Here is a 129,478-nt window from a genome sequence, read left to right as displayed (position 1 = left end):
GTGATCATAGCTCACTGCAGCCTCAAATTCCTGGGCTCAAGCAATCTTCTTCCCGCATCCTCCCAAAGCACTGGAATTACAAGTGTGAGCCACGGCACCTGGCCTGAATATTTTTATGCACAGCTCTTTGTCTTTATTTTAGATGGTTTCCTTATAGTAATTTCAGAAGTGGCATTCCCAAATGGGAAGATTTTGTAAGGCTTTTAGGATACGTATTGCTGGACTTTTTTTTAGAAGGATGAAACATGAAGGTATTCAGATCCCCTGGACCTACATGATGGGACATACCCTAATTTGTGTGTGGGGTGGTGTTGTCACTAGAAAGAGCTCAGACTCTGCTACATTGGGCAAGTTACCCAACTTCACCAACTCCTGTTGGTGCAGGTCTGAGTAGTCACTTCCCAGAAATCCAAGAGTGACTGTTCTTCACAGCTAGGCTCATGAGTGCTCATATTTTAGCTTTAAAAGTACAGATGTGGGCTGGGCATGGTGGCTCATGACTGTAATCCCTGCACTTCGGGAGGCCGAGGTGGGTGGATCACTTGAGGTAAGGAGTTCAAGACCAGCCTGGCCAACATGATAAAAACCCATCTCTACTAAGAAAACATAAAAGTTAACTGGGCATGGTGATGCGTGCTTGCAGTCTCAGCTACTTGGGAGGCTGAATCAGGAGAATCTCTTGAACCCGGGAGGCAGTGCTTTCAGTGAGCTGAGATCGTGCCACTGCACTCCAGCCTGGGCGACAGAGCGAGGCTCCAAAGTACAGATGTCATTAACTTCAGTTTGTGTTATTTCCCTTTCATGAGAAGGGCTCAACAAAAATATTTGGGAAAACTACTGTCTCAACAGCCTAAAATGCTTTTTTTGTAGCAGAAGCAGGAAAGGTTTGACCAAACATACCTGACATCAGGAAGAAATGCAACAGGGGCTCACGCTTCCTGGTGTCCACGATGCATGTGCCAGGAGCCAAGCAGAGGGCCTGGTGTTGAGCATTTCTAATCTTCCCAAGCAGCTTTCCCCACCATGGATTACACAAAACGTTGGTTCTGCAGGATGCTAACAGGTATTCCTTGCAAAAAGGAATTTTGTTGTTTAGAAAAACTGAGTTAATGAAAGTGGAACCCATTCTTTTGTTATTTGAGAATTCCCAAGATGAGGATATGATATTGAGCATTTGCCAAACTCACTTGATAATAAAAACCTTTTCTATCTCATAGGATTGATGTTCCAAAGACCAAACTTTGAGAATCACTGCTGACAACAAGCTTACAATATAATATTTCTCTTTGTATCTCACAAATAGGAAAGCTGAGGTCAGGTAAATTGACCAAGATAGCAAAACCTAGTGATTCAAGGACTCAGGGTCAGAACCCAGAGCCACCTGACCTCAAACCCATGTTCTGTTCCACTCTCTCCCCGAAAGGGGCTCAGACTGTAGGGTGCCCCTGACCCAAGTGAGTGCCTGAAGCCAGAGGGCGAATATGAAATCAATATCAGAGCTTGAATAGAGAATCCCAAACTGACTGTGTTGATCCTGGAGACTGGGCCACACTAGAAACTGATGCAGGGTGAATAAGCCAAGGAAATGAGCAGCCTGGAAGCTGAGCATGAGGAAGGCAGTTGGGATAAATTTTGGGGACTGCATGGACTGCTGTGTCATGGAATCAGCTGGCTTATGGGGGAACAGGATTCATCTCTTGTACCTGGGGTAAGGTGGAGAGAGGAGGAGGAATAATATTCTATTTGAGGGCTGCCCAAGAGTCTCCTCTTATTGCCTTGCAGCTCTTGACTACGTTAATTCTCCATGCCTCCCACTATGAAATCATCAAGTATTCTTCTGTCTCCTGTTGTCCCCAAAGTCTCAGCCTGGGCTGTTTTCTTCTAGGGCTCTGCTTTTCCACAGCTTTAAAACCTCTCCACGTGCATTATTCTGGCTTCAGAGGTGTGGAAGAAATGGATTCTGATAACGCAATAGCATAATATCTAAAGCACTGCTGGTCCATGCACTCGACAAAGATTCATGTCCCAGGCGCTGGTCTGCGCACCACAGATACATTAGTGAGCCATCCGGACACAAATTCCCAGCCTCATGGCATAGCCCTTCGCTGAGGGAGAGACGATAAGCCAGATAAAGAAGTCAAATGTTAGACAGTGATCCGCAATAAAGAGAAAAGGGGGAGGGGCCTGACATTTCAGATTGGGTGTCCAGAGGGCCTTACTGAGAAGGGGCTTTTGAATTTCCATCACAGCCTTTTGAGCAGAGAAGGGATTTAACATTTGCTGCACTTCTGGCAGCTGACAGGCATTGCACACTTATATATCCCATATTTTCTTTTCCTCTGTAACTTAACAGATGAAGACAGTGAGGCTCCAAGAAGGCAAGTCATTTTTCCTCATTAGAAACTTGTTCTGACACCAGAAAGCCCACGCTCTCTCTGCAATCTCACACTCTCTTCTTGAAATAACCATGTCAGCCACTATGTTACCCCATTTTATAGGAAAGGAAACAGAGGCCAGAGAGCCTCGGGGGCCTGCAGAGCTGGGACTGGAGTTCATGTCACCTAATGCCCAGTCCAGTTTTCTTTCTGCTTTAGTAGACTGGGAGCAATGAGTATAGGATTGGTTTTTTGTTTTTTGGTTTTTTTTGGTTTTGGTTGTCTTTTGTTGTTGTTGTTGTTGAGATGGAGTCTCGCTCTGTCACCTAGACTGGAGTGCAGTGGCACGATCTCGGCTCACTGCACCTCCACCTCCTGGGTTCAAGCGATTCTCCCACCTCAGTCTCCCGAGTAGCTGGGACTACAGGAGCGTCCAGCTAATTTTTTGTCTTTTTAGTAGAGACGGGGTTTCACTGTGTTAGCCAGGATGGTCTCGATCTCCTGACCTCGTGGTCTGCCTGCCTCAGCCTCCCAAAGTGCTGGGATTACAGGCATGAGCCACCGTGCCTGGCTTGTTCTTTCTTTTTTACTGGCGTACAGAAAGAAACAAAAGACTCAAGGGCTTGTCAAAACTTCTATGCATGTGAAATGATAGAAGTTGACTTAACAAGAAGCAGCAGTGACCAAATGACTCAGCACCCGATTGCACCGCACTGGTCTCTTGAACAGCTGCGAGGAGACTAAAGCCTTCTAAACACTTCTGGTGGAAGGATGGGCCACAGGCCAGCAACATGGGCAGGACCTGGGAGCGTGTTAGATGTGCAGAATCTCAGGCCTCATCCCAGACCTACTGGATCAGAATCCACATGCTAACCAGGTGATCGTATGCATGTTAAAGTGTAAGAAGCCCTGCTCTGACTGCCCCATCCTGTGGTGCAATGAGGCTGGGTGTCCCCACAGAGCAGTCAGGAAGCCTAGGTATAGTTATAGGAAGACTCATGCCAGGTAGGACTGCAGAGCTGGGGTGACATGGGCAGAGGCCTCTGCAGAAGCTTAGCTCTAGTTCCCCCAGCAGCGGCAGCTCATTTTGGAGGGACTGAAGGGGAGGGTATGGGATGGTGGTGTTTCTGTTTCATTTACTGTCCCATTGAGACTAGGACTGGTGGAAGAGATGTTCTCTATGACCTGCTGAAACCTGAGAAGGAATCTGCAGGAATAAACAAAGCCTTTAGAGCTTACTAATTCTGATATTTGGAGGGCTTTGCAAGGTTTAATTCAATTTATTATTTACTGATGACCTACCGTGTACCAGACATTGCACTAGGTACTGGGAATACAAAGGGAATCAAATGTCCTAGTGTTGTATTGGGAAGGGAGGGTCACATTCTTGCATGTGTCTGTGTTTGGGGATGACATGAGTGAGGGGCAGGCCTGCAGGGATAGAGCAATTGCATACTCGGTGTCACCTGGGTCCCGAGGGGCAGGACGAAGGACAGATTAAGGAAGGCTTCCTGGAGGAGGTGGCTCCTAAGCTGTCAAGTAGGCTAAGAAATGCTCTATGCATGGGCTACCCACTTCCATACACTCGCCACACACACTCACTCAGATGCACTCACACACAAACTCCCACCCACACTCACATCCGCATCCACACACACACTCACAGCATGTATACCTATTCCATCCACACACACACTCACATGCATCCACACACAATCTCCCACCCACACTCACACATCCGCATCCACACACACATTCACAGGCATGTATACCTACTCTATCCACACACACACTCACATGCACTCACGATCTCCCACCCACACTCACAATGCACATCCACACACACACTCACAGCATGTATACCTACTCCATCCACACACACACTCACATGCACTCACCATCTCCCACCCACACTCACAATGCACATCCACACACACACTCACAGCACGTATACCTACTCCATCCACACACACATATAGGCAAATTCACACACACCCACACATGTGCACAGGCACCTACACACACACACACCACATATTGTAGTATTTTTCTGGGGAAACAGAGAAACAGTCACTCTTTTGAAGAACCTCAGAAACTGCACAAGAAGAGCTCTTCATTTATCATCAAAATTCAGATAAAGTTGAAGGTCTAACTTCCAAGAAGATCTAGACTGTTTTCCAGATTGTTATAAATGCATCTTCGGACATGAAGGAGCACCTCACGGTTGCATTCAGATACCTCCTGGGATGTGATTTAGTCTTGATGATTATCATTACATGTCAGTGAATATAGTTTGATGGAAACTTTTAGGGAAACAAAAATTTTCAGAAACTGTGTCCAGATTTACTGTAGTAGTAGTCAACTCTGAGGATACATTTTTTGACCAGGCAACTATTGTTGGGGGCCCCATACCTGACTTGGAGAGGTGTGTTTGTGCCTTTTAGGTAAGATGAGGAATAGAGGGCCCTCAGACTTAAGAGCTACATGTGATATTTGAGATAAATTGATCCTTAACATTTTTCCCAAGTCAGAGTTCTCATTACTTGTCTCCTTGATGCCAATAGAGTAAAATGCAAAATGGCTCACCACAAATGCAAAATGGCTCAAAGCCCCTCCCTTTCAACTGGCCACATCCTGGCTTTCCTGGGCTCTTTCTACTGAACCAAGCTCTGTGTTCCAAGAAATCATCCTGTTCTCAAATCTCTGTACCTCGTTCTCTGCCGAAGCCATGCCCAAGCAGTTCCCTTTGCCTGGTATGTTTCCCTCTCCCATTTTCCTGCAACACTGCCCCTCAACGTCTTCAATGCGAAGTTCCAGCCCCTCCTTCTAGAAGCTTCCAGAAGCCAGTATTGGGCTTTGGCATTAAACAGCCTGTGTTCAAACTCCACCTCTGTCATTGACGGTGACTCTGAGTATGTGGGTCCTTTTGAGCCTCTGTTTTCTAATCTTTAAAAAAAAGGGAGGGGAAGATATTTACTTCACACTTTTATTTAGTTTGTCAAAGATTAAATGAGACAATGTGAGTGAAACTGACCAGCATACAGGAGATAGTCAAGAAATATTTCAGTGGATAATGGCATTTCTCTCCTGATGAAGTTGGATTAACCCTCTCTTCTACAGTCCGGAACGATCTGTACCTTATACAGCTGCCTTGGATCTGAGGTTTCTGGGTTTGTGAGGTGGGCTCATCTTGGTCTCTTGCCTGGTGACTTTAGCATAATCCTTGCTCAAAAAATTAAATTAAATGAAATAGACTCTTTGGGTATCGCTTTCTTTTTTTCTGCCACATTCCTTCTAATAGCCACCGAGCCTGAAGACAGCAAAGCTGCCCAGACTTTTCTCCTGGGCTTCAGCCCCTCCTGTCTGACTGCTCAAAAGAATCTCAGCAAGCAGGTCTCACAGGCACCTCAAATCCAGCCTGTGTAAACCTGAGCTGCCTGTGTCCACACTCCTATATCCTAGAACCATGGTTCTCAAATGTGGGTGTTTTTGCCCCCCAGGTTACATTTGGCAGGGTCTGGGGATGTTTTTCTTTGTCACGACTCAGACAGAGGGTCCTTCCTGGCGTCTTGTAGGCAGAGGTCATGGGTGCTGCTGAACAACCCACACTGCATAGGACAGTCTCCATAACAAGGAACGATCCTGCCCCAAGTGTCACTAGTGCCGGGTTGAGAAATCCTGATCGAGAGGGAGCCTTTACCTGGTAGGTCAGGCCATTGCACCGCTCTGCTCACAATCCCCCAGGACTGGTGTTGTGGAAGACAATTTTCCACGGACTGGGGGGATGGGGGGAATGGTTTCAGGATAAAACTGTTCCACCTCATATCATCAGGCATTAAGATTCTCATAAGGAGGGCACAACCTAGATTGCTAGCATGCGCAGTTCGCAATAGGGTTTGTTCTCCTGCGAGAATGGCATGCCGCTGCTGATCTAACAGGAGGCAGAGCTCAGGCGGTAATGGGAACAAGGGGGAGCGGCTATAAATACAGCTCGCCACTCACCTCCTGCTGTGCAGCCTGGTTCCTAACAGGCCATGGACGGTACTGGTCTGTAGCCCAGGAGTTGGGGAATCCTGCTCTACAGAGTTTCCAACCTCAGAGATGAAGCATCCCCTCTGTAAGTCAGAAAGAAATTATTCAAGTAGGAGAATTAAAACAGGATCACAGAGAGGGAGGCTGAAGAATTTGACTTTCTGTGTTTACTTGTATGAGGAAAAACAGTAAATAGAGGCATCCACAGTATTTAATTTGTTTGGATAATAGTTACAGATAAATAGGTACACCCCATATACAATTACCAATACTTTTTATACAGTTCATATTTCAGTACATCAACACTATTTTATTTACACTCTATTTATGCACATTAACATCTTTCTAAAGTCAGTGCATTGTCAACAAGTTTTATACAGTCATTTACAAGGTGAATGTGGTTAATAGTTAATTTAATAAATTTTCCACTAGTTCATGAATTAAAAAAATTAATTACAACCAGTATAACAAACACAGATCAAAGAACATTAGTAGATTGTGCTACCTGCTTAAATAAAACATCTGTAAAGAAATTATTTAAAATCTTCCACTTTTTAATGGGACATGTCCAGGTAGGAAAGGACAGATTTTATATACTGAAAATCTTGAAACTATAAAGTATGCATTTTGTCTGACTTTATTACATTAGATAATTTAGGCCACTCCTACTTATTTGCAATTATATTTTTTCTGAAAAGGATTTCAATTTAGGTAGCCATTTAAGATAACCTTTCCAAATGCTCTGAGAACTAGATATTAATAGCTACTGGCCTCAGATATCAGAACACAAATGCTTAGTTACACTGGTAATTACTACCTATGAGGAAGAAAGTGTAGTGGAATCTGACAATTAATGAGAATCAACTTGCAGGGCCTAAATGAATAAACAAAGACCAAAAATAAGGTGAAACATTTCCTTCAAGTATATATTAAAAAACTACACCAAAAAAATTCTACCTGAACTAAATAATATTTATACTTTTGTCCCAGTCTTGAATAATTAGAGGAAAAAATGAAGTAAACAAAGAAACATAACTTTCAATGAGTACTGTAAAAATTTTTTAAAAAGACTAATATCAAAATAAAAAAATTAGTGGACATGCAAACAAAGCAAAACTAAAGTTGACTTCCTAAAACCACCAATTTCATTAAATATACTTATGAACTCCTAATGTCTGGGATGTGTTTTGTTTGTAATTTATAGCCCTTGGAGCCATCAAATACACACAAGCAAGTTCATTTGCATGTGTTCTCTCTTTTTTAAAGTGCAAAACAAACATGGAAAAGAACAACCACTAATTGTGAAACGTGATCTAGCTCCGATGCCGCTTACCTTCCCAGAAGCTCTTGTTGCAACATGTGCATGTGAAGATGGTGCAAATATTGGCAACTGCTCCCCTTCCCTCAGCATGGGCGGGGCCGGGGGTGCAGAATACATTTCTGAGGATACCTGAAGTATCCTAAATGTAAGATGCCTCCACTGGGAGGGCCATGGTAGCTGGATTTCCCAGGATGTTTTTCTTTCTACTGGGTCTCCCTCTGGGTGGAAGGCACATAGCTCTTAAGAGAGCCTCCCTTTCAGACTGACCACTCTATGCCCCTGCCACCAATGACTGGTTGTGTCTCAAACATAAACACAACAGCAAAAACAAAAAGCAAGAAAGACAAAGAAAGGGTATGGAAACTTTAAAAAATAAATGGAAAAATCCTCGCCCATGCCGTAAGAATCATTTGCACACCTTCATGATCTTGCTTTCTCCATCTTGTCAACAGAATGGAATAAAACTTAAGGAAAAAGGAGGTAGCATATCATATCATCCCTAGACAACATTACAATTTTTTGTTTTTTACTTTGACTCCAAGGAAATCTTTAATATTTGTTATGATTATTGATAAACTCTATACTCACTACATATTTGTTCATATCTGGACAAGCACAATTGAGTTCTTATTTGGTCCCAGGTGGCTGGTGCCAAACCTTTTGTTTACAGGCTAATGGTGGGATCTGCCTGAAAGTTCTCTATCGGACAACTTGCATGAGACTTGAAAATAAAATTACTACTACTCTTAAAGTTAACTATTTTAATTAGAATTTGTATTCTAACAGGATAAAATAACTACATTTAGCTTGCCTCTCAGTGACACTTTTGCCAAGTATCAGCTACAAGGAGTCATCTCCCTCCCCACCAAGCTGTCTAGCAGCCAGAGTGGTAGCTTTGCTGTAACACACAGTACTTTTTGTAATCACACTCAAAGTCTTCATCCATACTGCTTGTGTCTGCCATCTTTTTGCCATCAATCTTTGGCAGAAATTGTGCATAGTCTATCCTCTGCTGCTCATAGAAAAGAATGTAGGCAGAGTCGGTGTCAATTTCATCAGGGTGACGTTCCTGAAAGGGCAAGAAAAACCTTTAACAAAAAGCCATCACTATTATGGCTCTAAATCCTTGCCAGGAAAGGGAAGACCAACCCTCTGTAATTACTAAACCTGATTGCTTCCAATAAGCTCACTAGTTTGGCTGTCTCACACCTGCCCCTTTAAAATGAGCCCCACTATTTCCAATGTTTGCTTTGGAGAAAATATTTTGACCATAGACAAGTCAAAACAAAATGACCTAAAACCCCATCAAATTCTATTTATTTATTTTGTATTTATTTATTTTTTTGAGACGGAGTCTTGCTCTGTCACCAGGCTGGTGTGCACTGGCACGATCTCAGCTCACTGCAACCTCTGCCTCCTGGGTTCAAGTGATTCTCCTGCCTCAGCCTCCTGAGTAGCTGGGACTACAGGCATGTGCCACCATGCCTGGCTAATTTTTTGTATTTTTAGTAGAGACGGGCTTTCACCATATTAGCCAGGATGGTCTCGATCTCCTGACTTCATCATCTGCCCACCTTGGCCTCCCAAAGTGCTGGGATTACAGGCGTGAGCCACTGCACTTGGCCCAACCCCATCAAATTCTAACAGTCTAGAAGATAGGAGCTTTTTGCATTAACTAACTCCTTTTTTTTGAGACAGAGTCTTGCTCTGTTGCCCAGGCTGGAGTGCAGCGGTGCAGTCTTGGCTCACTGCAACCTCCACCTCCCAGGTTCAAGCCATTCTCCTGCCTCAGCCTCCTGAGTAGCTGGGATTACAGGCATGTGCTAACATGCCCAACTAATTTTTGTATTTTTAGCAGAGATGGGGTTTCACCATGTTGGCCAGTCTGGTCTTGAACTCCTGACATCAAGTGATCCACCTCCTAAGCCTGCCTCAGCCTCCCAAAGTGCTGGGATTACAGGCATGAGCCACTGCGCCCGGTCAACTAACTCTTTATTTTTCCTCACTACTCATGTTTTCATTCCCTACTCTGCATATCACTTTTGTTTCTTTAATACTGACAGCATCTATATATTGATTCTAACAGAAATATCTATTTCCTATTCAAGAGATAGTCCATTATTTCAACAAATGTTCCCCAGTTCTGTTGATATTCTGTTTCTAACTTTCATTCAAAGATTGAGAATGTTTACCTCACAGATGCTGCCATTGTAGCAGTACCACTTGCAGTTTGGGTTTTTGGCATAAGTGACGTAATGGCCCCCACTCAGAATTCCTGAATGGCACTGTAAGAGATAAGAGAGTGGATGTATGTTAGTAGTTAACTGTACTATGGCCAGGGTATAGCACTAGGATCTGAGCAGGAGAACAGTGATCATGTAAATGATCAGTAGGTGAGAAAATATTTTAGAACACTCTAACTTTCTCTAAAACCAAAATAAGCAAAAAGCAAAATACAAAAGTCATAAGCTCCAAGTCTTGTGTGGATAAACAATCATTTTATAATGTAATTACTATTATTATTATTATTTTGAGACAGGGGCTTGCTCTATCACCCAGGCTGGGGTGCAGTCGAGTGATCACAACTCTCTAAAGACTTGGCCTCCTGGGCTCAGGTGATCCTTCTGCCTCAGCCTTCCAAGTAGCTGGGACCACAGGCAATGCCACCATACCTCGCTCCATTTTAAAATTATTTGTAGAGATGGGGCCCAGGCTGGTCTCAAACTCCTGGGCTCAAGCGATCCTTCTGCCTCAGCCTTCTAAAGTGCTGGGATTACAGGTGTGAGCCACCACACCTGGGCAGGCCCAGATTTCTATGTTAACTTTCTCTATCACTAAGCTCAATGCTAGGAAATAAGCAGGACCTGAAAAATACTTGCTGATGAATACATGAAGACAAGTGAACAAAACAGACCACTCTCCGAAAACCATACAATAAACCACTTACTGAAATTGCATATAGATTATAAATAGGCTTAATATGAGTGTCTTCTCTTTGGTCATCAGTGCTGTCTTCTTCACTGTGGTTTCCAAGCTGACCATTGCTGTAGCCATTGCCATATGCTTCATGCTCATAAAGGAATCCATTGGCCAAAGCTACCTCGTGGTCCTGAGGAGTGACCAGCTCTGGTTGGCTGCCCCGCCCCCCGCATATGCCCTCGGCTCAAGGCGTCAGCCAGCTCACAGATCTGCCCAGCCCCATTCTCTTTGCTGGCATCCAAGTTCTTCTTACTACTTAACAGTTTATTTTTGCTGCCAATCTGGGGCAGCCGGAGCCTCCCTTTGCTCCTCCCCAAAGTCCGTGGGCTGCTATTAGGGCTGCTGTTTTTGCTGGAGGGACAGCTGGTTCCACTTTTTCTTGATGAAGAAGGAGAACCTGTGAACAGGACAGAAGAAAAGATTCACAAATCCAAATGCCACAAAGTAAGCCAGCCCCAAATGCTAACTCTGAGGCTAGCTTCACAAATGTACACACAAAGGTAAAGACAGGGGAGTCGTGACTGGCTACCCTTTAGTTCCTATTATGTAGCCAGTAAGTTACATTTTTGTCTTCTTCAATGCCGAGTCCCTATAAGCAACAATGTCCTGAAAATGTAAAGTAGGTTATAGGGACTCAGAAAATAGCGGAAAGATGATTTATGTCAGATTCAGTTGAAAAAAATCTAATTATTAAGAGTAAGGAGTTTTCCAAATACATATTCCTCTCCTTTGTAAAATTAGACAAAAAATGCGACCACCATTTACTGAGTACTTCCTATTGTTAGGCATGGTACTGGGAATTTCTTGCTGTCCATTGTTACCTCTATGTCTCACAAAAATCCTGTAAGGCTTTAAACTTTTTGGTTATAGCCTCTTACCCCTACCCCCTTTTATACCTTTAAAAATTATTGAGAACCTTTAGAACTTTTATGTGAATTTTATCTATCAATATTTCCTGTATTAGAAACTAAAACTGAGGCATGAAAAAGTACATTAGCACAGACTTCACTGTCAAAGTGACGATATTATTCCATGTCATGTTGTCTCTTACACCATTGTACATCTGTGAGAGAATAAAAGTGAAAAGGCACATATTGTCTTAGTATTTTTATGAAAATAGTTTTGGGCCAGGCACAGTGGCTCACACCTGTAATCCCAGCAGTTTAGGAGGCCGAAGCAGGAGGTTCACTTGGGTGCAGGAGTTCGAGCCCAGCCTGGGAAACATGGCGAAGCACCATCTCTACAAAAAATACAAAAATTAGCTAGGTGCAGTGGTGCGTGCCTGTAGTCCCAGCTACTCAGGAGGCTGAGGTGGGAGGATTGATTGACCCCAGGAGGTCGAGGCTGCAGTGAGCTGTGATCTGTGTTGCACCACTGCACTCCAGCCTGGGTGACAGAGTGAGAACCTGTCTCAAAAAAATAAAAAATAAAATAAATAAATAAATAAAGAGTTTTGATCCTCTAGACCCCCTGAAAGATGGGGAACCTCAGAACTTTCACTATAAGGGGACAAGACAGCAGCTACCATTCCTGTTTACCATACATCAGGTACTGTGTGAAGTGCTTTACTCTCCATGTGTCAAACTCTCAACTCTGTAAACCTGGCATTATCTCCATTTTACAGATGAGAAAATAGATTCAGGGAGGCTGAATCTCTTGCTAAAACTTACATAGCTCAAATACAGATAGGTCTGATTCCAGATAGGTTCCTTCCACCCAACCAACCTGATGTTCCAGATCAGAAGACAGAGAAACATATGTAGCCTACAGGAGTCCCAAGAAAGCAACTGCATAAGGCCCCCAGGCCTCACCTTTTGGGCTGCTGCTGATGTTAGCGCTGAGTGAGGATGGGCTTTTGCTCAGGAGCATGTCCTCTTCCCCAGCCAAACTCTGCACATCCACTTTCTTCACCTCTCTTGCCAGAATCCTGGGCCTGGAGAGCTCATCCCCCTGGGGTGTGAGTGGTTGATGCTGGCAGAGAGCCGGGTCTCGTGGTACCAAAAAAGCACTCGGATCAAAACTTTCCCGAGGAAATTTGACAATTTTCTGTGATTTTATCCACTGATCATTTACAAATTGAAATCGCTTAAGGTGAATAATCTGGAGAAGTAAAGGTAGAAAACATCGCATTAAAGCGTTCTGAAGATACAAAATTTACATGGAAAAAAAAGTCAAATACATGTGAATGTTTGGGAATATATAACAGAACATTTACTCTTCATTATTTTTTAAAGACTTCAAAAATATGGTTTCCTAAAGGCCTCTACACAGGCCCCAGTGCACTGGTGTGCTTGTGCACACACTCAACTCAGCAGCGTGGCACAGCCACCTGACTGCGCAGTGGGTATTGCCTCCAGGCTCAGTTGCTCTTCTAGAGTCCACAAAGGGCTAGCCTGAGCTTCCTCTCTCCACAGAGCCAGAAGTTCACCCTCTCCTGAAGTTCAAATTCACCACGTTGTACCCCTTGTGGCAGTTCTCACATCACACTGAATTGCAGTTACTGGTCTACATGATTGATCTCTTCTTCTAGGTTGTAAGCTCTTTAGGAAAAGGAACTACCAAATATTTGTAGAAAGATTCATCTCTGTATTCAACATAAAAACCTTGTACAGAAACACAGCTGCAGGAAAAGTCTTATTCTCAAAAATAACAAAACCTCCTGTTTGTTCATGTCTTCTTTCTTTTATGCTAGATTCCTGCTCTCTCAGAGGCAGGACTGTAACATACCAGGAAGGGTGGAAGCCTCCAGAGATCCAGCTTCTTTGTTGCTAAGCAGTGGGTCTTACACTTGGAACAGTAGTACATCTCATCTTCCCCTAGCTCTTCCTCACTGGGGAAAGCACGGAGACGGCTGTCCAGGATGATGGGCTCGACTTGCGCTCGCCGACTCTGCTCCACACTCTCATGCTCATCTACAACCTGTAGGTAGAGGGAACAGGAGGAAAGGGGTGTGTGGGAAGGCATTTAAACTGGTGATCTAGCTATGCATCAACCTCTCGGTCACTCACCCTTATTTTACTCTATATAAGGAAAAAGAAAATATAACTGGCTGGGTATGGTGGCTCAGGCCTGTAATCCCAGCACTTTAGGAGGCTGAGGTGGGGGGAATTGCTTGAGTCCAGGAGTTCGAAACCAGCCTGGCCAACAGAGTGAGACCCTGTCTATGTAAAAGAAAAACCTAAAAATTAGCTGGGCGTTGTGGCGCATGTCTCTAGTCCCAGCTACTCAGGAGGATTGCTTGAGCCTGGGAGTAGAGGTTGCAGTGAGCTGTGATTACGCCACTGCACTGCAGCCCAGATGACAGAGAGAGACCCTGTCTCAAAAAAAAAAAAGGGAAAAGAAAACACAACCCAAACTAGAGTCTGAGCAAATACAGCACCTACACATTTATTCACAAATGTTACACTGTAACATTCTGGATAAAATTTCTATTTATATGATCATAGCTTTTCTTGAAAAATTTTTGAATGCTTCAAAATGACAAAAAGAACTGCATTTATTTAACAACTTTGGAATCCTATAAGGGATTACATGTGAGCTGGCCCTCAAGCCAGGGGTGGTGATAGTAAGCCATTTATCTTTAATCAGAAAGCCAGAGCATTATCAGTATGCTGCAGAGTTTACAGAGGCTAGGAGAAATAACATGAAACACAGAAACCAGAGCTGGATGAAATAAGGGCACAGAAAAGCTCACCATGAGAAGACAACACAGCAGAGCACGAAACACCACAGGGTACAACTCATTTACATCTGATCCCATGTAACACAGAGTTATCAGAATACCAAGTCTATACTTATCTGTCTCCTCCCTCATGGGGCCTTTTTATCTGAGATGGCAACAAAAGGAAGAACAAGCTCAAGAGTGTGCTGCTTTTGTTGAGAAGGCCCCTAATACCCACCCAAACCTTTGGGGTCCTGTTAGTCAGCATGTTAGGCTGTGGAGCAAGAAGGAGTTAAGTGTAAGAAAGGAGAGAGAGCAAAGAATGGGCGGGGTGCAGGGATATGTGTTGGGGGTGGTGTAGAATGAAGAAGGAGGAGAGAAGGAAGGATCTAGAGTGCAGCAGAAAAGAAAGAATTTTTCCCTCTCCATGCCTGGCTGCTACCTGACAAACAATCAAGAACCATAGAGCTAGGATCCTTCTGTTTGTCCCTCTAATGTATGGGAAGGTGGGTGAAGCATCAGGGTTATGAATGCTACCATAAGACTTCACACAGTTTATATTTGTGTCCCAAAGCAGAGCCCGGACCACAAGGCCCATACTGACTGCCTCTCTGTGGCAAACGTCACATATGTCCATCACCCACCCTATTTATTGCTCCTCACCCTTCCAGAGGTGAACTTCCTCCATGAATTTCCCTTCCTGAAACTCACGATGGGAACCTTAGGCTGCCTGGAATACAAATTGGCACAGCTCAAGACATGCAGCTTAGCATGGGTTTTCAGGCGAGACTTTTTCCCTATGTGAGAGTCACGAGGCTGTCAAATGCTGTTATAAACAAGCAAGGTTGGGTTTGATCATGCAGTTAAGGTTCTAGCACTGCATAATTATCCAGGCTAAAGAGCTCATTTAAAAAGGGGAACTTAGAGGAAAATTCTTTTTTTAGAAAAGGAAATCTGGCTTGGACTTGGGTTATAGACTTCTTTTTTGAGTACAAATTCTGTAGTAACAAGATATTAACTGTCATCATCTTTTGAACTGGTCACTCAAGGAAAAAACTGACGTGCTTCAAAAGGAAACATGCTGTATCATAGTTGTTGGAATGAGTAGAAAAAGGGGTGTATCATATACGATAGTGTTTCCTTTCTCATAGCCAGTTAAATATTATCTCTATTATCTCTACCAGGAATACTTTATGGCCAACCACAAATTAGAGTAAGCTAGTAAAGAATGTTGAATTTTATTGACTATATTTTCTGAGGAACACAGGCTACAGTGCTAGATGAAGACAGGGAGGAAAGAAGGCTGATAAAAAACATATTTGTGGACTGTACTGACAATAATTTCTATTTATCAGGAAAATTTCCCAAAGTGATAAAGATTCCCTTTATCTCTTGGGATCTATGCTTAGATCCTCTACTATTGTTTAAACAGTCTATGAATTACTTATAGGCACCCTCTTCTTTTTCAGAGTTGCTTTAAAGCTCATCTTAACACAAAACACAGGAAATGAAGTAATAGTCTTCATATAAGACTATTAAAAAAAAAGAGAGAGGCCTAAGAATTTGTCTAGTTTAATTTTCTTTTTTTCTTTTCTTTTTCTTTTTCTTTTTTTTTTTTTTTTTTGAGACAGGGTCTTGCTTTGTTACCCAGGCTAGAGTGCAGTGGCGAGATCACAGCTCACTGCAGCCTTGATCTCTTGGGCTCAAGCAATCCTCCAACCTCAGCCTCCCAAGCAGCTGGGACTATAGGTGCACAACACCACACCTGGCTAATTTGTGCATTTTTTGTAAAGACAGGGTGACATCATATTGCCCAGGCTGGCATCTAGTTTAATTTTCTACTGAGGAATCTGAGGTCCAAACAGGAGAGAAATGTAAAGGATAAGAGTGCGTGTCCCTGTATTTTTTTCTGATTACTAGGTATAATATTCATGTGGAAATTTTGGAAAGCAGAGAAAAATGTAAAAAGGCAGGGAATCCTTTTATATTCTTAATACAAAGGCAACCACTGTCAAAATTTTGGCAGATTTTCTTCTGTCCTTTTTCCTAAATAGTATTTTTTTCAATATTGAAGGTATTCTTTCCAGTATATGCAACTTTATGTCTTGTTTTTAAAAAAATGTTCACATATCATAAGCATGTTCCCATAAATGTTAGCAAAAACTCCTGGTAATCATTTTCAACAACTGCATTATAGTTTATCCAATGAATACCCCATGCTTTATTTAACCATTCCTCTAATGTGAGACAAATATAAGTTGTTAATAACTTTTTACTCTCCTAAAAAATGCTATGATGATATTTGCCTGCAAATTATGGAGTAATTACAGAGTATTCTCCCCTCAGATAAATTCCTAAAAGGGAAATCACTGGAATAAAAAATATAAAGCATATGGACAATAATCCCAATTTAAAAAGATGTTAATGTATATAAATAGAGTGTAAATAAAATAGTGTTGATGTACTGAAATATGAACTGTATAAAAAGTATTGGTAATTGTATATGGGGTGTACCTGTTTATCTGTAACTGTTATCCAAACAAATTAAATACTGTGGATGCCTCTATGTGCTGTTTTTCCTCATACAAATAAACACAGAATGTCAAATTCTTCAGCCTCCCTCTCTGTGATCCTGTTTTAATTCTCCTACTTGAATAATTTCTTTCTGACTTACAGAGGGGATGCTTCATCTCTGAGGTTGGAAACTCTGTAGAGCAGGATTCCCCAACTCCTGGGCTACAGACCAGCACCGTCCATGGCCTGTTAGGAACCGGGCTGCACAGCAGCAGGTGAGCGGTGAGCTGTATTTATAGCCACTCCCCCTTGCTCCCATTACCGCCTGAGCTCTGCCTCCTGTTAGATCAGCAGCGGCATGCCATTCTCGCAGGAGAACGAACCCTATTGCGAACTGCGCATGCTAGCAATCTAGGTTGTGCCCTCCTTATGAGAATCTAATGCCTGATGATTTGAGGTGGAACAGTTTTATCCTGAAACCATTCCCCCCAGCCCCCCAGTCCGTGGAAAATTGTCTTCCACAACTCCAGTCCCTGGTGCCAAAAAGGTTGGCAACCACTGATGTAGAACAAGATTCCTACAGTGGGTACTACCCTACAGAGGTACTACTACAGAGGGTAGAACAAGATCCCTCCAGTGACCAGGTGACTTTAAACATGGCTCACATCCCTTTTAGAAAGTTATGGCAGGGAAGCAAGTAGAGAGCAGGTGGTAAACTGAGGATTGGTGCCTACATCGGTACCAACACTGGGTCCTACAGTCACTTTTGTGCAGATCAGGAGATGAGGTGAAGAGAAGGAAAGCTTCTCATTTGCATAATGCCTTGAAATGACCCGAGGTTTCTAAGGGGCACCGAGAAACCAGAGATGTCCCCTGTTGTCTGTCTGGGAGATCCAAGGGGACAGTTGGCAGTGTTGAGAAGAGATGAAGGTGACAGCTGTAGGTCCTTCACCCTCAGCTTCTATTTGTTCACCTATAAAATTAAAATACCGAACACTCAGGCTTGTAAGAATTAAATGAAGGACACAAATGCCTGGCACAGTTGCTTGGTAAGTGCTCAATCCAACGATACTCAATCCTATTTTACAAAAAGAGTTTTTTTTGTTTGTTTTGTTGTTTGTTTTTTTACCTCCTTGCTATACTGATGCTAAAAGAGTTTAATAGTCCTCTGGTCACATTTTCCAAAAGCAAGAATACACATTAAAAATGTATAAAATGGGCCAGGCCCAGTGGCTTACGCCTGTAATCCCAGCACTTTGGAAGGCCAAGGCAGGCAGATCACCTAAGGTTGAGAGTTCCAGACCAGCCTGACCAACATGGAGAAACCCCGTCTCTACTAAAAATACAAAATAGCTGGGTGTGGTGGTGCATGCCTGTAAACCCAGCTACTTGGGAGGCTGAGGCAGGAGAATTGCTTGAACCCGGGAGGCAGAGGTTGCAGCGAGCCGAGATCACGCCATTGCACTGCAGCCTGGGCAACAAGAGCGAAACTCTGTCTCAAAAAAAAAAAAAGTATAAAATGAAACATGTTGAATCAGCAGCAGTGGCAGCTTGTTTAAGGAAAGGAACAAACAAAATTAATACAGAAAGTCAAAAAATGAAGCACAACTCTTTTAAGTGCCAGTCTGCTTTTAGGTTTCTTTCTTTCTTTTTTTTCTTTAAATAGAGACAGGGTTCTCTGTTGCCCAGGCCGGAATGCAGTGAGGTAATCACAGCTCACTGCAGCCTCAACCTCCCAGGCTCAAGCAATCCTCCCACCTCAGCCTCCCCAGTAGCTGGGACCACAGATGTGCACCATCACACCCAGCTAATTTTTGTATTTTTTGTAGAGATGGGGTTTCACCATGTTGCCCAGGCTGGTCTTGAACTCCTCGGCTCAAGCTATCTGCCCACCTCAGCTTCCGCAAGTGCAGTGATTACAAGTGTGAGCTGCCATGGCTGGCCAAGGCTGTCTTTTAAAAAGCTAAAAATGTGTTGGTTCAAGACCAGTCTGAGCAATATGGCGAGACCTCATCTCTACTAAAAAGAAAAAAAAAATCAGCTGGGTGTGGTGGCCCATGCCTGTAGTCATCCCAGCTACTTGAAAGGCTGAAGTGGGAGGATCGCTTGAACCCAGAAGGTTGAGGTTGCAGTGAGCCTTGATTGTCCCACTGCACTCCGGCCTGGATGACAGTGAGACCTTGTCTCAAAAAACCTCGGAAGGAGTGGCCTAGGGAGATGAGCAAGCATTTTGTTTCTAGTTTCTGAATGGCCCTGTGCATTGAGAGAGGTCTTCGGCCTCCCAGCCTCTCTGGCTGAAGGTGGCGATTCTGCATGGAGTCTCTCCACCACTTGGTGGCACTGCTCACAGTGACTTCTTACTTCTAAACACCATTGAATTGGAGCAAGTAGATGATTTGCCACATTTTTCCCAGCTAGTTTGGAGGCTGAATATAGAATTTTACTGGGGCACACCAGAATGTGTACGTTGGGGAGCAGCGATCCCCGTTTTCCTTGATAATGTGCCGACAGCTTCCTTAGTATTGAAATCACAAAGTCAGAAATGCACACACCTCTATGATGAGAGATCCATACAGGAGAGAGCAACAAAAAGAGGCCTTTTAAGTTTGCCAGACTTCCTGACCAGTGGGAAGCAAGAGAGTAGATAAGTGTGCAACAGGCACAAACCCAGGCCTATAAGAACCTAGTTGGGAATAGAATGTAAGAGAATGGGGAGCGATGGGGACTCTAGTGTGTTCTGGGCACGTGCCCATCTAAAGTCTCCATGTGACTGTTGCCCTGCAGGAATGTGGGCCCCAGTGTTCACCAAACCTTTTTGTTTGTTTGTTTTTTTCCCATGAAGAGAAGCCAGAAACCCAGATATTGATACAAAGTATCCAGTTTAGAAGTGTTGGTAGTTTTTTTAATTTTGAACATTGTGCTGCCCAAAGAAGGTATCTGCAAGCCAGGTACAAACCAGCAGTTCATGCCCTCTGGTGAGCAGAAATGTCGGAGGTCGAATTCTAGTTCTGCTGTTGCAACAGCTGTAAACGAAAGTCTTCAGATTTCTAATGCCCAATGGAAATGCCACTTTATCTCCAAAGGTTATTAAAAGGAATAGTTCATGTATGTAAGTAGGCACAGAGCTTGCCACCTATTAGGTACTCAAAAGCATTCTTCCTTCACTTAAGGAAACAATACAGGCATAATACAACAATAATGTTACGATCAAGTTCATTATCAGGAGGCATACACCCAAACAATAGGGGAGTGAGCACCTACCACGTACAGAGCTCTCTGCTAGGTTCTCTGGGGGCAGCAGTTCCCAACCTGGCAATTCATCGGCATCATCGGAATCAGCCAGCAGCTTGTTGGATATGCTGAGTCCAGAGTCCCGCCCATATTACACCTAACGTTCTGTGCCTATTACACCCAGATTTATGAGATCCTCCTATCCCATGCAGTCAAAGAATCTCCATTCTAATAAGTTCCTCAGAGGAAGCTCTTTTGCAGCCAGTTTGCACTGGTCTGTGGGTTGGTCATTTATGGAAACCACTGCTCCAGGGAATGAATCATGATTTCCAGTCTCATTAGGGAAAGATGATATGCATATGTACACATGTAAAGAGGAGTGACAGTAATTAGCCAAAAGCTCTGTGGACATAATTGCCTCTGATGAAGTACTGTCTGATGACATCAGACAGTAGGCTATTGACAGTGTACCCCGGGGAAAGCTAAATGCAAAAGAGAAGCGAACTGCCTCATGAAGTGAGATCAGGATTACAGGGTCAGAAATGTGGAGAGGGTGATTCAGATGGACAAAGGAGCAGAGGTAGGATTCAAGTGATGTGTTTTGGAGGCAGTGCAGCCTGTTTGTGCTGACTGGAAGGTGCACGAGGAACATAGTAGACGGTAGCATGAAGGCAGGAGCTGTGAAGGCCTTTGAAGGTCAGGCCAGTTGTAATAAAACTATTTCACATTGTCAGGTATCTTCTGATGGTTGCCAAACATTTTTCTATGGTTTGCATAAATACGTATCTATTTTATTTATGTATTTATTTATTTTATGTATTTATTTTATTTATTTATTTATTTTTTGAGACAGAGGTTCGCTCTTGTTGCCCAGGCTGGAGTGCAATGGAGCAATCCCAGCTCACTACAACCTCCGCCTCTCAGGTTCAAGCAATTCTCCTGCCTCAGCCTCCTGAGTAGCTGGGATTACAGGCATGAGCCACCACGCCCAGCTAATTTTGTATTTTTATAGAGATGGGGTTTCTCCATGTTGGTCAGGCTGGTCTTGAACTCCCAGCCTCAGGTGATCCACCCATCTCGGCCTCCCAAAGTGCTGGGATTACAGGCGTGAGTCACTGCACCCAGCCTATTTTAGTTTTCTTTGAGACGGAGTTTCACTCTTGTCGCCCAGGCTGCAGTGAAGTGGCACTATCTCGGCTCACTGAAACCTCCACCTCCCGGATTCAAGTGATTCTCCTGCCTCAGCCTGCCAAGTAGTTGGGATTACAGGGTCCCTTGAAGCCCAGGCCAAATGGCCCTGCTGTGGCCTTGCCCCAACTCACCCCCCCACTTCCTCTGGGTCAGCCCCAACTCGTAGTCCAGTCCTCCCAGTTCCTCTGCTTCTCTGAGTATAACTTGAGCTGACGTGTGGTGCATTCCAGTTACCTGACTTACATCAAGCTGTCAATGGCAATCAAGCGTAATGAGAGCATGGCCAAAGGTCTGCAGAGGGCTCTGCTGCAGCAGCAGCCAGAGGATGACAGCAAGTGCTTCCCCCGGCCCCAGGACCTGATCTGGCTTTATGACATCATCTTACAGCTGACCCTTGAGGACCGGGAAGGCAAGGGCCTGTCGTTTTCCTTTGCCTGTGTCAGACACAAAATGACTTAACTTTGTATCATGGAAGGGCTGTGACAAGCAGGACCTGTTAGTAGCTGGGAAAAGACAAAGGTCTTACACCAGTTCCACAGTCTGTGAGCCCCTACCTCTCAGACATGCTGATCTGCAGAGAATAGTGACCCCCAGATCATCACTGAGCACTTCACCTGTGTAAGATGCTCCCAGGTGCCATAGAGCATCTGAGACCTGAATCCATGCCATCTCGGCCCCCAGGGAGTTTGTCAGTCAGTAGGACTGTGAGACACACACAGTCAAGGCATCTGAGTAGATGCTAAGCAAAATAAAAGCTCAGCGCTGGAACAGATCCCTTCCAGCTAAGATGGGCCAAGAAGTCTCTGAAGGCGGGTGAGCTATGAGTTGAGTTATAAAGGGCAAATCTGTTTCCAAGATGAGAGGGGAATGGAGGTGACAGCAGGTGTGGCTGCTGCCAGGTCACTTCACAGGCTTTTCCCCATTGTATTGACCTCGGGCTTTTTTTTTCTCACCATTGTCTGCTCTTACAAGGTCTTCTGTGAAAAATTCAACCTAAGATCTACTCTTCATGAATTTTCTTGTTGCATCTGTTGTACAGAATCTGGTGGAATTGCTCCAGCTTCCTGGTTTAGAGGAAGACAAAGCCTTTCAGAAAGAGGTAGGCCTCAAGATTCTGGTGTTCAAAGCTTACAGGTAACGTCCCATGGGATGGGCAGAGTTTTCCTCTGCCTCCCAGGTTCTGTAAGCATTGGGAGCATGAGCCAGCCCACAGCAGATGGGATCATTGGCCTTGAGTGTATGGTTACCTTGCCTGTGATCAGAGGAAGGTCAGCCCAGCACGTTCAAGGGGAGTTTCTAAAGGCTGTGGTCAGTAGTGGCCAGTGATGATGACTGCCCTTTGGCCAGGTTGGAGGAGTGGAGCACACACGTTAAACTTGGCTTCCTCGCTGGGTGTGGTAGCTCACGCTTGTAATCCCAGCACTTTGGGAGGCAAAGGCAGGATTAAAAACTTAAATCTAAAATGAAAACATATTAAAACCTTGGACGATAATCTAGGAAATACCATTGCGGACATAGGACCTGGAAATGATCTTCATGACAAAGATGCCAAAAGTAATTGCAAGAAAAACAAAAATTGGCAAATGGGACCTAATTAAACTAAAGAGCTTCTTTACGGCAAAAGAAACTATCAACAGAGTAAACAGCTCACAGAAAGGGAGAAAATATTTGCAACCTAGCCATCTGACAAAGGTCTAATATCCAGCATCTGGAAGGAACTTAAATTTACAAGAAAAAAAACAAACAACACCATCAAAAGTGGGCAAAGGACATGAACAGATACTTTTCAAAAGAAGACATAACATGTGGCCAACGAGGCTATGAAAAAAATGCTCAAACTCACTAATCATTAGAGAAATGCAAATCAAAACCACAGTGAGACACCATCTCACACCAGTCAGAATGACTATTATTAAAAGGTCAAAAACTAACAGAAGCTGGCAAGGTTGTGGAGAAAAGGGGACGTTTATGCACTTCTGGTGGGAATTTAAACTTGTTTAGTCATTGCGGAAAGCAGTTTGGCGATTTCTCAAAGAACTTAGAATTGCCATTTGACCCAGCAGTCCCATTGCTTTCCCCATTGCTTTTTTTAAGTGGAGTTGTTGAAGGTTGGATGGTTGTGGGTGTGCTGCATTATTTCTTAGCTCTCTATTCTGTTCCATTGGTATATGTGTCTGCTGTTGTAACAGTACCATGCTATTTCTGTTACTGCAGGTTTGCAGTATAGTTTGAAGTCAGCTACCAAACTACCAATGACATTCTTCACAGAATTAGGATAAACTATTTTAAAATTTATATCAAACCCCAAAACAGCTGGAATAGCTAAGGCAATTCTAGCTTACTTTTATAAGAATATAGTGTATAATACATAGAATATACAGCACATATATTAATCAACTTTGTTATGGGTAAGGTTTCTGGTCAACAGTAGTTAATCAGGTCAGTCAGCAGTTACATTACAGGGAAGTCAAAATTTAGGCAAATTTTCGGCTGTGTGGGGTTCAGCCCCTCTAACTTCCACATTGTTCAAAGGTCAAGAGTACTGAAAGGGAAAAAAAAAACTAAAATGAGCCATGTGTGATTCAACTGGAATTAGAATCACCAGGAAGAACTCATGGTTTTCAGTATATTCTAATATAGAAATATCGATGAATATAAGCATGTATGTTTGTATATTTATCCATCTAGCTGTATTTTTCTGCTCTGTTCACTGAGGAAGCCTATGAGCAATGACAACTACAACAGCCATACGTATCTACCACAATTACTGCCCAGATATTGGTTTCTAATTACTGTCCCCTAAAGAAAGTCAGGGCTTCTGGAAAAAAATGAAAATGGCTGATTCAAGGGCTGGGGCAGAGAAAATACAAAGTATGGTTGAAACAGCTTATGCCAGAAAGTAAGGAAGTATTCAAAGAACAATAAGGACAGTTCAAAAAGACATGAACTCAGCTTGAAATGGCTACCACTGGTCAAAGCGGAGGGAACCTGAACAGCAAAACAATAAATTTTCCCTTCTCCCCTATTTGTTGGTTGGTTTTGTTTTGTTTTACTTATCCACGTAGAAGGAATGAAAGATGAAGACAATCATGATTTGGCAACCACCATAATAATAATTGACCCAACAAAAATAATCAATGAAATGCTAAATCCAGTGGGTGAGATGTTTAGAGTAACCAGATATTTACAGAGCCTCAAACTATGTTCACATAAGACATTGGTGAAAAACAAATGGTAGATAGTCACTTTATCATGGACAGACCTGGTAGATTCTCAAACAAAGTCAACACTGGCCAGTAATGGAGCCAAGTAACAGCATATGCCTCCAGATATGCTGCATTGGGAAGAACTCAGCCTCACTTGTGTGACCTTCCTGCCTGAATGGTATAACCTGAACTGAATCATGAAGAAACATCCTATGAACCCAAACTGAGAGAAAATCCACAAAAAACTGGCCCATACTCTTCAAACACATAAATGCCATGAAAATCAAGGAAAGACTCAGGAATCATCCTGGACTAAAAGAGACTAAAAAGACAGAATAATTTGACACAGATCGACCGCCTCCAAAGGTCAGCAACCTCAAACATCAAAGGTAGATAGGCCCACAGAGATGAGAAAGAATCAACGTAAAAATGCTGAAACCTCTCAACATCATGGATTATGAAAGTCAACATCATGGATTGTAAAATCACCCATCTTAAATTATTTGGCTATAAAAAATATTATTGAGACAATTGAAAAAAGTAAAATAAGGTTTATGGATGAGATAGTAACAGTAAACCATTTTTAATTTCCTGATTTTGATAGTTATACTATAATTATGCAAGATAATGCCTTGTTTTTAGGAGACACACATAAAATTATTTAGAAATAAAGAGGCATCATACCTGCAACTTATAAACCATTCAGAAAAAGTCTATATTATGCACCTACATTTATATTTACCTAGAAAGAGAAGAGGAAAAGGGGGAGAAAGGATAAAGCAAATACAGTAAAATGTTCACATTTGGGGAATAGTATCCAAGAATGTTTTGTAGTTTTCTTACTATTTTTCTATAAGTCTAAAATTGTCAAAATAAAACATTTCTAAAAAGAAAAAAATTGTTAAAAAAATTGTCAAATTATAACCTATTAAATGAAATAAACCACAAGTAAATATCAAATCAAGTAAATGAATAAATTGAGTTTGATGAAGAACAGAGATATCTACATAGTCTCAAATTACCTCCCCACAAAATATTAATACTAATTAATTACAAGGTGAAAAAGTAACATTACAGAGGAGAAAGCTAGCAGACACCACTGTTTGTGATCAATGCCAACATCACCAGTAAAAGGGCAAATCAAAATTGTAGGTCACTCATGTTCTATGGGGCTAACAGAGCTCTAATTTCTTCCCGGGATGGAGTGCCTGAGGGGTGGGGCAGGCTGCCACCTAGGCCTTTCAAGCTTCTCAGCCAGTTCAGCCTGTGGGCCTTTGGACAGCCCAAACTGAATGGGAACTGAAGGGATCCCCAACACAGCACAGCTGGTCTACCAAAAAGTAGCCAGAATCATTCTTTAAGCAGGTCCCTTATCCCATTTCTCCTGACTGGAGGAGACCTCCCAACTGGGGTCTCCAGCCACCTCCTACAGGCACTTTCGAGCCAGCAATAGGTCAGTACCCTGCTGGGCTGGAGCTTCCAGAGGAAGTGGCAGGCAGCCATCTTTGCTGTTTCACAGACTTCACTGATGATACCTCCAGCTATGGGAAAAACTGAGGCAACTAGGGTATAGTGCGAACCCCCAGCAAACTGCAGCAGCCCTGCAGAAGAGTGGCCAGACTGTTAAAAGAAAAACAAGCAGGAAACAACAACAATAACAACTTAAAAAGCCACAAAAACCCCATCCTCAAGGTCAAAGTTTAAGGTAGACCCACAGAGATGAGAAATAACCCCAAAATCCTGAGGACTCAAAAAGCCAGAGTATCCCTTCAACACCTCTCCAGCAAGGGCTCAGAACTGGGTTGAGCCTGAGATGGCTGAAATGACAGAGTAGGCTTCAGAATGTGAATAACAGTGAACTTCAATGACCTAAAGGAGCATCTTGTAACCCAATGCAAAGAAACTAACGATGATGACAAAACAATACAGGAGCGGACAGCCAAAATAGCCGGTCTAGAGAAAAAAATAACTCACCTGTTAGAGCTGAAAAACACACTACAAGAACTTCACAATGAAATCACAATTATTAACAGCAGAATAGGCCAAGAAAAGAATCTCAGAGCTTGAAGACGATCTTTCTGAAATAAGACAGGCAGACAAGAATAGAGATAAAAGAATGAAAAGGAATGAACGATACCATCAAAAAATATGGGACTACATAAAGAGAACGAATCTATGATGGATTGGGGTACCTGAAAAAGACAAGGAGAATGGAACCAAGTTGGAAAACATACTTCAGCATAGGATTCAAGAGAACTAACTTCCCCAAGTTAGTTCTAGCAAGACAGGCCAACACTCAAATTCAAGAAATCCAGAGAACTCCAGTGAGATACTCCACGAGGAGATCATCCCCGAGACACATAGTCATCAGATTCTCCAAACTCTAAATGAAAGAAAAAATGTTAAGGGCAGTCAAACAGAAAGGCCAGGTCACCTACAAAGGGAACCCCATCAGATGAACAGCCGACCTCTCAGTGGAAACCCTACAAGTCAGAAGATACTGGGAACCAATATTCAACATTCTTAAAGAAAAGAATTTCCAACCCAGAATTTCACATCTGGCCAAACCAAGCTTCATAAGCAAAGGATAAATAAGATGCTTTTCAGACAAGCAAATGCTGAGGGAACTTGTTACTACCAGACCTGTCTTGCAAGAGCTCCTGAAGGAAGCAGTAAATATGAAAAGGAAAAACCATTACCAGGCACCAGAAAAACACACTAAAGTACAAAGAACAGTGACACTGTGAAGCAACCACATAAACAAGTTAGCAAAATAACCAGCTAGCATCATGATGATGAGATCAAATCCACATATAATACTACTAACCTTAAATCTCAATGTATTCTCCAATGAAAGACACAGAATGGCAAGCTAGATAAAGAACCAAGACCCATCAGTATGCTGTATTCAAGATACCCATCTCACACACAAAGAAACACATAGGCTAAAAATAAAGGCATGGAGGAAAATTTACCAAGCAAACAGAAAGCAGAAAAAAACAGAGCTTGCAATCCTAGTTTCTAACAAAACAGACTTTAAATTAACAAAGATCAAAAGAGACAAAGAAGAGCACTACCTGTTGGTAAAGGGTTCAGTTCAACCAGAAGAGTTAACTATCCTAAATATATATGCACCCTATACAAGAGCACCCAGGTTCATAAAGCAAGTTATTGGAGACCTTCAAAGAGACTTAGACTCCCACACAATAATAGTGGGAGACTTTAACACCACAATGACAATATTAGACACATCATGGAGACAGAAAATTAACAAAGATATTCAGGACCTGAACTCAGCTGTGGATCAAGTAGACATGATAGATATCTACAGAACTCTCCAACAAAAAACAAGCGAATATACATTCTTCTCATAGCCACATGACACTTACCCTAAAACTAATCATAAATTAGGAAGAAAAACACTCCTCAGCAAACGAAAAATAACTGAAATCATAACAAAGAGTCTCTCAGACCACAGCACAATCAAATTAGATCTCAAGATTAAGAAATTCACTTAAAACCACACAACTATATGGAAATTGAACAATCTGCTCCTGAATGACTTTGGGGTAAATAATAAAATTATGGCAGAGATCAAGAAGTGTTTTAAAACTAATTAGAACAAAGAGACCACATAACAGAATCTCCAGGACTCAGCTAAAGCAGTGTTAAGAGGAAAATTTATAGCACTAAATGCCCACATCAAAAAGAGAGACAGATCTCAAGTTAACAACCTAATATTACAACTAAAAGGACTAGAGAACCAAGAGGAAACAAACTCCCGAGCTAGCAGAAGACAAGAAATAACCAAGATCAGAGCTGAACTGAAATAGAGACACAAAAAAACCTTCAAAAAAATCAATGAATCCAGGAGGATTTTTTAAATTTACTTTTTATTTCAATAGGTTTTTAAGGAACAGGTGGTGTTTGGTTATATAAATAAGTTCTTTAGTGGTGATTTTTGAGATTTTGGTGCATCCCTCACCCGAGCAGTGTACACTGTACTCAGTGTGTAGTCTTTTATTTCTCACTCCCTTCCCACCATTTCCCCTGAGTCCCCAAAGTCCACTGTATCATTCTTATGCCTTTACATTCTCATAGCTTAGTTCCCACATATGAGAACATATGATGTTTGGTTTTCCATTCTTGAGCTACTTCACTTAGAAGAATGGTCTCCAATTCCATCCAGGTTGCTGCAATTAGAAGAATGGTCTCCAATTCCATCCAGTTTGCTCCTTTTTATGGCTGAGTAGTATTCCATGGGGTGTGTGTGTACATATCACATTTTCTTTATCCACTCATTGATTGATGGGCATTTGGGCTGGTTCCATATTTTCACAATTATGAATTTTGCTGCTATAAACGTGTGTACAAGTATCTTTTTTGTATAATGACTTCTTTCCCTCTGGGTAGATACTGAGGAATGGGGTTGTTGGATCAAATGGTAGATCTACTTTTAGTTCTTTAAGCAATCTCCACACCGTTTTCCATAGTGGTTGTACTAGTTTACATTAGCATCAACACTATAAAAGTGTTCCCTTTCCACCACATCCATGCCGACATCTATTATTTTTTAATTTTTTTAATATTGCCATTCTTACAGGAATGAGGTGATATCGCATTGTGGTTTTGATTTGCATTTCCCTGATCATTAGTGATGTTGAGCATTTTTCCATATGCTTGTTGGCCATTTGTATATTTTCTTTTGAGAACTGTCTATTTGTGTCCTTAGCCCACTTTTTTATGGGATTGGTTTCTTTCTTACTGATTTGAGTTCTTTGTAGATTCTGAATATTAGTCCTTTGTTGGATGTGTAGGTTGTGAAGATTTTCTCCCACTCTGTGTGTTGTCTGTTAACTCTGCTAATTATTTCTTTTGCTGCGCAAAAGCTTTTTAGTTTAGTTAAGTCCCATCTATTTATCTTTTGTTTTTGTTGCATTTGTTTTGAGCTTCTTGGTCATGAAGTCTTTGCCTAAGCCAATGTCTAGAAGGGTTTTTCCAATGTTATCTTCTAGAATTTTTAAGGCTTCAGGTCTTAAGTTCTTGATCCATCTTGAGTTGATTTTTGTATAAGGTGAGAGATAAGGATCCAGTTTCATTCTCCTAAATGTGGCTAGCCAATTATCCCAGCACTATTTGTTGAATAGGGTGTCCTTTCCTCACTTTGTGGAAGATCAGCTGGCTGTAAGTATTTGGCTTTAATTCTGGGTTCTCTATTCTGTTCCATTGGTCTATGTGCCTATTTTTATACCAGTATCATGCTGTTTTAGTGACTATGGTGTTACAGAATAGTTTGGAGTTAGGTAATGTGATGTCACCAGATTTATTCTTTTTGGTTAGTCTTCCTTTGGCTATGTAGGCTCTTTTTTGGTTCCATATGAATTTTGGGATTATTTTTCATCATTTTGTAAAGAATGATGGTGGTATTTTGATGGGAATTGGATTAAATTTGTAGATTGCTTTTGGCAGTATGGTCATTTTCACAATATTGATTCTACCCATCCATGAGCATGGGATGTGCTGCCATTTGTTTGTGTCATCTGTGATTTCTTTCAGTAGTGTTTTGTAGTTTTCCACACAGAGATCTTTCACCTCCTTGGTTAGGAACATTCCTAAGTATTTTATTATTATTGTTATTATTATTATTATTTGTAGCTATTGTAAAAAGGGTTGAGTTATTGATTTGATTCTTGGCTTGGTCGCTGAAGGTGTATAGCACAGCTACGGATTTGTGCACACTTGTGTGTAACTCTGTATCCTGAAACTTTGCTGAATGCATGTACCAGTTCTAGAAGCTTTTTGGATGAGTCTTTAGGGTTTTCTAGGTATACAATCATATCATTGGGAAACAGCAATAGGCAGACTTCTTCTTTACCACTTTGGATGCCCTTGATTTCTTTCTCTTGTCTGATTGCTCTGGCTAGAACTTCCAGTACCATGTTGAATAGAAGTGGAGAAAGTGGGCAATCTTGTCTTCTTCCAGTTTTCAGGAGGAATGCTTTCAACTTTTCCCTGTTCAGTATAATGCTGGCTGTGGGTTTGTCATAGATGGCTTTTATTACCTTAATGTATGTCCCTTCTATGCTGATTTTGCTGAGGGTCTTAATAAAATCAGGATGCTGGATTTTCTCAAGTGGTTTTTCTGCATCTATTGAGATGATCATGTGACTTTTGTTTTTTAATTCTGTTTATGTAGTGTATCGCATTTATTGACTTGTAGATGTTAAACCATCCCTGCATCCCTGGTATGAAACCCACTTGATCATGATGGATTATCTTTCTGATATGTTGTTAGATTCAGCTAGCTAGTATTTTTTTTGAGGATTACTGCATCAGGGATGCAGGTCTGTAGCTTTCTTTTCTCATTATGTCCTTCCTTGCTTTTGGTATTAGGGTGTCTATTAGTCTGTTTCAGTATTAGGGTGTGTATTAGTCCATTTTCACACTGCTGATAAAGACATACCTGAGACTGGGCAATTTACAAAAGAAAGAGGTTTATTTGACTTACAGTTCCACATATTTGGGGAGGCCTCAAAGTCATGGTGGAGTCAAGAAAGAGCAAGTCACATCCTACGTGGATGGCAGCAGGCAAAAAGAAAGAGCTTGTGTAGAGAAAGTCCTGTTTTTAAAACCATCAGATCTTGTGACACTCACTCACTGTCATGAGAACAGCATGGAAAAGACCCGCCCTCATGATTCAATCATCTCCTACTGGGTCCTTCTCACAACATGTGGGAATTATGGGAGCTAAAAGATGAGATTTGGGTGGGGACACAGAGCCAAACCATATCATGGTGATTTTGGTTTCATCAAATGATTTAGGGAAGATTTCTCTTTCTCTATCCTATGAAATAGTGTTAATAGGATGGGTACCAATTCTTTGAATGTCTGATAGAATTCAGGTGTGAATCCATCTGGTCCTGGACTTTTTTGTTGTTGGCAATTTTTAAATTACCATTTTCAATCTTGCTGCTTCTCATTGGTCTGTTCAGAGTCTCTATATCTTCCTAATTTAATCCAGGAGGGTTGTATATTTCCAGGAATTTATCGATCTCCTGTAGGTTTTCTAGTTTATGGATGTGAAGATGTTCATAGTAGTCTTGAGTAATCTTTTGTATTTCTGTGGTGGTATCAGTGGTAATATCTCCCATTTCATTTCTAATAGAGCTTATTTGGATCTTCTCTCTTCTTGATTAATCTTGCCAATGCTTATCAATTTTATTTATCTTTTCAAAGAACCAGCTTTTTGTTTCATTTATCTGTTGTATTTTTTGTTTCAATTTCATTTAGTTTTGTTCTGATTTTGTTATTTCTTTTCTTCTGCTGGGTTTGGATTTGGACTGTTCTAGTTTCTCCAATTCTGTGAGGTGTGACCTTAGATTGTTTATTTGTGCTCTTTCAGACTTTTTGATATAGGCATTTAATGCTATGAATTTTCTTCTTAGCTCCACTTTTGCTGTATCCCAGAGTTTTTGATAGGTTGTGTCACTATTATCGTTCAGTTCAAAGAATTTTTAAATTTCCCCCTTGATATCATTGTTGACCCAACAATCATTCAGGAGTAGGTTATTTAATTACCATGTATTTGCATGCTTTTGAGTGTTCCTTTTGGAATTAATTTCCAATATTATTCCACTGTGGTCTGAGAGAGTACTTGATATAATTCTGATTTTCTTAAATTTACTGAGACTTGTTTTGTGCCCTATCATATGGTCTATTTTGGAGAATGTCCCATGTTCTGATGTATACAGTGTATATTCTATGCTTGTTGGGTAGAATGTTCTGTAAGTATCTGTTAAGTCCATTTGTTCTAGGGTATAGTTTAAGTCCATTGTTTCTTTGTTGACTTTCTGTCTTGGTGATCTGCCTAGTGCTGCCAGCGGAGTATTAACATCCCCCACTATTATTGTGTTGCCAACTACCTCATTTCTTATGTCTAGTAGTAATTGTTTTATAAATTTGGGATCTCCAGTATTAGGTGCATATATATTTAGGACTGTGATATTTTCCTGTTGAACTAGTCCTTTTATCATTATATAATGTCCCTCTTTGTCTTTTTAAAACTGCTGTTGTCTTAAAGTCCGTTTTGTCTGATATAAGAACAGCTACTCCTGCTCGCTTTTGATGTGTCCATTTAGACGAAGTGTCTTTTTCCAACCCTTTGCCTTAAGTTTATGTGAGTCCGTATGTGTTAGGTGAGTCTCCTGAAGACAGCAGCAACTTGGTTGGTGAATTCTTACCCATTCTGCCATTCTATATCTTTTAAGTGGAGCATTTAGGCCATTTACGTTCAACATTAGCATTGAGATGTGAGGTACTATTCTATTCGTAACGCTATTTGTTGCCTGAGTACCTGAAAACCTGGAAGCGTTCCCTTGAAAACTGACACTAGACAAAGATGCCCTCTCTCACCACTCCTATTCAACACAGTATTAGAAATTCTCACCAAGGCAATCAGGCAAGAGAAAGAAAGAAAAGCTATTCAAATAGGAAGACAGGAAGTCAAACTATCTTTGTTTGCAGATGATATGATCCTATATCTAGAAAACTCCATCATCTCAGCTCAAAAACTTCTTAGCTGATAAGCAACTTCAACAAAGTCTCAGGATACAAAATCAATGTGCAAAAGTCACTAGCATTCCTATACACCAACAACAGGCAAGCTGAGAGAAAAATCATGAATTAACTCCCATTCACAATTGCCACAAGAAGAGTATAATACCTAGGAATACAGCTAACAAGAAAAGTGAAGGACCTTTTCAAGGATAGCTATAAACCATTATTCAAAGAAATCAGAGATGACACAAACAAATGGAAAAACATATGCTCACAGACAGGAAGGATCAATATCGTGAAAATGACCACACTGCCCAAAGCAATCTGTAAATTAAATGCTAGGCCCATTAAACTACTATTGACATTCTTTACAGACCTAGAAAAAGCTATTTTAAAATTCATATGGAACCAAAAAAGAGCCCAAATAGCCAAGACAATCCTAAGCAAGAAGAGCAAAGCTAGAGGCATCATGCTACCCAGCTTCAAAATATACTACAAGACTACAGTAACCAAAACAGCATGGTGCTAGTACAAGAACCGACACATAGACCAATGGAACAGAATAGAGAACCCAGAAATAAGACCACACACCTACAACCATGTGATCTTTGACAAACCTGACAAAAGGAAGCAATGGGGAAAAGATTCCCTATTTAATAAATGGTGCTGGGAGAACTGGCTAGCCATATGCAGCAAATTGAAACTGGACCCCCTCCTTAACCCATATACAAAAGTTAACTCAAGATGGATTAAATACTTAAATCTACAACCCAAAACTATAAAAATCCTGGAAGAAAACCTAGGCAATGCCATTCAGGACACAGGCAAGGGCAAAGATTTCATGACGAAGATGCCAAAAGCAATTGCAACAAAAGCCAAAATTGACAAATGGGATCTAATTAAACTAAAGAGCTTCTGCACAGCATTAAGAACCTATCAACAGAGTAAACCGACAACCTACAGAATGGGAGAAAATTTTTGCACTCTATCCATCTGACAAAGGTCTAATATCCAGCATCTACAAGGAACTTAAACAAATTTACAAGAAAAAAAACTCAACCCCATTAGAAAGTGGTCAAAGGACACAAACAGACACTTTTCAAAAGAAGGCATACATGCAGCCAACAAACAAAAAAACCTCAACATCACTGATCATCTGAGAAATGCAAATCAAAACCACAATGAGACACCATCTCACAACAGTCAGAATGGCTATAATTCAAAAAAATGAAAAGATGCTGGCAAGATTATGGAGAAACAGGAATGCTTTTACACTATTGATAGGAGTGTAAATTTGTTCAACCAGTGTGGAAGACAGTGTGGTGATTCCTCAAAGATCTAGAACCTGAAATACCATTTAACCCAGCAATCCCATTACTTGGTATATACCCAAAGGAATATAACTAATTCTAGTATAAAGATACACGCACACGTATGTTCATTGCAGCACTATTCACAATAGCAAAGACAAAGAATCAACCTAAAAGCCCATCAATGATAAACTGGATAAAGAAAATGTGGTACATATACACCATGGAATACTATGCAGCCATGAAAAGGAATGAGACATGTCCTTTGCAGGGACGTGGGTGGAGCTGCAGAACATTATCCTCAGCAAACCAACGCAGAAATAGAAAATGAAATACTGCATGCTCTCACTTACAAGTGGGAGCTGAATAGTGAGAACACATGGACACATGGCGGGGAACAACACACACAGGGGCATGTGGGATGGTGGCGGGTGAGAGAAGGGAGAGCATCGTGAAGAACAGCTAATGGATGCTGGGCTATTATTAATACCTAGGTGATGGGATGATCTGTGCAGCAAACCACCATGGCACATATTTACCTATGTAACAAACCTGGACATCCTGCACATCCTGCACATGTACCCCTGAACTTAAAAGATGAAAATAAAAAATAATAATAATTGCAGGTCACCTGATAGAATGCAGTGAGAAGATCATGGGATAACTTCTGTGATACTCTTGCCAAAAAAAAAATTATCATCTAAATCTTATCATAAAAAAAATTCAGAGAAATCCAATGGAGGGACATTCTGTATTACTGGACTTTACTCTTCAAAAGATTTAAGGTCATAAAGGTCAAAGAAAAACTGAGGAACTGTTCCAGACTGAAAGAGTCATGACAACTAAATGAAATTCATGGACCTGAATGGGATCCTTCTGCTACAAAGAACATTATAGACAATTAAGAAAACTTGAAAAGAAACTGAGAATGAAATGATCAAGTGTATTGATGTTAACTTTCTGATTATGAAGTAGTTATATAAAATGTCCTGACTTGTGGGAATACCCACATACCAGATGTGATGGCATAATGTCAGCAATTTACTCTCAAATGGCCCACAGGGGGAAAGTTGTTTTTCCTAAAATGTGGAAATTTTCTCCAATTTTAAGACTGTTTCCCAAAAGTTAATCTAATAAAGAAATGAAACAATAAATAAAAAAGCAAAAAGCCTTAGGCAAACCTTATTTTTCCACAAGGAAAGATCTAAATAAATCAGTGCTTAAAATTAAAATTATCTAAGTTTGATTGCACTATAACAATCGTAATACATCCAAACATTGACAATGACCACAGTACCAGTATACCAAAATGATGTCTATCTAAACTTAAATCTATCACTATGTATTAAGATAAAATTATAAAATACAAACAAGCCATCAATTGGCTCCACTAAATTATTAATGGCAACTTGATTATTTGGCTGTTTAAACAGCTAACATTTGGGCAGTTCGAGTATGTAAAACTCAGTAATACTGGTTTTCATTTGCAAAATCCACTTAAAAGTTAGCTGAAGAGGCCAAGAAACATTATTTAAAATACTATATAAATTTTCATCAGACATGTATAACATAGAATATTTCCCTTTAGTAAAAATGTTCACATCATATATTTAATGGGAAACAAAATATCATGTGAACAGCCCAAATAAAATTGCCTTATCTTTCAGAGTATGTATTTTCTTCTTAAAATCTGTGCATATTCTTTTGTTACTTCCAAAACTGGATCTTGATTCAGATTTTCCTTGCGTGTAAATCCTAGAGGAGAAGCTATATAGGATCCAGGTTCATATTTAGTAGCAGCTGAAAAAAAAAGCAAGAATTACATTATTATTATTATTATTATTATTGTTATTATTTTAAGATAGGGGCTCACTCTTTCACCTATGCTGGAGTGCCGTGGTGTGATCACAGGTCACTGCAGTCTCGTCCTCCCAGGCTTAAGCAATTCTCCTGCCTCAGCCCCAAGTATTTGGAACTGCAGGCATGAGCCACTGTGCCTGGCAAGCTTTTGTATTTTTTATAGGGGCAGGGTTTCGTCATGTTGGCACAGGCTGCTCTCAAACTCCTGGGCTCCAGTGATCTGCCTGCCTCAGGCTCCCAAAGTGCTGGGACTACAAACGTGAGCCAACATGCCTGGCAAAAGAATTATATTCTATATATTTCATAGTTAACTAAGTGCAAATCAGTAAAAAAGAGTTGAGAGTTTTTCAGTGTTAACAAGAATGAAAAGTATGTATGACTACAATGCTAACTTATTATTAGATAAGAATCTGCCCATAGTTGCACACTAAATTAATGATCATTGTGGTTGTGTATCACAGCTTCTGGTTTTCTCATTCTTCATTCATTTATTCAACAACCACATGCTAAGGTACTAGACTATGCCCTGGAGTTACAAGATGAAGATGATACAGTCCACCCCTCAGCAATCATATGCTATAACCTGAAAAAGCAGACAAATAGGCAATTTCCATACCAAGTCATAGATACCCTGACAGGTATAAAACAGGGCACTATTGGAATGCAAGAGGGACACCTATCCCAGTTTTGTCTCGATATTGTAGGCTTTTCAGTGGAGGCATGGTTAGTGGATACCTGAAGGATGAGAAAAAAAGGTTGGCAGATAGAGCAAAGAAGCAAGTGCAAAGAGCTGGAGGAGAAGGATGAGCACTGTGGAATTCTGTGCAGTCCAGTTTGGCTGGATCCTAGAGCAAAGGGGCAGAGTAAAGTAAGTGGTGAGAGATAAGCCTGAGTAACTTGACAAGAACCAAATGAATGTGGGTGTTTATATTACATGTTAAGGAATTTGGAACTTTTTCTGAGGGCAAAAGTAAACCAATGACACTGTAAATGACTGGAGATTTAAAGTGTTACCTCTCAAGCAACTGCTTATAAACTGTAACTGCTTGAATAGGTTACTAGATGAGACTGGGATGTTTTGGCCTTAAAAATCACTACCATAACCCTGAGAAGTTGATGATGCTTCTGTTTTCTGAGAACCGTTTCTGTGTGCTGGCTGACAATTCCATAGGGATGGCAGAAGTGAAGAGTAGAGCCAGACTTCTTGAGCTATTTTTTTCAAGCTATGGAACGTGATGAATTCATGAGGCATAAGTATGCTCTTCATTATACATGTTCAAGTTTTCACATCTTTCATTAGATGTATATGAAAGAATATTTGATGTAGTATCTACTAGCCCAAGAACGGAAAGGGATGTCGTTTGCAGTTTATTTCAGATATATATTACTTAATCTAAATTTAATTCATAAATTTTGGTAACATACCTGCTACTTCTGCAGTTAGATCATTTTGCAACTTCTGCTGCATCTGAAATAAGTCAAATATTATTTATAACGTTTAAGAAGAGACATTATCATGGTAAGGAGCATTAATTACAAAATGCGGCCTTTAAATAATACTTTTACAGACTAGACCTAACTTGAAGATTGCTTAAATTAAAAATATCATATAAATTCCTACCTATTTTAAGTTTAGATAATGGAGAACATATATGTGTTATGCTGTTTAGATTAATCTCACAAAAGTACAATTAATATTGGTCTGTTGGATCTATGTCATTTCAAAAGTGTGATGTTTTCCCTTATTAGTACAGAGGTTACACAATTCAAGTCATATTCTGCAATGAATGCATTACTTTCCCATTCTTATCAAAACTCTGCCCTTTATCAAGGTCTAACCAGTTTTTCACTTTAATGAATAGTTCCTTACGATGAACTCCCCATTCTCCACTTTTAGAAAATAATAATTTCAAAGTATGTTCTTTGCTATTAATTCAGCACAGAATCTTTAATACATACTTGAAGAAAGCAGTATTGTTGTGATGCCATGTGAAAGTTCCACTGGCAAAAGATTAAAAATATTATGCTATTATGATTAACATTTCTTCATTCATACGGACACAAAGATTTCAGAAAATTGACATAAAAACAAGGATAAATAGAGGTTAGAGCCAGTTTTCAATCTTAGTTTCTTTGATTCATGAGTGTCTAGAATTAAAAACTAGGAAAACAATTTAGAGTTATTTAACTGCAACTTTGATTTCTTTTCAGAAATTAGTACCCATTTTTTAAGCATCTGACAAGTTATAGTTATCTACTTAATTATGAAAGGTGTCGGAATATTTCAAACTTATTGCCAGTGTCCCTATCTAGAGTGCTCTTATTTAATTTTTTTTTAGAATAGGTATTCTCTCACTAAATGCCTAGAACGGGGTCTGAGATAGTTTGTGGTGATAAAGATAATGATATCTAATGCCTTTACAAATTTTAGGTGTCAAGTCAATTTTTTTTTTTAACTAACAGGTTTACCAATATTTTGAGACTCCTTTCCATAACATTTCTGTGACAAAAACATTATAGATAGGCTTTATAGAGTAGGTAACATGACAACAGCATTACCATCCAGGCCATATAAAAGTAATAATTCAAGAAATGATCCTTTTCAAGCTATGTCCCACAGAAATCTAAGGTTCCACAGAGGATGCTGAAGGATTAAGGGATAAGAAAGTCACAGCTTCAGAGCACTGATCCTTCCTTTAGTCAGGCAGCACTACTTCTGTTTTCTATAATGTGGTTTTATGCAATTTTAAAAAGTTCCATTCTTAAAGAAAAAAGAGATTTACTTAAACGTATGAATGTCACTGATTTAGTCAAAGTCCTTAATTTTACATAAGAAACAAAACAGGCTCAGAGAGACTGCAGCTTGCCTGAGGTCACAAAACCAATTAGTTACAAGGTAGGAGTGGGCTTCAGATCTTTCACTGAGCCTGGAGTTATTCTATGCCAGCACCTTCCTTCATATTCAGAAAAGAAATACAGATTTTTAAAAATAATTCAGGCTGGGCGCGGTGGCTCACACCTGTAATCCCAGCACTTTGGGAGGCCGAGGCGGGAGGGTCACAAGGTCAGAAGATCAAGACCATCCTGGCTAACACAATGAAACCCCGTCTCTACTAAAAATACACAAAATTAGCCGGGCATGGTGGTGGGCGCCTGTAGTCCCAGCTACTCAGGAGGCTGAGGCAGGAGAATGGCGTGAACCCAGGAGGCGGAGCTTGCAGTGAGCCGAGATCCTGCCACTGCACTCCAGCCTGGGTGACAGAGTCAGACTCCGCATCAAAAATAATAATACTAATAATAAAAATAAAAAAATAACTCAGACAGTGTGCGTGTGGTGGTTCACGCCCGTAATCTCAGCACTTTGAGAGGCCAAATTGGGTGGATCACAAGGTTAGGAGTTCAAGACCAGCCTGGACAATATGGTGAAACCCCGTATCTACTAAAAATATAAAAATTAGCCAGGTGTGGTGGTGTGCACCTGTAGTCCCAGCTACTCAGGAGGCTGAGGCAGGAGAATCGCTTGAACCCGGCAGGCAGAGGTTGCAGTGAGCAGAGATCACGCCACTGCACTCCAGCCTGGGAGACAGAGTGAGACTCTGTCTCAAAAACAACAACAACAAAAAAAAAGAGAAAATGCATCTATAAACTGTCATGATGCTCTATAATGTTTAAGCATGAGACAAAAAATAGCTCTCCAAATTGTAAGTTATGAATCAAATTTAAAGAACAATTAATATCATAACTTCTGGCTAGTACCAGTCAAGACACTCAATTTATAAAGAACCCATTTTTCAAACCGCAGAACAGAAAACTTGAAGGAGGAAATCTTTAGTTGAACCAAGCAAGCAGAAATTAAGAAAACTGTTCCTTAAAAGAACTATTCATTCTCCTCCAAATAAGACGTGGTTTAGGAAAATCAATCAAGTCAATTATCCATGTTGTGAGTTATTTATAGAAAAACTGAAAACACAAAACAGATTTCTCTTTACCATCTACCATACGTCTGTCCAACTTCTCATCATTAATTTGTACATACAAAGACATGGGATTAATTTCAATTATCACTTAAATCCAGCCATAAATGATAGAAGAACCTTCATTTTCCTGGCCTCAGGTTTCAAATGAGGACTTAGACTCTCTCTACCTATAGCTTCCTCTTGAGAGGATATCAGATCTACCTAATGGGTGAATTCGGGCAAAGCACACAGTGTGCTTGCTTGGCTCAGAGTCTCTTTCAAAAGATGTGTCTTCCCACAGTGACATGAGTTCAGGTCTGCTGTCATCTCTGCAGTAAGCAGCATGCACCTGCGATGGGTGTCAAGCATTTGTTTTCTCCACTTAAAACTCTGTGGGTTAGTGCCTAATCTGGCATAAAATACTGTGGCTGCACATCTGAGCCACATCCTCCCATTAGTTATCATGAGTCTGCAATAGAGCTAGTGTGTTGATGTCCATGTATCTGACTCCTGTGTTCTGAACTCAGAAGGGAAGGAGGAGCACCATTTGCTGCCTATCCACCACAGCCTGAACAAGAAAGATGACTGTATAACACTTACAGAAATAGTTTCTTCTTCCTTGACTTTTCTAATCTTACCATACATTCTTCACAACTACCTCCACTTTAAAGAGGGGAGGAGTTAGAAAAATTTTTTAAAGAAATATAGTGAAATCAGTACCAATGGCAAAGTCCAATAAATACAAAGTTCACTCTTCAGCAATAACTTATTGACAGGCTACTGCTAAATTATACTTGAGATTACAGGCTGGAAAATAAGGAGCCAATAAAACTACAAAAAGTACTTCTGATATATAGGACAAAGGATCCCAGGGTTAATCTAGAATGTGAAACCTGTAAGTAAAAATCAGTAAAACATAGGCATAGCAATCTATTATCACTACAATGGTGTTAAGTGGCAAGGCTATGTGGCAGGCCAGGTCTCACTAACGCAGGCCTCCATAACAACTGCTTTGGCACTGACTGAGTAGTTAAGTTAAACATTAAAAGCTGAAAGAGCCAGTGCCCTTATGCAGGCTGGAATGTAACAAAAGCCCACCAAGAATCTTGCCTAGGCCTTCCCTGGGCCTTAAAGTATGACAAAATAATGAAGGAATTCTCAATAGGACCTGTTTGGTATTAAACAAGTTTTATTGGGGATCTCAAGAAACTCCCCAGGCCTCCACAAATAAGTTTATTGGGGGTCTAATGGAACTCCCAAACCTCCATGATTTAGCAGGAGACAAGATAAGGGTAATCGCCCCAGCACCTGGACCCATTTAGATTAAATAAATTTACTGAAGCTCCAGAGGAAGGTCTGCAGGACTTAGATCTTAGTTATAGATTAAAAGAAGTTAATCACTTATGTCTATAGACGAATGCACACTTACATGTAGATATATAGCTTAGAAGGTATACAAGCTCTGGAAAACTTTGTAATTTTGAATTGGTGTGGTAATAATTTCCAGGCCTTCCTTGTAACCCTGTAACCGGTTGCAGAAAATAAAACCTCTCTTCCCAATTCATCTGCATCTCATTACTGGACCATGATAAATAGCAGCCCGACTCTCAGTTTGGTCTGGGAACAGTCAGACTCTAGACTTCATATAATGGGGTGAGAGATGCAATAAATGCTAACTGTCATGAATGTAGAGACAACTTGTTTCAACAACCAGTTATAATATATTATTTCTCTGGTGTGTGATTTCATACAAAATTATAACCATTTTTCTTGAGGTTAGAGAAAATGCTGAGTACGATAGCACTTCACAGTAGGAATAGTCCAAAGTGTTAAAATCTTGCAAATAAAGGAGATGTATAAACAGATCCAATATTAGTGCTATTTTTAACATTTTGCTTTTGAAAATTGTAGCTAAAAATTTCTAAATATCCCATTTTGTAATGCCCCACCCAGAAACCCACCCCACCCAGAAACCCGCCCCACCCAGAAACCCGCCCCACCCCCTACCTTTTTTTGTAAATCTCAGTTTAGATGGTATGTTACCTCCTCCTCCTTGTATTAGCTGATGTTTTCCTATAGGAAATACTGAAGTTCCTAGCAACTCTAGAAGGCACCTTCTTTCTGTAACTCTAAAAATTCTGTAGACAACAGCTGTATAAGAACTCTTCCAAGGTGTGATTATGGAGACATGCCTTTGTATCTTTTTTTTTTTTTTTTTTTTTTGAGATGGTGTCTTGCTCTGTCACCTGGGCTGCAGTGCAGTGGCACAATCTTGGCTCACTGCAACCTCTGCCTCCTGGGTTCAAGCGATTCTCCTGCCTCAGCCTCCCAAGTAGCTAGGATTATAGGTGCCCGCCACCACGCCAGGCTAATTTTTGTATTTTTAGCAGAGACAGGGTTTCACCATGTTGTCCAGGCTGGTCTCGAATTCCTGACCTCAAGTGACCCACTCGCCTCAGCCTCCCAAAGTGCTGGGATTACAGGTGTGAGCCTCCGTACCCAGCACTCATATCTTGATATAATCATGCTTTTAAATCTCTTTTAGTAAATCTAACATGATTGGGCAAAAAATGCCCCACAAGGAAACTAGGTATGCCTTGGAACTACTACATTAACATTAACTTTAAAACAAACAAATTTTCTACTTATCTAGAAATACTAAAAAATGAACACCCCCTTCCCCACAAAACAGAAATTTAAAAAAAAGTTCCTCAAAAATCTTCCCTTGCATCACATCTGCTTTTATTTATTTTATTTATTTTTTTCCCCCACCCATGGGATGGAGTCTTGCTCTGTCGCCCAGGTTGGAGTGCAGCAGCGCAATCTCAGCTCACTGCAACCTTTGCCTCCCAGGTTCAAGCAATTCTCCTGCCTCAGCCTCCCAAGTAACTGGGACTGCAGGCGCACACCACCATGCCCAGCTAATTTTTGTATTTTTATTAGGGACGGGGTTTCACCATGTTGGAGGTTGGTCTCGAACTCCTGACCTCAGGTGATCCACCCACCTTGGCCTCCCAAAGTGCTGGGATTATAGGTTTGAGCTACAGTGCCCGGCCTACATCTGCTTTTTATACTCTCTCAGCACCATCTTGTAAAATGATACATTACCTTGTTTTTCTGGTAAGTATTGTGAAAGGAAAATATCTTGGGCCTCCAAAATCACTAAGCTAAAAGGAGAATTCAGGCTGGAAACTGCTTAGGGCAAACCTGCCTCCCATTCTATTCAAAGTTACCTCTCTGCTCACTAAGATAAATGCAGATCTGACTGTCTCCTTTGGAAAGGCTAATCAGAAACTCAAAAGAGTGCAACTGTTTGTCTCTCACCTATCTGTGACCTGGAAGCCCTCTCCCTGCTACCAGTCTTCCTCCCTTTGCTTCAAATTGTCCCGCCTTTCCAGAGTGAACCAATGTACTTCTTAAATATATTGATTGATGTCTCATGTCTCCCTAAAATGTATAAAACCAAGCTGTGCCCCAAGCACCTTGGACACATGTCATCAGGACTTCCTGAGGCTGTGTCACGGATGTGTGTCCTCAATCTCAGCAAAATAAACTTTCTAAATTAATTGAGACTTGTCTCAAATTTTGGGGGTTCATAATACTAATGAGAACATTATATTTGCATCTTGCTTAACCATTTACAGACGTATTTAACATTCATTTCCCATTAGTACCCAGTGGTACAATTTCATGACTGAGGCATTTGGACACTGATCATCTCATTTTTTTCAGAAAAATAAAACCTAAGCGAACAATATGATTAAAAATATCAGCTAGCTGGGCTCTTGTAATCTATGTATTAAAACAATCATTTAATGCATTCCCTTTTAAGCTATTTGGCCACAATGCTATCTAAGAAACCTTAGATTTGCTCTTCTATGATTTGTTAGGACACGAAATAGCCAGGTAAACACAACAAGGTTGAGGTTCATTCCATGTGGGCCTGCGCTACTTTTCTGTGTGCTAAGGAGATCATAAAAACATCAAAACTATAAGCCAAAGTGCATCGATTGAAAATTTTAAAAACAACAATATACACAAAGAAAACTATTTATTGTTGTTCAAACAAATGTTTTATGGATTTTGTAATTTTTTTAAGAGACAGAATCTTGCTATGTTGCCCAGATTGGAATGCTGCAGTGCCGTAGCTACTCACAGGAATAATCGTTGCACACTGCAGATTTGAACTCCTGGGTTCAAGTGATCTTCCTACCTCAGCCTCAGGAGCAGCTGGGACTACAGGTGTGTGCCACTGTGCCCAGTTTTTGTAATTTTCCCTCAGTTGAAAAATGGACAAATGTTAGACAAATACCTTAATCTGGGTCAAGCATAGTTGAACTACGTTTTGTTTTTTTTTTCCTTACTAACTCTATAGTTGATACAGCTCGTCATTTTTGGATCCATTTTGAAATCCCCAGAAATAGACTCTTACTCTGAGTGAAACCACACAGTTGAACTAAAAGGTTCCTGTTACATGTCCAGGGGAGATGTCCATGTGCAGCTTTACATGGAATTTGGGGTATTAAGAATAGAACTGATTCTGTTTGGTCACATTTGCAATTGAAGGACTCTAGATACCATTGCCATCTTAGTCATCAATTACTAAAGTTACGGCCAGGTAGAGAGACAAAACTTATGTGAGCTTTACTTTAAAAATTCAAATATTTATTTGATTTAACTATTTCAAAACCACTGTGCTATTGCATAGCAATAGACACATTTTACTAAAATTGGGATTAAAACACTATTAAGGGCAATAGCAATTACAGATGTACTCATGTAAGAAAATCACAAAACTTTTAACTTAAAGAACAGATTAATCAAGTGTTGCAGCTTTATATAACATATAAAAGTATTCACCTTGGGTCCTTTTAAATAATAAACATCCATGGGTGGTTAGTGTTTGGACACCAATCATTCACATATGATGACGGGTAGAAAACCTGAGATGATGCAGAAAAACTTTAAAAGTGACCCCAGGCACACTAAACCCATTAAAAGTGAACCCCAGACAAACTAAAATCAATTAGTAAGACAAAGCACATCAAAGTAAACCTTTGGTTAAAATCTAACTTAAATGCAGTTTTTAAAAAATTTAAAATGTGTCAGTTTGGTTACATTTATTAAATAAAGTTAACAAAGGAGTAATCTCTTTAAAAGTGGAACAACGTAACTTAAAAGCAGTTCAAGAGTATGGTATAATTTCTAAATCACAATTTTTTTTTTTACTTTTTCTGTTAGTCTTGTTTTATGCCAACTGGCTTTAGTAATTAAATGATTCTCTAGTGAGAATTATTCTTATGGAAGATCAATTTAGTTATAAGAATGATGGAAACGAAAATATTTAAATGGAGAAACAAATACCACCTTCCTTCTAGAAGTCTACCAAACAAATTGCTGTAAGGAAAGTAGAGAAAACACGTACAATGTATATATCCAAAATAAAATTTGCAGCAAAATGAATGAAAGCACATTACAGATAAATAAACCAACCTGCAAGTGAGAATGACTTCGTTTAATTTTTCTTCTATCTCCTTCCTTGCTCTTTCTTCAATCAACAGTTTATGCCATTCAGCTTCACCACTTTCTAACATATTTCTTTCCATATAACTTTCAAGGTTTACTACTTCTTGTTTCAGCTGCTTCTTATTCTTCTGTAGTGTTTCACATTGCTTTTGTATTGCTTTCATAGAGAATAATGTCTGTTGAAGTTGAAGAACTTCATTCTCTGCATCCAGATGTAGACATCGTGAAGGAACAGTTTCCTGTGCTTCTGTAAGGTCAATCTGCATGAGTAAAACAATATAGTTTGGTAATGAAGAAGGTAGACTGAGAATGGTCTAACAAAAAACTAATAATTTTTTTTTTTTTTGAGATGGAGTCTCGCTCTGTCGCCCAGGCTGGAGTACAGTGACGGGATCTCGGCTCACTACAAGCTCTGCCTCCCGGGTTCAGGCCATTCTCCTGCATAGCTGGAGTAGCTGGGACTACAGGCGCCCACCACCACCCCTGGCTAAATTTTTTTAAATTTATTTTTTATTTTTAGTAGATGGGGTTTCACCGTGTTAGCCAGGATGGTCTCGATCTCCTGACTTCATGATCCACTCGCCTCGGCCTCCCAAAGTGCTGAGATTACAGACGTGAGCCACCGCGCCCAGCCAAAACTAATAATTTTTGAAATAAATTCAGTTGCAATAAAATGTTACCTATACTGTTGTAGATTCATAAAATACAGACCCTTGGATTACTCAGAAAATTAAAAACAAAGTTAAAACCACCAGAATTCACAAAAATACATCCTTTACTTTCATCATCTTTGCCACACAACATTTGGACTTGATCTTAGACTTCTGTTTTCCTATGACTGTTTCATGGCTTTCCTCCTTAAAATGGCTCTAAGTTACCCCTTTAGCACAAAGTCTCTTATTCCTTTAACCCACTATCATTCTCCATAATTTGCAGAGAAGTTTCAGGGGCATCATATTGAATTATTTGGGCCTGAGTCAATAAATGGCTCCCATAATAAGACTCTGAAAATAAGACTCTAATTAATACATTTTGAAAAAAAAAAAAAAGGATTCCAATACCATAAGCCTTTTGCTGAACTGCAAATGTCTTACGCTAATTTGAGTTACATTTCAAAGAGTAATGATACTTGGAGTTAAGAAGCAATCACATCTCCCAGTATAAAAGTTCAGTGGCATGATCCATACCATTTTTCTGAAGAAAAATGCCTTAATTCAGTAGCACAATCTTGTAATTCATTGTTACTTTACACAAAATAAGGGAGCACGTTAAAGAATGACAACAAAAAATTGCACTGAAATTTCAGTGGTGCTGAGTTGGAAATAACTGCTTTCCTTTAGAGGAAATAATTATGATTGTTTTTTATTTTATAAAGGTAAGTGAAGTGGTGGTTTTAAAACATCTACAAATTGCTTGCCACTTCTCCCATGACATTCCCTCTCCTGAATACAAGCTGGCATTGACAACCGGTTTCTCCGGAACACAATGTGGCAGAACTGCTATGTGACTTCTAAAGTTGGTTACAAAAAGTCACACAGCTTCTACCTGACTCTCTCTCTCTAGGGACGCTTGTCCTTAAAATGCAGCCAACATGCCATGAGAAAGCCCAAACCACACCGTGAATCCTCATGTAGGTAGGTGTTGGAGCTGACTTCCCTACCTAACGTCCCAGCCAAAAGCCAGCTTCGAATGCCACACAGGTAAATAAACAAGCCTTTAGATGATTCTAGTCCCCAGCTTTAAGTCACCTCAGCTGATGCCAAGTAAAGAAAAAGTGAGTTGGCCCCACTGAGCCTTGCCTAAAACTGCAGATTGTGAACAAAATAGATGTTGTTTTGAGACACTGCATTTTCTTATATACCAAGAAATAACTGATACAGATATTGACACTACATATAGATTGCACAACAACAACACAACAAAAACTACTAAAACATGTAGGATTACCATTGGACCAGGAGCTAATCAGAAGCTGAAAGGACCTACAGAAGAATAAGCACAAAAACAAGAAGAGTTTTAAAGAGACTGTTAGTGGAAGCCTGATGGTCCTCGAAGAAGCTGGTAGGAAGGGCTTCAAGGATAGTGAAGAAAACGATATGGGAACCGGAAGGAAAGGGCACTGTTACTACACAGCCGCTGAAAGTAAAACCAATGCAAGAGATAAGCTAAAGAAAGACTACTACATATAAAAGAACCAGGACTTTCTAGGTTCAGTATCCTTTTTATAGCCTCTCCACATGTCAGATTCCCAAATATAGACAGTCCTTGACTTAGCATGGTTCGACTCACCATTTTCTGACTTTTTATAATACTGTGAAAATGATATGTGTTGAGTAATGAAATGATATGTGTAAGCCTTTTGACTTACAGGGGTGGTTACATCAGGATAAAGTCACTGTAAATGGAAATTATCGTAAATGGAAAACCCACTCATAACTTCTGATATTTGCAATTTATGATGGCCTATAAATTACAAATATCAGACATAACAAATGCAAATGCCATCCAGACATAAACCCATCCTAATCTGTGGAGCATCTGTATTGCTGAGATAATGGCCTCTGAGATAAGATCAAATCCAGGGTGCTGCCAGGAGAAAGTCTGAAGGTGAAGCCAAGACTGTCAGTGTAAGGCTCTATTTTAAGACCTTAGAAAGATTTAAGGTGGTGCCTCAAATTCCCTTAAAGATCTTAAGGGTATACGCATCTTAAGGCACTGTCCTACTACACAGAACAGTGTGCTTCCTTCACAGGAAGCACAAGGTGAAGTGCTTATCTCAAAGAGATTGGGACAAGTGGTTTTTCCAATGACAAGAACTCAAGTAAAATTCACAAGAGACTCTAAGAGAATTATAGTAACAATAGCACTGCTTGCTAGCTTGGCTTAAAAGACAACAAGACAGTAAAAATGAAAAGAGGCCTTAGGACCTAAGAGCTTCTACAGGGAGGAAGCTGGCTGAAGAAACTACTTAGCTGAAAACACAGGTCATTGCTTATGAAAAGGATACAACAAAGAGCCAAGAAGGTACCACAAAAAGCCACAGAGGATGGTTCCCATGAAGTCCAAATCAAGTAAGTGGAAGCACACATCAGGCTGTATTTCAGAATTTCTATGGTCTAATATTATTCCCTTTGTGACTCCCATTTTCTCTCTGTTCAATAGGAGGGTCTCTGGCAGTTTAGGAGAATGCTGGGTGGGTGAGTGGTAGACAAGTTGTCCCTTTAGTTCTTACGTCTTTGTGTTGACAAGAAATGCACTCAAGGGGTTATACCGCAGAAACCACAACCCAGGGTGCATCCCTACCAGCTGTGATAAAGATGGTAGGATGTTGCACTTCAAGCCTGAGCTTGCTGCCATATTAAATGAAACTTGTGTGTTTGTGGTGGGAGGTTAGGATCTTGCACTTTAAGCCTGAGTCTGCTGCCATATTAAATAAAACCTGTGTGTGGGGTGAGAGGTAATAATTAGAAATTAGTGTGTTTTTCAAGTGGTAGAAATCTTTTAAATTATAGTTATAGGGTCAATTGTGCAGGCTTTAAAACATGTCTATACATTCCTTAATATGCACAGCATAGACAGAGACATCATCGAGATGGCTGACTGGGAATACCCAGTACTCACCTCTTTCAAAAAGAAAAACCAAAACAGCAAGTAGGTAACCACACCTTGAGGAAAACATCAAAGAGAGTATACTGGAATTCAGCAGGAAATTGATAGGGATCCTCTGATGACAGAAGGAAAGGGAACTGAGGTAGCCAGCCCAGCCAGGATCATCTCAAAACCAGGACCGATTCCCCCAAATCCCTAGCCCCACAGCACCATATACCTGTGGAAATAGGTGGTCACCTAATAGCCCACCAGGGAAACTACTCTAGGTCAAAGGGATCCTAAGTGTGTGCTGTCTAGAGCCTAGGAGCCACCTGACTGACACCACTGCCACCAGCAGCAGCCCTATCCCCTTCAGGGGCAGTGCTGTGCATACCTGTACATACCTTTAGGAGGCTGGAGGACTGGCCCACTCAAGTGTACCATGCAGGAGCCTGAGAACAAGCCTGTCAAACCCACCAGGGGTGGCGCCCATGTGAGCCATATGAGAGCCTGAAGACAAGGCCACTTTGCTTGCTGCTGTTATTGTTGCTATCAGTGCTCACATACACTGTCCAGGACCCTGAGGAGCAGCCCACCCCACCCAGGCCTCTGTGCCTTTACCCAGGCCCCATCTACCACTAATACCAAGGAGAGTCCTACTGCCCCACTGGCACCTGCACGTGGCATCCAGGAGCATAAAGACAGGGCTGCCTCACCAGCCACTGGCAAAGGCTCCTGCATGTGTCTTCAGTTAACCTGTGGACAAGCCTGCCCCACACACTGCCTTAGGTACCCACCTAAATGTTCCTCATAGGGGGCCAGAGAAATGCCCACGCAGCCTGCTTTCACCACTACCAGTGCCCATGCATGCTACCAAGGGATCCAAGGTCCAGCCCCCAGCTGCTACTGTCATCTCCAGTGCCACAAGTATCACCAAGGTCCTTTGGCCTGGCCTGCTATTGCCACCTCTGATCCCAGCACACACCACCTGGAGGCCCAAGGGCCAGCCCACTCAGGTAACCCACTGCCACCAAAAACTGGGAAGCATGGCCTGGTGCTGCCAATCACACATACATCCTTGTGTATGCCATCAATGTGCCTGAGGACTGGCCTGCTATACTCCCCATCACCATCAAGGCCTCACCACAGCATCCCCTGCTACTAACAACCACACCGTAAGCCACTGAGGAACTTACAGACGCTGATGTTGATTACAGCAGAAGAAAGCATAAGTATATGGAGACCACACCAATGCACCCACCCATCATCAATGCCAGAGCACCATATTCAACCAACAACATAGATACATCTACAGAAAAAAGTCAACCCCTAAAACTAGATGAAGTGACTGTTACACCAGCTGCACAGTTACCAACGTTAAGGACACAAGAAGTATGAAAAATCAAAGAAACATGACACCTCCAAAGGAACAGAGTAATTCTCCAGTAACAGATCCCAAAGAAAACAAAACCTATAAAATTCAAAATAATGATCTTAAGGAAACATAGTGAGATACACAATAATACAAAGGAATCAGGAAAGATTCCTGATAGGAAAGATAGGCAATACAAATGAATCAGGAAAACAATTTATGATCTAAATAAGAAATTCAACAATGAAAAAGATAGCATTAAAAGGAACCAAACAGAAATCCTGGAACTGAGAACTCAATACATAAAATAAAAACAACTGAGAATGTTGGCAATAGACTAGATCAAGGAGAAGAATGAATTTCTGAACTTGAAGAGAGGTCTTTATATGAGGCCAGGCAAACAAAAAGCAAAAAGAAAAAAAAGAAAATAAAAAGAATGAAGACAGTGTATGTGATATATGGGCCATCATGAGCCAAAATTTTTTCGGATATTGGGAGTTGCAGAAATAGAAGAGATGGGAAAAGGCATAGAAAACCTATCTAATGAAATAATAGCTGAAAAACTACCAAGTCTTGTGAGAGATGTAAATATCTGGATACAGATGTCTCAAAGATCCCCAAAGAAATACAATAAAAAATGTCTTCTCTGCGGCACATCAGAGTCAAATGTCAAAAGTCAAAGACAAAGAGCAAGAGAAACACCAAGTCACATACAAGGGAATCCATATCAAATAGCATATTTGTCAGCAGAAACCTTAGAGGATAGGAGAGAATGACATGATATATTTAATATGTGGGAAGAAAAAGACTGCCTGTCAAGAATATTATACCTAGCAAAGCTATCCTTTAAAACTGAAAAAGAGGGGCCAGGTGCAGTGGTTCATCCCTGTAATCCTAGCACTTTGGGAGGCCAAGGTGGGGGGATTGCTTGAGCTCAGGAGTTCAAGACCAGCCTGAGCAATTTGGCAAAACCCTGTCTCTACGAAAAATATACAAAATTAGCCAGGCATGGTGGCTCATGCCTGTAGTCCCAGCTACTCAGGAGGCTGAGGCACAAGAATTGCTTGAAGCTGGGAGGCAGAGGTTGCAGTAAGCTGAGATCATGCCACTGAACTCCAGCCAGGGCAACAGAGTGAGACTCTGTCTCCAATAAATAAATAAATAAAACTGAAAAAGAAATAACGTCTCAGACAAGCAAAACCTGAAGGAATGCATCACCACTAGACTGATCCTACAAGAAATGCTTACAGGAGTCCTCAATCTGGAAGCAAAAAGACAATGTCTACCACCATGAAAATCAAAAAACTGTAAGACTCAGTGGTAGAGCAGGTACAGAACTGAAAAAGAGAAAGGAATCAAACATTATTATTACAGAAAACCAGCAAATTGTAGAGGTAAACAATAAAAGAGGAAGATAGGAACAAATGATAGACAAAACAATCACTAAACAATTAATAAATGAAAGGAGTAAGTCCTCATCTATCATAAAAACTTTGAATATACATGATTTAAATTCCCCAATTAAAGATATAGATAGAATGAATGGATTACAAAAAAAGACCAAATAATATGCTGCCTACAAGAAACTCACTTTACCTGTAAAGACACATAGACTGCAAGTGAAAGGATGGAAGGATATTCCATGCAAATGGAAACCAAAAGCACACAGGAGTAGCTATATTTATATCAGACAAAATAGATCTTAAGTAAAAAAAATAAAATAAAATAAAAGAGAAAGAGAAGGGCATTATATAATAGTAACAAGATCAATTCAGCAAGAGGATACAGCAGTCATAAAGGTATATATACTCAATACCTGAGCACACAGATATATAAGGCAAACATCACTGAAACTAAAGAGACAGATAGCCTCCAGTACAATAATAGATGGGGACCCCATAGTCTGACTTTCAGCATTGAAGGGATCATCTAAACAGAAAATCAACAAAGAAACATCGAAATGAACCTGCACTATAGACCACATGGACCTAGCAGACACTTACAGAACACTGTATTAAGAAGCTGCAGAATACACATTCTTCTCATTAGCACATAGAACATTCTCCAGAATAGACCATATATTGAGTTTAAAAGCTCATATCAAATATCTTCTCAAACCACAATGGAATAAAAATGGAAATCAGTAACGACAAAAACTTTGTAAACTGTACAAATGCACGGAAATTAAACAGCATGCTCCTGAATGAACAACTGGGCCAATCAATAAATTAAGAAAAAAAATTTAAAATATCTTCAAACAAATGAAAATGGGGGAAAAAATCAATCCCTATAGAAAGTGACAAAAGAAGCACTAAGAGGGCAATTTATAGCAATTAACAGCTACATCCAAAAAAGAGAAAGACTTCAAATAAACAACCTAACAATACACCTGAAGAAACCAAAAAAGCAAGAACAGACCCAAAACTCAAATGTAGTAGAAGGAAAGAAATGATAAAGGCAGGGCAGAACTGAATGAGGTAGACTAATAAAGCAAAACTGCAAACTACATTAAACAAGAAAAAAGAGAAAACTCAAGTAAATAAAGAGGGAAGCATAAAAGGAGATAGCAAAGAAATACATGGAGTCATGAGAGACTATTATGAACAACTATATGCCAACAAACTGGAAACGTATGGAAAATGGATACATTCCTGGAAGTGCATAACCAGCAAGAATGAACCAAGAAGAAAAGGAAACCTGGACAGACCAATAACGGTAATGTAATTGAATCAGTAATAAAGTTTACCAACAAAGAAAGGTCTAAAACTGGGTAAGTTACTCTGAATTCCACTAAACTTTTAAGGAAAAACTAACACCAATTTTTCATAAATTATTCCAAAATCTTCCTAGTTTATTCTAAAGGTCAGTATTACTCTAAGACCAAACCCAGACAAAGACACAACAACAAAAGAAAACTACATGTCAATATCCCTGAAGGATGCAGATACAAAAATTGTCAGAGAAATAAAGGGGATCCAGATTGGAAAACAGAAAGTCAAACTGTCTCCCTGTGCACATGACCTGATCTCATATACAGAAAACCATAAACACGCCACCAAAAGAGCCTGTTAGAACTAAAGAATTCAGCAAAGGTGCAGGCCACAAAATCAGCATACAAAAATAATGCCAATAGCATGTGTAACATTTCTATACACTAATAATCAACTAGCATAAAAAGACATCAAGAAGGCTGTCCCACTATTCTAGCTACAAAATAATAAAATGGCTCAGAATAAAGTTAACCAGAGAGATTTTGTAAAGAGCTTTACCAAAAACAACAACAACAACAACAACAAAAAACTACAAAACACTGACAAAAGAAATTGTAGAGGACACAAACATGGAAAGATATTGCATGCTCACGGACTGGAAGATTATTGGTTAAATGACCTTATTACTGAAAGCAGTCTACAGACTGAACGCAAGCTCTATTAAATACCAATTTTGATGTTTTTAGGGGAAGACAAGATGGTCACCACATGCAGCCAGGAAATGCCTCTCTGTGAGAGAGAAACCAAAATATCAAGTAAATTATCACATTTGGAGTAGGTCTTTGGAGAGAATACACTGAAATTTGATAGGTAATGCAGGCATCAAGGCTGAAGAGGAATAAATCTGGGAAGCCTGCACAGAGTCACCAAGAACTAGGATTACTTCCCAATCCAGAAACTAAGGAAGGGGTGGGTGAAGGAACTGTGCAGCACCACACTCCCACCAATGAACTCTGGGATACTAGCTCCCAGAGATCCCTGGACCCACACAGACATCTGAACTGGCAAGAGGAACTGGCTGGCGAATAGGCAGAGGCAGAGCTCAAACCCGCATACAGCCCAGCAGGTTTTGCACCTGGTACAGCTGCAGCAAAACATGACCATAGGCACCCATCCCCCAAGGCTCTCCATCTTGCTCTGAGTGACTCTAGCTCCTGCTTACTGCCAGGCCAGAAGACAGTAGGGCTGCATTTACCATGGGACTGCAGCATATCTGCTCTGTGTACCTTCTTGTCCACCAGCCCCTCCCAAGGCCCCTGCCTAGCTACTCACGCAAGGGTAAGCACACAGCACAGCCTCCACTGCCCCATCTGAGTGCTTTGCGGGAGGCCTGGGAGCAGTTCAGCCCCCATCCTCAGCACAGCCAAAGCTCAACCCCATGAGACCAGAAGACAAAGTCATGAAACTGGTCTCAATACCCCCAGGATTCAAGCACACTGCTCAAGTATACTGAGCTGGTGTCTGTGGCCTGAGCTCAAGAAGAGGAGTAGCTTTCTCTCTCACAATGCCGAGAAGAGAGGGCCCAAGTTCATATGCCAGTGTGGGAGCCGGGTGTGCTCCCTCTGCAACAGCAGTCCCCAACCTTTCTGGCACCAGGTGCTGGCATTGTGGAAAACAATTTTTCCACAGACGGTGGGGTGGGGATAGTTTCGCGATGGAACTGTTCCACCTCAGATCGTCAGGCATTAGATTCTCATAAGGAGCACGCAACCTAGATCCCTCACGTGCACAGTTCACAACACGGCTCGCGCTCCTATGAGAATCTAATGCCGCTGCTGATGTGACAAGAGGCGAAGCTCACGTGGTAATGCTCACTCACCAGCCCTCCCCTCACCTCCTGCTGTGCGGCCCAGTTCCTAACAGGCCACAGACCAGTACTGGTCTGCCACCTGGAGGTTGGGGACCCTGTTCTACAAGATCTGTCCAGGAAGGGTGTAACCTGTCTGTCCACAGCCTCTGCCTGAGGGAGCACCACTGCCTGAAACAGCTAACAGTCCAGTTGATCTGGGCACGGAAGGCTGGGGGACAAAACTACCTAGTTGGGCCTGCCCTGGGGGCAGACACTGGAGGGAGGCCTGGTTGGGTGAGTGCGAGCTAAGTGCTCCCCACAGCCATCTGCTGGGCAAAAAACCCTGGGCTGCAGGCACCACACCAGGTGCACACCCACAGAACCACAGCCCTGCCCGGGGATCCTCCCCCCTTGACCCACATTATATCAACAGACGACCCGCAGATCCGCAGACATACTCTACATCCTGCTCTGACTCTACCAAGCCCAGACAACCAGCACGTCCCCAGAGAGTTGTAGGTCTCTCGGCAACCTAACTTTTGGCTTGGGCTGCTGCCCTAAGGGTGGGAGGTGTGCAGCCCTCAAAATTCAGGTGTGGCACCAGTGATTGGAGGGGGCTCTCCCAAGTTCCAGGAACTGATTTGGTGAGGGGGTTATCTCTCGCCTTCCCAATCCTACTTCTCCCCCTTCCCCACCAAACAAAAATCATTATATACCTTCAACACACCTCTGTGAAACCCAATGCAGGAAAGTAGCCACAAGGAAGGAACCTGTGTAGAGTCCTGGCCATCTGAAACCACCCAGAAAAAAAGGCCAATCAACTACACACAATACACACCACAAACCCTCAAGAGAAAAGAAAGAACATAAAAACAAAAATCCCCATCCAAATGACAGGAATTTCAAAATGATAAAGAAACATCAGCATTTTCAGAGGAGGAATAATCAGCACAAGAACTCTAGCAATTCAACAAATCAGAGCATTTCATTACCTCCAAAAAATCACACTAGCTCTCCAGCTATAAATTCTCACCAGATTAAAGTGTAATGACATGCTTTATCACAGACATGTGATTCAGAATCTCAATGGCAACAAAGCTCAATGAGATTAAAGAGAAAGTTGAAATCCACTCCAAGGAAGCCAGTATAACCATCCAAAAGTTGAAACACGACAGAGCCATTTTTAAAAAGAATCAAACTGAACCTCTGGAGCTGCAAAATTCAACACAGGAGGGACCTTCAAAACCAGATGAGATCAAGCGGAGGGAAGGATTACAGAGCTCAAAGACCAGTCTTTTGAGTCAGCCCAGTCAGACAAAAATAAAGAAAAAACCATTTTAAAAATGAACAAAACATCTGAGGAATGTGGGATTTTGTAAAGACACTAATCTATGACTCATTGGCATGGCTGAAAGAGAAGGAGAGAGAGGAAGCAACATGGAAAACATATCTGAGGATATAGCCCATGAAATTTCCCCAATCTCATTACAGAGGTTGATGGAAAAATTCAAGAAATTCAGAGAACCTCTACAACCATCCCCAAGATACACAGCCCATCAGACTTTCCAAGGTCAACACGAAAGGAAAAATCTCACAGGCAGCTATAACAGCTGCATCAGGTGAAAAGCTGACCTCTTTCTGGCAAAAACCTTATAAGCCAGAAAGTGGGGCCAGTTGTCAGCATCCTTAAAGAAATTTCAGCCAAGAACTTCATACCACTCCAATCTAAGCCTCATCAGTGACAGAGAAATACAATCTTTTCCAGACAAACACTAAAGAAATTCGTTACCGCTAGACCAGACTTACAAGAGATTCTTAAGGAGTTCTAAATATGGAAAAAAAAGAACAATACCCACTACCACAAAAACACACCTAAGTACATAGCCCACAGACCCTATTACACAACTACACAATCGAGAGTACAAAGCAAACAGCTAAAAACATCATGGCGGAATCAAAATCTCACATATAAATATTAATACTGAATTCAATGGTCTAAATGCCTCACTTAAAGGGCACAGAGTGGCAAGTTGAATTAAAATAAAACAAACCCATAAGAATCAACAGTCTGCTATATTCAAAAGACACATCTCACATGTAATGGCACCCACAGGCTCTGAGTAAAGAGATGGACAAAGATCTGTCATGCAAATAAAATGCAAAAAGCAAGGGGTTGTTATTCTTAGATAAAACAGACTTTAAACCAACAACAGCCAAAAAAGGATGAAGAAGGGCATTACACAATGATAAAGGACTCACTTCACCAAGAAGACATCCCTATCCTAAATACATACCCACCCAACACTGGAGCACCCACATTCAAAAACAACCAAGTACTTCCAGACCTACCAAAAGACTCAGTCACACAATAACAGTGGGGATCTTCAACATCTCATTGATAGTGTTAAGGCAAATCATTGAGACAAAAAACTAACAAAGAAATTCTGGGCTTAAATTTAACACTTGACTAATTGGACCTAACAGACATCTACAGAATACTCCACCAAACAACTACAGAATACACTTTTTTCTCATCTGCACAAAGAACATACTCCAAGATCAACAACATGTTTGACCATAAAGCAAGTCATGATAAATTTTTAAAAAATGAAATCACACAACACCATTCTCTTGGACCACAGTGCAATAAAAATAGAAATGAATACCAAGAAGATCTCTGAAAACCACACAATTACATGGAAATCAAACAACTGGCTCCTAAATGACTTTGGGAAAAGAAAGAATTTAAGGCAGAAATCAAACAATGATTTGTAATAAGCAAAAAGAAACATCATACCAAAACTTCTGGGATACAGCAAAAGCAGCATAAGAGGAAAGCTTATAGTGCAAAACAAATATGTTGAAAACTCAGACAGATCTGTAATTAACAATCTGACACTGTGCCGAGAGGAACTAAAAAACAAGGACAAAATAACCCCAAAGCTGGCAACAGAAAAGAAATAAATAAAATTAGAGCATAACTGAGAAAACTTGAGGCCCAAAAATCCATACAAAGATCAGTGAAACCAAAAGTTGGCTTTTTGAAGGGATAAAAATACTGACAGGCTACTAGCTAGATAATAAATAAATAAATAAATAAATAAATAAATAAATAACAGAGAACATCTAAATAAGCACAATCAGAAACAACAAAGATGACATTACAACTAATCCCACAGTAATACAAAAGATCCTCAGAGACTACAATGAACACCACTGTATACACACAATCTAGAATATCTAGGAGAAATGGATAAATCCTTGGAAACCAACAAAGATTGAACCACGAGGAAATTGAAATCATGAACAGACAAATAACAAGCTCTGAAATTGAATCAGTAATAAAAAACCTACTAGCCAAAAACAGATTCAGATCAGACTGACTCATAGCCAATTTCTACCAGACATACAAAGAAGAGCTGTTAACAAATCTAATGAAACTATTCCAAAATATTGAGGAGATACTTCTCCCTAACTCATTGTATGATGCCAGCATCATCTTGATACTAAAAGCCAGCAAAGACACAATGAATAAAGAAAACTACAGCCCAATGTCCCCAATGAATGTAGACACCAAAGTTCTCAATAAAATATCAGCAAACAAAATCCAGCAACACATCAAAAACTTACTTCACCACAATCAAGTCAGCTTTATTTTTGTGATGCAATTGGTTCAAAGTACACAAATCAATAAATGTTTTTCACCACATAAACAGAACGAAAACGAAAAACCATATGATCAACTCAAAAGATGCAAAAAAGCTTTCAATAACGTCCATCATCCCTTCATGAAAAAAACACCCAACAAATTAGGCATCAAAGAAACAGACCTCAAAATAATAAAGGCCACTCTATAACAAACCCACAGCTAAAACCATACAGAATGGGCAAAAGCTGGAAGTGGGGGCTAAGTGCAGTGGCTCATGCTTGTAACCCCAGCATGTTGGGAGGCGAAGACAGGAGAATCACTTGAGGCCAGGAGTCTGAGACCAGGCTGGGCAACACAGTGAGACCTTGTCTCTATAAAATAGTAAAGAAAAAAATTAAAGAAAAAAGAACAAAAACAGTTGGAAGCATTCCCCTTGCCAACTGGAACAAGACAAAGATGCCCACTCTCACCGTATGTATTCAACATAGTACTGGAACTCCTAGCCAGAGCAATCAGGAAAAAGAAAGAAAGAAAAGGCATCCAAAAAGGAAAAGAAGCCAAACTATCTCTCTTTGCTGATGATATGATTCTGTACCTAAAAAACTCTAAAGAGTTTGCCAATTTATCCTGGAACTGATAAATGACTTCAGTCAGGACACAAAAATCAATGTAAAAATATCCATAGCATTTCTACATACCAATAAAGTTCAAGCTGAGAGACAAATCAAGAATGTAATCCAATTTATAATAGCCACACACAAAAAAGCAAAATACTTAGGAATGCATCTAACTACAGAGATGAAAGGTGGTTACAAGGAGAACTACAAAACACTGCTGAAAAAAATCATGACACCAAATAGATGACACCAAAAAAATGGCAAAACATTCCATGCTCATGAATTGGAAAAATCAATAGCATTAAAATGGCCATACTGCCCAAAGCAATCTACAGATTCAATACCATTCCTATCAAACTACTAATGTCATTTTTCACAGCATTAGAAAAAACTATTCTAAAATTTCATATGGAACCAGAAAAGAGCCCAAACACCCAGAGCCATCCTAAGCAAAGAGAACCCAGCCTGATGCATCACATTACCCAACTTCAAACTATACTACAGTAAACAAACGCTACACTAAACAAATCAGCACGGTACTGGCACAAAAACAGACACATAGACCAATGGAACAGAACAGAGAGCCCAGAAATAAAGCCACATGCCTACAACCATTGGGTCTTTGACAAAGCCGACACAAATATGCAATGGGGAAAGGACTCCCTATTCAATAAATGGTGTTGGGATGACTGGTTATCCATACACAGAAGAATGAAACTTGACCCCTAGCTATCACCACATACAAAAATTAATGAAAGCTGAATTACATTCTTAAAAGTAAGACCTCTAACTATAAAAATCCTACAAGAAAACCTAAGAAATACACTATTAGAAATCAGCCTCTGAAAATAATTTATGAATAAGCCCTCAAAAGCAATTGCAACAAAAGTCAAAATGAAAAATTGGGACCTAGAGGGGAGGGAGGGGAGGGAGGGGAGGGAGAGGAGGGAGGGGAGGGAGAGGAGGGAGAGGAGGGAGGGGCACGGGCCTGGCCTCCCAGCTCGGTACGCGGTGCCTTTTGAGCTCCTTGTCCACGCTCCGCCCCGGTGGGAACGGCCGCGTGCTCCCCACAGGTGGTCATCTGCCGCCTGCCTCTGGGCCTCACCAAGGAGCAGCTGGAGGAGCAGCTGTGCCTGCTGCCAGCACACGACTACTTCGAGTTCTTCGCCGCCGACCTGAGTCTTTATCCTCATCTCTACTCAAGAGCATACATTAATTTTAGGAATCCTGATGACATCCTTCTTTTTAGAGATCGTTTTGATGGATATATCTTCCTTGACAGCAAAGATCCAGAATATAAGAAGTTTTTAGAAACCTACTGTGTGGAGGAAGAGAAGACCAGTGCCAACCCGGAGACTCTGCTGGGGGAGATGGAGGCGAAGACAAGAGAGCTCATTGCTAGAAGAACCACACCTCTTTTGGAATATATTAAAAATAGAAAATTAGAAAAGCAGAGAATTCGAGAAGAGAAGTGAGAAGAACGGAGGAGGAGAGAGTTAGAAAAGAAACGTTTGCAGGAAGAGGAAAAAAGAAGAAGAAGAGAAGAAGAAAGACGCAAAAAAAAAAAAAAAAAAAGAGACAGATAAACAGAAGAAAATTGCAGAGAAAGAAGTAAGGATTAAGCTTCTTAAGAAACCAGAAAAGGGAGAGGAACCAACCACAGAGAAACCAAAAGAAAGAGGAGAGGAGATTGATACTGGAGGTGGCAAGCAGGAATCCTGTGCCCCCGGTGCAGTCGTAAAAGCCAGGCCAGTGGAAGGCTCGCTGGAGGAGCCCCAGGAGACGTCACACAGCGGCAGTGATAAAGAGCACAGGGATGTGGAGAGATCTCAAGAACAAGAATCTGAAGCACAAAGACACCATGTGGATGATGGCAGGAGGCACAGAGCTCACCACGAGCCTGACTGGCTTTCCAGAAGGAGTGAGGATGAGCAGAGATGGGGGAAAGGACCTGGCCAAGACAGAGGGAAGAAGGGGAGCCAGGACAGCAGGGCTCCGGGGGAGGCCATGGAGAGACTGGGAAGAGCGCAGAGGTGTGACGACAGTCCAGCACCCATAAAAGAGCGACTGGCAAACACGGACCGGCCAGCCTTGCAGCTGTATGATCCAGGAGCTCGCTTCCGAGCGCGAGAGTGTGGCGGAAACAGGAGGATCTGCAAGGCAGAAGGTTCGGGGACTGGTCCTAAGAAGAGGGAAGAGGCAGAGTGAGTCACTGCACGCACCTGGCCTCCATGGACGAGCGAGGGCATCCCAGAAACGTGTAAATGACCCCGAGTGTGACTGGGAAGGAGAACTTATTCCTTACCAGGAAACTGGAAGCTAAAAATACAGAGGGTGACATAGAAACACGCAGAAACCATTCTAAAGAAAGTAGTGATCTTGTATTAAATTGAGCAGAATTCTCACAGATTTTACCATTCCTGTTATAAACTAGTATTTGTTGTTTAGCCAAAACAGAAGATGATTTCCACTGGACAGTAGAAAAATATGTGTAAAATAGGGAAGAAAGTTAGTATTGGATCAGTGTGAGTCCTGAAGCACTTTCAGTGCTGTGAGAACGACATCCACTTTGGGTTTCATTCGTTTGTAAGCAGAGGAGCTGTCAGTCACTCGTGCTTCTCGGCCTCTGAGCCATGGTGTCGAGTGAAGAGTAGTTCTTGTTTGTTACAACCTTTGTGAGTCAGCCATGCCTGCAAAGTGTGCTGTGTTTTAGTCCTGGTAGGAATATTTATCAGAGTTCACACTATATAAAACCTAACAGCTTCAACTATTGCCCTTTCAACAGTTTTGCCACTGACCGGATAAAAACGGTTTCAGTCTTTGGATGGATGTGTTTGTGGTTTGTAACCATTACGGTTTAAACCATGGTTTAAGAATTTGCCCAAATAACAGAAATTTTGTTCGGGAAGGGATAAACTAGATATAGCATATAGAGCCTGTTTTTGAGTTTTAGATACTTTATTTGTAAATAACTTAAAATAGCTTTCTGAAACCGTGCATTCTGTAGTTTCTTCCTTTCAGTGAAATTGCTAAATGTGAATGTATTTTTGGCACTGCGATTTTAACCATTTATTAAGTAAAAATTGTGTTAAAGAAAAAAAAAAAGAAAAGAAAAATTGGGACCTAGTTAAACAAAGGAGCTTCTGCATAGGAAAAGGAACCATTCAAGAGACTAAATAGGCAACCTAAACAATGAAAGAATGTATTTACAAGCTATGCATTGAACAAAGTTCTAATATCCAGAACCTATAAGGAACTTAAATCAACAAACAAGAATTTAAAAAAATATATAAAAGCGGGCAAAATACATTAACAGACACTTCTCAAAAAAAGACATAAAAGTGGAGAGCAAACATATGAAAAAATGCTCATCATCACTGATCATCAGAGAAAAGCAAATCAAAGCCACAATGACATACCATCTCACACCAGACATAATGGCTATTACTAAAAAGTCAAAAAATAAGCAACAACAACCCAGATTTTGGCAGAGCTGCTACAGCGAAAAGGGAATTCTAATACACTATTGGAGAAAATGGTAAATTCGTTCAGCCGCTGTGGAAAGCAGTTTGGAGGTTTCTCTCACGGAACTAAAAGTAGAACTGCCATTCAACCCAGCAATCCCATTAGTTGGTTAAATATCCACTTCCCACCACCAAAAAATCATTCTACCAAAAAGACACATGCACCCAATGTTCACTGCAGCACTATTCACAATAGCAAAGATATGGACTAAAACCAGAAGCTCATCAATGATGCACTGGATTAAGAAAATGTAGCACATATACAATATGGATTACTATGCAACTATAAAAAGAACAAAATACTGCCCTTTGCAGCAACATGGATGCAGCTGGAGGCCATTATCCTAAGCAAACTGATGCAGAAACAGAAAACCAAATACTACATGTTCTCACTTATAAGTGGGAGCTAAACATTGGGTACACATGGACATAAAGATGGAAGCAATAGACAGTGGGGACTATAAGAAGGAGGACTGGGTTGGACAATGGTTGAAAAATGACATGCCAGGTACTATGCTCATTACCTGGGTGATAGGTTCAACTGCACCCTAAACCTAAGCATTATGCAATATACCTGTGTAACAAACCTGCACATGTACTCCCTGAATCTGAAAGTTAAGAAAGAGAAAGAATAAGATAAAAATAAAATGCCCTTTATAACTCGCAACAAAAAAACACCAATAACATTCTTCACAGAAATGGAAAAAACAATCCTAAAATTCATATGGAACTGCAAAAAAGCTAGACTATACAAGCCAAGCCTGAGGGAAAAGAACAGAGCTGGAGGCATCACTCCACCTGACTTCAAAATATATTACAAGGTTACGGTAACCAAAAGAGCAAGGTCTTGGTATAAAAATAGAAAATTAAACCAATGGAACAGAATAGAGAACGCAGAAATAAATCCACATATTTACAGACACCTGATTTTCAACAAAAGTATCAAAAACATACATTGGGGAAAGAACCCTCTCTTCAACAAATGGGGCTGGGAAAAGTGGGTATCTGTAAAAAGAAGAATGAAACCAGGTCCCTATCTTTCACCATATACAAAAATCAACTCAAAATAGATTAAAGACTTAAACATGAGATCCAAAATTATAAAACTACTAACAAGAAAATATATGGAAAATGCTTCAGGACATTGGTCAAGGCAAAGATTTTATAGCTAAGTTATCACGGGCATACGCAAAAAAAAAGCACAGGTATAAAAACAAAAATACACAAGTAAAGCTATATTAAAATTAGGTTTCTTCACAGCAAAGGAAACAATCAACAAAGTGAAGGAAACAACCAACAATTGTAGACTGGGAGAAAATATTTACAAATCTATTCATCTGAGAAAGGTCTAATATCTAGAATATGCCAGGAACTCAAAAAACTCAACAGTAAAAATTGTTAATAATCCCCCCTGAAATGTGGACAAAGAATTTAAATAGACATTTCTAAAAAGAAGACATACGAATGTCCACAAATGTATGGAAAAGTACTCAACATCACTAACAGGAAAATGAAAACAAAATCCCAAATAAGATATCATCTCACCACAGAATGGCTACTATCAAAAAAATCAAAAAACAAAAAACAAAGAAACCAGAAGTAAAAAATCCTGGCGAGGTTGGAGAGAAAAAGAAAACTCTTATGCACTCGTGGAGGGAATGTAAACTAGTATAACCATGGAAGTTTCTTAAAAAGCTAAAAATAGAAGTGTCATATGATCCAACAATCCCACTATTAAGTATTTATCCAAAAGAAAGAAAATCAGCATATCAAAGGGATACCAGTATTCCTATGTTGATTGCAGCACTATTCACAACAACCAAGATACAGAATCAACCTAAATGTTCATCAACAGATCAATGTGGTTGATGAGTAAAGAAAATGTGGCATATGTCCACAGTGGAATACTATTCAGCCATAAAAAAAGAATAAAATCATGTCATTTACAGCATGGATGAGGACATTAAGTGACACTAAGTGAAATAATTCAAGCACAGAAAAATAACTACTGTATGTTTTCACTCATGTGGGAGCTAAAATTTAAAAAAAAGTTCACGGAAGTAGAGAGTAGAACTGTGGGTATTAGAGGCTGAGAAAGGTAAAGGGGAGTAGAAGATGGGGAGAGGCTGGTTAACGGATACAAGATTACAGTTACGTAGGAGGAATGAATTCTAGTGTTCTGTTGCATTGTAGGGTGAATATGGTTAACTAATTTTTTTTTTTTTTGAGACAGAGTCTTGCTCTGTCACCCAGGCTTGGCATGCAGTGGTGCAATCTCAGCTCACTGCAATCTCCGCCTCCAGGGTTCAAGCCATTCTCCTGCCTCAGCCTCCCAAACAGCTGGGATTACAGGTGTGTGCCACTACACCTGGCTTGGCTAGCTGATATTTAAAAAGCTAGAGGAGAGGATTTTGAAAGTTCACAACACAAAGAAATGGTAAATGTTTGAGGTGATGGAATATATTAATTAGCCTGATTTGACCATTATACATTGTTTACACATATCAAAATATCACTGTGTATACCATAAATATGTACAATTATACAGGTCCACAAAAAATCAAAGGAAGCCAGGTGTGGTGTCACATTCCTGTGGTCTCAGCTACCTGGGAGGCAGAGGCAGGAAGAATTCTTGAGCCATGGAGGTCAAGGCCGGCCTAGGTAACATAATAAGACACCATGTCTAAAAAAAAAAATACATCAATAAAAATAAAAGCAAAATCATTCATCCTATATATAGACTATGGGTGAAACTTAGTGACTTGCTTCTAATGAACAGAAAGCGTTAAAAGTGATAACCATGTGGCTTCCAACATTAAGTTAGAAGAGGCTCTCTACCACAGACTGCTCACCCTTGGACCCCAGCCCCCATGCTGTGAGGAAGCTTAGGCCACAAAGAGAGCCTAGGAGTTCCAATGTACATATTTGGGCAACCTGCCTCAGCTAAAGTTCCAACCAATAGCCACCATCAGCAACAGACATCTTAGTGAACAAACATTCAGATGATTCCAGTCCCTCAGCCTTTGATTTATCCCAAGTGAAGCTGAAGGGAGCAGAGGCAAGCTGTCCCGGCCAAGGTTTTCCCAAGCCACAGATTGGTGAACTAAACGAATGTTGTTCTTAGCCACTCAACTTTGGGTAATTTGTTAGGAAAAAATAACCAGAAAAATAAATTTAAACAAGGAGACAACAAGAAATAGAATAACATACCCAGTAGAAATTAGTCTCCTTTAAAGTCAGATCTAAAAAATGTTGAGGTTAATTTATTAATGACAAACAACTCTAATGGGAAGCAGCAGACAACCAGGAGAAGGATGTAAGAACTACTGCAGAGGAAGTTTAGAAAAAGTTCCTTTCGATTACAAATTCTGATGACTAAGCCAGTGAGGCTTTTAGAGTTTGTCCCCCGAGTTATGAAATAAGGAAGATGAAGAAGGAAGGAGATATATAATTTGAAGTATAAAGTTGAAAAAACCAGAAATATTTGATTAATAGCCAAAAATCAGACATTGTACCTGATTTCAATGAACTGAAATTCTAAAAGTGATAAGCAGCTTTGGATATTTATTAATCAATCTAGGATTCAATCTTCATTTCCATTTCCTCAGTGAGAAAATTAACAAAATATTATGGAATCAGTTTTAACAATCTCAGAAATAAAAATGTAGTGTCCTTTGAGTGTTAAGCTATTAAATGCAATTTCCCCTTTACCTTACTTCAAGCTCATTTGTATGGAGAAGGGAAGAGCATCTCATCTTTATGTTGTATCAAAATGCTTCTCCATATCATACAAATTGGCTCTGAAAATTTGAAATTCATATAACTAATTCAACCATTTGTTTCTGATAAATGCCTGGACATGACCTGATTTCCAGTTGCTGCACTCCTGGAAGTTGTTCTTTGAATGGGTTGAAGTATTTATTCAATGAATTATGTATTGAACTATGAAAGCATAGCTATGCATTTCTATTTAAGCAAAAGGAGGTAAATGCAGGGAACTCTGGTTTCTGAGAATGTAGTATCTGTGCCAAGAAGAGGATTCAGCTCCGGGAGTGTACAAGAGAACGAGGTGCTGGGTCAAAAGAGTATCTAACTGTAAACTGCAACATGATGAATTAGCTCAATTTCCAAGAGGAAAGATGACAGCCTAGACTTAATCTTGCCCTTCATAGATAGTTAAAATCTACACATGACTCTATGACTTACAATGAGTTAATAAAAACATAATGCAGTAAATAGTAGACGGAGTCAGCATATCCTGTGACCAAGATTTGATGGAAATGGGAATGAAGAGAGAGGCACTGGGTGAGAGATAAAAGGTATGACTGGAGAAAAAAAATTAATGGGATCTGTCTTCGTAAGCCTGACTCTCATCATGTCATGGAGTCAGCAAGGCATAAGCTGGCCATACACTCCTTCAAGAAGCAAAAAGTGAAATTAAAGACATTCTACTACTTGAATTTCTATTCTTACATAAGACAACTGGTAATAAGCAACAGGACTGAAAATGAATTTTCCTAAAATGTGATTTGCTACTGGCATAAGGATAGACATAGCTCAATATATTAGAACTGAGAATCCAAAAACAAACACACACTTTTATGGTCAAGTGATTTTCAACAAGGGTGTAAAAAAAATTAAATGAGAAATGAATAGATTTTTCAACAAATGGTTCTGGGAAAACAGTATATCCACATGCAAAAGAATAAAGGTGGACTTCACCAAATGTCATATCTAAAAGTAATAAAATAGAACCGCTAAATGTAAGAACTAAAACTATAAAATTCCTAGAAGAAAACATAGCCATAAATCTTTGTGACTGCAAAACAAACAAACAAAAATTAACTGGACTTCATCAAAATGTGAAACTTCTGTGCTTGAACAGAGACCATCAAGAAAGTGATAAGGAGGCTGGGCATGGTGGCTTACACCTATAATCCCAACACTTGGGAGGCCGAGGTGGGAGGATTGCTTGAGCTCAGGAGTTCAAAAACAGCCTGGACAACATAGTGAGACCTTCTCTCTACAATTTAAAATTATATAAATTTTAAAAACATAATAAATCATAAAAAAGAAAATAAAAAGGAAAGCCATTGAAAATATTTGGAAACATATCTGATAAGGGACTTACACCTAGGGTATATAAAGAACTCTTAAAATTCAGAAATTTAGGACAACCCAATTTTAATGTGGGCAAAAGATTTGAACAGATATTTCTCCAAAGAAGATATACAAGTGGCTCATAAGCACATAAAAAGAGGCTTAAAGTCATTCATCATTAGGGAAATGTGAATCAAAACCACAATGAGGTACCACTTCATACCTCTAGGTTGGAATCCTTTTTCAATCAAAAATATGAAAAATGTTGGCAAGGAAGTGGAGAAATTAGAACCCTCATACAATGCTGATGGGAACATAAAATGGTGCAACCACTTTGGAAAGCAGACTGGCAGCTCCTCAAAAGGTTAAGTATAGTGTTACCATATGACCCAGAAATTCAACTCATATGTATATACCCAAGAGAAAGGAATACATATACAACCACAAAAACTTGTAAATAAAAGTTCACAGCAGCATGATTAATAATAGCTAAAACATGGAAACAACCCAAAGGTCCATCAACTGATGAATGGCTAAATAAATTAGTGGTATGTCCATACAGTGGAAAATTACTCAGCAATAAGATGAAATTAAATACTGATACATGTTACAACACAATGAACCTTAAAAATGTTATGCTAAGTAGAAGAAGCCAGTCACAAAAGACCACCACACATTGTGTGATCCAATTGATACGTGGTGCCCAGAATGGGCTAATCTATGGAAACAAAATAGATTGCTGATTCTTTTCAGGGTCATGAAAATGTCCTACAATTGATGATGGTGATGGTTATGCAACTCTGTGAATATATTAAGAGACCATGAATTGTACACGTTCAATGGGTAAACTGTATGGTATGAGAATTCTCTCTCAGTAAACTTGTTTTTAAAAATTCAGTGGTAGAATCTAGATATATCTCTTAATTCTCTACTTTGGATGTACATACTATACATGATTTGTAAAAAAGCACAATATATTTAAAATGAAAGGAAAATAAAGGAAGTACCTAACATTTCAAGTAGTTTGTAAATTAAAACATTTGCATTTTGGAGAACAGTACTATGGCCTTTCTGTACCAGTTATCCTGAAATTCATGAAATAAATATACACAGATTCTGTACCCATTCACAAAAGTAAAGATAAGAAATAAGACAATTTTCTGGAACATTCTATTAAACATTATCCTATAATTTAATCTGGCTTGCCTCACCATGGCAATAGAGAAATCACTAAAAAAATACTACTTCACAGGAAAAAAAAAAGCCTCTCAACTTCTGTGAGGAATACTGAATAATTCCCAATTTTCCTAAGGATCTTTGGAAATGATCCTTATTTTTAAAATGTATGTACTTATGAGGAGAAAAGGACAGAATGAAAGCCAGAGGTTAAGAAACAAGTGTATTATAAAGATAATTAAATTGTAATAAAATGAATTATAATAAAAATACAAAAGAAAGCTATCCACTGCAATCAGTATCCTAAAACATCTGACATTATTTCACCACCTATAGATTAACTGTTGACATGTTATGTTTCATACATACTTCACTTCTGATTTGACCCAATTTCTTCTTTGAATCCTGTGTCTCATCTAAATTAATGTGACAACGTGAGGTAGCCTCTGACGTAGGTTGTTGTTTTAGGAGATCTGTCCATTCTTGTTGGAATTCTCTCATAACTACCTGTGAAGGTATTTTTTGTTACTGATTTATAAATCACCTTATTATTAAATTATAGTAGTAAGATTTAACTCTAACTTATATACTTTGAAAAACATCAACACATACATGATTCGCCTTCTTTTCCTCATGTGCACACATTCTTGTTTATTACTGAATTTAGTTAAGGACAAAGAAGGTGTTATCTTCCTGCCAAATCGGTTTTCTGTTAACTTAGGCAATAGATTCAGCCCACTACTCACTCTTCCCTGAAACATCTGCAGTGCTTAACAACCTACTGAAGTCTCAAAAAGAATTTGATACGTGGGTGGGGCTGCTGGTGGTACATCCCACACTGGTAAAATGTTTTCCCTGTTTTTTATTAGAAGCTCAAATCAACCTCAGAGTTCCTTGCATATTCAATTGCCTGCTCAGATCTTCTAAAAGATTCCTATCTCACAATACAAGTAAAATTCCAATGGCCTTTGAGGCCCTAGGTAACCTGGCCTCTACCTCCCTCCTGATCTCAGCTCCTACAACTGTCTCACCGATTCAGTCCATTCCTGCTATATGTGAATCCTGCCACTTCTGATTAGTTTGAAAATGGGACTCAATGCCAAACAAATAAATCACAGATAGCCACAGTTACCTTTGTACTATCAAAGTTATATCTGAATGATAGGCAGTGAGCCTTGAAATGAAAATTATGAGCAAATTCTTTGTAAAAACATTCAAAGTAAATTATAAATACCAGTGGTAAGATTAAATGTAACATGGCTTTGCTGAAATTCACATCTGTCCCAAATTATGATTTAATAAAAAGTAAATGCTTTTAGGCCGGGCACAGTGGCTCACGCCTCTAATCCCAGCACTTTGGGAGGCCAAGGTGGGCGGATCACCTGAGGTCAGGAGTTCGAGACCAGCCTTACCAACATGGCAAAACTCCGTCTCTACTAAAAATACAAAACTTACAGAGCAAAATTCCATCTCAAAAAAAAAAAAAAAAAGTAAATGCCTTTAAAGAATTGAGAGGTCATAACAAGTAATTTGAGACTGAAATCGTCTCAGATTTAAGTCAAATTGATATGAATAAAAATAAAATTATACCAACTTAAATACATTACAAAATTACTGAAGGAAAAGTATTATGAGATACAGCAGTATACTTCAGTTCACCTGGGAAATCTGGAATTAACGGTCAAAGCAACCCTCCCCACTGAATCTTAATTTCAAAATACTCATGTCAGGTATGAGCATTTCTGTTTATCTGCTTCATCATGGTATTAAAACATGGCCACATAAAGGCATTGCAATGATCATTTCAGCAGCATAAGACTACATCATGAGTATTAGTCTGTACCTATTAACACTGTAACTGAACTTGAAATTTCATAGGTGACACAATTTCTTTATGCAAAGTAAAGCATCTTTCAGGTTTAACTTCTTTTTCACTGGTACATTTCTAGGCTGATACAGCAAATACATTTATGATCTATACATTTTATATTCAACTAGATACAACATTTAGCCATAACCAAATATTACTTTACATTTTCTTTCAGGAAGGTTGAAAAATATTTTATCTTTCTTAATACTTACTTTTCTTCCTGCTTTCTCTTTCTCACATTGATCCATTCTTTCTTTTAAATGATTATATTCATCCATCAGCTCCTTGTTCTTCTCTTGTAGTGAAAGAATCTGCTTTTCACTCTCAGCTTGAAGATTTTTGGCAGCAGAATGAAACTGGTCTTGGATAGTACTGATTGTCTTTTCTTGACTGTTAGCTTTCTTGTGAGCATCATCCAGTTGCTGTCGAAGCAACATATTTTCACTTTGTAGTTGAGATAATCTCTCCTCTACAGATTCCTGCTTGGCAATGTATTTCTTCAGTTTGCTTTGTTCAATTTGGTACATGTGTTCAGTTTCTTTCTTCTGACACTGTGTTTGGCTGAGGTCTCTTTGCACACGTTCCAAAATCAAACTCTCTCTTCCAAGAGCATCTCTTGTGTTATGGAGCTGAATTTGTAGCCTGTTAATTTTACTGTCAGCATTAGAAAGTTTTTCAGAAAGAATCTCATTCTTAGCTTGTAGGCCAGACATATCAACCTTCATTTTGTCATGTAAACGAACCCACTCTTGTCTTGTTCTCTGGAAATCAAGTTTTAGGTCTCTTGCTGTCTGACTTTGATCACAGTCACGTACAGCAGCAGCCAGTCTACAACGGTATGATTCCATTTCTATTTCTAGTCTTTCTTGGTTCTGTTTCCCATTCTCCAGTTCAGAATTGAGTATTTTGTTCTCAGCTGTCAGATTGTTCAGCTGTCCACTGTACTGGAGTATTGTTTCTGTTAATGTTTCTTCATTTAGTTTTATAATTTTTTGAAGGTTATCATTCTTTTCTTTCACAGCCTCAATGTCCTCAAAATATTTCTTTTCCTTTTGCTTGTTCTGATTTTTTATTGTATCTATTTCCAGTCTCAGCAAGGCAATTTCTTCCTGCAACATGCAATTTTCATGAAAGAGATCCTTTTCTTTCTGATGCCTATGAGAAATCTAAGTAAGAAAGGAAACATTCAGTAGCACTCAATAAAATGACAGATTATGATTTTCTCTGAAATTAAATAACCTATACATGTATACAATGAAAAGATTGCCATAAGTGGATATCCAACTGGAAAAAAATATTCTATCGAAACTTCAAACCTCATAGAGCATAAATTCCCAAAACTTCATAAGTTTATTTGAAGACAATGAATCCATGAATGTAGAACATAAATAACTAGAGAATTTTTAAGCATCTCAGAATTGGAAAAGACGGTCTCCAAATTACAACAAACTCAAAGGCATTAAAGATTAATAAATTTGACTACATTAAAAAATTGGCTTTACACTCTGACATCTAACCTATACACCACCCTATAGTAAAAGCTGTAGCTTTGCATATATCTGGACAGAGGAAATGTTCTAGCGTTCTTTAAGTTCTTTTTTTTCTGAGAATATTCTATAGCTATTTATTTTTCTAACATTTTTCTCATCAGTTATATAAGAATTACATTTATTCATAAATGCTAAATCTAAGCATTATATTAGGCTTTTTTTTTTTTTTTTCGAGATAGGGTCTCCACTCCATCACTCAGGTTAGAGGGCAGTGACGCAATCAAGACTCACTGTAGCCTTGGCCTCCCGGGCTCAGGTGATCCTCCCACTTCAGCCTCCTGGGTAGCTGAACTAGAGGCACACACCCCCACACGCAGCTAAATTTATTTGTACTTTTTGTAGAGATGGGGTTTCGCCATGCTGCCCAGGCTGGTCTGGAACTCCTGGGCTCAAGTGATCCACCCACCTCGGCCTCCCAAAGTGCTGGGATTACAGGCGTCAGCCGCTGCACCTGGCCTTGTACCAAGCACTTATACATGTATCACTGAACTCATTTATATCACAATTCTGAAAGGAGAGGTCAAAAAATATGCAAGTTGCAAGATTTTCCCTAGGTCCCCTTACTTTACTTCTAGTGCTCTTCCACCAAACCACAATTACTTCTGTGTTGTGTATATATAAATATAAAAGAGGCTTATTTCAAAACACGTGGTAAAAAAAGAAGTTACAGAGCTTTTCTTAGAAAATCATGAGATTATCTGTTATTACAATAACTTACGTTTCCTCTTTATAATGCCTGAAACAGAAATAAGCATGAAACAGGGTGAAATACACTAAACTATTTTTCTTTTCTTTCTTTTTTTTTTTTGAGACGGAGTCTCGCACTGTTACCCAGGCTGGAGGGCAGTGGCCCAATTTTGGCTGACTGCAAGCTCCACCACCCAGGGTTCACGCCATTCTCCTGCCTCAGCCTCCCGAGTAGCTGGGACTACAGGTTCCCGCCACCACGCCTGGCTAATTTTTTTTGTATTTTTAGTAGAGATGGGGTTTCACCGCGTTAGCCAGGATGGTCTTGATCTCCTGACCTCGTGATCCACCCGCCTCAGTCTCCCACACACTGAACTATTTTTCTAAGAAAAAACACTTACCAATAAATTATCACCAAGTTTATATTATGGCATATCATTGTTTTCAAAGCTCTTTGCACTGAGATGAGACGCTACTTGGAGCAAACTGTTACTCTCCTCAAAAGTAAGGGAAACGGCATCTGAAGTACGGCCTCTGAACTGGCTATACATTTCATCCTTATTGCAAGTGGAAATAATAATCTAACCTCTCCATTAATATATTAGGAAGATGAAATAATGTCTGAAAACTAGAACGTCTGTTGTTAGTAGCAAGGATTTTGAGATTGTGGAAAGATCATTAATTCTATGAAAAATAACAAATGTTTCTCCTTTGGATAAGGCCACTGAGAATGTCACTACTTGACTCTTGCAAACAAATGGAGTTGAATTAAGAACATGACTTTATTCAATGAGCCAAAAATGCCAGAACCACCATCACCACCCCCAAATGTGTGTGTGTGTGTGTGTGTGTGTGTAGTTCAAAAATCCATTGTACTTTCCAAGTTGCACAGAGTTGTTTTTTAAAAATATATTCACATACAAAAATATATTTGAAAATGACTAAAGAAAATACCTCAGAATTCATTTTCTTTCGAGCCATTTCTAGTTCCTTTTGTTTACTCGTCAGAATCTGATCTTGTAATATTCTGGCATCCTGTTCTTCAGAAAGTTGCTTCTGGGCATCGTTTCTCTCCTGCACAACCTAGAGATAGCATGGAGGTTTTGGTCTAATAGCACTGAAAAAGAAAATCTAAAAGGTTAAGAGCAGAGCCTCTCTTATAAAACGGTTAAAAAGAAGTAGCCTGTTAAAACACAAGAACTTTTATCCCTCAAGAATCACTCAAATCTTAATTGCATACATGACAGCTAAATCTGTCAAAGAGGAAAAATAGTTCTTAACTACGGGAAGATACAGCATTATGAAATAAAATTTCTTTCAAAACATTTAACTAGTGTCCTTATAGTTTCAAAGCTATTTAGCCTGTATTTTAACATAAAAAATGTGTAAATGAACAGCTATATTAGTGATTAAACTCAACTTATCCTCCAGTCTAAAAACACAGACTGAGCATCTATTAGATGACAAGGTTTACAGTAAATAATTTTATCTATAAATGTCATAGTTCATTCTTAAGAGGAAATAACAGTTTTGGTTTATTTTAAACCTAAATGATATACATGAAGCCAAAAAATTATAAGTAATACCGATGAAACATAAAGTTAGAAAAATGAAGTTTACACCAAAGATTAATTTACCAGATCCAAGTTATTTCTTACTGTCCTCAATTCCTTAACAAGTCTTCTCAGATTCCATTTAAGTTGTTGCTTTGTTTCAACCACTTTCCCACACTCCTCTTCTTTTATTCTTAACTGTTCACTATCTTTATTATACAACATAATGGCATTTCTTTTCTCCTCATTTTCTTGTTTTAAGGCAAGTCTGCAGTTAAACATGGATTACATTAAAATGTGTTTTGTTAAAAAATAAAAAAGTTTATTCTGTGATCTGGCTCTTCCCATGTGGGTTTATTATCCTCATAAAAACTCCTATGCTCTTGTTTCCTTTCTAGTTCTCATGTTTTTAATTTCTCACTTTGATCTCTTCCAAGGGACATATATATTTGAGAGGTAGTGAGGAAAGAAATATTCCATTAACTGGTAAGTTTCTGTTACTAGTAACCCTGGTAAATATTATGGAAAAGCATATTTGAAATTTTTCAGTAAAGTTACAAGTTGAAAATTACTTCTTTTTCACGTTATGCAAGTTGAAATTAATTAGAACAGATCATTTAGAGTTAGCTAATTTAAAAGAAGTTACTGTTTACAAACAAGTTTAGAAATTCACTAGAAATGCATTTTCATCTTCATGAAATAGTGTATGTGTAGTCATAAAAATGATTTACAGTGTAAGATAACACCTTCAGATGTCATTCACACAACATGTATCTGCAGATTACTATAATCCAAGACTAGCCTAAGCTGTCTATAACTGTTACCCCATCCTTTTTATGTTTCTCTTTTGGGTAACACTTTCAACTTATCTTCTTGATTCTTAAGTATTTCATCACCAATTTTAAAATCCCTTTTTGGAACAAGACAGGATCTAATATTTAATTTAAAAGTAAAGGATAATATGTGTTTCAACAATGAATTTGGAATTAATTTTATCTGCATATGAGAGATATGGAATAAAATAATCATCAATTACTGTCCATTTTACTTATTTCATGCATATTTAGAATAAAACTGGGAAGTCCTAGCCAGAGCAATCAGGTAAGAGAAATAAATAAAGGGCATCCAAATTGGAAAAGACAAAGTCAAACTATCTCTGTTTTAGCTTAGAAAACCCTAAAGACTCCTAGATTTAATCAATGAAATCAGTAAAAGTCTCATGTTACAAAATCAATGTACACAAATCAGGAGCACTAGTAAACATCAAGAATGACCAAGGTGAAAATCTAATCAAGAACCTAATCCCTTTTACAACAGCTGCAACAACAACAACAACAATAAAACCTAGGAATATACTTAACCAAGGAGGTGAAAGATCTCTAAAAGGAGAATTAGAAAGCACTGCTGAAGGAAATCATAGATGACACAGACAAATGGAAATATGCCCTATGTTCATAGATTAGAAGAATCAATATAGTGAAAATGATCATATTAACCAAAGCAATCTACAGATTCCATGCAATTCCTATTAACATACCACTGTCATTCTTCACAGAATTAGAGAAAGTACCCCTAAAATTCACAGGGAATCAAAAACAAGCCTGAATAGCCAAAGCAATCCCAAGCAAAAAGAACGAAGCCAGATACATCACATTACCAGATCTAAAACCATATGACAAGGCTAAAGTAACCAAAACAGCATGGTACTTGTATAAAAGTACATACATAGACCAATGGAACAGAATAGAGAACCTAGAAATAAAGCCAAATATGTATAACCAACTGACCTTTCACAAAGCGTACAAAGACATAAACTGGGCAAAGAACACCCTATTCAATAAATGATGTTGGGAAAATTGAATAGCCACATGTAGAAGAATGAAACTGGATCCCTATCTCTCACCATATATAAAAATTAACTCAAGATGGATTAGGCCTAACATGTGGCTCACATCTGTAATCCCGGTACTTTGGGAGGCCAAGGCAGGAGAATGACTTGAGCCCAGAAGTTTGAGACCAGCCTGGGCAACATAATGAGACCTCATCTCTACCAAAAAAAAAAAAAAAAATATATATATATATAAAATATGCATATATATATAAAATATGTATATATATATAAAATATGTATATATAATATGTATGTATGTGTGTATATATATATATGTATATATGAGAAACTACCTACTGAGGTACAATGTGTACTACTCAGGTGATGGGCGCACTAAAATCCCAGAGTTCACCACCATACAATTCATCCATTTAACCAAAAACCAAAATATATATATGTGTATATATATATATATATATATATATATATTTTTTTTTGAGACAGAGTCTCGCTCTGTCACCCAGGCAAGAGTGCAGTGACACGGAGGCCAAGGTGGGAGAATCACCTGAGGTCGGGAGTTCAAGACCAGCCTGACCAACATGGAGAAACCTTGTCTTACTAAAAATACAAAATTAGCCAGGTGTGGTGGCAATGCCTTTAATCACAGCTACTCAGGAGGCTGAGGCAGGAGAATAGCTTGAACCTGGGAGGCAGAGGTAGCCATGAGCCGAGATCACGCCATTATACTCCAGCCTGGGCAACAAGAGTGAAACTCTGCCTCAAAAGAAAAGAAAAGAAAAGCCTTCTGCACAGCAAAAGAAATAATCATCAGAGTAAGAGAACCTACAGAATAGGAGAAAATATTTGCAAACTATGCATCTGACAAAGGACAAACAAATCAGCAAGAAAATGCAAATAATCCCATCAAAAAGTACACAAATGACATGAACAGACATTTTTCAAAAGAAGATGCACAAATGGCCAACAAACATATTTAAAAATGCTCAACAGCACTAATATTCACGGAAATACAAACTAAAACAACAAGGAGATATCACCTTACTCCAGCCAGAATGCTCATTGTTAAAAAGTCAAAAAACAATAGATGTTGGTGCAGCTGTGGTGAAAAGGAAATGCTTATACACTGCTGGTGGAAATGTAAATTAGTACAACCTCTATGAAAAACAGTAGACAGATTTCTCAAACAACTAAAATAGAGCTATCATTCAATCCAACAATCCCCTACTGGGTATCTACCCAAAGGAAAATAAATCATTATATCAAAAAAAACACCTGCAAACGTATGTCTATTGCAGCACATTTCACAATTGTGAAGATACGGAATCAACCTAAGTGTCCATCAACCAATGAATGGAATAAATAATATGTGGTATATATATGTCATGGAGTAATACTCAGCCATAAGAAGAATGAAATAATGTCTTTTGCAGCAACTTGGAAGGGACTGGAGGCCATTATTCTAAGTGAACTAACTCAGGAATGGAAAGCCAAATAAAACCACATTCTCACTCTTAATAGGGAGTTAAGCTATGGGTGCACAAATGCAGACAGAGTAGTATAATGGACATTGGAGAATCAGAAGTGGGAGAGTGTGGGAGGAGGATGAGGGATGAGAAACTACCTACTGAGGTACAATGTGTACTACTCGGGTGATAGGCACACTAAAATCCCAGACTTCACCACCATACAATTCATCCATTTAACTGAAAACCACTTGTATACCTAAAGCTATGAAATTAAAAAAATGTTTTCAAAAAGAATAAAACTGTATAAATTTTTTGAAAATTACTTTGGGTTTAGAAAAGTGACCAGTTCATGCTCTGCTGCTTGAACTATAAATTAACACAAACATTCTTGTGAAAAATTAAGAAATATTGATCAAAGGTCTTTTTAAAAAGTTCCTATATTTCAACCAATAATTCTATATTGGAGAATTTATTCAAAGCAAACAGTTTAGGAATCTAGAAAAACATTTATATAAAAAATGTTCTGGGCTGGGCATGATGGCTCATGTCTGTCATACTAATGATTTGGGAGGCCAATTTTACAGAAGGAATGCTTGAGGTTGGGAATTGGAGATCATCCTGAGCAACACAGTGATACCCCGTCTCTACAAAACACTTAAAAAAGTTAGCCAAGCATGACAATGTGCACCTGGAGTCCCAACTACTTAGGACGCCGAGGCAGGAGGATGGAGTTCAAGGCTGCAGGGAGGTATGATCACACCAGTGATCTCCAGTCCCAGGCACAGAGACCCTGTGTCTACAAATAATAGTAATGATAAAAGATGTTCCTTACATCATTAATTATAAATACAAGATAATTTTAAAACCCAAATTACAATTTGTTAAATGAATAACAAGATTTTATATGGTGGACTTCTATATGGCCATTTAGATTGCAAAGAATATATATTTATTTATTAGAAGAGTTCACAGTTAATAATTTGTTTTATTATTTCCAAGAATTTCATATTCCACAAGACCAAAAAGGTTTCTCCCCCATTAATCTGCAGAAGGTAAGTCAGCAGTTACAAAAATTCTGATATATTGTCTTTAGTATAAATATTTCTTTAGAACTAGAACATCATACCTCAAATCGCACAGCTCTTTCTCCCATTCAATTTTTTGAAGTTCTAACTGTAATTTTGTCTTTTTTGTTTCAGCTAGCTCATTTTGTAGTACACTGACCATATTTTCCATTTGTTTAAGTTTTACTGTAAGTTGGTCACAGTGATTATTCTTAAGTTTCAGTAAGTGTTCACACAAACAAAATGTGTCTTGGATTCTTGATAGGCTAGCAGAATCTGTGTCAGGGAGAAAAGGTAGAAATAAAATATATGAGTACTTTTAGGTGTTAAAAAACTGCATTTTTAACATTGTCTCCTTCATACATTGAACAAATATGCACTGAGTGCCTACAAAGTGGGAGACATTCTACTAAGCTCTGCAGATAAAACAGATAAGACCTCTACTCTCATTTAGCCTTAAGTGAAGTGAGGAACAAACACAACAAAAATGACAATTATAAATTCAGATATATGGTGTAAGAAAACAGAGTTCTATGATCACACAGAAGAATTTGATCTATAATGGGCCCAGGGAAGATTTCCCTGAGGAAGAGATGGCTACACTGAGAAATGAAGGGTGAGAAGGAAGCAGTTAAGCAAAGGGGTAGAAAAGCATTCTTGCCAGTCGACAGCAGGTGCTGAAGCTCTGCTGGAATCTGCTTCTGGCCACAATGGACAGCAAGTACTGATTTACCTTCTTGCCTGAAACAACCAAAAAGAAAACAGACAAAATATATTATACAATGATTTACCAGGCAGTGGACTTCAGGTAATGAAGACAATGATCCCCGTAAGACAGGAAACAAAGGAAATTCATCCAACACTCCAGCTCCCTGCCTTCACGGAGTTTCCAGGCTACCGCACAGAGAGAAAAAACTGACATAGAGTCCACCAGATTCCCTGAGATGAGATGATGAAGCTGAGAGTCTGGTAAAGCCAAGGCAGACAGAGATCATGAAACAGAACACCGGAAAGGAGACAGAGTACAGGGAAAGAACACTGAAGATTTGCAAAAATACCTCCTGGGTATCTAGCAGAGTAACAAACAGCACATGTGTGCCAGAAAACCGCCCCAGATCAAGGGGGAAAAAACATCTAAAAAACACTGGAAAGAAACATGTCTGGTGTTCACGATGTGCCAAAAAGAGTGTCCATTCCCATGAGTGATGCTGGGAAAACTCAGACTTCGCATGGCAATGAATAGAGTCATCACAAAGATCTTGCCCCAGGAGCAGGAAATTAGACCAAATCATAAAAGCAAGATCAGAAAGATCAAGCTGTTCATATGGAACTCAACTTTATATTAAAATTAAGCTCAAGCAGACAGGCAGAGGCATGGAAGTTTTTTTTTTTCTTTTTTGAGACGGAGTCTCACTGTGTCGCCCAGGCTGGAGTGCAGTGGCTTGATCTCGGCTCACTGCAAGCTCCGTCTCCTGGGTTCACGCCATTCTCCTGCCTCAGGCTCCCGAATAGCTAGGACTACAGGCGCCTGCCACCGAGACCGGCTAATTTTTTTTATATTTTTAGTAGATATGGTGTTTCACCGTGTTAGCCAGGATGGTCTCGATCTCCTGACCTCGTGATCCGCCCACCTCGGCCTCTCAAAGTGCTGGGATTACAGGCTTGAGCCACCGCGCCCGGCCGGAAGATTTTTCTTTAAAGCAAACTGCACTTGTAGAGATTCAAATTACAATGTCAGGAATGAAAGCTAAAATGGATGGAAGTGAACACAGATTAGACATCACCAAAGAGAAGATTCATAAATTTGAGACATCAGTCAACTATGAGAAAACTTCAAGCAGGAATAAGTCCCCAAAGAGGGAAAAAGAGAGACAGAAAAATAAAAAAAGAATGGCCAAAACTTTCTAAATGTAAAGAAAACTATAATCCTACAAATCCAGAAGTATCTGGCTGGGAGACAGGAAATGAAAGTATACTATTCAATTTTCTTTTTAAAAAAATTTCAATAGCTTTTGGGTTAACAGGTGGTCCTTGGTTACATGAATAAGTTCTTTAGTGGTGGTTTCTGAGATTTTGGTGCACCCATCACCCAAGCAGCATACACTGTATCCAATCCGTAGTCTTTTATCCCTCACCCCCTTCCCACTCTTTCCCCACAAGTCCCCAACCTCCATTGTATCATTTTGATGCCCCTGCATCCTCATAGCATAGCTCCCACTTACAAGTGAGAACATACAATGTTTGGGTTTTCATTCATAATTTTCTTATGCCATATATGATATGCCATAATATTTTTTGAAGATGGACTGTGATGTTAAAATCATATACTATAAATTGTAGTGCAACTGCTAAGATAGAAAAAAAATAGTTATCGCTAATAAGCCATAAAAGGGAGATAAAAATAAATCATAAAAATTACTGGACTAATTGAGAAGAAAGCAGAAAAAGAAGAGAACAAAGAACTGGGGGGACCAATGGAAATCAAACAGCTTGATGACAGACAAATTTCACTGTATCAATAAGCACATTATAAATGGAACTGGCCTAAAAATCTCAATTAAAAGGCAGATTGTCAGACTGGATAAAAAGGCAAGAACCTACTCCATGCTTCCTATTTAAAGAAGCACTTTAAATGTAAAAACATAAATTGTTCAAAAGAATGGAAAAAGATATACCAGGCTAAGAGTTGACAAAAGAAGCCTGAGAAGAAATGGCTATGTTAATACCAAAGTAGATTTCACACCAAAAAAAAAAAAAAAAAAAAAAAAAAAAAAAAAAAAAAAAATTACCAGCTATAAACAGTCATTTCCTAATGACTTTTAAAAGTTCAGTTAATCGGCTGGGTGCGGTCGCTCATGCCTGTAATCCTAGCACTTTGGGAGGCCGAGGCAGGTGGATCACGAGGTCAGGAGATCAAGACCATCCTGGCTAACATGGTGAAACCCTGTCTGAACTAAAAATACCAAAAACAAACAAACACAAAAAAAATTCAGTTAATCAAGAACGTGTAATCTCAAATGTTTGTGCACCTAATAACAGCTTCAAAATATATGAGGCAAAAATCAATAGACGAAATAGACAAATTCACAAGTACACCTGAGATTTGAATATCACTTACTCAATAAGTGATAAAACAAGGGAGCAGCAAATCAGCAAGAATGGAGCACACTTGAACAACACCATGCTTCTCAAGTACCCAGTGAGCACTTACCAAACAGACCACATTCTAGGTTCTGCAATCAATCTTTTTTTTTTTTTTTTTTTTTTTTGAGACGGAGTCTCGCTCTGTCGCCCAGGCTGGAGTGCAGTGGCGGGATCTCAGCTCACTGCAAGCTCCGCCTCCCGGGTTCACGCCATTCTCCTGCCTCAGCCTGCCACCACGCCCGGCTAATTTTTTGTATTTTTAGTAGAGACAGAGTTTCACCGTATTGGTCAGGATGGTCTCGATCTCCTGACCTCGTGATCCATCTGCCTCAGCCTCCCAAAGTGCTGGGATTACAGGCGTGAGCCACTGCACCCGGCCTGCAATCAATCTTAATGAAAGAATTAAGTCAGAAAGATTTAAGTCATACAAAGTATGTTCCCTGACCACATGGCAATCAAGTCACAAATTAGTAACAAAATATCTCATCAAAATATTCAAATATTTTAAAACAAAGTAATACACATCTAAATAACCCTAGGTCAAAGACACGATGCAAAGAGAAATTCGAGAGTATTTTGAACTGAATGAAAATGAAAATACTACGTATCAGGATTTGTGGAACACAGCTACAACAGTACTTAAAATTTTTTAGCACTTAATGTCTATATTAGAAGACTCTCAAGTCAATGGTCCTGACTTTTATCTTAAGAAACTAAAAAAAGAGAAGAAACTGAAAAAGAAGAAGAACAAATTAAACTCAAAGCAAGCAGAGGAAATGATACAATAAGCATCTGGTATGGTCTGACATTTGCATCCTCCCAGAACTCATATGCTGAAACTTAATCACAGAGGTGATGTTATCAGAAGGTGGGGCTTTGTGGAGGTAATTAGCTCACGGGAGCCAAGCCCTCATTAGTGGGATTAGTGCCCTTATATATATAGACCCCAGAGGGCTCATTCACCTGTTCTGCCATGTGAGGACACAGGGGGAAAAAAGAGATCTATGAACCAGGAATTGGTCCCTCACCAGACACCAAATCTGCCAGCACCTAGATCTTGGACTTTTGTGAGAAATCTATTTCTGTTGTTTATAAGCTACCCAGTCTATGGTATTTTGTTATAGCAGGCCGAACAGACCAAAACATCAAAGATGAAACCAATAAAAAGGAAAAACAATAGGAAAAAAACCAATAAAACCACACACTTTGAGGAGGTCAATAAAAGTGATAAAACTCTAGCCAGGTTGATCATAAAAAAGAAGATGCAAATTACTAATTTCAGAAACATAGTAACATGACATTTTTATAGATTCTACAGATACTAAAAGAATAGAAATATAATAAGATAAGCTTTATGTGACTAAACATGACAACTTTGATAAAATGGACACTTTCCTTGAAAAACAAAAATTACCAAGGTCCAATTTCAGAAGGAATAACATGAACTGTCCTATATCTGTAAAAGAAAGCATAAGTAAAGCCTCCCTAGAAAGAAAACTCCAGGCCCAGATAGCTATGCTGGTGAATTCTACCAAATATTTAAGAAGCAATATAACAATTCTACATGACCTCTCCCCCTGCCCTCAAAAAAAAATAGAGGAGAAATACAACCATTCAGCATTCCAGGTGGAGAAAAAAATGGTAACCTGACACTGGGGGAAGGAATAGGAGAGAAAGAGTCAACAAAAAGACTGGGAATGCCACTCACACTGAGAAAAGTACAGTGGAGTTATCATAGCTCTTTGGTGTAGAGGATAAGTTAGTTCTCTGTTTTAACACTGAGTGTATTTCTTAGATGAGCTTCACTATCACACGTCAGTTCTCAGCAATGTATACACACATTACTGCAGGATACATCAAAAGGCCTTTCATTTATGCAGTGGTCCTACCTTTATACTCCATTCTAAGTTGTTTAATCAGCAACATAAAATTCTCATAAACAAAGTGAGACAATTCACAATCCTCTGAGGCTATTTCAGATGGCTCCATTGAGTCAGCAAAGTCAGCCTCAGGATATATTTGGTTTTTGACCTATAAGATAAATAATACTGTTTCAAAATGTCCTCGAAAGATTTATAGCATATACTAAAGGTACGGAAGCGGTATTTCTCCATTTTTTTTGTATGAGCAAAAATACAGGTACTTCTTAAAGCAACAGATTGTTCTTAAAAGGTACCATTATCAACGGTTACTCTTTCTTCATCACTTTTTCTAAGCAAACAGCCTTACAACAAAACATCTTGTTTTTTTCATTTTTACCTTTTAGAACTTGTTTTTTAAAAACAATATTTTAGATCATTTCCTTTTTTACAATACCTTGTTCTTTTCATTAGATGTTTTATCTGCAGGCCTGAAAAAAAAAATTCCTTTTAGAAAAATAGCAAAGATGTAAAATACAAAGAATATCTAACACTACTGTTTTATCATATAAAATGTCTGCATTTGTGTTACTTCTATTCATCAAGTGTATAGGTAATTTTTTTACAGGTAATGTAAAATGCAGTAATTTTCTACAACGGACATTAAACTATAAACAGAAACAGCAACATTAAGGGATAAAGAAATTTACTACTACTAATTTAATTACAAAGAATTAAATTTAGGTCAAGATTTCTCATAGTAAAACCAAAAGAAAAAAACATGTTACCTGCATTGCATGATAAAAATAAATATACCAGGGTCTTCTCATTGTTGTCCTTTTCAATAAAAACAAGCTTTTACGGGCACTAAAACCTATTTGGAAAATATTACTCACATTCTTATATAAGGGAAACCCTTTTTTAATGATGATATTAGTAAGCTTTTTCTGGACTTACTATGCAGGTACTGTGCATCATTCTGAGCACTGTCCATGTGTCAAACTCATATAATCCTCATAACAACTCTGTGAGGTCAGTAACATATTAAGAATTTTATAAAGAAAGAAAATAGGCACAGAAGGGCCAAGTGACTGTCCTCAGCCCATACAGCTGGTCAGTAGCAGACCCAGAACTCAAACCCAAGAATTCTGCCTCAAAAACATGTGCTTCATGATATGCTGTGAAGGTAACATTTATTTTCAAGTGTTTTAAAGAGAGATGATAGCAGATGAACCCACATTGTCATTCCATTTCTGACTACAACTATAAATAATGTCAGAATCTTGCAATTTTTTTCTAATAAAAAAACTTTATACAGAGGCAAGTTTAGAAACCTACTTTCAAAAAACTAAAAAGTATTTTTAATGAAATCCATCAACAGGTATTCACTCATGTATTCACCCATTCATTCACGCGTTCAACAAATAAATACTCATTGAGCACACAATACATGCTGATGGCAATGTTGGTCCAGGGAAACACGGTTTTGATACTTCAGAACTTTATAATCCATTGTAGGTCAACTTGATTAAATATTTTTTAAAAAAACTTTATAGGCCAGGTGCAGTGGCTCACGCCTGTAATCTCAGCACTTTGGGAGGCTGAGGTGGATGGATCACGAGGTCAGGAGTTCAAGACCAGCTTTCCCAAGATGATGAAACCCCGTCTCTACTAAAAATACAAAAATTAGCTGGGCACGGTGGCGGGCGCCTGTAATCCCAGCTACTCAGGAGGCTGAGACAGGAGAATCGCTTGAACCTGGGAAGTGGAGGTTGCAGTGAGCTAAGATTGTGCCACTGCACTCTACCCTGGGTGAAAGAGCAAGACTCTGTCTCAAAAAAAAAAAAAAAACACTTTATAATCCAGAAGTAATAATCTGATAGACTGTCAACAGTTAGCTTTTCTAAAGTACTTAAACAAAACCCTCCCCTTCTCCCCAGAATCTAAACAACTATAAAGTTGATACTCCTGACATTTTAGAGTACCTCAGCAGATCATACCTATTCATCAGGGATGTTTAAATTCTATTCAGTATGGCCTAAGTGTTTGCATGTTTATTATTTCACAATTAAAAACAATCTGCATATGATAGTTTAAATTTTAGGTCACCGTTCACAGGTTCAGTTATGCTAATATGTTACATTTCTGAACCAATGCTGAAGGAACAAACTCTTACCATAAAACTCTACGTGAATAAACACTTTAAGGACAATTAGTTTGCTAAAAACCTACAAAAGATAATGAATTGAGCTTTCAAACACTTAGACATACAAAATTAAATCTCATAAACATGTTATCCTTGTCCCTATCATTCCCAGCAGCATACAAACACACTCTAAAAGCTTCTATTTTGAAATAAAAAAGAAAGAAAATTCCCTTGAATCCCACATTCTTCTTCAGTTATCACTCATTTCTCTGTTGCCTTTCCCAATAACGGTTCCCTCAAGGGGTGCCTATGCTTATCCACTACAGTCAGGATTCCACAGCAATTATTTATTGAAACTGCTCCTTGTCAAAGTTACCAGCCCTCATCATAATCAGTCTTTCAGCATTGATATAGTTGAGTATTCTCTAGCTTTGGCAGACTACACTATTTTCTATTTCCAGAAAAAGTAACCACTGGGAATATTCCTTCTCAGAGAAATAAAGAACTTATACATTTTAACTTCTTTCAACCTCATCTATTTCACTTAAACTGCTGTCATCATCTCCTTGTAGCAGACCACAAGTTACTAAATTAGCCTTCTCAAACACTGGCGTAATCAGAGATTATTTTGAGGTACATTTTTTATTTTCATTTTTCTTTACTTCCTTCATATGTAACGCAGAACCACAACTTTAAAAAATCTACAAAAAGCCAATGTTTTATAATTCTACTGATAACAAATAAAAAAAATTTTGTAAAATTCCAACTCTTCCCCATCTCAATTCATTAATTCAAAAAACACAGTTATGAATTATCAACATATAAAGAAATATATATTTCCTGCCTCAAAAACCAGGTAATATGCAATTATGATACAATGTGTAGTTTAAGAGTTGATACATGGAAAGTTATATTTTAGCACAAGGAAGGCGTTACAGAAGAGGCAAAATATAAGAGGAGCTCACCAGGGAAAAAATAGAGAAAACTACTCCACTTGGAGAATGGAATGACAGCACAAAGATTAGTCCCATGGAGTCTAGGTGTTTCCTAGGAACTTGAAAGGAAAAGTGTAAAGCACAAAGAAAGTAAGAATGGAAGATGAATGCCACACTAAAAAGCTGGAGTCAGCTGGATGTGGTGGCTCACACCTGTAATCCCAGCACTTTGGGAGGCTGAGGCGGGCGGATCATGAGGTCAATAGATCGAGACCATCCTGGCCAACATGGTGAAACCCATCTCTACTAAAAATACAAAAATTAGCTGGGCATGGTGGCGCACCTGTAGTCCCAGCTATTCGGGAGGCTGAGGCAGAAGACTCGCTTGAACCTAGGAGCTGGAGGTTGCCGTGAGCTGAGATTGCCACTGCACTCCAGCCTGGTGACAGAGTGAGACTCTGTCACAAAGAAAAAAGAAAAGAAAAAAAAAACCAAAAACAGCTGGCCGGGCGCGGTGGCTCACGCCTGTAATCCCAGCACTTTGGGAGGCCGAGGCAGGCGGATCATGAGGTCAGGAGATTGAGACCACGGTGAAACCCCATCTCTACTAAAAATACAAAAAATTAGCCGGGTGCGGTGGCGGGTGCCTGTAGTCCCAGCTACTCGGGAGGCTGAAGCAGGAGAATGGCGGGAACCCGGGAGGCGGAGCTTGCAGTGAGCCGAGATCAAGCCACTGCACTCCAGCCTGGGCGACAGAGTGAGACTCTTGCTGCCCAGACTTTTTAATACTATAGAAATGAGTAGATCTCGGGCCGGGCATGGTGGCTTATGCCTATAATCCCAGCATTTTGGGAGGCCAAGGAGGTCAGATCACAAGATCAGGAGATCGAGACCATCCTGGCCAACATGGTGAAACCTGTCTCTACTAAAAATACACATGAAAAATTAGCTGGACGTGGTGGAGCATGCCTATGGTCCCAGCTACTCAGGAGGCTGAGGCAGGAGAATCACTTGAACCTTGGAGGCAGAGGCTGCAGTGAGCCAAGATCGCACCACTGCACTCCAGCCTGGGTGACAGAGCAAGACTCTGTCTCAAAAAAAAAAAAAAAAAAGAAAAAGAAAAAAGAAAGAAATGAGTAGAACTTTTCCTGTAGGCCATGGGAAATTTACCAGGTGGAATGCTTTGGGCTGTGAATACTAGATGACCTAACTAACAGTGGCTAAAACAGTAGGGACCAGAGTTGTTTTGATGGTTCAGTGATAACACGGTGTTTTGTTCATGTCTATTTTCATGGCTGACTAATTAGCAACAGCTCCAAACATCATGTTCTCACCGACAATATCTGAAGGCTGAAAGGGTGGCTTTTCTTTACATGTTTCTTTTAGTTAGGGAGAAGACTCAGAAGGGTGCAGTTGACTTCCTGTAACATTTTATTGGCTGGGTCCTACCACATGCTCATTCCTAAACCAGGCACTGGGGAAGCAAATGTAATTACTATGATGAGCTTAGAATAATCATTTCTTCTTTTGGAGTGGGGAGGGCTATTGGCATGATAAATATCCAAATAGATGCGTGTTCCTCCAGCAAGACAGAACAGGGAATTGCTATTGGGTAGGGAGACAGCAATGTTTACTGTAGGGACTCATTGGAGTGGGGAGTCACATGATTAGATTTGAGTATTAGGGCAATCTGGTTATGGTATAAAGCAGGGATTGGCAAGCATTTTCTGTACAGGGCTTTTTCATGTGGTCTGTCATTCCTACTCAACCCTACCATTGAAGTATGAAAACAGTCATAAAAAGGCAAGCAAATATACATGACTGAGCTCCGGTAAAACTTTATTTACAAAACTATAAGGCAGACTGGATTTGCTCCATGGCCTGTAGTTTGCTGACCCCTCATATGGAGAGCAGCTGGAAGATAACCACATAAAGAGACAGGGAAACAAAAGAAACATTTGCATTTATCAGAGCTATAGTTTCCTTGTGCTGTCCTTAGACTAGTGTCAGTCTGTTGTAAGGTTTTCACCCATCCATGGTGAAATCAGTAAGGTTAAGGAGCTCAGTTATTCATTTAAAAATGTTGGTCTTTTTCTTGGCATGATGCCTTTTTCATTTATTTTACTTAAACTTTTTTTTTCATTTAAGAAATAACATTAATAGTTGTTTTTTCCCTATAAAAGCCAATACTTAAGAGTCCATGTTTAACTAGGAAATATAAACATAAAATAAATATGTCACAGTGGAAATATAAAGCAGATGCAGAAAAGAGGTACAGTTAATATAATTTAGTGATTGTTGAATGTAAAAAGATAGGGGATAGGGAGAAATCTCAGATGATTCTCAGGTTTCTGGCTTGTGCCCTAGCATTTAACCTGGACATGAGGGAGTAGGCAGTTTTCAGGTGTATAGAGGAGAGCAGCAGGTCAGCAGTCACGACTAACAGTTTTCTCTGCATTGCTGAGTTTACTGAAATGTCCATGTGGGATATTTTCAGTAGGTAATTGGATAAATTTTTATGGCTGGAGATGGAACTCTGAGGTTGGAGTTGCAGACTTGGAATAACTGAGGCAAAGTTGTAGATCTGAGTGAGCTTGTCCATGATGGGAAAGGTATAGAATGAGCAGAGGGCCAGTGACAGAACCCTGGGAATATCAGCATTTCCCAGAGGAATTAGGAAAGAAGCCTGAGCCGTGGCTAAAGAAAAAGAGGAGAGGAATCATAAAGTGATGTTGCAAAAATTTACAAAGGTGAGAATTTCAAGGAGGGAGTATCAATTCTAACCAGTAAGATTACTAAAAAGTAAAGTGAGTTAACCTTTTAAAAGCCTTCAGTGGCACTGTCTTCTAAAGAACAATCATAGAGTTGTGGGGTTCGCTGTTTATGTGATCAGTACTTCTGATGTTCAAATGTGGAAGAATACACCTACCAAGATCCTACCTAACTTTTGTAACTGCAGCAGCTCCCTGTACAGGATCAGGGAAAATGGTCAAGACCGGTGAGTTAATGTACCACCATTTTCCTAGAATTGTCTAAACCTAAGGTCATATGTGAGGAAAAGTGTAGTCTTTCTTACCTGCTTTTTTGTGGAAATGCTTGTTTGGTACTCAAGTCCTTGATAGGCTCTTCTGAATGCATTCCCAAACAAACATCTGACAGCAACAACTGGAAGCCACCACCAGATGCACGTATATATCCTTCCTCTGACATGGAATCATAATACAGCCATGTTGTGGCACAATTTCGGGTTTTGATTAGAAATAGTTTACAGGCCAGCAGTTTAGACAAACTGACATTTTAAAAATATTTTATTGCAGGAAACTAATATAATGTCTTGGAGAAAAATATAAAGTGAAATGCTGAATATAGCAGTTCTCAGTACTTGGGGTTTTGGTCACATCAGGAGAAAAGTCAGTGCCTGACTCCTTTTGTTAGTGCAGTTCCCTTTTCATTTACCCTCTTGTGATATTTCTGCTCTTACTGCTTCCTTTTGAATTCCATTCCTAAAGAAAATACTATTAGAACACATTTCAAATGCACTTCTTTATATCTGCACCACAATGACACAATGATGGTCTGCCAAGATTTTAAGTGTCTTCTGGGTTGTCAAATACAAATTGTTTTATCTGACATAGTTTAAATGTGAAGTGCTTTTCTGGTATTACATTTCTTCAGAAATTGGTAATCTGTGATTTAACTAGAATATGTGGTCAATTGGATTACCACACTTTTAACCATCTATACATAAGATGTCTCTTCTCCCGGCCAGATAACTTAAAAGTCCTGTTGATCCTTACTGATCAGTTCCACTATTTGCAGGGGTTTTTTGGACTTTTGTTGTTGTTGTTGTTGAGACGGAGTCTCGCTCTTCCACCCAGGCGGGACTGCAGTGGCGCTATCTCGGCTCACTGCAAGCTCCGCCTCCCGGGTTCACGCCATTCTCCTGCCTCAGCCTCCTGAGTAGCTGGGATTACAGGCGCCCGCCACGGCGCCCAGCTAAATTTTTGTATTTTTAGTAGGGACGGGGTTTCACCGTGTTAGCCAGGATGGTCTCGATCTCCTGACCTCGTGATCCACCCAGAGTGCTGGGATTACAGGCGTGAGCCACCGCGCCCGGCCTGGACTTTTTTTTTGAATGGGTGTGATTATAGCACACTGCAGCTTTAGTTTCTAGCCTCAAGCAATCGTTCTGCCTCAGCCTCCTGAGTAGGTGGAACAACAGATGTGTGCTACTGCACCTGGCCTGCTGCACAATTATTATAAAAATGAATTAAATCCTGCCTAGTGGGAGAAAATTGACTGTGATCTTATAATTTTTTGTTCCAGAAACTTTTATACTGTAGAATATATTGTCAGTCATTAAGATTTTCTATTTTTAATTGGGTTAAAATAGGATTGTTGCTTTTTAAAATTACTTTCTGACATCATTGTTTCATGCATTTTTAATGCCTTTAGTCCAGTGGATATAGAAGTACAGGAATCTCCAAGGCAAATGTCAAAAAATAAAAAATAAGCAGATTAGGGAAAGGTATTCTGTGAAATTACCTTCTGATTGTAGTCACATGTAACACATCAACTTAAACAATAAAAAATTGTATAATGCAATTGTATCAGGGGTTCCCAAGACCCCCTTCACTGAGGTTTGGTAATTCAGTGAGAAGGACTCACAGGACTCAGCAGATAGTCATATTTAGGGCTTTGATTTATTACATTTAATACAGCAAAAAGACACAAAGCAACATTCGAGAAAGGAAAAGGTGCATGTGTCAAAGTCTGGAGGAAGCCAGGCACAAGCTACAGGAGTCATCTCCTGTGTAGCTAGCAGGATATGCTTAATTCCCCCAGCCTCAAATTTTGACGACACATGTGCAATGTTGTCTACCTTACCAGAGTTTCATTAGAGGCTCAGCACCCATGTTTTCGATGGAGGCTAGTCACATAGGCAACCTCTCCTCTCCCTCACATGTAACAAAACTCTAGACTCCCAGGAGGAAATTAATTGTTCATAGTAAACCACATTTGCACAAACAGTTTAGGCACAGTGAGCCACTCCCTTCTTCTAAGTTAGGGAATGCTGGGAACCCTCCCAAATTCAAGGTCCCAAACACCAGCCAAGGACTAGCCTTGCAAGCAAGCCTTTCTAAGGATGGGTGTCTCATGCCTGCTATATGAAATCTTTGCTGCCAGCAGCTATGCCCCTGAGTAAATTTTTGGTGTTATCTTAAAATTTTATATAATATAATAGCAAATAATATGATAGAACATAACATGGTACTGGTTTCAGTTGCATCATTCATATTAAATAGCAAGGCTGCTTACAGTTTTGACATTTGGTGAATACTTAACAGGTATTGGTACATAAGTTACTATGGCAATATTAAGTAATTATAATCTGTCCTTCTTATCTGATTAACCTTTCAGTAAAATTGTGGGATAAAGTAGGCATAATAAGTTCTGATTTAAAATTAGAATAAAAATTGTCTTTCATTTTATTTTCATGGATGGACCAGTTTTGATTCATATTGTACTAAATCCCTGTTTACAATTATGAAATAAGATCAGATATTCAATCATTTTTGTGAATTTTTTTGCCTAAGTATACAATTAAAATTAATTGCTTTATGTGTTTTTATATGCTTCAATTTGGGAGATAGTACTCATATTCTGTTACCTTGATCTTTAGTGATCTGCAATTTTCAAGGTGACTCTGTCTTTTTATAATTTAGGGTAATAGCAAGTTCAGTGAGTATGTGCTTTAAAATTAATAATATTATTTTCTGAGTAGTTTTAGATTCACAGCAAAATTGAGAAGGTACAGAGATTTTCCATATTCCCCATGACCCCTGACATATGAATAGCCTCCCTCATTATCAGTACCCCCCATCAGAGTTCATCAGAGTTACAGTTGAGGAATCTACCTTGACAGACACATCACCCCCAAGGTCCACAGTCTACGTTAGGGTTCACTCTTGGTGTTGTACATTCTACGGTGTTGGACAAATGTGTGATGGCATGTATACACCCTTGTAGTATCACAGACAAAATAGTTTCACTGCCCTAAATATCCTCTGTCCTCCACTGTTTCGTCTCTTCCTCTCCACTGGTTTCTGGCAACCATTGGTCTTTTTGGTGTCTCAGTAGTTTTGCTTTTTCCAGACTAGTCATATAGTTGGAATAAAACAGTGGTGGATATCTTTTTGAATATTTAACCAATAAAGTTCCATGGTAATTTGATTCTGTCATTTTAGATGTTCTTTGTCCTTGCGTTTGTTTTCCTCATGTTGTGTTCATCAGAACAGGATCTGATGGCATATGATTTGACGTGCTGAGAAAGCGTGATTTCTGTAGACGTTTGCCACGTAACGGGGAGGGTGGGGAAAAATGGCATCATGCAGTATTCCACAGCACTAACTGGACCATTGTGCTCTAGGAGATGGGTCCAGATAGACTCTAGTGATGGGACGGGATAATCTCAAGAGCTGGACTTTATAAAACTAGAATCACAAAGTCTTGCATACTTACCTTGCACTTAAAAAGAAGATCAGGCAGTGAACACTACAGGTGAATAAATATGTTCCTCTCTGGTTCTCTTCCTTTTAGGGATGAGCTTGAAAACAGTCTATATTATTAGAATATGGCTCATCTACAACTAAATGCTCTGTCATAGGAAATGCCAGTGTTTTTCTTTACAATAAATGAAAAATAATTTTGTTTTCACCAGAGAGAGTAACAACTGTTGGCACATTCTGGCAGCTTGAGTGAGCTGATAGTTCTGTTCATATATTTTTTTCATACCAGGTAGTACTCCCTGGCAACCTGCCACCACTGTGGAAGTGTTTCTTCTTAAGCTTCTCACTGAATGAACGGTGTGGCTCAGAGTGAATAAGCTCTTTAAGGGAGTGATCTTTCCAGTGGTTCTGTCCATAGGAGGTAAAATGGGAGGTGAATTTGAGCCTTGTTTGTGCTAGGGAAAATAGCTAGAACTCAGTAGACATTGCCAGCATCTGCCCCAGAAGAGGATTAGTGAGAGTGAGTACATTGATCTCCCTTGAGCTCTTCTCCACTGGCAGCTGAAAAGTCTTTGCAAAGATCCTTGTCCCTGGTCTCTTCCCTATGTTTTGCCACATAACACAGCACAGCACCCATAGAGCTACACAACAAAATGTACAGTTTTCCCCCCTTATCCATGGGGGATATGTTCCAAGACCCCCAGTGAATGCCTGGAACTGTGGATAGTACTGAACCCTAGATATGCAATGTCAGGATAGAAGGAAGAGGATAAGAGTAAAAGGGGGAATAAAGAATGTGGAAGGCAGAGAGTATAGAGAGTAAATGAAGGGAAAAGAAGCAAGTGGATATGATGGAGGGTGGTAAAATGAGATAATACTTCAAAAGAAGAGTGGGGTATTTGAAAGGTGGAAAGAATATAAGGTGAATGTGCAGCCCCAAAACTTATCAGATAAGACAAACTTTACTTGCCAATATGTTAGTTGTGCTTTAAGTTTAATTATTTCATCATAGTGTGGCTATACTGATGATTTTAAGCCAGTCAGATATTCTGGTCAGCAAATCATGTGTGTGTGTGTTTTGATTATCAAAAATGAAGAAAGCAATTAATTACCCTTAATAACTATATGGTGGACACAGTCTTTTAAAACATTGATTCTGAAACTTTTTGGCCTGGGGTTCGTTTTATATGATTAAATATTATTGCCTAGAGGTAACCAATACTCTGAATTAAGAATTTATTATGTCCATTCCCTTTTAAAACATTTCATTACATATGTGTATGGTCATAAATAATATGTAGAATTTGTTTTCATGTCCTAAAATTGTATATAAATTGTTTTACACTCTACATATTTTGCAACTTTCTTTTGTCTGGTCACATTACATTTTTGAGGTCAGTCCTTATTGACACAGGAAGCTCTGGTTTTCTATCAAATGACTGGATCTCAAACTCTCTTCATAATGATAAATAAATAATTAAAATAAAGAAAAATTATTGCAAATTCCAAAGAGCTTTTATTTAAGTCAGTTGTGTCTTTTGATATTTACTATTTTAGAAATAAAAATTAAAATATTTTAAAAACAAGCAAGCGGCCGGGTGTGGTGGCTCACGCCTGTAATGCCAGCACTTTGGGAGGCCGAGGCAGGCGGATCACGAGGTCAGGAGATCGAGACCATCCTGGCTAACACGGTGAAACCCCATCTCTACTAAAAATACAAAAAGTTAGCCGGGCGTGGTGGAGGGGACCGGTAGTCCCAGCTACTCGGGAGGCTGAGGCAGAGAATGGCGTCAACCCGGCAGGCAGAGCTTGCAGTGAGCCGAGATCGTGCCACTGCACTCCAGGCTGGGTGACAGAGTGAGACTCCATCTCAAAAAACAAACAAACGAACAAAAAAACACAAGCACGCAAAGCCATACATTCCAATAGCCTTTAGAACTATGACCCATTCACCATTAGAGCTATGATGTTATGACACACCATGTCTATGAAAAACTCCACTGTACACGTGAAACAGAATGAGAGTGAAAATGGCAAATAACATTTTGTATTATTTGACGTCTTGGCCCCTCATCTGGATCTTGAACTCCAGGGATTCTCAGATCATAATTGAGAGTCAACATTTTAAACCACATATGTGGTTGTGGATAAATGCACCCTTTATGATGAAATGGACTTTAAAGTTTCACTTATGTGTTTTTGGCTTTTTTCTTTCACTTGTCTTAAAAAATTTAAATCTCAGGCCCGGCGCGGTGGCTCACGCCTGTAATCCCAGCACTTTGGGAGGCCAAGGCAGGCAGATCATGAGGTCAGGAGATTGAGACCATCCTGGCTAACGCGGTGAAACCCCGTCTCTACTAAAAATAAAAAAAAATTAGCCGGGCGAAGTGGCAGGTGCCTGTAGCCCCAGCTACTAAGGAGGCTGAGGCAGGAGAATGGCGTGAACCCGGGAGGCGGAGCTTGCAGTGAGCCGAGATTGCGCCATTGCACTCCAGCCTGGGTGACAGAGCGAGACTCCGTCTCAAAAAATAAAAAAAAAAATTTTTAAATCCCAACCACTTTGTTTATATAGTAAAAAGGAAAATATTTTTGTTATGTATTCCTTTCCTGTCTCGTGGCACTGTGTGCTATTTGGATCTAGTGTGGTCCTAGACTAATCCTGTTTTCACATGGGAACAGTTAGAGCCCTTACGGCTCTTATTTTGCAAATAAATGTATGAAGTTTATCCAAGTATTTGAAAGGAAATTGTGAAGATAGTGATGCATTGAGGAAAGACCATCTCATTATAATTAAAATAGTTTTAAAAGTATATTTATTATGAGTTTTTGTAAATCCTGTGTCTCTACAATACATACATACAATGCTGTCATGTATATTTAAGCTTAAAATGGTTAGACATAAATTCTGTTTTAAAAAATGTATATCCACGAAGAATCTTAATGGAAAGCAAAATATGTAATAGAGACTGCTGAGTGAATAAAAGTAAGTAATAGTAAACAGTAAAAATGTAGAAAAGTCAGAGATGATAGTTAATTAAACTTACCTGAATGAATTGCAAGCATAGGACATGTAAAATATAATAAGCCTGTATGCATAGTGTGTTGTGGGAGAGAGCAGGATGTGGGACTGTTTCTGTGAAGAAAGCATGTATACAAGTTAGTCAAATTATTGTGTTATTTACATCCTAAAAATGAAAACTTCATTTTCGGATTTTTCAGATTGGCATCCTACTAATTTGACCCTTAGTGATGAGACTTGTCAGAGATCCAAGAATCTGAAAGTTGATGATAAATGTCCATCTGTATCACCATCAATGCCTGAAAATCAGTCAGCAACCAAAGAACTGGGACAGATGAACTTAACAGAACGAGAAAAGATGGACACTGGAGTTGTACTTCTCTCAGGGAATGATACTCTCCATGACCTGTGCCAATCACAGCTACCAGAAAACAAAGAGAGCAAAGAAGGTAACAAAGAAGCATAGAGAATTCAGTCCTAGAGTGCCTCTGCTTGGCTGCATAGAACTATAGTTCTGACTTTAAAAAACTTTTTCTGGTAAAATGTGCTTTGTGTTTACTCACCTTTTGCACTGAACAGAATACCTTTTGGCAGGATATTTGTGTTCTTCCTTTAACCAAAGCAACATCTAGATAACAGAGAATTAGGGGAAAGCATGATTTTCTTTAGGAAGTAGGATTATATTTAGAATATAGGGACTAGGTATGTTTAGGGACTAACATAGGATTATATTTAGGATAACTTAGTAGAGACCTAAAGATTGCTGACTCAAACACAATGTGGTTTCTTTGCTTTATTTTTACAGCTCTGAATTCACAGCTGTTAGTTATAACTATATGCACTATAATTTAAAAGACACCTTCCCACACCTGTAATCTCAGCACTTTAGGAGGCCGAGGTGGGTGGATCATGAGGTCAGTAGTTCGAGACCAGCCTGGCCAATATGGTGAAACCCCATCTCTACTAAAAATACAAAAAAAAAAAAACTAGCTGGGCATGGTGGTGAACGCTTGTAGTCCCAGCTACTCAGGAGGCTGAAGCAGGAGAATCGCTGGAACCCAGAAGGTGGAGGTTGCAGTGAGCCGAGATTGCGCCACTGCACTCCAACCTGGGCAATAGAGGAAGACTCCGTCTCAAAAAACAAAAACAAAAAAAACACCTTCCAAAAGCAAATATTAAGTGACTTCCTATCATTTCTATGACTTTATGTATTATAGAATTGACTTTCCAAGTCAGTAATTAATGAGACTTATTGAGAATTTGCTGCATAGTATCTCCTTGGCTGTGTCCACATGAGCTACCACCTTGCGTTAATAAATGTGTTCGCTAGGGATGTTGGTTTTGGCATTGACAGTGTTCTATCACCAATGCAAATAAAACCAGGGACCACTCTTGAGAACATTAATGTCCAAGCATCTTAAAATTATACGTAAGGCTTTCATAATGTGACTTCTGCTCAGCTCTCCATCTTTAGCCCTTTCCCCCGTGTGCCCTTTCTCTGGCCTTACTGAACTGCTGGTCCTGTCCTGCTGACCCATCCTTCGATTGCAGGCAAACACATACACTCTTTCACGCCTCTTTCTGCCTTTTGTTGCTGCCTGTCATGCTCTCACTCTTTCCTGTCCCCTACCCCTTCTAATTAGGCTAGCCTCACTCTTTAAGCCTCAGCTCAGGCAGGATCTCTAGAAAAGTCATCTCTGACATGCTTTCTTTTCGCTCTTTAAATCCTAGTGCCTAGCACATAGCAAGACTCAATACATAATTGCTGAGTAAAATAGATAATGACTCTTTGTACAAAGATGATTTTCAAGATTGTTCCCTGCAGTCAAGGAGCAAAGGGAATAGACATGTAAAGCAATAATTGACAGTTCAGGTGGTGGAGATGCAGTAGAAAAATCAGTAAAGTTCTAGGGCAGCCCTAAGGAAGGAGATACCTAGATACCTGTTTACCTGGGGAAAGATGAGGATGAGGGTCAACTTCACCTAGCAGTCTGTTTTTTATTTTATGTATTTTATTTATTTATTTTTAGCAGTCTGTTTTAAAAGATGAAAATATTAATACATTTGTCAGAATAATACAGGGAACCATTTCAGATGTTAGGAAGAGGTTGTACACCAATAAAGGTGTCCACAGTCATTTTGGAAATCATTAATAAGGTACTATTATGAAGTGGAGAACAGTATGCAGCATTGCCTGATAATATTGCTACTGCATTCCAAAATTTTGTTTTGTTTGTGATGGCTTTGTTCATTGATGTTGGGTGGATGAATCTCTGAGTGAATCTTCAACATGATTGTATTTCTTTAACCTGGTGGCATCTAGTGTCTCCCAGAAAGTGGTTTGTTGAAGTTTTGGAGAATTAGAAGTATTTCTTAAAGAAGTAAGTATTCCACTAAAGATCAAGCTTCATTTAAACTCTCAATTTATGAAATAAAATGAAATGTAATTTAAAATCTATTTTTATAAAGACTATGTCTTTTATCTAACTGTTCTAAGTAGTTTAACTGAACGTTTGGATTTTGCAGCAGAACAAGACTCGGAGCTGACATCAGAGGAAGAGCAAGAAAGACTTAAAGGGTGCGAAAATAAGCAGCCACAGGTGTGGAAACTTTTAAACTAAAATCTAAATTTCTGGTTTAATACTCTTTTCTTGGCTTTAATAATATAAGCTAGCCCAAATGAAATTACCTCTCAGACTAGCCTTTGAGAATCAACAGATCCTTACTTAATATTTAATTTTAAATACATTTAAACTAGTTATAAAACACAATATTGTTAGAATCTATCATAACTTATAGTTAGTCTTTACCCTTGGAGTAGAGGCAAACATTCCAGAATTTTGTTTGCTCTTCCATTCTTACAATATCCTTACGGGATAAAGAAGGTAATGTCAATTATTGACTTATATTATTAAGCAACAGAAATTATGAACAATTTAACAGTGATGGCCACTGAGTTGGATTCATGGTATAAGAGTAATCATGGCCAGTGGCTCAAATTTTGCAGTTTATATGGCCAGTTACTAATGCCTAGGTTAAAGATGTGGCCTTTCATTGACTTCACGGTCTACATTCAGTGAGAGTGGGGTTATGAAATCAACCCAACTGCCTATTAAGGGAATCATACCTTGCAGAATGGGATCTTTGGTGTTAGGGTACAAACAATAAATTTCTAACTTTTTAGATGCAGAAACTTAGTAAGAATTATCTTTAAAGTTTTAGTTAGTGTTATTAGGGGACCGTAGTATATATTAGAACTGAACTGAAGAAGGTAGTCTAGATATATAACCCTATGATGTTACAGTATATAATTTGAATTAAAATTTAAGAATTTGCTTTTCTTTCTGATTGCTGTTGATTCGGGCTCCTAATAATTTGAAGATTGCCTACCCTCCAGTTAGTAATCTATAGAACTTACATGTAGTAATATATAGTACTTACATGTAGTAATATGTAGTACTTACATGTACTGTAGGGGCTCACTTTCCAAGTGAGGAAGCCTTTGTAACACTAGAAATCATCTGCTAATTCATTTTTGGTAGATTTAACACATAATGAATTAAGTTTATTCCAAACAAACAGTGACAAAGTTAAGTTTGCTGGTTCATATTTTTCTCCTCCTTTCAGCTAAGACAATTTTTTTTAACTTCTTAGTTACAAGCCAGTGATTTGGGAGTAGCTAAACCTAGATGAAGAAGTTTAACAGTTAAATTTTCATTTTAATTATTTGTGAATTTTTCTTTGTTCATACCTGTTATTTAAGGACAAAGCTATTTTTAAAACATGTAGCCCAACAGAGAAGACACCCAAGAAACAAAACAAGCAAATTAATCTTCCACTTTTGCATCTGCAGAAAACGTCTCAAGAACCAGAAATGGCTAAGGATTGTGATAGAGAGGATATACCTATATATCCAGTACTTCCTCATGTGCAAAAATCTGAGGAAATGTGGATTGAACAAGGCAAATTAGAGTGGAAAAACCAATTAAAACTCATCATAAATGAGTTAAAGCAGAGGTTTGGTGAAATTTACGAAAAATACAAAATTCCGGCTTGTCCTGAGGAAGAGCCACTACTTGATAACTCTACAAGAGGAACAGAGGTAAAGGATATTCCCTTTAATTTGACAAATAACATACCTGGTTGTGAGGAAGAAGATGCATCTGAAATATCTGTCTCAGTGGTATTCGAGACATTTCCTGAACAAAAAGAACCCAGTCTCAAAAATATCATCCATCCATACTATCATCCGTACTCTGGGTCCCAGGAACATGTTTGCCAGTCATCTTCTAAGCTTCATTTACATGAAAATAAATTAGACTGCAACAATGATAACAAACCAGGCATTGGACATATTTTTAGTACAGATAAGAACTTTCATAATGATGCAAGCACTAAGAAAGCAAGGAACCCAGAAGTGGTTACGGTTGAAATGAAAGAAGACCAAGAGTTTGATTTGCAAATGACAAAAAATATGAACCAAAATAGTGACAGTGGCAGTACAAATAACTATAAAAGCCTGAAACCTAAATTAGAAAATCTGAGTTCTTTACCACCAGATTCTGACAGAACATCAGAAGTATATCTACATGAAGAATCACAGCAAGACATGCAAAAGTTTAAGAATGAGGTCAACACATTAGAAGAAGAGTTCCTGGCTTTGAAGAAAGAAGATGTTCAACTTCATAAAGAGATAGGGTTTTACTTGCTGCCACTCTTTGTTTTTTCTCTCAATTATCTGGTCCATTCTGATTTTCCACTTAGGAAAAGCATATGAAAAGCATACAGTTTGGTTGTCTAAATCTGTAATTGTGTGTAGAAATGGATGATTTCTAAGTAATAGGAGTTTAGGAAAACTTTCTCATAATCTTTGTTTCTTAATTGACCTAAGTCTCTCTGTCAGTCTTCCAAGTGGCGTATGGATTGTGAAACTCATGTAGCCATATATCATGTGACCTTCAGAACCAGGAGAGGCATCAAGAAAATCGCTAAAGGAAATGTGATGAGCTTGAGGGCTTTTTCCTTTTACCGACTTAAAGATGAGTTGTGTCTAACAATAAGATGGGAATACAGTAGAAAGGAAGCAATGACTAAGAAGAGATATAAAAATGTATCTAGCAGGCGTGGTGGCAAACACCTGTAGTCTCAGCTACTAGGGAGCCTAAGGCAGGAGGATCATTTGAGGCCAGGCATTCTGGGCCATAGTGTGCTATGCCGATCAGGTGTTCACACTAAGTTCGGCATCAATATGGTGACCTCCTGGGAGCGGGGCACCACCAGATTTGCTAAGGAAGGGTGAACCAGCCCAGGTCGGAAATGGAGCAGGTCATAAGTAACTCCTGTGCTGATCAGTAGTGGGATCATGCCTGTGAATAGCTACTGCATTCCAGCCTGGGCAACATAGTGAGACCTCATCTCTTACTAAAAAAAGAAAAGAAAAGAAAAGAAAAGAAAAGAAAAAAAAAGTATCCAGCCCTGAGAGCTGCAGCAAATATTCCTGGCCAATGAATCTGTTTATTGTGCTTTTCAGGTTTATCTGTTTAACTCAAACTGCTGGAACTTAGAATTGCATCATGACCACTTTAAATATTTTTCAACAACAAGTATATACACTTTAATATATTTGTTAATATAACTACTCTCCACTGTTTCTGTTGAATCAGACCTTTATGTTATGTTGCTTAATAAAGTACAGTAAGTTTTGGCATATATATTTTTTCCATGTAAGTAGCATAAATGCTCAGCCAAACACTTAGTATATGATGCCAAAGCAGAAAGCTGAGTCTTCTACATTGATTAGGGCAGGCCTCCCACCCTCCGCTAAGGCATTAAATTATTTTACCCAAGTCACACTTTTAACCTATCTGATTAATTTGCTGAATTTGTCTGATTCAGCATTATGGAATTGTACTGTCTCTTTTGGTGCCACAAAATGCTAGGTAATGGCACTTTAGGGGCTTTGGATCAATCACTTTAATCTTTTTTGACTTTAGCCCAGTTATCAATAGAGAGTGAGCTAAAGTAGATTCTTATACTGTATATCCTCCAGCTATAAACTTTTATGGCTATTGAATGTGAAATTTGGGAAGCATCTCATTTCCAGAATTCCACCCTAGCTCAGCAGTTTCACTCTGCTTTTTGTGTTGTGGCGGACTTGTATTTCAGTAAGCACCTTCACCTTTTTGATATCCCAGGATTCAAATGAAAAAAAAAAAAAAAAAAGACAAAAGTTAGTGGGGGAAAAGAATAGCTTAGTGCAGAAAAGGGAAAGCTTCCTTTCTTTTCCTGAAACCCCACAGTGTTGTATCCTCTCAATCTGGCTGTTTAATATGAAAGTCAAGTGGCAAAGACAGAAGACATGCTTTGTGTCTTTATCTTCTTATTCATGTTTGTGCCAGTCAAATGAGGTAAAAATTAATAATACATAGTGAAGGGTGGTTGGGAATAAAAGCACAAAATTAAGAAGGGCCCTGGTTGAAATTTTGGAAAATTCTGTCTCATTCATTGAAACAGAAATGAAGCTGACTTTACAAAAATGTTGATGATAAAATTATAATAATTATAATTATATGATGATAGTTCCAGATGTGATAAAATTAAAGTAAGCACCAAATATTTTAATGACTGAAATTATAATTAAACTGAGTCAAGTGATGAAATCAGTGCAAACAGAAAAAAGTTCTTTGTATTGAATAAAGCAATAACAATCATCCTGAACATCAAACTCTCACTCAAGGTTGAAGAAGAAATGGAGAAGCACAGAAGTAATAGCACAGAATTATCAGGAACCCTAACTGATGGTACTACTGTTGGCAATGATGATGATGGACTAAATCAGCAGATTCCTAGGAAGGAAAATGGAGAGCATGACAGGTAAGCCTATAGCAGCTTTTAACAGGAGACAATTGGTCAAGCGTGGTGGCTCATGCCTGTAATCCAGCAATTTGGGAGGCCAAGGCGGGTGAATCACCTGAGGTCAGGAGTTCAAGACCAGCCTGACCAACATGGATAAACCCCATCTCTACTAAAAATACAAAATTAGCCAGGTGTAGTGGTGCATGCCTGTAATCCCAGTTACTCAGGAGGCTGAGGCAAGAGAATCATTTGAACCTGGGAGGTGGGGGTTGTGGTGAGCTGTGATCATGCCATTGCACTCGAGCCTGGGCAACAAGAGTAAAACTCCATTTCAAAAAAAAAAGCAAAAACAAACAAAAACAAAAAACAGGAGACAATTATGTGCTATGAAATGAATCCTAATTTGGGCTAATATTCATGATGAACAGATTTTATACTTTTACTAGGATATTCAGCCTTCCTTGGTTATCAGAAAAATGCAAACTAACAATGAGATACCATGTTTTCCAATCATATTGATATTTTATTTAAAAAATCGGAAGTATTGGCAAATGTGAAGAAAAAGGCGTTTTCATACACTTGTTAAATGAAATTGATGAATCCTTTTTGTAGGGTAATTTAGTAGCATGTATCAAAATTTCAAATATGTCACTTCTTTAACCTAACAACTTCACTTTTGGGACAAGATCCTACAGGAAAATATGACTTGTGTAAACACATACACATATGTGTTAAGGACATTTATTACATGTAGTATGTAACATACAATAGGCTAATAGGTTAAATATATATAATGTTAAGTATATATGATATATTTATGTTAAGGATATTTATATATGTTGCATATATACTTATGTATAAGGATATTTATTATAGCATTGTAATATCAAGAAGTTGGAGATAGTCTAAATCCTTAGCAATAAGGAAATAGTACAATTGTCATACCCAGAAAATAATGTAGCATGCACTCAGTTTAATAAAAGAAGTTGTTAGACCAGGAGTGTACTGATTATTTCACAATTAAAGTCTATTTAAAGCCTTTAGTTTGATGACACATCTTAAGCCAGTTTTGTTGGAATTCTCATAATATCTGCTGAGTTACAAAAGGAAGCTAGCTACATGCTACATTGACACTGTACCTTGTTAGCAACAGAATTCTAGTTATTAAATTTTTGTTTTTTCCTGTCAATGTGTGAGTGCTGAAATACCAGATCCTCAAATTAATCTGAATATTGCCAAGGGATTTCACATGGGGATTCATGTTCTGTGTCAGCTTTTCAATATACTGGGTAAAACTTACTAAAATACAACAGAGGATCTTAGCTCTACTGAACCAAGAATTGGACAGCTCTTTTTGTAAAGAGCCAGTTAGTAAATATTTTAGGCCTTGTGAATTATAAAGGGCATAAGTGTGGCTGCATTTCAAGGAAATTTCCTTATGAAAACAGGCAGTGGGCTGGATTTGCTCCACAAGCACCGATTTGTTGATCCTTGTGCTAAAACCAAGGTGCTGTTATGCAGTGAATCCTCTTTTTAAAGGTACCCTACATGCATGCCATTATCCTTTCTTTTAAAAGATAATGCATTTCAGTAGGAAACACACCATATTTTTCAACAGTAGCTTCATATAATTTAGACAAATTTGATTTACAAAATAAGATTATTTTCTGCACTTGTCCCCTTTTATTCATGTTATAGAATTCCATATTTTGACTATTACTTTGTATATTTGATGAGTATAAAATATTCTAGAGTTAGATGATTTTTATCAAGCAAGAAATACTTCTCCTGAAACTTTTAGTCTTCCTTGGTCTTTATGTATAAGCATGAGCAAAATGATAATCAGCTTATATAATCTAGAAATGTTCAAGAGGTCTTTTGGTTTTATAAGTTAATGAATTTTTATTTAATACCTTCATCTGCATTTCAAAAATGCCATATAGGTATGATTTTAAAAAACTTTTAAAGGGTAAAAATATAGTATATAGTTATATAAGAATTGAAAAATACAACTAAACAAGAAGAAAATTAGATCATCTACAGTCATGCCCCTAGGTATGCTGGCCTTGAAAGAATGGTATATACTCATGGATTCAGATTTCTTGTCCATTCACTCTTGAGCTGATACCAGTAATTTTCACTCCCACCACTCTTCCAAGATTGTTGTTCTCAAGTTTACCATTGATTTGTAAATCTAGACATTGTTTCTTAGACCTCATTTTATTTAACCTGTCAGCAATATTGGACCCAATGGAAAACTCTCTCCTCCATAACAGTGTCTTCACTTGGCTTTCAGGATCTCACTCACTCACCTGGCTTTTCTTCCTGCCTTTCCAGTCCATCTGTCATAGTCTGTTTTGCTTTCTTCTCATATCCCACCTTTTACACATTGATATGTCCCAGGACTGATATGTCCCAGGACTCAGTCCTCAATCTTCTTTCTCATGACTTTTACTACTTTGTGTGTGCTAATGATTTCCAAATGCGTGTCTCCAGCCTAGATCTCTCTCCTTAATTCCAGACTTCTATACCAACCTGCCTACTTGACATCTCTGTTTGATTGGTCATGAACTGTTGGGTATCACAAACTTACCAGGTCCAAGATTGGGGTACCGATATTCTTTCTCATACCTACCCCTCACATGGTCTTTCCTACTTGCATTAATGGCAACTCTTGCAGTTGCTCTGCTAGAAACTAAGGTGTCGTCATTGACTCCCCTCTGTCTCTGACACCTCACATCTAATCTGTCAGCAGATCTTGTCAGGAGTACCTGAAGAATATATCCAGAAGCCAGTCATATCTTCCATTTCCAAGCCACCACCATCTGCTCTCTAGATGCATGTAATAGACTGTTAATTGGTCTGTTTTTTTTTAAAGAAACCTCTTTTCATTAATCCTTAACTCAGTGGTCATACTTAAAACATAAGTCAGATGATGTCATTCTTCTGCTCAGATCCATCTGATTGCCTCCCATTTCACTCTGAGTATGTGGCAGGGTTCCTCCTCATACCTAGAAGGCAACACACAATATGCCCTGTTCTCTCTCTCACTTAAACTTCTGTTTCTTATTCCCTTTGCTGTGCTTCAGCTACACTAAACTTCTTGCTCTTCGTTATCTATCACAGTTGCTTAAACACCCCAGGCACACCTCTGTACTGGGCAGTTCCCTGTGTCTGGGATGCCTTTTCCTCAGATAGCCTCCTGGCTTTCTTTTTCCATTCCTTCAGTTCTTTACTTAAAAGCCCCTTTCTCAGTAAGGACTTTTCTGGCCATCCTAGAATTCCCACTATCCCTCCTCTCAAACCTGTAAACATTTCATTTTCCTGCTTTAGTTTTTCTCCTTTAACACTGTATATTTTGCCTAATCTATCTATGGTTATTGTGTTTATTTCACTCCCATGAGTAGGATGTTTGTGTGCCTAGAAAAGGGCCTAGCTTGCAATAAGTAGCTACTCAATAAATATTTATTAAATGAGCAACTGAAGTTTACCCTTTGGTGTATTGTTTTAAACATTAGATTGATTCTCAGGTAAAAAAAAAAAAAGAAAAAGAAAGGTTTCACATGGGTTCATTCTAACACTTTTGCCTGGAAATTATATGCGTTTTTGGATTTTTTGGCTCTTTGTAATAAGCGACATTCTTTGTATTAATAGTTTTCCATTTAGAGAGAAAAGCTCAATATTGTGGTTACTCACTATTTATTCTTTTACTAATAATCATGATAGTTTTACTTATGATAAAATGGATCAAAGGAATTACATAGTTCATTGGTAATTTATAAAGAAAATTAAAATATAAGGGTGGTAAATTTAATGGACTTAAAATTGTTTCCAATTGATTATGAACCTTCAGTATTTGAAGTTAAAAGACCAAGTTGGAATGTGTTGCTTTCTATAAGAGAGCTATGCTCATCAGGCACTCTGTATTCTGACAGAGCAGCTGTTGATCTTACTTAGGGTTGCGGGAGGAGCGGACTTGAAGCATTGGCAGACTCTCAGCGGCATAAGAGGGTTAACATCATCTGGAGAAACATGGCTATCTGAGTGAGGCTGCTGTGGGTTGGTTAACACTCCCAGGCTTGTGGATTGCAGTGAGTTTGTGATTAATTAGCTGTCTTTCCGAAGCAAGTGGCCCACATTGATATTGGTTGGTGAGAGAGGCCAATGGTCACTGATGATTGACTGTATTTACAACTGGCTGTGGGTGGTTGCTTGTTACAAATGTAGCTACTAAGTTTGAGACAACTTTAAACTGCAGTTTTCTGTTTAAAAGTTGCCTTCCATCAACTATGTTTAAAATGAAAATGATTTCATATTCCAGAACTATAGACTTAATTTGGAAGTGTGGGTCAAGAGGAATTGTTTAATAATTGCTCTCAGGAAGATCTCTTTTTTTGATGCTTACTCTTAACCAGAAGAATTCGCTACATAGTTAAAAAACAAGCAAACAAACAAACAAAAAGCAATTATTAATTGTGTTTCAGTTTTTAGTATTTTCAGAGACTTCTGCTGAACTCCTAATCTCCAGTGGGAAATGTTTGTCTCTTTGTTAATGTATGTAGTTATATGGTAGTGATATTCTTTTTTTTATTCCTTAATCTTTTTTGTTCACTTTCTCTTCCATGCAATGATAGTGATATAATGTGTGTTTACTTCATAAAAAAGTAATTACAATTTTCTGCTGGCAAATCCAGCTTTTTTTATATTAAGACTAAGAACTAGACTAAATATATGGGAAATTTACCAAATTATTTTATTTTCAAACAAGCATATAACTAATCAGAATATTGCTATTTTTGAACAATATACAATGACTATAATGACATTTAGGAATTTTAACACTAAGATATTTTTCTTCCTGAGACATTTCCTTGATTTCTTTCATGTAATATGTGCCTGTTATTTTTAAGACTTGGCTTAATCTGTTTAAACATTATTATATTTAAAAACAAAACGCAAAACATAGCACAGATCTAAATATGAGTTTCATGTCTGAGAGTCATTGCCTGTGTGCAGTAGATTCCAGCTGTTTTTTTTTTTTTTTTTGAGACACAGTCACGCTCTGTCGCCCAGGCTGGAGTGCAGTGGCGCCATCTCAGCTCACTGCACTAGCCTAGCATAGGGTAGCGCTAGGCAAGGGCTAGGGCCAGGCTAGCGCTAGGCCGGGGCTAGGGCTAAGGCCAGGCTAGGGCAAGGCCGGGGCTAGGGCTAGGGCCAGGCTAGGGCTAGGCCGGGGCTAGGGCTAGAGCCAGGCTAGGGCTAGGCCGGGGCTAGGGCGAGGGCCAGGCTACGGTTAGGCCGGGGCTAGGGCGAGGGCCAGGCTAGAGCTAGGCCGGGGCTAGGGCGAGGGCCAGGCTAGGGCTAGGCAGGGGCTAGGGCTACGGCCAGTCTTGGGCTAGGGCCAGGCTAGGGCTAGGGCCATGCTAGGGCAAGGGCCAGGCTAGGGTTAGGGCCACGCCAGTGCTAGAGCCAGGCCAGGGCTAGGCCAGTCTAGGACAAGGGCCAGGCCAGGGCTAGGCCAGGCAAGGGCCAGGATAGGGCTAGGGCCAGGCTAGGGCTAGGGCCAGACTTCAGCTAGGCAAGGCTAGGGCTAGGGGCAGACTAGGGCTAGGCCAGGCTAGGGCTAGGGCTCGGGCTAGGATAGGGCTAGGGCTAGGGCTAGGGCTAGGACTAGAGATAGGCCAGGCTAGGGCTAGGGCTAGGCTGGGGCTAGGGCTTTGACTAGGGCTAGGGCTAGGCCAGGCTAGGGCTAGGCCAGGCAAGGGCTAGGCCAGGCTAGGGCTACGGCCAGGCTAGGGCTCGGCTAGGCTAGGGCTCGGGGCAGCCTAGGGCTAGGCCAGGGTAGAGCTACTTCCAGGGAAGGGCTAGGGCCAGGCTAGGGCTAGGCCAGGCTAGGGCTACTTCCAGGGAAGGGCTAGGGCCAGGCTAGGGCTAGGCCAGGCTAGGGCTAGGGCCAGGCTAGGGTTAGGGCCAGGCTAGGCCTATGGCCAGGCTAGGGCTAGGGCCATGGTAAGGCTGCGCCTGGCTAAGTCTAGGACAGGCTAGGGCTAGGGCAAGTCTCGGTCTAGGCTAGGGCTAGGCCAGGCTAGGTCTAGGCTAGGGCTATCCGGCTAGGACTAGGCTAGGGCTATGCCAGGCTAGGTCTAGGCTAGGGCTAGGCCAGGCTAGGTCTAGGGTAGTGCTAGGCCAGGCTAGGGCTAGGCTAGGGCTAGGCCAGGTTAGGGCTAGGCTAGGTCTAGGCCAGGCTAGGGCTAGGCCAGTATAAGGCTAGGGATAGTCTAGGGCTAGGGCCAGGGTAGGGCATGAGCAAGTCTAGGGCTAGGGCCAGCCTAGGGCTAGTGCCAGGCTACTGCTAGGCCAGGCTAGGGCTAGACCCAGGCTAGGGCCAGGCTAGGGCTAGTGCCAGGCTAGGGCCAGGCTAGGGCTAGGGCCAGGCCAGGGCTAGGGCCACGCTAGGGCCAGGCTAGGGCTAGGGCCCTGCTAGGGCCAGGCTAGGCCTAGGCCAGGCTAGGGTTAGGGCCAGGCTAGGGCTAGGACAGGTTAGGGCTAGGGCCAGGCTAGGGCTAGGGCCAGGTGAGGGCTATGGACAGGTTAGGGCTAGGCCAGGCTAGGACTAGGGCTAGGGCCAGGGTAGGGCAAGGGACAGTCAAGGGCCAGGGCCAGGCTAGGGCTATTGCCAGGCTGGTGGTAGGCGAGGCTAGGGTTAGAGCCAAGCTAGGGTAGGCCAGTTTAGGTCTAGGGCCCTTCTACGGCTAGGGTCAGTTCAGGGCCAGGCTAGGGCTACGCCAGGCTAGGGCCAGGCTAAGACCAGGCTAGGGCTTCGGCTAGGCTAGTCCTAGGGCCAGTCTAGGGCTAGGGCCAGGCTAGGGCTAGGGCCAGGCTAGGTCTAGGCCAGGCTACGGCTAGAGCCAGGCTACGGCTTGGGCAGTCTGGGGCAAGGGCCAGGCTAGGGCTAGGGCCAGACTAGGGCTAGGGCCAGGCTAGGGCTAGGGCCAGGCTATGTCTAGGCCAGGTTGGGCTATGGCCAGGCTAGGTCTAGGCCAGGCTACGCCTAGGGCCAGGCTATGTCTAGGCTAGAGCTAGCCCAGGCTAGGTCTAGGCTAGAGCTATCCGGCTAGGTCTAGGCTAGGGCTATGCCAGCCTAGGACTCGGCTAGGGCTAGGCCAGGCTAGGGCTAGGCGAGGCTAGGGCTAGGCCAGGGCTAGGCCAGCCTAAGGCTATGCCAGTCTAGGGCTAGGGCCACGCTAGGGCTAGTGCCAGGCTACTGCTAGCCCAGGCTAGGGGTAGACCTAGGCTACCCCTAGGGCCAGGCTAGGGCTAGGGCCAGGCTAGGGCCAGGCTAGGGCCACGCTAGGGCTAGGGTCAGGCTAGGGCCAGGCTAGGGCTAGGGCCATGCTAGGGCCAGGCTAGGGCAAGGGCCAGGCTAAGGCCCGGCTATGTCTATGGCCAGGCTAGGCCTAGGGCCAGGCTAGGGCTAGGGCCAGGTTGGGCTTGGCCAGGCTAGGGCTAGGGCCAAGCTAGGGCTAAGCCAGGCTAAGGCTAGGGCCAGGCTAGGGCTAGGCTAGGGCTAGGCCAGGCTAGGGCTGGACTAGTGCCATGCCGGCTCGGTCTAGGTTAGGGCTAGGCCAGACTAGGTCTAGGCTAGTGCTAGGCCAGGCTAGTGCTAGGCTAGGGCTAGGCAAGGCTAGGGCTAGGCTAGGGCTAACTAGGCTAGGGCTAGGCTAGGGCTAGGCCAGGATAGGGCTAGGCTAGGGCTAGGCCAGGTTAGGACTAGGCTAGGTCTAGGCCAGTCTAGGGCTAGGCCAGGCTAGGGCTAGTGCCATGCTAGCGCTAGGGCCAGACTAGGGCCAGGCTAGCGCTAGGGCAAGGCTAGGGCCAGGCTAGGGCTAGGGCCACGCTAGGGCTACGGACTGGCTAGAGCTAGGCCAGGCTAGGACTAGGGCCAGGCTAGGGCTTTGCCATGCTTGGCCTAGGTACAGGCTATGGTTGTGCCAGTCTAGGGCTAGGGCCAGGCTAGGGCTAGGGCCAGGATAGGGCTAGGCCAGGTTAGGGCTAGGGCAAGTCTAGGGCTAGATCCAGGGTAAGGTAAGGGCCAGTCTAGGGCTAGGGCCAGGACAGGGCTAGTTCCAGGCTGGTGCTAGGCCAGGCTAGGGCTGTAGCCCGGCTAGGGTAGGCAAGTTTAGAGCTAGGGCCCTGCTAGGGCAACGGTCAGGCTAGAGCCAGGCTAGGGCTAGGGCTAGGCTTGGGCCAGGCTAGGGCTAGGGCCAGGCTGGGGCTAGACCAGGTTAGGGCTAGGGCCAGGCTAGGGCTAGGGCCAGGCTAGGCCTAGGGCCAGGCTAGGGATAGAGCCAGGCTAGGACTACGGTCAGGCTATGTCTAGGCCAGGCTACGGCTGGAGCCAGGCTAGGGCTTGGGCAGTCTGGGGCGAGGGCCAGGCTAGGGATAGTGCCAGGCTAGGGATAGGGCCAGGCTAGGACTAGGGCCAGGCTTGGGCTAGGGCCAGGGTAGGGCAAGGGACAGTCAAGGGCTAGGGCCAGGCTAGTGCTAGTGCCAGCCTGTTGCTAGGCCATGCTAGGGCTAGAGCCAGGCTAGGGTAGGCCAGTTTAGGGCTAGGGCCCTGCTACGGCTAGGGTCAGGCTAGGGCCAGGCTAGGGCTAGGACCAGGCTGGGGCCAGGCTAGGGCTAGGCCAGTCTAGGGCTAGGCTAGAGCTAGGCAAGCCTATGGATAGTCCAGGGCTAGGCCACGCTAGGGATAGGCCAGGCTAGGGCTAGGGCCAGGCTAGGGCTAGGGCCAGGGAAGGGCAAGGGCAAGTCAACGTAGAGGACCAGGCTCGGGCTAGTGCCAGGCTGGTGCTAGGCCAGGCTTGGGCTAGAGCCAGGCTAGGTTAGGCAAGTTTAGGGCTAGGGCCCTGCTACGGCTAGGGTCAGGCTAGGGCCAGGCTAGGGCTAGGGCCAGGCTAGGGCAAGGCTAGGGCTAGGGCCAGGCTAGGATCCAGCTAGGGTTTCAGCCAGGCTAGGCCTACGGCCAGGCTAGGGATAGGGCCAGGCTAGGGCTTGGCCAGGTTAGGGCTAGGGCCAGGCGAGGGCTAGGGCCAGGGTAGGGCAAGGGTCAGTCTAGGGCTAGGGCCAGGCTAGGGCTAGTGCCAGACTGGTACTAGGCCAGGCTACGGCTAGAGCCAGGCTAGGGTATGCCTGTTTAGGGCTAGGGCCCTGCTAGGGCTAGGGTCAGGCTAGAGCCAGGCAAGGGCTAGGGTCAGGCTAGGGCCAGGCTAGGGCTTCGGCCAGGCTAGGCCTAGGGCCAGGCTAGGGCTAGGGCCAGGCTAGGGCTACACCAGGCTAGGGCTAGGGCCAGGATAGGGTTAAGGCCAGGCTAGGGCCAGGCCACGCTATGGCTAGGGTCAGGCTAGGGCTTGGGCCAGGCTAGGGCCAGGCTAGGGCTAGGGCCATGCTATGGCTAGGGCCAGGTTATGTCTAAGCTAGGCTAGGGCTAGGGCCAGGCTAGGGCCACGCTAGGGCTAGGGCCACGCTTGGGCCCGCCTAGGGCTAGGGCCAGTCTAGGACCAGGCTAGGGCCACGGTATGCCTATGCCAGGCTAAGGCTAGGTCGAGGCTAGGGCTAGGGCTAGGCTAGGGAAGGCCAGTTTAGGACTAGAGCCAGGAAATGGCTAGGGCCAGGCTAGGGCCAGGCTAGGGCTAGAGACAGGCTAGGGCCAGGCTAGCACTAGGGACAGGCTAGGGCCAGGCTAGGGTTAGGGCCAGCCTAGGGCAAGGCTAGTGTTAGGGCCATGCTAGGGCCAGACTAAAGCCAGGTCCAGGCTAGGACAAGACTAGGCCTAGGGCCAAGCTAGGGCCAGGCTAGGGCTAGGCTAGGGCTAGGCCAGGCTAGGGCCAGGATATGCCGATGCCAGGCTAAGGCTAGGTCGAGGCTAGGGCTAGGGCCAGGCTCGCGCCAGGTTAGGGCTAGGGACAGGCTAGGCCTAGGGCTAGGCTAGGGATAGAGCCAGGCTAGGGCTAGGGCCAGGCTAGGGCTAGGCCAGTCTACGGCTGGAGCCAGGCTAGGGCTTGGGCAGTCTGGGGCGAGGGCCAGGCTAGGGCTAGGGCCTGACTGGGGCTAGGGCCTGACTGGGGCTAGGGCCAGGCTAGGGCTACGGACAGGCTATTGCTAGGCCAGGCTAGGACTAGGGCCAGACTAGGGCTAGGCCATGCTTGGGCTAGGTACAGGCTAGGGTTATGCCAGTCTAGGGCTAGGGCCAGGCTAGGGCTAGGGCCAGGATAGGGCTAGGCCAGGTTAGGGCTAGGGCCAGTCTAGGGCTAGATCCAGGGTAATGTATGGGCCAGTCTAGGGCTAGGGCCAGGACAGGGCTAGTGCCAAGCTAGTGCTAGGCCAGGCTAGGACTAGAGCCAGGCTACGGTAGGCCAGTTTAGAGCTAGGGCCCTGCTAGGGAAAGGGTCAGGCTAGAGCCAGGCTAGGGCAAGGGCCAGGCTAGGGCCAGGCTAGGGCTAGGGCCAGGCTAGGGCTAGGCCAGGTTAGGGCTAGGGCTAGGCTAGGGCTCGAGCCAGGTGAGGGCTACGGACAGGCTAGGCCTAGGGCCAGGCTTGGGATAGGGCCAGGCTAGGACTAGGGCCAGCCTAGGGCTAGGGCCAGGGTAGGGCAAGGGACAGTCAAGGGCTAGGGCCAGGCTAGTGCTAGTGCCAGCCTGGTTCTAGGCCATGCTAGGGCTAGAGCCAGGCTAGGGTAGGCCAGTTTAGGGCTAGGGCCCTGCTACGGCTAGGGTCAGGCTAGGGCCAGGCTAGTGCTAGGGCCAGGCTGGGGCCAGGCTTGGGCTAGGCCAGGCTATGGCAGGCTAGGGTTTCGGCCAGGCTAGGCCTAGGGCCAGGCTAGAGATAGGGCCAGGCTAGGGCTAGGGCCAGGCTAGGGCTAGGCCAGGCTACGGCTAAAGCCAGACTAGGGCTTGGGCAGTCTGGGGCGAGGGCCAGGCTAGGGCTAGGGCCAGGCTAGGGCTACACCAGGCTAGGGCTAGGGCCAGGATAGGGTCAAGGCCATGCTAGGGCAAGGGCCAGGCTAGGTCTAGGGTAGGGCTATCCCAGGCTAGGTCTAGACTAGGGCTATCCGGCTAGGTCTTGGATAGGGCTATGTCAGGCTAGGACGAGGCTAGGGCTAGGCCAGGCTATGGCCAGGCTAGGGCTAGGCCAGTCTAGGGCTAGGCTAGGGCTAGGCAAGGCTAGGGCTAGTCCAGGGCTAGGCCAGGCTAGGGCTAGGCCAGGCTAGGACTAGGGTCAGGCTAGGGCAAGGGCCAGGGAAGGGAAAGGGCCAGTCAAGGGCTAGGGCCAGGCTCGGGCTAGTGCCAGGCTGGGGCTAGGCCAGGCTTGGGATATAGCCAGGATAGGTTAGGCAAGTTTAGGGCTAGGGTCCTGCTACGGCTAGGGTCAGGCTAGGGCCAGGCTAGGGCTAGGGCCAGGCTAGGGCCAGGCTAGGGCTACGGCCAGGCTAGGGCCAAGCTAGGGCTTCAGCCAGGCTAGGCCTATGGCCAGACTAGGGATAGGGCCAGGCTAGGGCTAGGCCAGGTTAGGGCTAGGGCCAGGCTAGGGCTAGGGCCAGGGTAGGGCATGGGTCAGTCTAGGGCTAGGGCCAGGCTAGGGCTAGTGCCAAGCTGGTACTAAGCCAGGCTATGGCTAGAGCCAGGCTAGGGTAGGCCAGTTTAGGTCTAGGGCCCTGCTAGGGCTAGGGTCAGGCAAGGGCCAGGCAAGGGCTAGGGTCAGGCTAGGGCCAGGCTAGGGCTAGGGCCAGGCTAGGTTCAGGCTAGGGCTTTGGCCAGGCTAGGCCTAGGGCCAGGCTAGGGCTAGGGCAAGGCTAGGGCTACGCCAGGCTAGGGCTAGGGCCAGGATAGGGTTAAGGCCAGGCTAGGGCTAGGGCCAGGCTAGGGCTAGGCCACGCTATGGGTAGGGCCAGGCTAGGGCCACGCTAGGGCTAGGGCCATGCTAGGTCCCAGCTAGGGCTAGTGCCACTCTAGGGCCAGGCTAGGGCTACGGCCAGTCTAGGCCTAGGAACAGGCTAGGGCTAGGGCCAGGCTGGGGCTAGGGCAGGCTAGGGCTAGGGCCAAGAGAAGGCTAGGCCAGTCTAAGGCTAGGGCCAAGCTAGGGCTAGGCTAGGGCTAGGCCAGGCTAGGGCTGGGCTAGGGCCATGCCGGCTAGGTCTAGTCTAGGGCTAGGCCAGTCTAGGTCTAGGCTAGTGCTAGGCCAGGCTAGGGCTAGGCTAGGGCTAGGCAAGTCTAGGGCTAGTCTAGGGCTAACTAGGCAAGGGATAGGCTAGGGCTAGGCCAGGATAGGGCTAGGCTAGGGCTAGGCCAGGCTAGGACTAGGCTAGGGCTCGGCCAGTCTTGGGGTAAGTCAGGCTAGGGCTAGTGACAGCCTAGCGCTAGGGCCAGACTAGAGCCAGGCTAGGGCTAGGGCCAGGCTAGGGCCAGGCTAGGGCTAGGGCCAGGCTAGGGCCAGGCTAGGGCTAGGGCCAGGCTAGGGCTACTCCACGCTATGGCTAGGGCCAGGCTACGGCTAGGGCCAGGCTAGGGCCAGGCTAGGGCTAGGGCCAGGCTAGGTCCAGTCTAGGGCTAGGGCCAGGCTATGGCTAGGGCCTGGCTACGTCTAGGCCAGGCTAGGGCTAGGGCCAGGCTACGTCTAGGCCAGGCTAGGGCTAGGGCTAGGCTAGGTCTAGGCTAGGGCTAGCCGAGGCTAGGTCTAGGCTAGGGCTAGCCGAGGCTAGGTCTAGGCTAGGGCTATCTGGCAAGGTCTAGGCTACGGCTATGCCAGGTAGGTCTAGGCTAGGGCTAGGCCAGGCTAGGTCTAGGCTAGGGCTAAGCCAGTCTAAGGCTAAGCTAGGGCTAGGCCTGTCTAGGGCTAGGCTAGGGCTAGGCCAGGCTAGGGCTAAACTAGGGCTAGGCCAGGCTAGGGCTAGGCCAGTCTATGGGTAGGGACAGTCTAGGGCTAGGGCCAGGGTAGGGCAAGAGCCAGTCTAGGGCTAGGGCCAGGCTAGGACTAGTGCCAGGCTATTGCTAGGCCAGGCTAGGGCTAGACCCAGGCTAGGGCCAGGCTAGGGATAGGGCCGGTCTAGGGCCAGGCTAAGGCTAGGGCCAGGCTAGGGCTAGGGCGAGGCTAGGGCCAGGCTAGGGCTAGGGCCAGGCTAGGGGGAGGCTAGGGCCACGTTTGGGTTTGGGCCAGGCTAGGGCCAGGCTAGGGCTAGGGTCAGGCTAGGGCCAGGCTAAGGCTAGGGCCAGGCTAGGGCTAGGGCCAGGCTGGGGCTAGGCCAGGTTAGGGCTAGGCCAGGCTAGGACTAGGCTAGGGCTAGGCCAGTCTATGGCTAGGCCAGGCTAGGTCCAGGCTAGGGCGAGGGCCAGGCTAAGGCTAGGGCTAGGGCCAGGCTAGGACCAGGCTAGGGCTAGGGCCAGGCTAGGGCTTGGCTATGGCTAGGCCAGGCTAGGGCCACGGTATGCCTATGCCAGGCTAAGGCTAGGTTGAGGCTAGGGCTACGGTTAGCCTAGCGTAGGCCAGTTTAGGGCTAGAGCCAGGCTAGGGCAAGGGCCAGGCTAGGGCCAGGCTAGGGCTAGGGCCACGCTAGGGCCAGGCTAGGGCTAGGGCCACGCTAGGGCGAGGCTAGGGCTAGGGCCAGGGTAGGGCTTGGCCAGGCTAGGGCTAGGGCCATGCTAGGGCCAGGCTAGGGCTAGGGCCAGGCTAGGGCCAGGCTAGGGCTAGGGCCACGCTAGGGCCAGGCTAGCGCTAGGGCCAGGGTAGGGCTTGGCCAGGCTAGGGCTAGGGCCAAGCTAGGGCCAGGCCAGGCTAAGTCTCGGGCCAGGCTAGGGCTAGGCTAGGGCTAGGCCAGGCTTCGGCTGGGCTAGGGCCTTGCCGGCTAGGTCTAGGCTAGGGCTGGGCCAGACTAGGTCTAGGCTAGTGCTAGGCCGGGCTAGGGGTAGGCAAGGGCTAGGCAAGGCTAGGGCTAGTCTAGGGCTAACTAGGCTAGGGCTAGGCTAGGGCTAGGCCAGGATAGGGCTAGGCTAGGGCTAGGCCAGGCTAGGACTAGGCTAGCGCTAGGCCAGGATAGGGCTAGGCCAGGCTAGGGCTAGTGCCAGGCTAGCGCTACGGCCAGACTAGGGCCAGGCTAGGGCTAGTGCCAGGCTAGCGCTAGGGCCAGACTAGGGCCAGGCTAGGGCTAGGGCCAGGCTAGGGCCAGGCTAGGGCTAGGGCCAGGCTAGGGCAAGGCTAGGGCTAGGGCCAGGGAAGGGCCAGGCTAGGGCTTCAGCCAGGATTGGCCTACGGCCAGGCTAGGGATAGGGCCAGGCTAGGGCTAGGCCAGGTTAGGGCTAGGGCCAGGCTAGGGATAGGCCAGGTTAGGGCTAGGGCCAGGATAGGGCTAGGGCCAGGCAAGGGCTACGGACAGGCTAGGGCTAGGCCAGGCTAGGACTAGGGCCAGGCTAGGGCTAGGGCCAGTGTAGGGCAAGGGCCAGTCAAGGGCTAGGGCCAGCCTAGGGCTAGTGCCAGGGTGGTGCTAGGCCAGGCTAGGGCTAGAGCCAGTCTAGGGTAGGCCAGTTTAGGGCTAGGGCCCTGCTAGGGCTAGGGTCAGGATAGGGGCGGGCTAGGGATAGGGCCTGGCTAGGGCCAGGCTAGGGCTAGGGCAGGGCTGGGGCCCGGCTAGGGCTTCGGCCACGCTAGGCCTAGGGCCAGGCTAGGGATAGGGCCAGGCTAGGGCTAGGGCAAGGCTAGGGCTAGGCCAGGCTACGGCTGGAGCCAGGCTAGGGCTTGGGCAGTCTGGGGCGAGGGCCAGGCTAGTGTTAGGGCCAGACTAGGGCTAGGGCCAGGCTAGGGCTACGGACAGGCTAGGGCTAGGCCAGGCAAGGAATAGGACCAGGCTAGGGCTAGGCCATGCTAGGGCTAGGTACAGGCTAGGGTTATGCCAGTCTAGGGCTAGGGCCAGGCTATGGCTAGGGCCAGGATAGGGCTAGGCCACGTTAGGGCTAGGGCCAGTCTAGGGCTAGATCCAGGGTAAAGTCAGGGCCAGTCTAGGGCTAGGGCCAGGACAGGGCTAGTGCCAGGCTAGTGCTAGGCCAGGCTAGGGCTAGAGCCAGGGTAGGGTAGGCCAGTTTAGAGCTAGGGCCCTGCTAGTTCTAGGGTCAGGCTAGAGCCAGGCTAGGGCTAGGGCCAGGCTATGTCTAGGCCAGGCTAGGGGTACGGCCAGTCTAAGCCTAGGGCCAGGCTAGGGCTAGGGCCAGGCTGGGGCTAGGCCAGGCTAGGGCTAGGGCGAAGCTAGGGCTAGGCCAGGCTAAGGCTAGGGCCAGGCTACGGCTGGGCTAGGTCTAAGCCAGGCTAGGCCTGGGCTAGGGCCATGCCGGCTAGGTCTAGGCTAGGGTTAGGCCAGTCTAGGTCTAGGCTAGTGCTAGGCCAGGCTAGGGCTAGGCTAGGGCTAGGCAAGGCTAGGGCTAGGCTAGGGCTAGGCAAGGCTAGGGCTAGGCTAGGGCTAACAAGGCTAGGGATCGGCTAGGGCTAGGCCAGGATAGGGCTAGTCTAGGGCTAGGCCAGGCTAGGACTAGGCTAGGGCTAGGCCAGTCTAAGGCTAGGTCAGGCTAGGGCTAGTGCCAGGCTAGCGCTAGGGCCAGACTAGGGCCAGGTTAGGGCTAGGGCAAGGCTAGGGCCAGGCTAGGGCTAGGGCCAGGCTAGGGCCAGGCTAGGGATAGGGCCAGGCTAGGGCTAGGCTAGGGCTAGGCCAGGCTAGGGCCAGGGTATGCCTATGCCAGGCTAAGGCTAGTTCGAGGCTAGGGCTAGGGCGAGGCTAGGGTATGCCAGTTTAGGGCTAGAGCCAGGCTAGGGCTAGGGCCAGGCTAGGGCTAGAGACAGGCTAGGGCCAGAATAAGGCTAGGTCCAGTCTAGGGCAAGGCTAGGGTTAGGGCCAGGCTAGGGCTAGGCCAGGCTAGGGCTAGGGCCAGGGTAGGGCAAGGGCCAGTCAAGGGCTAGGGCCAGGCTAGGGCTAGTGCCAGCCTGGTGCTAGGCCAGTCTAGGGCTATAGCCAGCCTAGGGTAGGACAGTTTAGGGCTGGGGCCAGGCTAGGACTGGGGCAGGGCTAGGGCCAGGCTAGGGCTTCGGCCAGGCTAGTCCTCGGGCCAGGCTAGGGATAGGGCCAGGCTAGGGCTAGGGCAAGGCTAGGGCTAGGCCAGGCTACGGCTGGAGACAGGCTAGGGCTTCGGCAGTTTGGGGCGAGGGCCAGGCTAGGGTTAGGGCCAGACTAGGGCTAGGGCCAGGCTAGGGCTACGGACAGGCTAGGGCTAGGCCAGGCTAGGACTAGGACCAGGCTACGGCTAGGCCATGCTAGGGCTAGGTACAGGCTAGGGTTATGCCAGTTTAGGGCTAGGGCCAGGCTATGGCTAGGGCCAGGATAGGGCTAGGCCAGGTTAGGGCTAGGGCAATTCTAGGGCTAGATCCAGGGTAAGGTAAGGGCCAGTCTTGGGCTAGGGCCAGGACAGGGATAGTGCCAGGCTAGTGCTAGGCCAGACTAGGTCTAGAGTCAGGCTAGGGTAGGCCAGTTTAGAGCTAGGGCCCTTCTAGTGTTAGGGTCAGGCTAGAGACAGGCTAGGGTAGGGCCAGGCTAGGTCCAGGCTAGGGCTTCGGCCAGGCTAGGCCTAGGGCCAGGCTAGGGCTAGGGCCAGGCTAGGGCTACACCAGGCTAGGGCTAGGGGCAGGATAGGGTTAAGGCCAGGCTAGGGCTAGGGCCAGGCTAGGGCTAGTCCACGCTATGGCTAGGGCCAGGCTACGGCTAGGGCCAGGCTAGGGCCAGGCTAGTGCTAGGGCCAGGCTAGGTGCAGTCTAGGGCTAGGGCCAGGCTATGGCTAGGGCCAGGCTACGTCTAGGCCAGGCTAGGGCTAGGGCCAGGCTACGTCTAGGCCAGGCTAGGGCTAGGGCTAGGCTAGGTCTAGGCTAGGGCTAGCCGAGGCTAGGTCTAGGCTAGGGCTATCTGGCAAGGTCTAGGCTACGGCTATGCCAGGTAGGTCTAGGCTAGGGCTAGGCCAGGCTAGGTCTAGGCTAGGGCTAAGCCAGTCTAAGGCTAAGCTAGGGCTAGGCCTGTCTAGGGCTAGGCTAGGGCTAGGCCAGGCTAGGGCTAAACTAGGGCTAGGCAAGGCTAGGGCTAGGCCAGTCTACGGGTAGGGACAGTCTAGGGCTAGGGCCAGGGTAGGGCAAGAGCCAGTCTAGGGCTAGGGCCAGGATAGGACTAGTGCCAGGCTACTGCTAGGCCAGGCTAGGGCTAGACCCAGGCTAGGGCCAGGCTAGGGATAGGGCCGGTCTAGGGCCAGGCTAAGGCTAGGGCCAGGCTAGGGCTAGGGCGAGGCTAGGGCCAGGCTAGGGCTAGGGCCAGGCTAGGGGGAGGCTAGGGCCACGTTTGGGCTTGGGCCAAGCTAGGGCCAGGCTAGGGCTACGGACAGGCTAGTGTTAGGGCCACGCTAGGGCCAGGCTAGGTTTAGGGCCACGCTAGGGCCAGGCTAGGGCTAGGGCCAGGCTGGGGCTAGGCCAGGTTAGGGCTAGGCCAGGCTAGGACTAGGCTAGGGCTAGGCCAGTCTATGGCTAGGCAAGGCTAGGTCCAGGCTAGGGCGAGGGCCAGGCTAAGGCTAGGACTAGGGCCAGGCTAGGGCCAGGCTACGGCTGGGCTAGGTCTAAGCCAGGCTAGGCCTGGGCTAGGGCCATGCCGGCTAGGTCTAGGCTAGGGCTAGGCCAGTCTAGGTCTAGGCTAGTGCTAGGCCAGGCTAGGGCTGGGCTAGGGCTATGCAAGGCTAGGGCTAGGCTAGGGCTAGGCAAGGCTAGGGCTAGGCTAGGGCTAACAAGGCTAGGGATAGGCTAGGGCTAGGCCAGGATAGGGCTAGTCTAGGGCTAGGCCAGGCTAGGACTAGGCTAGAGCTAGGCCAGTCTAGGGCTAGGTCAGGCTAGGGCTAGTGCCAGGCTAGCGCTAGGGCCAGACTAGGGCCAGGTTAGGGCTAGGGCCAGGCTAGGGCCAGGCTAGGGCTAGGGCCAGGCTAGGGCCAGGCTAGGGATAGGGCCAGGCTAGGGCTAGGCTAGGGCTAGGCCAGGCTAGGGCCAGGGTATGCCTATGCCAGGCTAAGGCTAGTTCGAGGCTAGGGCTAGGGCGAGGCTAGGGTATGCCAGTTTAGGGCTAGAGCCAGGCTAGTGCTGGGGCAGGGTTAGGGCCAGGCTAGGGCTTCGGCCATGCTAGGCCTCGGGCCAGGCTAGGGATAGGGCCAGGCTAGGGCTAGGGCAAGGCTAGGGATAGGCCAGGCTACGGCTGGAGCCAGGCTAGGGCTTCGGCAGTTTGCGGCGAGGGCCAGGCTAGGTTTAGGGCCAGACTAGGGCTAGGGCCAGGCTAGGGCTATGGACAGGCTAGGGCTAGGCCAGGCTAGGACTAGGACCAGGCTACGGCTAGGCCATGCTAGGGCTAGGTACAGGCTAGGGTTATGCCTGTCTAGGGCTAGGGCCAGGCTATGGCTAGGGCCAGGATAGGGCTAGGCCAGGTTAGGGCTAGGGCAAGTCTAGGGCTAGATCCAGGGTAAGGTAAGGGCCAGTCTTGGGCTAGGGCCAGGACAGGGATAGTGCCAGGCTAGTGCTAGGCCAGGCTAGGGCTAGAGTCAGGCTAGGGTAGTCCAGTTTAGAGCTAGGGCCCTTCTAGTGTTAGGGTCAGGCTAGAGCCAGGCTAGGGCTAGGGCCACGCTAGGGCCAGGCTAGGGCAAGGGCCAGGCTAGGGCCAGGCTATGGCCAGGCTAGGGCTTGGGCCAAGTTAGGGCTAGGCCAGGCTAAGGCTAGGGCCAGGCTAGGGCTAGGCTAGGGCTAGGCCAGGCTAGGGCTAGGGCCAAGCTAGGGCTAGGCCAGGCTAAGGCTAGGGCCAGGCTAGGGCTTCAGCCAGACTAGGCCTACGCTCAGGCTAGGGATAGGGCAGGCTAGGGCTAGGCCAGGTTAGGGCTAGGGCCAGGCTAGGGCTAGGGCCAGGGTAGGGCAAGGGTCAGTCTAGGGCTAGGGCCAGGTTAGGGTTAGTGCCAGGCTGGTCCTAGTCCAGGCTACGGCTAGAGCCAGGCTAGGATAGGCCAGTTTAGGGCTAGGGCTCTGCCATGGCTAGGGACAGGCTAGGGCCAGGGAAGGGCTAGGGTCAGGCTAGGGCCAGGCTAGGGCTAGGGCCAGGCTAGGTCCAGGCTAGGGCTTCGGCCAGGCTACGCCTAGGGCCAGGCTAGGGCTAGGGCCAGGCTATGGCTACACCAGGCTAGGGCTAGGGGCAGGATAGGGTTAAGGCCAGGCTAGGGCTAGGGCCAGGCTAGGGCTAGTCCACGCTATGGCTAGGGCCAGGCTACGGCTAGGGCCAGGCTAGGGCCAGGCTAGGGCTAGGGCCAGGCTAGGTCCAGTCTAGGGCTAGGGCCAGGCTATGGCTAGGGCCAGGCTACGTCTAGGCCAGGCTAGGGCTAGGGCCAGGCTACGTCTAGGCCAGGCTAGGGCTAGGGCTAGGCTAGGTCTAGGCTAGGGCTAGCCGAGGCTAGGTCTAGGCTAGGGCTATCTGGCAAGGTCTAGGCTACGGCTATGCCAGGTAGGTCTAGGCTAGGGCTAGGCCAGGCTAGGTCTAGGCTAGGGCTAAGCCAGTCTAAGGCTAAGCTAGGGCTAGGCCTGTCTAGGGCTAGGCTAGGGCTAGGCCAGGCTAGGGCTAAACTAGGGCTAGGCAAGGCTAGGGCTAGGCCAGTCTACGGGTAGGGACAGTCTAGGGCTAGGGCCAGGGTAGGGCAAGAGCCAGTCTAGGGCTAGGGCCAGGCTAGGACTAGTGCCAGGCTACTGCTAGGCCAGGCTAGGGCTAGACCCAGGCTAGGGCCAGGCTAGGGATAGGGCCGGTCTAGGGCCAGGCTAAGGCTAGGGCCAGGCTAGGGCTAGGGCGAGGCTAGGGCCAGGCTAGGGCTAGGGCCAGGCTAGGGGGAGGCTAGGGCCACGTTTGGGCTTGGGCCAGGCTAGGGCCAGGCTAGGGCTAGGGTCAGGCTAGGGCCAGGCTAAGGCTAGGGCCAGGCTAGGGCTAGGGCCAGGCTGGGGCTAGGCCAGGTTAGGGCTAGGCCAGGCTAGGACTAGGCTAGGGCTAGGCCAGTCTATGGCTAGGCCAGGCTAGGTCCAGGCTAGGGCGAGGGCCAGGCTAAGGCTAGGGCTAGGGCCAGGCTAGGACCAGGCTAGGGCTAGGGCCAGGCTAGGGCTTGGCTATGGCTAGGCCAGGCTAGGGCCACGGTATGCCTATGCCAGGCTAAGGCTAGGTCGAGGCTAGGGCTACGGTTAGCCTAGCGTAGGCCAGTTTAGGGCTAGAGCCAGGCTAGGGCAAGGGCCAGGCTAGGGCCAGGCTAGCGCAAGGGACAGGTTAGGGCCGGCCACGGTTAGGGTCACCCTAGGGCAAGGCTAGTGTTAGGGCCACGCTAGGTCCAGACCAAGGCTAGGTACAGGCTAGGGCAAGGCTAGGGCTAGGGCCAGGCTAGGGCTAGGCCAGGCTGGGGCTAGAGCCAGGCTATGGTAGGCCAGTTTAGGGCTAGGGCCCTGCTAGGGCTAGGGACAGGCTAGAGCCAGGCTAGGGCTAGGGCAAGGCTAGGGCCTGGCTAGGGCTAGGGCCAGGCTAGGGCTAGGGCCAGGCTAGGGCTAGGCCAGGTTAGGGCTAGGCCAGGTTAGGGATAGGGCCAGGCTAGGGCTACGTCCAGGCGTGGGCTACGGACAGGCTAGGGCTAGGCCAGGCTAGGACTAGGGCCAGGCTAGGGCTCGGGCCAGGGTAAGACAAGGGCCAATCAAGGGCTAGGGCCAGGATAGGGCTAGTGCCATGCTGGTGCTAGGCCAGGCTAGGGCTAGAGCCAGGCTAGGGTAGGCCAGTTTAGGGCTAGGGTCCTTCTACGGCTAGGGTCACGCTAGGGCCAGGCTAGGGCTAGGGCCAGGCTAGGGCCAGGCTAGGGCTAGGGCGAGGGTAGGGCCAGTCTAGGGCTAGATCCAGGGTAAGGTACGGGCCAGTCTAGGGCTTGAGCCAGGACAGGGCTAGTGCCAGGCTAGTGCTAGGCCAGGCTAGGGCTAGAGCCAGGGTACGGAAGGCCAGTTTAAAGCTAGGGCCCTGCTAGGGCTTGGGTCAGGCTAGAGCCAGGCTAGGGCTAGGGCCAGGCTAGGGCTAGGGCAAGGTGAGGGCTACGGACAGGCTAGGGATAGGCCAGGATAGGACTAGGGCCAGGCTAGGGCTAGGGCCAGGGTAGGGCAAGGGTCAGTCTAGGCCTAGGGCCAGGCTCGGGCTAGTGCCAGGCTGGTGCTAGGCCAGGATTGGGCTAGAGCCTGGCTAGGTTAGGAGAGTTTAGGTCTAGGGCCCTGCTACGGCTAGGGTCAGGCTAGGTCCAGGCTAGCGCTAGGGCCCGGCTAGGGCCAGGCTAGGGCTAGGGCCACGCTAGGGCCAGGCTAGGGCTAGGGCCACGCTAGGGCCAGGCTAGGGCTAGGGCCACGCTAGGGCGAGGCTAGGGCTAGGGCCACGCTAGGGCCAGGCTAGGGCTAGGGCCAGGCTAGGGCCAGGCTAGGGCTAGGGCCAGGCTAGGGCCAGGCTAGGGCTAGGGACAGGCTAGGGCCAGGATAGGGCTACGGCCAGGCTAGGGCCAGGCTAGGGCTTGGGCCAGGCAAGGGCCAGGCTAGGGTTACGGCCAGGCTAGGCCAAGGGCCAGGCTAGCGCTAGGGCCAGGGTAGGGCTTGGCCAGGCTAGGGCTAGGGCCAAGCTAGGGCCAGGCCAGGCTAAGTCTTGGGCCAGGCTAGGGCTAGGCTAGGGCTAGGCCAGGCTTGGGCTGGGCTAGGGCCTTGCCGGCTAGGTCTAGGCTAGGGCTGGGCCAGACTAGGTCTAGGCTAGTGCTAGGCCGGGCTAGGGGTAGGCAAGGGCTAGGCAAGGCTAGGGCTAGTCTAGGGCTAACTAGGCTAGGGCTAGGCTAGGGCTAGGCCAGGATAGGGCTAGGCTAGGGCTAGGTCAGGCTAGGACTAGGCTAGTGCTAGGCCAGTCTAGGGCTAGGCCAGGCTAGGGCTAGTGCCAGGCTAGCGCTAGGGCCAGACTAGGGCCAGGCTAGGGCTAGGGCCAGGCTAGGGCCAGGCTAGGGCTAGGGCCAGGCTAGGGCAAGGCTAGGGCTAGGGCCAGTGAAGGGCCTGGCTAGGGCTTCAGCCAGGCTTGGGCTACGGCCAGGCTAGGGATAGGGCCAGGCTAGGGCTAGGCCAGGTTAGGGCTAGGGCCAGGCTAGGGATAGGCCAGGTTAGGGCTAGGGCCAGGATAGGGCTAGGGCCAGGCAAGAGCTACGGACAGGCTAGGGCTAGGCCAGGCTAGGACTAGGGCCAGGCTAGGGCTAGGGCCAGTGTAGGGCAAGGGCCAGTCAAGGGCTAGGGCCAGGCTAGGGCTAGTGCCAGGGTGGTGCTAGGCCAGGCTAGGGCTAGAGCCAGTCTAGGGTAGGCCAGTTTAGGGCTAGGGCCCTGCTAGGGCTAGGGTCAGGATAGGGCCGGGCTAGGGATAGGGCCTGGCTAGGGCCAGGCTAGGGCTAGGGCAGGGCTGGGGCCCGGCTAGGGCTTCGGCCACGCTAGGCCTAGGGCCAGGCTAGGGATAGGGCCAGGCTAGGGCTAGGGCAAGGCTAGGGCTAGGCCAGGCTAGTGCTAGGCCAGGCTAGGGCTAGAGCCAGGGTAGGGTAGGCCAGTTTAGAGCTAGGGCCCTGCTAGTTCTAGGGTCAGGCTAGAGCCAGGCTAGGGCTAGGGCCAGGCTATGTCTAGGCCAGGCTAGGGGTACGGCCAGTCTAAGCCTAGGGCCAGGCTAGAGCTAGGGCCGGCTGGGGCTAAGCCAGGCTAGGGCTAGGGCGAAGCTAGGGCTAGGCCAGGCTAAGGTTAGGGCCAGGCTAGCGCTAGGGACAGGCTAGGGCCAGGCTAGGTTTAGGGCCAGCCTAGGGCAAGGCTAGTGTTAGGGCCACGCTAGGGCCAGACTAAGGCTAGGTCCAGTCTAGGGCAAGGCTAGGGTTAGGGCCAGGCTAGGGCTAGGCCAGGCTAGGGCTAGGGCCAGGGTAGGGCAAGGGCCAGTCAAGGGCTAGGGCCAGGCTAGGGTTAGTGCCAGCCTGGTGCTAGGCCAGGCTAGGGCTATAGCCAGCCTAGGGTAGGACAGTTTAGGGCTGGGGCCAGGCTAGGGCTGGGGCAGGGCTAGGGCCAGGCTAGGCCTCGGGCCAGGCTAGGGATAGGGCCAGGCTAGGGCTAGGGCAAGGCTAGGGCGAGGTCAGGCTACGGCTGGAGCCAGGCTAGGGCTTCGGCAGTTTGGGGCGAGGGCCAGGCTAGGTTTAGGGCCAGACTAGGGCTAGGGCCAGGCTAGGGCTACGGACAGGCTAGGGCTAGGCCAGGCTAGGACTAGGACCAGGCTACGGCTAGGCCATGCTAGGGCTAGGTACAGGCTAGGGTTATGCCAGTTTAGGGCAAGGGCCAGGCTATGGCTAGCGCCAGGATAGGGCTAGGCCAGGTTAGGGCTAGGGCAAGTCTAGGGCTAGATCCAGGGTAAGGTAAGGGTCAGTCTTGGGCTAGGGCCAGGACAGGGCTAGTGCCAGGCTAGTGCTAGGCCAGGCTAGGGCTAGAGTCAGGCTAGGGTAGGCCAGTTTAGAGCTAGGGCCCTTCTAGTGTTAGGGTCAGGCTAGAGCCAGGCTAGGGCTAGGGCCAGGCTAGGGCCAGGCTAGGGCTAGGGCCAGTCTATGGCCAGGCTAGGTCTAGGGCCACGCTAGGGCCAGGGTAGGGCAAGGGCCAGGCTAGGGCCAGGCTAGGGCCAGGCTAGGGCTTGGGCCAAGTTAGGGCTAGGCCAGGCTAAGGCTAGGGCCAGGCTAGGGCTAGGCTAGGGCTAGGCCAGGCTAGGGCTAGGGCCAAGCTAGGGCTAGGCCAGGCTAAGGCTAGGGCCAGGCTAGGGCTTCTGCCAGACTAGGCCTACGCTCAGGCTAGGGATAGGGCCAGGCTAGGGCTAGGCCAGGTTAGGGCTAGGACCAGGCTAGGGCTAGGGCCAGGGTAGGGCAAGGGTCAGTCTAGGGCTAGGGCCAGGTTAGGGTTAGTGCCAGGCTGGTCCTAGTCCAGGCTATGGCTAGAGCCAGGCTAGGATAGGCCAGTTTAGGGCTAGGGCCCTGCCACGGCTAGGGACAGGCTAGGGCCAGGCAAGGGCTAGGGTCAGGCTAGGGCCAGGCTAGGGCTAGGGCCAGGCTAGGTCCAGGCTAGGGCTAGGGCCAGGCTAGGTCCAGGCTAGGGCTTCGGCCAGGCTAGGCCTAGGGCCAGGCTAGGGCTAGGGCCAGGCTAGGGCTACACCAGGCTAGGGCTAGGGGCAGGATAGGGTTAAGGCCAGGCTAGGGCTAGGGCCAGGCTAGGGCTAGTCCACGCTATGGCTAGGGCCAGGCTACGGCTAGGGCCAGGCTAGGGCCAGGCTAGGGCTAGGGCCAGGCTAGGTCCAGTCTAGGGCTAGGGCCAGGCTATGGCTAGGGCCAGGCTACGTCTAGGCCAGGCTAGGGCTAGTGCCAGGCTACGTCTGGGCCAGGCTAGGGCTAGGGCTAGGCTAGGTCTAGGCTAGGGCTAGCCGAGGCTAGGTCTAGGCTAGGGCTATCTGGCAAGGTCTAGGCTACGGCTATGCCAGGTAGGTCTAGGCTAGGGCTAGGCCAGGCTAGGTCTAGGCTAGGGCTAAGCCAGTCTAAGGCTAAGCTAGGGCTAGGCCTGTCTAGGGCTAGGCTAGGGCTAGGCCAGGCTAGGGCTAAACTAGGGCTAGGCCAGGCTAGGGCTAGGCCAGTCTACGGGTAGGGACAGTCTAGGGCTAGGGCCAGGGTAGGGCAAGAGCCAGTCTAGGGCTAGGGCCAGGCTAGGACTAGTGCCAGGCTACTGCTAGGCCAGGCTAGGGCTAGACCCAGGCTAGGGCCAGGCTAGGGATAGGGCCGGTCTAGGGCCAGGCTAAGGCTAGGGCCAGGCTAGGGCTAGGGCGAGGCTAGGGCCAGGCTAGGCCTAGGGCCAGGCTAGGGGGAGGCTAGGGCCACGTTTGGGCTTGGGCCAAGCTAGGGCCAGGCTAGGGCTAGCGTCAGGCTAGGGCCAGGCTAAGTCTAGGGCCAGGCTAGGGCTAGGGCCAGGCTGGGGCTAGGCCAGGTTAGGGCTAGGCCAGGCTAGGACTAGGCTAGGGCTAGGCCAGTCTATGGCTAGGCCAGGCTAGGTCCAGGCTAGGGCGAGGGCCAGGCTAAGGCTAGGGCTAGGGCCAGGCTAGGACCAGGCTAGGGCTAGGGCCAGGCTAGGGCTTGGCTATGGCTAGGCCAGGCTAGGGCCACGGTATGCCTATGCCAGGCTAAGGCTAGGTCGAGGCTAGGGCTACGGTTAGCCTAGCGTAGGCCAGTTTAGGGCTAGAGCCAGGCTAGGGCAAGGGCCAGGCTAGGGCCAGGCTAGCGCAAGGGACAGGTTAGGGCCGGCCACGGTTAGGGTCACCCTAGGGCAAGGCTAGTGTTAGGGCCACGCTAGGTCCAGACCAAGGCTAGGTACAGGCTAGGGCAAGGCTAGGGCTAGGGCCAGGCTAGGGCTAGGCCAGGCTGGGGCTAGAGCCAGGCTATGGTAGGCCAGTTTAGGGCTAGGGCCCTGCTAGGGCTAGGGACAGGCTAGAGCCAGGCTAGGGCTA

General features: G+C 43.2%; 3 protein-coding genes and 2 pseudogenes across 4 annotated transcripts; 2 read left to right on the top strand and 3 right to left on the bottom strand.

The window, feature by feature from the left end:
- Nucleotides 1–6,600: 6,600 nt before the first annotated feature.
- LOC117976669 (ubiquitin carboxyl-terminal hydrolase 6-like) lies at nucleotides 6,601–26,468 on the bottom strand (annotated as a pseudogene).
- LOC129394504 (protein FAM106A-like) lies at nucleotides 17,631–21,530 on the bottom strand. The gene has a single exon (XM_055102178.2). The coding sequence runs from the start codon at nucleotides 20,778–20,780 to the stop codon at nucleotides 20,313–20,315; it is 468 nt and encodes a 155-aa protein (XP_054958153.1). The 5' UTR covers nucleotides 20,781–21,530; the 3' UTR covers nucleotides 17,631–20,312.
- A 5,322-nt stretch (nucleotides 26,469–31,790) lies between the features above and the next one.
- LOC117976678 (coiled-coil domain-containing protein 144A-like) lies at nucleotides 31,791–79,615 on the bottom strand. Of its 2 annotated transcripts, XM_055102170.2 has the most exons (8): nucleotides 79,409–79,611; nucleotides 75,049–75,232; nucleotides 74,366–74,494; nucleotides 71,387–72,340; nucleotides 69,674–69,811; nucleotides 45,686–45,978; nucleotides 37,662–37,704; nucleotides 31,791–36,176 (listed from the first exon to the last, which is right to left on the bottom strand). In XM_055102170.2, exons 1-7 carry the CDS (start codon nucleotides 79,516–79,518, stop codon nucleotides 37,677–37,679), a joined length of 1,836 nt encoding a protein of 611 aa, XP_054958145.1. In that variant the 5' UTR covers nucleotides 79,519–79,611; the 3' UTR covers nucleotides 31,791–36,176; nucleotides 37,662–37,676. The 2 variants fall into 2 exon arrangements, with proteins under 2 accessions (XP_054958145.1, XP_054958143.1); XM_055102168.2 differs by lacking the exons at nucleotides 31,791–36,176; nucleotides 37,662–37,704 and having other exon boundaries at nucleotides 45,388–45,978; nucleotides 79,409–79,615.
- LOC129394503 (regulator of nonsense transcripts 3A-like) lies at nucleotides 60,474–63,201 on the top strand (annotated as a pseudogene).
- A 17,271-nt stretch (nucleotides 79,616–96,886) lies between the features above and the next one.
- Nucleotides 96,887–101,735, top strand: LOC117976666 (putative coiled-coil domain-containing protein 144B). The gene is made up of 3 exons (XM_063598608.1): nucleotides 96,887–97,407; nucleotides 99,485–99,558; nucleotides 100,812–101,735. Exons 1-3 carry the CDS (start codon nucleotides 97,131–97,133, stop codon nucleotides 101,733–101,735), a joined length of 1,275 nt encoding a protein of 424 aa, XP_063454678.1. The 5' UTR covers nucleotides 96,887–97,130.
- The last annotated feature ends 27,743 nt before the right edge of the window (nucleotides 101,736–129,478 follow it).

The sequence above is a fragment of the Pan paniscus genome, chromosome 19, assembly GCF_029289425.2.
Source record: "Pan paniscus chromosome 19, NHGRI_mPanPan1-v2.0_pri, whole genome shotgun sequence".
Taxonomy (NCBI): Eukaryota; Metazoa; Chordata; class Mammalia; order Primates; family Hominidae; genus Pan; species Pan paniscus.
Note: the sequence above shows the minus strand (reverse complement) of the source record. Positions and strands in the feature narration are given on the sequence as shown.

What these genes read in the sequence shown, in the direction of transcription:
- LOC117976678 (XM_055102168.2), bottom strand. Translation starts at nt 79,518, where the DNA reads ATGGAAAATATGGTCAGTGTACTACAAAATGAGCTAGCTGAAACAAAA. An exon ending in TAAGAAATAACTTGGATCTG is followed by an intron (nt 74,495 to 75,048) that starts GTAAATTAATCT and finishes TGCTATCTCTAG; the next exon opens with GTTGTGCAGGAGAGAAACGA. An exon ending in AAGAGAAAGCAGGAAGAAAA is followed by an intron (nt 69,812 to 71,386) that starts GTAAGTATTAAG and finishes ATACCTTCACAG; the next exon opens with GTAGTTATGAGAGAATTCCA.
- LOC129394504 (XM_055102178.2), bottom strand. Translation starts at nt 20,780, where the DNA reads ATGCTACCGTCTACTATGTTCCTCGTGCACCTTCCAGTCAGCACAAAC.
- LOC117976666 (XM_063598608.1), top strand. Translation starts at nt 97,131, where the DNA reads ATGAAAACTTCATTTTCGGATTTTTCAGATTGGCATCCTACTAATTTG. An exon ending in AAACAAAGAGAGCAAAGAAG is followed by an intron (nt 97,408 to 99,484) that starts GTAACAAAGAAG and finishes TGGATTTTGCAG; the next exon opens with CAGAACAAGACTCGGAGCTG. An exon ending in GCGAAAATAAGCAGCCACAG is followed by an intron (nt 99,559 to 100,811) that starts GTGTGGAAACTT and finishes TTGCATCTGCAG; the next exon opens with AAAACGTCTCAAGAACCAGA.